At 41.8% G+C, this 119667-nt stretch overlaps 2 protein-coding genes across 4 annotated transcripts; both read left to right on the top strand.

Annotated features, from left to right (window-relative positions):
* Window positions 1-5210: 5210 nt before the first annotated feature.
* LIN7C (lin-7 homolog C, crumbs cell polarity complex component) lies at window positions 5211-20052 on the top strand. Of its 3 annotated transcripts, none has more exons than XR_012586901.1 (6): window positions 5211-5558; window positions 11557-11675; window positions 13248-13319; window positions 13671-13880; window positions 15534-15612; window positions 16445-18408. XR_012586901.1 is itself a non-coding variant. In XM_074586260.1 (6 exons), the coding sequence occupies exons 1-5, from the start codon at window positions 5357-5359 to the stop codon at window positions 15595-15597; spliced, it is 630 nt and encodes a 209-aa protein (XP_074442361.1). In that variant the 5' UTR covers window positions 5211-5356; the 3' UTR covers window positions 15598-15612; window positions 16445-18408. The 3 variants fall into 3 exon arrangements, 2 of the variants coding, with proteins under 2 accessions (XP_074442361.1, XP_074442360.1); XM_074586260.1 differs by having other exon boundaries at window positions 15571-15612; XM_074586259.1 differs by lacking the exon at window positions 15534-15612 and having other exon boundaries at window positions 5481-5558; window positions 16445-20052.
* Window positions 20053-31735: 11683 nt separating this feature from the next.
* LGR4 (leucine rich repeat containing G protein-coupled receptor 4) lies at window positions 31736-113327 on the top strand. Its single transcript, XM_074586262.1, has 18 exons — window positions 31736-32050; window positions 66690-66761; window positions 82305-82376; window positions 84008-84079; window positions 95803-96018; window positions 96687-96758; window positions 98517-98585; window positions 99177-99248; window positions 99334-99405; window positions 100100-100168; window positions 100902-100973; window positions 102522-102587; window positions 103687-103758; window positions 104624-104695; window positions 105000-105125; window positions 106504-106625; window positions 107255-107329; window positions 110344-113327. The coding sequence occupies exons 1-18, from the start codon at window positions 31866-31868 to the stop codon at window positions 111618-111620; spliced, it is 2853 nt and encodes a 950-aa protein (XP_074442363.1). The 5' UTR covers window positions 31736-31865; the 3' UTR covers window positions 111621-113327.
* The last annotated feature ends 6340 nt before the right edge of the window (window positions 113328-119667 follow it).

Below are 119667 nucleotides of genomic sequence, written 5' to 3' on the forward strand. Positions count from 1 at the left end.
CTACTCAGAAAGCCCTGCGGAATTGAAGTGGGAAGAAGAACATACTGCAAAGGCAGAGTTTCTTCTTCTGACCACCCATCCCAGAGGCCGAGGCCACAGGTTGCTTCCAGTGAGGAAAGCCGAGGGAGACTCAGCATGCTTATGTCCTTCTATCAAAAAGCTGTTCTGCCAAATCTCTTTTGGGTAGCTTTAGTGCAGCACTAGTTCTTTTTTAAAGCAAACTCAAACCTTGAAGGGGTTCAAATAAAGTAAAGTAAAATGAGTAAGTAAAGTAAAGTAAAATGAGATTTTTCTTTTAATGTTGCCATCCGTTTGCCCACCACTTTGTCTTGTAAGCTACTTCAAAAGGACATTAAGCAAAGCACTTGAAAGGCAGGCAAATGTTGCTAATGCAATCTTACCTCTGCGACTGTTCAGAAAGACACAACTTAATCGCATTCTTTTCAAAAACATCCCTGTCCCATTCCAGGTGAAAAGAAACATCCTGTGTTGCTTCTGAAATTCACCAGTTAACACAATTTCATTCCCTGAATGGCTGAAATAGTGTACCGAGGAAAACGTTCTTATAGGTGAGAACCGTGCCAGCGTAATTATTGTATTATCATCACTTGCATATTGGCAGTGGTAAATTCTGTCAAATTAGTGTTTGAGAGGAGGTTTTGGTTCTGTATAGAATACTATACTATATAATAATACCATTAATATATAATAATAAGTTAATATAATACCATTAATATATAATAATACTGTTCCATTTTGTAAACAGAAGTTTGCTACCCTTTAAAGCGCAATGTTGAAGGGGTTCCTGCGAAGCTGTACTACAGAGCGCGTGCGGTAAGGTGAGTCCGTGTCATCTGTATGAGGTCTTTCATAGATATTATACGATTTATCAAAAAGCAGCATTTGCAAGACCAAGTATTTTCCTCTGAAAGAAAAGCAGATGCCTTTAATTATTTCTGAGTATTAATTGCAATTAGTATTTAGATGCATCACTGGCTTTCCAGTTTGACTTTGCTTCCTCTGTCAGCCCTGTCACCAGTAAGCAGCATTTTCGTCTATAGAAAAGGCCAGGGGGATGATAATGACAAGACTTCCAAAAAAACTAACAGGCAGAGCTTTCTATATGCCTGCTACATGTTCCCACATCAACCGGGAGTGACTAGAACATTTCAGAGAGAATTCACATAGTCAAATTTCATGTAGAAAGAATAATTGACATGGAGACTAGGTGGCACATACCAAAACGCAGGACCCTTTCTACATGCTCATCAACCGGTGTGTGAGAGCTTAATCAAAATGCATATTCTGTAACATGTAACAAAGCAAAAATCTCTTCTGTCATATGAAGGCTGAAAAAATTGCTAGTATGTGCACATCCAAAAAAGGTACCAAGTTCTTCAATAGGTATAAAAGCCTGGACTTTGACAGGGACAATAATCAATCACAGTGTGTGACAGACCATGAAACTCGCTCCGGACTGGGCCAATGAATCAAAGTATTGCTGAAATTGCAGATACTAATGCAACTGTCAAAGATTTAAAGTGATTAAATTCAGCGGTATTAAAGCAATAAAATTCTACCAACATGGTAGTCCTGAGGCAAAGGGATGTCTTAATAACCTAAAAATTGAATTTGCACTCTCTTCTCTGCCCTGAATCATAAATAAAAGTCCTGTCATTGTTAATTTGGCCTTTCAGGTTTCCAAGGCAGACGTTGCTCTTTGTGGACACCAGAGATTCCTCTGCAATTTTTATAACCATATATTGTGTCCTGATACCTATTTTAGCCTTTTTTTTAATCCAAATTGGTGTACTGTGTTGCATGATTAACATTTCCCCTTTAAAGGGACCTGGACGAATACATAACTTCTACTGCAATTAGCTAGGCAATTATTTAGGTAAAATTCCTTTCAGTTGGGGCTTAACATTTGCCTAATAACATTAAAACCACCTTGAGATCATTCTTGGCCATGTGCACGTGAAAACACATACACGAATAAATTCTGTGGGTGTGTGGTTTGTAATATCTGTGCTTTAAAATAATGCGCTAATTATCACTGTCACACTTCTAAAGATGTTATTGGGACTATGAAATTTTAGGAAACCATGTTCCAATGTTTTCTATAGCATCTAAAGGATCTTATAGTCCCTCCTTGTGACTAAATTCATGCCAGCTGGATGTGAAAGAAACTACTACCTAGCTACAAGACCACTGTGGACTGGTTCTGATAACACAAGAACACCTATAAACACACAGGGAGAGTAGAACTGAGACATAAGTTTACACACCAAAAGAATTGTATGGAGATAAAACTAGCCACAACCCGTGTGCATTTTCTTACTCTTCTGATCACTTTTTGGGTTTAGCACATCCAGTAACAAAGTATTTACGCTAAACCAACTCTAGCTATTCTTGTAAAAAAAAAAAGTCCCCGTGAGAGAAGTTCATAAGAATGACTGCTTCCACAGCTGTAAACAGTGTCTCTTTTTCATGTGAAGCTTGAACCCAAACGTTGCACCCCAGCAGTAGCCCAACCAAAAAATGAACAAAGTTTCTTGAACCACTCTTCTTCCTGCATTTTGCCCAGCTGATCACAGAATACATCCTGTCGTATTTGCATTCCCTCCACCTGTGTCTAATGTCTAGAATAAAAGAGCCCCGTGTCTGGCTGCCTGTTAAGACGCTATCATAACAATACTAAGACCTTACTAGTTAATGTATAAAGAAAGCTCATCCTCTTACTCGGTTATGGATTAACTTCTTACACACCAAGACCTCTCACCTAAAACAAACTGTCCTTTCATTTTAGGTTAGCTTACACTAGAGACTGATTTCCATTTTCTCTTGGATTGGTAATGCAACTATTTTCCAATAAAGACATAGGCTATATCACTTCACTATTGATAATCCTTCAAAAATAAAGCTAGAGTGTCACTGCACACACAAAAACCTGCAGGATGTGCTCGTTCCCAGAAGCCCTACTGACATATATGACAGCACGCGGCACCAACATTTCATGTGGCATTAAAGTGCAGCTGGTACCACCTAGGCTAATTCATCAACGAAGAAATAAGTAAAGTAACTCTGGTAAAAATGTCACAAGCTTGAGTGACACAGACAAATGGGTCTAAACTAATAATTTCATTATAGTTAGCAAAATACATCAATTGAAGTTTAATGCTTTAGATCTTTCATGCTTCTTAGCCACTACGGCGCAAATACATTTACCTAGTCATTCAGGAGGGGCACCCCCCAATCTTTGGGAATCGCTTCTGGGACCTGTTTTCCGCCAAACGCTTACTGGGATAGGGATTTCCGGACTAGGATGGCACAAACAGTTTGTCATGTTAATACTGAATCTGCCAGTATTATAGTATATTATAGTATATACCTCTGCTTTCAATTTTTCTTTAGAAAAACACAGCATGCTCTAGACTCAGGAGTTCCTTCCTTTCTGATGGGATGGGATTAGACGTCTGATTTACACAGTGGCTATTTCTTTAATTCAAATACATTTTCTTGTATTTTAAGACCCCAAAAAAATGCACTAAAATACCTCTGACATAGCAACGCCTGGCTTTGTAACTTAAGACACTACTGCAAAAATCTGGCAGTCCTGCAACAATACAGCAGTGTGCCTAAATGTTACCTCAGAAAGGAAAAAGCAAATGGGTATGTATGCTTTTTCTTTTTCTACATAATCTTTAGCCTTATTTTTCTTCTCTCTGTTGTGATCCTGCACTGACATCCCACTTCTTCCAGTGGCATATGAAGCCTGTCACTCTTTCGTTCTTCTGGAGGACACAGAAAAGCCGTACATGCCAACTTTTAGCTTTTTTATTAAAATGGACAGCCATGTCAAATTTTATACCAAAGTTTTCTTTTTCTCGGGTATTTTCCAGTTGGTTGAGTTCCATAGGTGTTACAAAAAAGCAAACACCAAACAGGGTAAGTGGCCCCTTCAACTGCTTCTTTTCCATTATTTCGTAAGATTGTAACCCCGCTAGTTTTCCTGCTATCCACAGAATACCTGCTGTAAAAAAGGCCTAGCTTTCTCAAGTAAAAGATAATCAGAGAAAATTCCCTTTTGGAAACAAAGAACAAACCAAAGCAAGTAGCTATTACATTATCGACGTTCTTCACAGATCACAAATTAGAACCCAAATGTTGTTGTGGTGGTGTGCTTTTTTTTCTGCAGGTATAAATGAGTGCAAATTCATGGAGCGATAGGGTTTAAGCTGGACAGTGCTATGAAGTAGGCAGTGGAAGCACTACAAGAAATTTGCTTTTCAGATTTTCTTATTCTCGTAATGTCATTGTCCAGTTCACTGGGTCTACAGGAAAGTTAAAGCAGCCGCTTTAACTTCTGAATGTTTAGACCTTACTGAAGTATGTTTAAACACGTATTCTTATCACACGTCTTTTGGAAAAATCTTAAGATTTATGAAATATTGCTGAACACTCATTTTTCTTCATAGGCTCATCTGTCCAAAGTCAGAGCAGGCTATTTAAAATTTCAATCACTTCTAACAGAATGGCAGTTCCTGCATCACTGCGATAGAAACATCTGGATTTTATTCCAGAAACATTCTACGGTTCCATCTGCTAAAACGCTTTTTCTCGGTGGAAACTAGTCTGTGAGGATTTAATTTTATTCACCTGCAAAATTCCATTCATATGACCTTTTCATTGAAACGCACATGCAGCATCCTTCAAACTGAGAGGAACTGACATTAAAATGAATCACAGAACGGAGGGAGTACATCACTGTCACATTAGCAGACACTTGGAGCCCTGTTGAGAACTATTCTCTTTCAAAGCAAAAAATACAAAATGCAGACAAAATCAAAGCCAAACATGAAGAGTTATAGCCTTAGAATAAATTAAGAGTATATAAATACATAACCTGAAGTAGCCGCCTACTCTTTTCCAGAAAAAACTCAGAGAATGTTGCACTTACATTGATTTAATACAGAAGGTAAATGCAATGCATTAGCCCCATACACAGATTAAATGGATGTCAAGCAAGACATGTAAAGCACGTGCTTCGCATTTCACACAGGCAGAACAACATTTATATATACATATTCCATCTACAGGGGGACTCGGGGTGCACAGAAAGATACGCACTCCCTGTGTGGTGTTTTTAGAGTGTAAAGAATGTTAAGGGGTAGGGAAGGAAGAAAAAAAAAAAAAAGAAAAAAAAAAGAGGGCATTTTCTAGTGGACCTGCCATAATTTTGGCTGGCCTCTGGGGAACACGCAGCCAAGAGGAGCCTGTCCCACGGCACCGGCGGGCGGGCAGGCTGCTGCCGGCCTCTGCAGGGCCCGCTGCCCCACATGAGGTAAACGCTGCGATGGCCCCCACGCCACTCACACGGAAGCCACCGGCTGCTACCGTACCCAAGCCCTCTGTGGCCACCGCGCCCGCCATCTCACCCCCGTCAGTGCCAGCCCCGCCCCGCGCGCGGCCCTTCCGGCAGCGCTGCGTCACTTCCCGTGCGGGCCGCGGCGAGGAGAAGATGGCGGCGCTGGGGGAGCCGGTGCGGCTGGAGCGAGGTGAGCGCAGCGGCAGCTGGGGGACGGGTGCTCCTCGCCGCTTTTTTTCTGCCGCTCGGGCGGTGGAGCTGCTGGCCCAGCCCGGCCCTGCGGCGCGTTACCCGGGGTCCGGCCCGAGCCCTCGGAGCGGCCTTCCCCGTCACCCGGCCTGAGGCCTCAGGGAGCGGCGCCTCGCCGTGCCGCGGAGGGGGCGAGAGCGTGCGGTGGTGGCGATCCGGCCACCTCCGACCCCGAGCGGCTCCTCTGCCCTAGGGACAGCTGGAGAGCAGCCGTGCGGTAGCTGCTTGGAAAATGTTTTTCTCCGGTTCTGGTTTTTTTCAGCTTGTTGGTGGGACTTGGTTCTTCTTCGGCTTTTGTTCATGCGGCCCCCGAAGGTTTTTCTCGCGTTCCGGCTTGTGGCTGGGTTTCCGCGGGTGCGCTCCCCCTAGCCCTTATGTGGATGTGTCTGCTGTGCCGTCGCTGGTGTCGACACTTCTGCGAGCTCTGAACGCAGCCTGCTAACTCCTTGTTTCTCTTTCTCTCTTGGGAAGACAGACTCTTGAACACAGCTGAATCCTTAGCTTTTAAGTTCAATCTGTTAGGTTGTGTCTTAGCAACAATAATATACTCGGTTTTTACAGACTTATAGAATGGTTTGGGTTGTAAGGAACCTTAAAGATCATCCACTTCCAACTCCCCTGCCATGGGCAGGGACACCTCCCACTAGACCAGGTCAGTCAAAGCCCCATCCAGCCTGGCCTTGAATAGCTCCAGGGATGGGGCATCCACAGCTTCTCTGGGCAACCTGGGCCACTGTGTCACCACCCTTCCGGTAAAGAATTTTTTCCTAATAGCTAATCTAAGCCTTCCTTCTTTCAGTTTAAAACCATTACCCCTTGTCCTATCGATACACTCCCTGATAAAAGAAGTCCCTCCCCATCTTTCTTGTAGGCCCCCTTTAGGTACTGGAAGGCTGCTGTAAGTTCTCCCTGGAGCCTTCTCTTCTCCAACCTGAACAAACTCGGCTCTCTCAGCCTGTGTTCATAGGAGAGGTGCTCCAGCCCTCTGATGGTCTCTGTGGCCTCCTCTGGACCCGCTCCAACACATCCATGTCCTTCTTATGTTGAGGGCCCCAGAGCTAGATGCAGCACTGCAGGAGGGGGTCTCATGATAGCAGAGTGGAGGGTCAGAATCACTTCCCTTGACCTGCTGGCCAGAAGACAACAGACAGAGGCAGGGGTCCCTGTACACTTGTTGATGGTTCTGCTCAACTCTGTTACCCTCTCACTTTTATGTTTTCACACTGATTTTTGTGTTGTTAATACTGTGCAGTGTGTAACTAGAATTAGGAGGAAACAGAAAAAAATAAAAAACCTACTTGGGTATTTTTTCTGTGGTACATTTGTGTCTTTTATCCAGGGCTTTTAAGAAACTGTGATAGACTTCTTTCAGGGTGGTTCTTCAGAACTGTGCAAAGTCCGCAGTAGCTCAGTGAACACATGGTTGTGTAACAAATACGGACTAATAAACCAATCATATACATTAGGAAAACTGGGATGGGAAAATGGAATTTAAATGAGAAAAGAATACTGACTATGAGAAATCCTGTTCTTGAAAGGAAGGCAATTAAGTGGAGTGTAGTTGATTGGATGAATTGACTGTTTTCCCACTGCCGTCCCGTGGGGACCACCACCTTTGCTCACAGAGCTAGATGCTTTTTTGTAGATGTGTAACACACTGTATACATCCACTTTAGTGTGTTTAGTACTATCACATGTTACCTACCACAGAACTAAGTTTTTCTGTTTGCCTAACCCTCCTTCCCATTCCACTTCTAATGTGTGAGAGAAGGCCTGTAAATAGTGACTTATGTAAGGACTTTGCTTCCCACTCTGCAGCTCATCTACCCTCCCCATTTACAGAGCTTGTTAATTAGGGCAGCTGCTTTCACAGTGGATTAGTTACTCTTGGTAGGTCTGCGGAGTTAAACCTCAGGCAGCATCCTCCTCTACCTCATTATCCTGCCACTATGCTCTATGCCTGAAAACAAACAAATCTGCAGAGTTACTTAGGGATCAGTGGAACAAAGGAGCTATTTAGTCTTCTGGTATATTGGTCTTTTTAAGAAAAGAAGAAGAAGGGAGCACAGTATAACAGACCTACAAAAGCAAGAGCTTTATTTACAGACATGAATAACCTCTGTTAATTGTGTGGGGTTAACTGCAGATAACCTGATTATGAATCATCATCAGCTTGAAAGTGAACATCACTAACGTTGGCATGTAGCATAAGAAAAGAGAGAATAGTGTAGAAAATGAGCTGATGTAAAATGGTTACCATATGCTTACAATGAGGGCAATTGAAAATTCTCCCTGTCTGTTCTTTCCTCCAAGCTGTGTTGCAAGCACGACCCCCCACATTCACCAGAGGGCAGGGATAAAGCAATATTTAACATTTTGAAGTTATTGTTATGGTTCAGTGGTGATGTGTGATAACTCTGCATACACCTTAGGAATCCAGACTATTTGAACATAAGCAGCGGAGGTGGTTAATCAGGAGTATCTATGAGGACACAGCAGATTCCCTTTTTCTGTGTTTTGTTCACACATATGCTTGGAGTGGTGGCATCTTGCTGGCTTTTTTTTCCTCGTTCTTTTAGTTTCAATGTGTCTCTTTTTAGGACTTCAATGTAGTATCCCATCATCACAAAAAGTTATTTGTGAAGAACAGGCAACTGATACAAAAGGGATGAAAAGGTTAAAAGAAAATCTATTTCTTAGTTATGTGTGTATTCCATTTTACAATGAGTTTTATGGGTGTTTTTAATCACCTACTTCTGGAGTTATTTCTACATCGATCCTTGTTGAAATACATCCTGAAACAATTCTGTAGTGTTCATTTCAGTCTCTGGTGCTGAACAGTTGGCTGAACTGTAGTCGAAGACAGCTTTCAGCTGATTGTATCCCAAGCAGTAGTTCAGGAGAAAGCCAATTACATCAGCAGAGTAGTCAACAATCTTTTCTTGAAGAGAAAGTCTGTTTTGCCACTTGTTCCCAGCTAAACTAGTTCGTTTCCGGAGCAGTATTGCTGGGAGAGATTGAATCTTCAGCTTTTGACTAACGTTGCCTAATGCAGTTCAGTAGGAGAAAGTTACGCTAATTTCACGTTCAGGCTGGTGTAATGGGATCCTGTCAACAGGATAAAACAAAACAACTGTTGGGGAAAAAGTTGTTTTGTTTGTGCAATAATCTGATTTTCTTTCTAAAAGCTGAATCTGATTTACAGTGGGTTGCACTGCTAGGCTGGATGGGGCTTTGAGCAACCTGGTCTGGTGGAAGGTGCCCCTGCCCATGGCAGGGGAACTAGGTGGTCTTTAAGGTCCCTTCCAACCCAAACCATTCTATGATTCTGTGATTCTGTCCACCTGAGCAAGAGGTACAGTGTGATAAAAGGGGATCTGTAGAGTGCTGAGGACCCAGCTTTCATGCTGTGTTTGTCTGCTTTGGGCTTTTACTTTACAGCAGCAGGTTGGTCTTTGGTCTTCAAGCCCTTTTTAATTAAAGTGCATCTTCTGCTTTAGTTTCACCTAAAAGGAGTCCAGTTCACCATATCCCAGTCACTTTTTGACAAGCTGATTCTGTGCTCTTGCTCTGCGCTTTATGAAAGACATAGCCGGTTCCCAAACTAACCAATTTTACCTTAGGGTATAAAATGCTATGTAGTTAAGCATTTAGCCTGTTAGGAGATCCAGGTAGGAAATATATCTAGTTTATTGGTGAAACATGGAAGTCAAAAAAAAAAAAAAAAAAAAAAAAAAGGAGAACTTAGCAAATGGAATTCTGGAGTCTTGATTTCTGCAGCTACTTCTTGGATCAGTAGATTGCTATCACCCTTCAGAATTTCCTGCAGTATCCTAATCAACCTGTTAGACAACAAGTTCATGCACCCTACAGCTTAATGAGGTTCATGGACCACAGGCTTGAGAATGACTGCCTAGAACTGTATTGTTTATGTGCATGAAATAGCCGTTTGTTTGCAAACATCTGCAAATATTTAAATGAGAGCTGTATTGTAATTTACAGACTTACTAGACTTTTATCATGAGGATATGGAGTGTTGCAGGATTGGAAGTGCTGCTATTACCATTTGTTGATCATTCTACTTCAAGCTGTTCAGTGCAAGACTTCCTGAAATTAAGATATTGTGTTCTGCTATTGCTGAACACAAGGATTACTAAGGATGTTGGTGATTTTGCATCATAAAAAGATTTAAAGATTAATAAACAATCACATCTAGAATCTTTATTTTCACCAGCTATTTTGTAAGTTAAATGAAATACAAAATGAGTGTTAGGAAATTAAAAGCTTGAGAAGCATTGTTTTCATTTTTTAGTGATACAAATAGCAAATATGCATGCCTGTGTGAAATGAGTTCATTGTAGACTTGGGATTAGTAATAGGTTTTGAAATTTAGGTTTTGATATTTCTTTGCGTTAGATAACTGATGCTTGTAAAGCTTGGAAATGCTTGCCAAAACCTGCCAAGTTCTCATGGCACATAGAAACCTTAACTCTCATCTGAAACAATTTGTGTCTTGTGGCTGTAGTGGTAATAGTTGGATATTTTTCCATGAAGGATTTGTTTCCAGTCTGTGGATGACCAGTCTGTGAGGTTAATTCATACCTTGTTTAATTGACCATGCCACCCAATCTCAGTGTAGTAGTCAGTAAGATACGTCTGATAATTCACAGGAGTGGACAGAACATCGCAGTTGGTTGTCTCCTGACGGTGCACTTCACCTCAATTTCAGAACATACACCCCACTGTCTTCTGTAAATTCTCTGTAAACACCCCGCTGTTACGTAAATTCTCTCTCTTTACACTCAGCCTTCAGGAAAAGTTTGTGGCTATTGCACATCATCTGTGCTGACGTCACACCATTGAGTAGACGTGAATCCACATGAAAAATGATTGCCTAAAGGTTAATTACAGAAAAAAGGAAGTAATGCATTTGGGATATAGCAGTGTCCCAGACTTCATCCTTTTCTAAAATAATACTGTGCCTTATTTATATAGTAGATTAATCACTGCTTCTTTGCCTTTGTGATAATGAAGGTAATCCTTTCTATCTGCTTTTCTGAGAGACTGTTCTACTTCTGTTCCAGGACTTGCGTGATTCAGAGTCATCACTAATGTAACACTTTGGAAATACAAGTGAGGGATATGAATGTATTTTGCTCTTGTAGAGCTGCCAGGAGCATGTCACATAGCGTTTGATGCCTGTCTTGAGCTGCACTGGTGGGGAATCAAATCTTTCACAGGGAGTTCAGTTTCACAAAGCAGCATCTGCATTTATATGCACAACGCGAGTTCTTAGGAACAAATTTCTAGGAACGAACGAAGAGGTTTGGGGTTGAGGGTTCTAGACTACAGAGATATTCTCTCTCAACTGAGAACATCAAAAGGAATTTGGTTGTTTTTCTAAGCACTTTGGGGGAGGCAGGGGGGAATAGACCAGATAGTTCTCAGCCCTGTTGTAGGGGAAATATTGAATGTACTCTTGTTGAACTGATTTTTTTAATTTAAAAGGAATATTAGATAATATATTTGACAATATTCTAGGTGGTTTTAACAAAATGTTATCTGTGCAGTAGGTAAATTACGAAGTGAGCATATGAAACGATGATACTGTATATACCTATTAAATACTTCAGTCTGATTTAAACTTCAAGGAAAAATCACATTGTCTTTGTAAAATGCATATGGCAGTGATACCTCCAGATATTTTACAGGGTTGGGTTGCTGTGGTTGACTTAAATTGTCTGAAAGTACAGTGTTTTATTGTAACATTTTGTAGATACATAGTTTTATGGGAGAAAGGAAACTAATACATAGTTTTAAGGTGTATACAAGTGCACACATGCTGCTCCATTAACTTAAGTTAAAAAAAAAACAAACAACAAATCACCACTTGAATTTTCTTAATCATTCCTCATTAATAGTGCTTTATTTTTCTGTAGACATCTGCAGAGCAATTGAGTTGCTGGAAAAATTGCAGAGAAGTGGAGAAGTGCCACCACAAAAGCTGCAGGCATTGCAAAGGGTCCTTCAAAGTGAATTCTGTAATGCTGTAAGGGAGGTAAGTTAACTTGACGTAAGCAGTTGTCTTGAGTGAAAAAACAGTACGTTTTACTTTTTCCTTTTTGTGCTCAGTGCAATAATCTGATTTTCTTTCTAAAAGCTGAATTTGATTTACAACAATAAATACCTTAATAAAACAAGGCTCACTTTTAAAGTTCAAAAGAAAATAATTTGGAATAGCATAGGTGTATTAAATAATGGCTCAGGAGCAAATAACTTTTTAGAGGTTATTTTGAGAGTCTGTCTTTACTGTCTGCTAGCACAAGATCCTCAGCACAAGAAGGATGTGGACCTGTTGAAGCGGGTCCAGAGGAGGGCCACGAAAATGATCAGAGGGCTGGAGCACCTCTCCTATGAAGACAGGCTGAGAGAGTTAGGGTTTTTCAGCCTGGAGAAGAGAAGGCTACAGGGAGACCTTATAGTGGCCTTCCAGTACCTGAAGGGAGCCAATAAGAAAGCTGGGGAGGGGCTGTTTGCAAGGGCATGTAGCGATAGGATGAGGGGCAATGGTTTAAACTAGAGCAGGGTAGGTTTAGATTAGACATTAGGATGAAGTTCTTTACAATGAGGGTGGTGAGACACTGGCCCAGGTTGCCCAGAGAGGTGGTGGATGCCCCATCCCTGGAGACATTCAAGGCCAGGCTGGATGAGGCTCTGAGCCTAGAAGATGTCCCTGCTTACTGCAGGGGGGTTGGATTAGATGACCTTTAAAGGTCCCTTCCAACATTCTATGATTCTATGAATGTAAAAATGGACAAAGTATCAATTGCCTCTGTTTCTTGTAAGCCAAATCCACATCGCCTTGCACCACGTTACAGATTCTCTTCTGGAGATTTTTAGGTGATTTAATATGCCTTTCTATTGCTGTTGATGCTACCACTGATGATAACACCTGGAATGAGTTAAAACATCTGTTTGTAGACACAGGTGTCATCTTAATGTTTTCATCCTATCAAGGACAGTGTGTTTATTTCTTAGCAAGTCCAAATAATTGCCAGGTAGATAGGAGGATGTGGCTTAGCCCTCAGAGTAAGCACTTCCTTAGCATTAGTATTCTTACTTGCCTCTATGTTTTCAATATTTTTATTTTTCTTAAGATATTCAATTAGTTGCATCAGTTGAAGAAAAATTTGGGGTTTTGCGGGCAGGGATGGGTTGTCAGGAGAGATTTGAAGAGCTATCCTCTAAGTGATTTTTGCATGTGTCCTTATTGAAGAGTTCCAGCTTGAATCAAACATGAGAAGATAGTCATCCGTGTCTCCAGTCAGGTGTGTTAGGCTAGCCCTAAGCATTTCATGGTGATGTCTGAATGCTGTAGAAGGAGGGAAGATTTAGGTTGAAACCTGGATATGCATGGATTAACTGAGTAATAAAGATGTCAAGAGAGTTGTTTCTTCATAGAGTGGTAGATTTGTCACTTGACACCTTGTAGCAAATCAGGGAGTAACTTCTTATTAGAGGTATGTAGTTTTTAGTTTACACGTTTTTGAGTTGTATCTGATATTTTGTTATATTATGTAAGCAGAAAAGTACCTGTTTTCCCCATACTTAAACTGTTTTGTCTCTAAAGGTGTATGAACACGTATATGAAACTGTGGATATCAGCAGTAGCCCAGAAGTTAGAGCTAATGCAACAGCAAAGGTAAAAGCCAAACTATAACTTGTGTAAAATACAGTAGTTTGTTACTTTAGAAGCAGAAGAAGATTATTTAAAATTCAGACGGATATTATCTGGAAGTCTGATAAAATGGATAAGCTTAATGGGTTATTAAAAGGTGTAACAAAAGACTTGTTATTTTTAAGTTTTTCTGTTTTAATTTTATTCTGGGAGTTGTAAATTTTTCATACTAGTGTTGGTATCTAGGAAATTAATCTCATTTGTCTTCATATTTAAGGTCTCAGAGATAAAAATACTTTTTCAGCCTGCTCACTGTGTCTAGCTAAGGTGTCTATATTTAATTTCTTATAAATAGGAAAATCTTGTTTCTTACAGGCCACTGTAGCTGCATTTGCTGCTAGTGAAGGTCATTCCCATCCCAGAGTGGTTGAACTACCCAAAACTGAAGAAGGTCTTGGATTCAACATTATGGGAGGCAAAGAACAAAACTCTCCAATCTATATCTCTCGAATTATCCCTGGCGGTATAGCTGATCGACATGGAGGCCTGAAGCGTGGAGACCAGCTGCTTTCTGTAAACGGAGTGGTAGGAACTGGTTTTCACTTTATGTAGCAATAACTACTTGTTTCCACTTGGGGGCACACAGAGAATATACATGGCACAAGCTCGATGTCCTCTTTTAATCTTGGCAAAATAGTTTCTTTTTGTCCTTGCAAGAGCAACTTGCCTAGGTTTCTGTAGAGTTGTGTGCACCAAGAGATCTAGGATTATGCTTTGATTATCTATCTCATCTGGGAACGATACTATTTATGTCAGTAATTCAGATTCTGAGGGGTTGTATAAATTTAGTCAAAGTATTGTTTTGTGGAATAGTAACTGCCGCTATGGCTTCCTCCTTCATCAAAGTTTCACAATGCAGGTTTTAATTAATATAGTTTCCTGCACCTTCTAAGGTAAGTAGTAAATTATGCTATGTTGCGTTAGACTGACCAGATTCTTATTATCCCAATGAAAATGCTACTGCATAATGGAAGTGGTAATAAGACGGCTCTACAAGGTGTTATTATCTTCAGTTGTTAATTTTTTTTCCTTCCACTTAAGCGTACTAAGCTTCATAAATAGAGGCTTTCTAGCACATTTTAAGGAGTATATGTCTAAAGTGCTGTTGTGGATATTTATTTTTAATAAGTATCCTCTTCTGAAGAGTCAGAATGCAAAAAGCAAAACACAGGGTGACTGGAAAGAGGAGGCTATGGACAGGCTTTGACTTATGGCAGCTGTTAGTCAAATGCACATAAATATCTCTCAAACCATTGCTTTTATTTACAGAGAAGCTGTATGCTAGCTTAAAATTAATGTTTTCACCATTACATCTGCAAACTCAATTTTATTTTAAGACTGAGGGTCGAACTAAATCTTATGCCCTTTAGCCCCAAGGGGGTTTTTTTCACACATGAAAGGAATTGGAACTTACTGGGTGTCTGTACTCTGGGAAGGCCCTGCTAGCACAAATCTCTGATATACTTAGCTCCTGACTATTACCTGGGAGTCCAGCTGTCCTTTTCAGGAGTCACAATAGAAGTCATGGCCATAGTGACGCAACTGTCCTTGGCCTAGCCTTCCTGTTATTTTGAAGCATTGAGGGACAGGTGTAGAACTGTCTTCAGATGAGGCCTTCCTCACCCACAGACCCTCTTAAAGAAAACAAAACCACGGCTCCACCCAAAACTGAACTTGGTCATCAAACAGCTGGTACAGCTAACAATGGCTCTGTGTGTGCGTGTGTGCATGCACACGTATAAATACATATAGCCATTGTAAGAATATAGTGAGTGAATGCATAAAGTACTGTTGAGAATGCTAATGTGGTCTCAGAAGAATCATCTTCTGATGTTTACAGATGGAATCATGTCATCTTAATACATGACAGGCATTTTCTTGTAACTTCTAATTATTTAAAAAAAAAAAAAAAGCCACTGCCAAGACTGCAGTGAATGTGCCATAAAACCACTTTATTTTTTTTCAGCTGGGAGATCTGGAGTGTACCGCAGAATTTTAGGTGTTTTGATATAATTAAACGTAGAACTTTACAAACCTTTTACTACCAGTTTTAAACAGAACAGCCTACACATCCACTTGAATAACAAAAAAGGAACATATTCAAATATATGTGTTGTCTAAGTCTGATAGAAGAGAAATAACTTGGGTTTTTTTAACTGTTGTCTTTCTTTCTGTAAGTAACTTTATAGTAACGGGGAAACCCTCCAATCAACAGGTACATCACCTGCCTTCTATCTTCTAATAGCACCAGTGGGAGGTAGGCTTGGGGTAGTCCCATCATTGTGTTTAATAAGTTTGGGAGAAATAAGTTTTGCTGATAAAATATATGTTGTCCAGGAATGTATGTTTGGATGCAGTTGTTGAGGACTGTTGCTTAAAATGTGTTATTAGATGAGTCTAATATAACCCTAATAAATTCTTAGAGTTGTTTTAGGAAAGTATTTTTATTCTGTTCTTATTGAGTTGGGTTAGGCTATTCTTAATCAGTTTAGAGGAAATTAACTTGAATACCTTGCATTTAGTGAGAGACGTGGGGAGCACTGAGGTAAGCGGCACACTGCATGTTAGCTGCTGTGGTGCAGGTGCCCAGTATGCACTGGTTTGCCTTGTCATAACACAGGATAAGGTCAAGAAGGCAGCTATCTTGCAGGGGTCTGTGGCAAGTTATTAGGCAAATTGAGGGTGAAAGCTGAATTTAGAATGCATGCCAAAAAAAAGAAAAACAATCTTGAGTTTTAAGTAAGTGTCCTCCTGAAGTTGCTGATTTTTAAGTATAATTTCATAATTGCCTAATGTTATTCTTGTTGTGCTTACTGTATGTGAATACAGAATTTAATTGTTCAGCATAAACCTAACCAAAAGTTTTGCACTACTCCTTTGTTAATACTAATTAGTATATTTATCGTCTCCTCTTTACTGATTTGCTGAAGAGTAAATCCTGAACTTGGGTGACATTGTCCTTGTGTGGTCTTCAAACTAGAATAAATACTTCAATATTTCATTACATAGACGTTGTTAAAAAAATGAAAAATATCTGTTTTCAGTGTGTGTCTTTACTAATCCTGTACTTCATGGTTTATGCTTTGCAGAGCGTCGAAGGCGAACACCATGAAAAAGCAGTGGAACTGCTGAAGGCCGCTCAAGGAAAAGTTAAATTAGTTGTGCGATATACACCAAAGGTCCTGGAAGAAATGGAGTCAAGATTTGAAAAAATGAGATCAGCAAAACGCAGGCAGCAAAATTAACATTGTATGCAATAACTTAAAGAGAAATATATTCCATTTACATTTTTATAGTTTGCTTTGTGACTCAGTTGATCCAGTGCCTGGGCTACAAAAGACCCTGTCCTTTTCATAGAATCACAGAATGATTGAGGTTGGAGGGACTCCTGGAGATCATCTCGTCTAACCCCCCTGCTCAGAGGAGGGTTAGCTAGAGCAGGTTGCTCAGGACTGTGACAAGCTGGGTTTTTAACCATCTCCAAAGGTGGAGACTCCAGAAGACCTCTGGGCAACCTGTTCTAGTGTTTTGATCTCCCTCACACTACAAAGGTCCATTCTTATGTTTAAGTGGAGATTCCTGTATTTCTATTTGTGCCCATTGCCTCTTGTCCGGTCACTGGATGCTCCTGAGAAGGTTGTGGCTTTTTTTCACTTCTCTCTATCCAGCATTTACACATGTTGGTAAGATCACCCGTGAGCCTTCTCTTCTCCGGGCTAGACAATCCCAGTTCTCTCAGCTCCTCCTTGTCTGTCAGGTGCTCCAATCACTTTAACGACCTTTGTGGCCCTTCTCTGGACTCAATCTTGTACGTATTGAACTGGGGAGCCCAAAACTGGACCCAGCACTTGAGTTGTGTCTCACGAGGGCTGAGCAGAGGGGAAGAATCCCCTCCCTCAACTTACTGCTCTTCCTAATGCAGACCAGGAGGCTGCTGGGCTTCTTTGCCGCAAGGGCACGTGGTGGCTCGCAGTCAGCTTGGGATCGTTCTCTGCAAGGCTGCTTTGCAGCTGGTTGTCCCCCCAGCCTGTACTGGTGCTTGGGGTTATTCCTCCCCAGATGTAGGACTTTGCACTTTCCTTCGCTGAACTTCCTGAGATGATTCTTTGCCCGTTTCTCCAGCCTGCTGAGGTCCCTTTGAATGGCTCGCTGGGAGTGTGCTCTGTCCCGTCGCCCATGTTATTAATGAAAATGTTAAAGAGTATGGACCCCAGTACAGACCGCTGGGGTGCATCAGTAGTGACTGGTGTCCAGCTGGACTTCGTGCCACTGATCACAGCAGCCCTCGGCAGTTCAGCTGTTTTTAGAATGTTTTCAGTCCCCATGTGTTTCACAGTTTAAGAGGAATGTGTACTTCTAAAATGGCCTAAGATACCCCGAAAAAGCATATATAAAAGCATATATGTTGATATTTCTATTGATTTTTTTAATAGGTCTCTTTGATATCAGACCCTTAAGCATGAAAGTGAATTTAGAGATTTTTTTTCAAGGGCGTTTAATAAGATGTACAATCGGCATCCCTTTTTTCCTCTTTTCTTTTGGCATTACTTAACATAGAATCTGCAGGTTTTTTTGCTGAATGATTTTTGAAAAAAAGATTCTTATGTAGCAGTATTTTGGCACTTTTCTTAAGAATATGTTGTATATCAACTACAAAACCTAATCATGATCTACTGTGTAGCTGATAATGATACCAGATTTTGTAATGTTTTGGTGAGTACATTATTTTTACACTTCTGCTAAATTGTAATTCGTTACTCTGGAAATAGTATTACCTCGCCTGTAAATAATTTACAGTTGGTGTTCTCATATAATGATTTTGTAATAGCTGACATTTACAGATTTGAAACAATCATTCCTGTAACTTATATTATTTTGTACTAATTTTGAAGCAGTTAAGGGGAAAAATGCAATTGTGTGTGCAGTTCTGGATTGACTCTCTAGATGTATTTTTATATTCAAAACCAGAAGATATATTAATGCAGTGCAAAAGAATTCCAGATGTTTCCCTGACTTTCTGCTGTTTAAAAGAAATATTCATCTTAATTGTCATACCTCTCTTGTGTTTTTAGTGTGTTCTGTTGTAGTCTTATCTACAGACTGATGGTCTTGGAATAGTTAGTACCTAAATTATTATTACATTTATAAGAGTAAAATGTTTTGAGGCTTCTATGCCAGGTTACCCTGACACGTGAACTCGTCTGGGGTTTTATTACTGACTGCTCCTGACTTGGGGGATTCTTTTTTCTGCCAGGGAAGTGCTACATCACCATTGCTGTAAAACTTTACATGGAATGGTGCTGTGGTGGTAATAAGGAACTCTCCAGGTATAAGAGATTAATGTCTTATTTCAAGCGTGGTTGACGGTGGCACGGGTTTTGTGTGCCGTTTTGAAGAAACTTTTTCTGGACAGAGGTCCAATTCCTGGAATCTACCGGGTTTGAGGCTCTACTTGTGTAGTTTAGGTTTGGGGTTCTTTTTTTTTGTTTTGTTTTAAAGCTTCACCTTTGGTTATGTATCTAGAATTAACTTGATTGTCTACTGGGTGTCTGTTCACTTGTACGGCAGCTATGAGTGCATCCTAATTGACTGTTAGTAATTTGATTCTTAGAGGCTTAAACTGAAAAGTGCAGTTCTTACTATGTGGCTAATCCCTAGTCTTTTCACATGGAGCAGTACGGTCCATTGTGAAATAATTCAGTATGTGAAAGAAAGGAAAAGGTTAGCGACCTAAAAATGGCAGCATGAAGTTTGTGCTTTGTCAGTTGATCTATTGGAAAAGAAAAATAATGTGATTGCTCCAGGCAAGTGAGAAATGTGACTGCTTTCTGCATGTATGTAAGCATGGTAAGCCTGCAAAGAGAAATTTGGATTTTTGAAGATACTGATAGCTGGAAAATGCAGTATAAATATTTATCAGGTGACACTGAGCACTGAATTGCATGGTTGATTGTGTCATAGGCCTCTTTCAAAAGGCCTCATGTGACTGATGCAACCATGTCGTTGAATTGTATATTTTTGTGGAACAACTAATGTTTAAAGTATTGAGACCAAAATCACTAGTTATACCAATTGTGGATGTGTTTTAATTTAATTGTAAAATAGTAGAGATTTGGTTTAGAGCTATATATAAATATATATATTAAAGAAAGGTATGGATACAAGATAGGAATGTGCATTTTAAAACCCGTATCCCTTGTGTTACTGAACAAAGAGGTGTGTTTTGTTACTCTACAGAAATATTTACTCTAGTGCAGCTAGAGCTGCTAAATGCAGTAGCAATTTCATTCTGAACTGTAGCATTTGGGTACGGCTTGCCAACTACTACAAAACGTGGGGAGGTATATCTGTGCATATAAATTCTATGTGTAGAATTTAATAAAAAGTTTTAAAATTCTACAACAAAAAAAAAATAATCCAATAAACAGGCAGCTCATTAACTACTTTAATTCTATGAAAACCCTACGATATTAAGGGAAGGATGGGATTGAAATATGCCAAGAAACTTGATCTCTGTTACTACTGAGCAGTGCCTGTACTGTGTCAATATGCAGTCGCTCCACACTTGGCATACTTGGGTTTGCAAACAGATTAAGAAGAGAGGTATCCTTTCTGCAGGTAACTTCTGCATCTGTTGCTGCTGTGAGGGATCTTTGGGTTTTATCAACACAACAATAAAAGTTAAATTTCACGTGCATTGTGTTTGCGTGGGTCTTTTTTCCAACTTTCCATTTTGAGTGCTGTTCACAGATTGCTGTAATTGGATGTTTATAATCTCTAGGGCATAACATAAACACCCTGCACGCGTGTGGCTGTCCAAAGAGAAACACTTTAAATCTGTTACTAGTTTGTCCTCCTGGTTGCTTATGGATCTTCCCTTTTCTATCCTAATGTTTTGTGATTTGTTGGAGATGAAAATCAGCATGCCATAAAGTATGTATAATACCTTGAACCCTCTGCGGTTTTGAGACCTCCCAGGTCTCAGCTGCATAAACTTACATTATGGGCATTGTTCTGAGTCAGATACTATCTTTGAATGTTTGAAGCAAGTATCTCAAGTAGCGGGATGTTGAATTTCTGTAATTCCTTCTTTAAAGACCTTGTAAGGTTATCAGCTCCTCAGAAAAATGTGCCTGGAGTTAGGAACTGAGATAAAGGTGGGAGAAAATGCTTCAGTTCTCAATGTAAAAAGGCTTTTTTTTTTTTTTTTTTTAAATGTAGGTAATATATGGACATATATGCAGAATATACGCAAAAATACTTACATGAATATTTTTATTTGATGTGTAGAGGATTGATAACACGTGAACTGGAAATCAAAACACACTTTCAATTTTATTTTAAAATCAAATAATTTCCATGATCTGACTTACGCACCAGCTATCTCCGTTCGGCTGAACGTGGTTCAGGTTTTTTGGAGATAAACTGTAAATTTCAGCATGACACTGAACCAAAGACTGAGAGACGTAAATGTAATTTCATAACTTAAAAAAACAGTAGATTATCTACCTCGTGTTTTTCATTGCAATTACGGGCTTCACTGATTTTAAAACAACTGAAAAAGTTGGTGGAAGGTACTTTGTTTCTGACTTCCGATTTCAGCTGTGATGGAGCAGGAAATATCCAGAAAAGTATTTTGTCCAAGCTCGTATCCCACCTTAAACAGTCATGGAGGGAGAGAACCAAAATTACTTATAAACTAAATGAAAGAAGCAACTTCAGGGGTTTGCTGCAAAATTATTTTCTTCTCTTCTGATCATTTCTTCTGGAGGCTGCCGCTGGATGCGAAAACGTGGTTTCGTCTTAATGTAAAACCAAAAATGCTGGTTTGAAAAAGCAAAACTTCTGCGTATCTGAGGCTGCCCGCATACTGGCATAAGGTGATGAAACTCGGCGCTCCTGTCACCCTCTTGTCCTCAACGATGAGTCCTTGCTTCTGCTGGCGTTTGCTGGTTGTTGACCGCCTACTACGGAGCCGTTTCAGTCCAGTGAGCCAGCAGAGACCAAGGGATTGTGTTCAGGGGTTTTGGGTCAAATTCCATTGCCTTAAGCGAACTCAAAAGCAAAGTGCACGCTCACGGGAATTGCATTGGTGATTGGAATTACCGGGAAGCCCGGGATGCGGAGCAGTGTGGGGTTCTGTGAGCCTTTGGCTTGTAAAATCCTGATTAGAAGCTGGTTCTGGAGAAAAGCAGTCCTGGCTTTTATTAGGGGAGTTGTCCTTTGCCTGGGGAGTCTGAGGCTAAGACGGCACGCTCAACAAAAGACAGCTGAAATTCAAAAGTGTGCCTCAGGATAAAGTTGGTAGCTAGTTCTAATCATGTAAAAAAAAAAAAAAAAAAAAAAAAAAAAACACCCAAAACACAAAAAACCCACACACACAAATGAAGAAAACAGCACCAGATGTCCCAGGGTAGCCTTTAAAAATGAAGTTAGCGTTGAATTTGAAGTATTGATGTGCTACAATTTCTGTTGTTTTACAGACCCATCTTGGGTCTGGAGTGACAAAATCAGGAAAAGTAGAAGAAACTTTTTGCATCCCTCACCTTTGTTCGTTGGGTTTTGTTGGGGGTTTTTTTGTTTGTGGGGGTTTTTTTTGGTTTGGTGGTATTTTTTTTTTGAAGTAAATTGGGTATTTTATTGGTAACAAAGGCTTAAAACAGTTTAAATAAAGTCTTCCACCTCAGGCACATGCTAATTATTTCTTCCCCACTCCTCAAAGAAAAACGAAGGAGCCTTGTCACACATTGCAAGACTTCGGAAACTGGATCTATTCATTCCAGACTGAACAATCCTCAGATCGAGGATTTATGCTATGTGAGGATGTATGACCTTTGTATCTCTTTAATTATGTAGCATAATGTATTGATAAATCTTGCCTATATAGAGTCTTCTGTTAATATAAAAGCTGGAGTAATATGGGTATATTCCAATATTGCTGGGTGTTCGTGTTCAGTCCTATAAAACCTTGCATCGAAATGATGTGTCCTGTTGAGCCATGGTGATATTTAAATAGTCATTTTCTCCCTTTAAAGTAAATTTCTCCCCCCTCTTTTCACCAGTGTTTTTAAAATAGTATATTTTCCTGGCTGGTTGATCTGATTTGATAGCATAGAAGGCAAACACGGCTATCTAAGAGTGACCCAGGTTTCTGTATGAAGTTACTGGAATGTTTTTTCCATCATACCATCTGTTTTAGGCACTCAGATGTACATTCTTCCATGTTTCTTTCTGATTTCTCCTTGGCTATCTAGAAAATAGATCTATAGAAGGGGGGAAAAAACCCCAAATACCCCACCACCGTCACCAAAAAGTCGTTTTCCAGAACAGCGCGAGGCTTTTACAGAGTTGTGTACTTGCAGAGGTAAGTAAAACCACCTGTACCTGCTCCTTATCTAATCGCAGCTCCGCTTCCCTGCCCCAGCGGTACAGTAGCATTGTCTGAATAAAATCTAATCTGTGCTGGAGACTGGCTGGCTAACAGCGGGGAAATAAGTCACCGGCCCTTTCACCTACTTCAAGTGCCTGTAAGTAAAAGGCAAAAGTTAGTGATTTATTGGATCGCTGGCATTGCAGCAGCGCCTAGAAGTCCCGGGTTGGAATCGGGATCCTATTGTGTTTTGCAGTGTACAAACACAGAACAAATAGTTTGGCTCCAGAGAGCCTCGATCTATTGCTAAGAAATTGTAGGTTTTGTGGCCGGTGTTGTATGATAAGTGTTTCTGAGAAGTGTGTGTGGGGGGGGAAACAGTAGAAAATAAGACTTTTTGCAGTTTCCTCTGCGATTTCATTTGGGGTGATATTTTTTTTATTATTATTTTTATATTCTGAGGAGCACAAAAGTGAGCCTGTCCCTCGGCACGAGCAGACAGCTTGAGACGCAGCTACCTCCCCTGGTGTATGTATTAAAACTTGCTCTTTTTTTGGCAGGCTCCTGACTGTAATTTGCTGAAGCCGAGAGCCTGCACTAGCCATGCTGTTTTTCCGTCATCTCCATGATAAATGTGGAGTCCCGAAGAAATTGTATTTCTCGGTGTTGCTGTTTTGCCAAAGTATTAAAGGTGTATGATGTGTCTGAGCTGCTGCCGGCGCTAGACGTGGGTCACGCTGCAGCATAACCACGTACGGCGACAATTTTAGGTAAACGTGAGGATGTTTTCAAATGAAATAGCAAGAGTAATTCTAATTAGACAAGCAGAACGCAACTAGGTAAGTTCAAAAAAAAGGATCACGATTATTCAGGATTGCAGTTACTTATGAAAAATGATGATTGTGTCTTTGAGGTTTTTGTTGTTTATTAGCGATTGCCAAATAGGTTTAGTTGCTTTGTCCTAGGTGTCTTCTAAGTTTTCGTATTAATTTCCAAGTCCTGTCTGGCGTACTAGGCGTTAATATCATGGTGTTAGGTCAGTCTTGGTATGGTGGCCAATGGATGTATGTCCCAAGTAGCGACCCATCCGTGGCTGGTACGTTTGCTCCCCTCCACCAAGAGTATCTTTGAAAATCATAGAATCATAGAATCTTCATGGTTGGAAAGGACCTTTGAGATCATCCGTCCCTTGGAGAGCATCAGTGTCAGTGTGTCTCAGTCCTTCAATCGGATAAAATAGGATAAAAAAGGCCCAAAATGACTAGTGTACGCTTATGCCCCAAATTGTTGAAGATAGCGTAGTCCCTGATAGCTCAACTCGATGATAAATCTTGGTTACTTAGCAGTTTGCTTCCCTTCCTCCCCCCAAGACACAAACTACTCCAAGTAAGGCCGGGGTTCCTCCCTCACTCTGGTCATCAGGGCTCTGCCGAAGCCTGTTGACTCCATTGCCTTCTAACTGTAAAAGCTTTTCAAAAGGACAATCTGAAGCCAATCCCGCAGAAACTCAGGCACCTGCAGATTAGTAATGTTTATACCGCTACAAAACATGAATAAAAATGAAATCTTTTCTTCTGCTGCAGCGTTTGAGTGGGAGACAAAGAGCAATACAGACACGGCGTTAGATAGCCGATGAGCAATCGCATGCTGTAACAAAAAGAATCCCAACGCTTCTGTTCATCCTCAAGGCTCCAGGAAGAAATCAGTCTCCTGCGGCGAGCTAGTCATTGCAGGGAACATGCCAAAATAAGGGATCTGGCCTGTGCGCAACATGATTTACATCAATACGTTGCATCTGGGAACGTCGTTGGGTTAATTTATACTAATAGAAAATTCAACTTGAAACCTATGGGGAGTGTAGCCCCCTCGGTCTTCATCAGGGATATTCTGACTATGCCTGTGACTTAAATATAAACCATTCAATTTGTTAGCACTGCGGGATTTTTGGTAATGGAAATTGTTGATTAGCAAATGGTTATGTTACATACGTAATTGTTCCCTTATAAGACCATTTCTCCATGTGCATTTTTTTTTTCCGGAGCATTAGAGTTATTCTGTGGTGACGATATGTAATGTATCAGATGGAGTTTTCTTTGATAACGAACTGAAAGAAAAGGACTTTATTCACTCTAATGCAGGAGCTTTAATAATATTTTGCAAAACACCTTAGGAGCACAGGCGTGTTCTGGGAATAATTTACCATCGAAGTTAAGTTTACTCCTTTACATTACTTGGGCTCCATTATAGTTCTCCAAAATAGGGTTTAAGTAGGATTTAAAGCTACATAATCCTTAAGCTGGTCCTCTGCAAAGGCAGATTTCACCCTTAAAGCACTGCTTTGTTTAGGTTTTTTAATTCCTAGTGTAATGTCTTGCCTTAAATTTTATACTGGTTTTCGCTTCAGTGGCTCATGAAAAAAGTTAAAAACAGGCTGCGGGACTTTAAAAGTACATTTTTTTGTTGTTTTCTATGGAGGATCTCGAGAAAAGGGGTCTCCCCCGCTAGATGCTGCCGGAGAGCTGCTGCTGGGGCTGGCTGCGATCCCTGCCTGCCCCTGCCTGCCCCTGCCTGCCCCTGCCATCTCACCTGGAGCACTCCTCTCGCCACTTCTCAGTTGGCCACGTATCATGAAATATACCCAAATGCTTAAAATACTTACCAGTGGATATGGACGTTGCCTTTTCAGCAATTAAATTAGCGGCAACGCTTGGCTTTGAGCTATTAGGTTTTTCTTCTCGCAGGTTGTTTCTCTATTCAGCTCAGTGGCTCTGTCTTCACTGAATTCCGTGTCCTTCTTTGTAACCCCCTTCCCTGCAAAGTATTTGCTTGTCACGTATAAACCACCTGGTCATGGGCTGATTTCACTTCGGCTATCGCCTGATTTATTTTAATGTTAGAAGTATTTCGTGCTAGAATGCCCGTGGAAAATCTTGATCGCGCCATGCTTGTAATGGATGTTTTATAGAAAAAAATTAACCTTTGAGACTAGGAACAACCGGCACTTTAGCACACATCGTTCCCACCTCTTTAAAATGAGTGAGGGTCCATTAGCTCAGCGTGACTCAGAAACTACGTTACAGCAAAGTGCACACAAATCTCAGCGATGCTCAAATCTCAACCAGCGCATGGGAGAGAAGACCAGTGGTCGGACGGAGAGGAGAGGTGAGCAGCGTCTGCCCCACCAGGGTATTCGAGCTGGGGTACAGATTGACATGAATATTGGGCTAAAAGCTTACCTTACGTCCTAGTTATTTTGCCCTAAATCACTTTTTCGTTCCTGTGTAATTACCTATTTTCAGCTGATCATTTGGTTAGAGGTGGCTAAGATAAAATTAATTTGTTACGTTAGGATGCCATGACGTTATGGTGAGAACTGGTCTCCCTTTTATTTAAAAAGGAACACTTAGCACTGAAGAATCGCCAGGGCCAATTCTAGACGGCGGAGGAGCTGACACTTCTAGGCTAAAAAAAAACCCCAAACCAAACCAAAAAACAACAATAACCCCCCCCAGCTCTTTGGGCTGTCTTCTCTTTTAGCTTTGCTCTATTTGATAGAGCTTTGCTCTATTGGAAGTGTTGGAATAAACTGTCTGATGTTATGCTCTTGTCTTTATGGGGTAACGTCCCTTTTCTAGTCACAGCCCAGCTCACTGGATTCCGGAGGCAGCTTTTGGGACAACTGAGCAAGGACAAATTCATCAGGCCAGGCTGCAAAACGCATCCCGCTCTGAACTATGCGGGGCAATCTCGAAGTAGTGGTAGAGGCACTGTACCGTTGGAAGTTAAGTATTATTTATGTATAAAGGTAATATTTCATTACGGGCATTTTTAAAATTAATTTTCTCTCTTGTTTATATTCAATATTTAAGTTGTGTATTTCTTTCCTTTACTCTCCGTGTGCTGTTTTCAAACTGCGGATCTTAGCTGTCTTGCTTGTCTTCATTAGTTTGTCTCGTGTTACAGAGGTGTAAAGTGGGTATTGACAAAGCCATTTCCTGAGCAAGGTTTTGGCCCTGCCAAAATAATTCTCAATTTTTTTGTCATTCCAATCATTTTTCTGAAGTCTTAAATTGTTCCTGCGTTTCTGCTATATCAAGGTTACCTTCATTTTCTTAGCAAAACTCTGAACTCTCTCATTTGACGCTTGGTTTCCTGAAGCAATTTTCAGTTCTACTTCAATTGAGTAAAAGTTTCGGCCTCCTTATTGGAAAGGAGTATGCTTTAATTTTTAAGAGAACTCGCTTTGTCAGTGCAGATATTCCAGACTTTGTTCTTTTTCTACTCGCAGCAGCTCCATGTGATGTTCTCCAGCATACCCTTAACTTCCTTGGAACTGGAAGCAGTGTGTTAATTAATTTCTCAGCAATACGGGACTGGAATGGGGGGATGGAGCAGCTCACAATGCAGGACCAACAGTGTGTGGGTCCCTGCTTCCCTCTCCCTCACCCCCTTCGGACCAATATTAGCATTAACCGTTCGCACAAATCCGTCTTAAATCAGTGCTGCTTTCGTGGCTTACGTTGGCAAAAGCGATGTCGGAGAAGAAGAATCTGAGGATGAGGTTGCTGGTCCACTAGCTGGCGAGCCACCTGCTTTATAACGTCTAATCGTCTCTCAAAGCAAGACAAATTCTTCATCGTGACTGCGAGCCTGACGTTCTCGTTCACCTGCCATCCTCCCCTGGCGCAGCTCCCGCCTCCGGGAGGAACTCCTCCGGCCGAACCTCGGGTCGTATGTATTTTTGTGTCTGTGCTTCCAGTCTTTATCTGCATGCTCTTTCACATCCAGCTCCCATCAAATCCAAATGAATTCCTCTCTTTGCAGTGCTGCTAGGCAGTTTCGTGGCAACGGCAGGAAAAAAATCCAATGTCCACGGTTTTGTTTGGTGGTTTTGTTTTTTTTAATTTTTCCCTACGTCTTTCAAGCTTTTCAACAAACACCTGACCGAAGTTTCACAAACACCTGCCTGTACATTGGGCTTGAAATCCTGAAGGTCTTATGCAGAGACAGACCAGTTTATGGCGCTTTCCAGTTTCCCAGAAGAAGAGCAGAACGTAGTTTCCTCACAGTTCAACTGAAGCAAATCTTTCATTTTATTTTATTTTTTTAATTGACTTGGTTCTTAAATCCTTATCTCTTTCATCTGGTTTAAAGCACAGCTCGGGATCTTTCTCTCCTTTATGTTTTTTTTTTCTTTTTTTCTCTTAAACGAGCTGATCGCTGCCTTATGCTGTATTTTGAAGGACGCTTCTTGGAATTTGTGGCGTTGAGGATTGTTTTGGACTAGATCTTTTAACCATGATGATTTTAAAGTCCATGGGTACAATTTTTAGTTAAATACATCATTTGATAAAAGGTACCCATTATTTTTTTCAGCTTAAAAATACCTGAGCTTGTAGATCTGTATTACATAAATAAAGCAGCTTTGCAATAAATGTTAGGGGTCTCCTTATAAAGGAAAATAAAACCAGTAAGTGCCTGCAAACAGGGCAGCTGCATAAGAAGAGAGAGGGAGAAGCGTGGGCTGTTGATGGAGGAGCGAGCAACGCTCTGACAGTGCTAGTGAGGGAGACGGAGAGGTTGAAAAAATGAGGAAAGGATTGAAGTTACTTTGCCAGAACAAGTTACAGCCTAACCGGAAACAGCAAAGCAATATCACCTGAACGGAAAGGACAATGTGGATGGCTCCTAGGACAGGAGTTTAGAAGACGGAGACTTGAGATAGCTCCACTAAGGAAAAAAACACCTGAAGAGATGCTGGGAAAAGAAATTGAAAGATTGAAATCAGGCAAGGATTGACAGGAAACGCTAAACTATTCCGGGGCTTCAAAGGATGAGGAAAAAAGTGCTGCTTTTCTGCTTTCGCTAGAAATCTTTCGTCCTTTTTTTCCAGAAGAGAAGTCCTGCGGGTGTTGCAAGTGGCCAGTACCGCAGTACAAAGTATGCTCCGCGCTAATATCCATCTTCCGAATGCCGTGCAGGCAGCGGGGGCCACTTCTGCTCCCTTTATTTTTGGTTAGTGAAGTGAGACTATTTGCAGAGTTGAATATAAGCACTTTGCTATTTTTCTTTGCCAGTTGGGATGAAAAGAATGCTTTTTCTTGTCTGGATTGGCTTGGGTCTGTTTTGTAGAAGTATGTCCAGAAAATAATTATTTTTAACTTTTTTCCTTTGCTGTGGTGGTTCCTGCTCCTCCATCGCTGTCCCTGAGCGCGGTGCAGAGTCTGACGTGAATGTGCAGTGTCTTTGGCCCCAATAGTTGTTCGAACAACTTGGTTTTGACTTGATATGTTTCCCATTCCAAGCTCAACTAGGGAGAAGGACAAGAGAGAACCATATGTGTCTATATACGTATGGCAAAGCTTTATTGTATGTCGGCAAATTCAGCTTTGTTGAGAACTTTGTACTGCTCGCAAGGTATAGGCGAAGCACACAGCAAGTTATTAAAATGACCTTCTTTTTGCAGTGATGAATTACGATGTTCAAACAAAATCAGTGCACCAGGAACAGGATACCCACTATGGAAGAGAATAATATTTTTAGTAATTGGGTAAAATAGTGTTAACTTTTTTAGAAGGGAGTTAACAGTTGAAAAAAATGACGGGGAGAAACGTAGGAGGTGGAGGAGGATGCTGGAAGGTCTGTATTTCTAGATCTGTATCCTCAGTGGGTGCTCTGCCTTTTTGAGCACAGATGATTTTAAATCTTCGGTTCTCCGCTATTTACATTCCTGACTTTTTAAATTTCACCAAATGACCTATTTTGGGCTAAGAGTTTTCTTCTTTGCCCCCACCTCAGTCAGCACAAGGAAGGCGTGATTAGCCCAGACTTCAGCCTGGCATGAAGAGTGTCCCCTGCGATGTCCCTGTGGGTGAGGGTGGCCCTTGGTAAGGTACAGTGTAAGGTATGGGCACCTCAGCTCCTGACGCTCCCGGCACGTGCATTGGAGCTCCGGTCCTGGGCCAGGGTTGCTGTGAATGCTGCCTTTTCACTGGATGTCTGCTGGGAACAAGTATTCCTCATCCCCGATGCGTTTGGCTCGCCATACGTGTGTGGCTATTTGGGATTTTTCGGATTTGACTGTAGCAATGTGAAGTCAGCACCACCACGTCGTGTGAAACGCTTGCACGGTTGCTCTTGCGTTGGGCTGAGGGGTCAATCACCATTGCAAATCCGCTCTTGCCTTCAGGGAAGTCAGCAGAGCTCTGTGTGGTCCATCCCATCCCATCCCATCCCATCCCACCCCATCCCCCTGCTGCCGCGGAGGCAGGTTGTCAGTCACTTACCTGGTTCTGTGCTCCTCCACCATCCACCCACGAAATGAGCAGAACGATACCTACCTACCGACCAGCGTGGCGGCAGAAGGGCTTAGGAAAGCTCCGATCTTGCAGGTGGCTCTCTGGGTCTCTGCTGTTTTAGTTAGGGCTGCGCAGGCTCATCCCCTGGTGTGATTCCGGCTGCAGCTGGGGGCTGTGCTGGCGGCGGAGCCGGGCAGGCAGCTCCCCAGGCGGGTTCAGAGCATCCAAACGAGACATGTAAAGTAGACGGTGCGAGCGTTTGCCATCAGGGCAGGCTCTGGCACCTTCACAGGGCTCGATTCAGCCAGGTGCCTCTGCTCAGAGCCCATTATGGGGTCTGGGCAAGAGGGAGCCAACAGTGAGAGGTCCCAACTGGTGTTACAGGAGTGCTGCCGTGGCATTCCCAGTAAGATATGGTTATTGCACGGAGCATGGTGCGTAGGTGAGCAGAGCTGAACACGTAGCAGGCTCATTCCTGGTGGTAGCTGCGTGTTAGAAGTGTCCAAAAGAAAGCATGTAAAAAAACCCCAAAATTGGTTAAAGAGAATAGCAGCACACACATGACGACGGAGGGTCCTAACCTCAAGGATAGATGGGTGTTCAGTTTTGTTTATTATTGTCTTAAGGCAGTAAGGAAAAGAGGACACAGACCCACTGCTGGCACAAGTTTGGTTACCATGCAGGGGTTTTATAAAAGCCAGATACCGTTTTGTGGGGCAGGGAAACAGTTTTTTAAAGCAAATCGTTTTTGAGAAGAGTTTGTGGTGCAGTCGCTTTGGTAACGGGAGAGTGAAACGCTTTATGTCTCTGACCTCCCGCTCCAGGAGATGGACGGGCGAGGCCAGTTGGGACCCTCTTGTACCGGACCCCGCCGGGGGCACAGGAGCCGGCTGCTGCCTTTGCCACACCTCGCTGCAGGCCCAAGGGTTACTTCATACCGCTGCTTGGCGGCTGCGGTGCGGTGCGGGGGTCTGGGAGCGGGCCCGGGTGCGGCCGCGGCAGAGGTCGGGCTGCAGCAGGGGGACACGGGGACCGGGTGTGGCGGGGCCCTCCTTCACGCCGCCAGCCGGCCCCCATCTCCCCGCCCCAAGGCTCCTCTGGTCGCTGAGTCACGGTTCTGTAACCAAGGGCGCCCCGACGGCCGCCTCAACGAGGGACCGAGGGGTCCCAAGGTGTCCCCCGGGGGTCCCCGCGGAGCGGCCCCGCCGGCGCGGCGGGAGCGCGGAGCGGTGCCACCTCCCCCTCCCACCCGTCAGCCCCGCCCCCCAGCGGCCATTGGCCGCGCCTGCTCTGTGCTTTGCATATTGCCCCGCCCCGCGCCCTCTGCGCGCCAATCGGGGCGCGGGGGCGGCCGCCTCATTAGCATACGCACCTCGGCGCTGGGAGCAGAGCAGCCGCCGCCGCCGCGGCTCGCAGCCACCGAGGGCCGGGAGGGGCGGGCGCCGCGGGCAGCCCCCGCCGCAGGCAGCCGTAGGGGCCGGGGCCGCGCTCCCCGGGGCACCGCCACCCGCCGGACAGCGGCGCGGGCCAGCCGGCCATGGCCGCCCCCGCGCCGTACCTGCGGGGCTGAGATGAGCGGCGGCGGCGACGACGGGCGTTGGATGGGGCGGGCGGGCGGCGGAGGGCTGGCTTCCCCGGCGCGCCGCTGAGGCAGCCCCAGGGCCGCGCCGCGCCGGCCGGAGGCGCCTTGTTATTTTTATTTTTTTCTTCTTGTTATTATTATTATTTTTTTAATATATTTTTCCGCCAGCCCGGTGGAGTAGGGGTTGTGCGCGGAGGGCGCCGGCGGAGAGCGGCAGGCCGAGCCGGGGGAGGCCGGCCGGCGGTCGGCGGGGGCCGGCGATGCGGTGCCTCGCTCTGCTCGGCCTCGTCGCCTGGGGCCTGGGGAGCTGGGCCGGGCCCAGCGGCGGAGCGTCCCCCCCGCCTTGCCCGGCCTCCTGCAGCTGCGACGGCGACCGCGGCGTGGACTGCTCCGGGCGGGGGCTGGCCGCCGTGCCCCCGGGACTCAGCGCCTTCACGCACGCCCTGTGAGTAGGGCCGGGGCGGGCAGGTAGCGGTGGGGGCGGGTGCTTTGTCCCCCTTTCTGAGGAAAAAACCCTCAGTAATTGCCTGTTTATATATTTGTTGTCGCTTCGGCGGGTGTCATACAGCCCCCCCCGGCGCCGGCCCGCGGCGGGGGGGAGCGGCCTGCGGGCAGCGGCGGGGCCCGGCGGGCCGCACGCAGGGCCCGGCCCCCGCGGGGCAGGTGAGGGCGGCCTGAGGCGGCACCTGGCCGCCGGCTCCTCGGAGCCCCGTGGGGACCCGGCTGGGCAAAGCCTTCTGAAAACCCCAGGGGATCGGTCTCGGGGGTTTAAAAGGGCGGGGAGTGAGGCGGGGGGAGCTGCTGGGGGGTCCTGTGGGGGCGAGGTTTGGGGTGTCCGGGTCACCCCTGGGTTGCCGTCCAGGGGTGGGGACACACAGCGCTGCCCGTACATGTGTGCGATGTCCTCGCACCGAAGCGCCTTTCTCTTCAGTTTTCTTCAGAAAACCATTTCCCAGGCCAGCTCGTCTTCGCCCAGAAGTGAAGGCGTTTTCAGTCTGCAGCATGTCTAAATCCAGTTAACTGAGGATGACTTCGCTTTTACAGAATCTCTCAGTATGGCACACACAGCTGAACTTTGAAAAACACAGCATAAGACTCAGGAGCTTGGTCAGGTTCTGCTTGTGGATGGAGAAAAATGTAAACTCTTAAAACAGTTTCCCCCGTGTGCTATGGTATTGTAAACTAGGCGCAAACTGGTGGATCTTGTGTTGAGTTTGGGTAACTTTAATAATAAAATTTTAATTGAGGACTGAACACTCTCTTCCTTAGAGACACGACCGGAGAGGGATTTGCAGCTTTCAATATGGTAGTTTTGCTAATCCACAAACCTGTTAAGTTTCACAATAAAACCTGTCAGTCTTGCCCCACTTCTCGGCACAGATTTCACAGGCTGGAGTGAGGTCTTGTATGGGCCAGTGGTCAGGTCTGCTATTACTAAAGCTTCGCTGCCTTTACGACACATAGTACAGAGCACACTACAGCAAATTACGGCGCGTGGTTTCAGATCGGTCCTGAACTGCTGCATTGTCAAAATACAGTAGTAGTGTATGCCTTTGAAAATATCACTTCTTTTTTTTTTTTTTTTCTCTTTGTTTGCCTACACTTACTTAATATGCAAAGGGAGTCTGATTCTTAGTTACTGGAGGTTTTGTTTACTGAGCAGGTTTCCAGTTTCTCCTACCTGTTTGGACTTTTTTTTTCATTTAATTGTTCAAGCTGGGTGGAGAAAGATTACTGGGCCTTTTGCTTGTGTAGTACTTGACAAGTGGCAAAAGTTGTTAACTGCACATAAATATTTTTTTCCTTTTTCTGCTTGTACGATGTTAGTGGGAGCTGACTTCGTGGTGGTTTTTCTGTGTCAGAAACAATGTTTTGTGAGCGTTTGGGGTAGGGAGTCAGGAGCTGCCGTTGGGAAGACTTGGGCTTGCTGGTAAACTGTCTTCACTTTCCTCCACAAGGAAGTTACCCCATTTCATAAAGTACTTGAAGCCTATCTGGTAAAAGCCGCATTTAAGCCCAAGGTTTTATGGCTACTACCTTGTCTGTCTGTCTTGTAAAATGGAAATGGTACATCCCCGTGTGTCTACAACATGGCATTAGACAACAACCCATGTTGTCTAATGGGTACAAGTCGTCATAGCCAACACCCATTAGAGATAAGGTTGCCAAAGAGTTTCAGTTTGTAAGTTCCTCCTTGCTATGCAGGTAAATTTCCAGAAACCAATTTAACGCTTACGGCAAAAGTGAGAGGAGACCCGACCCGCGCGTGCTTCAGCGTGTTTTGAGATGCGTTTGTGTCACTGCTGGTTTGGTTTTGCGTTCTTTAAACTGGAGCAGAATGTTTTCGCTGTCTCGTTGTGTGGCAGTGAAGGATACCCTTGGTCCCCATTTGTGTTTAGTTCCTGTTTCCTTATTTACAGAAGGAAAAAAATGGGTGACTCTTGGCACTTCTGTGCCTGAATAGTCTCTGTTGTAGTGAGGCCACTGGAAGTTTAGGGTATGTAGAACACAGTTTCGTAGGCAATAGAAAAGTCATTTCTGACCTGCTTGGGCTGGGCAATCTATAGTTTTGCCAGAGAAGCTGAGTTGGCTTGTGTTGAGGGGGAAAAAATAAATAAATAAAATAAAATCACACCTCCTAGCTGACATGTTTGTGTCATGGCAAAGTGTCTTAGCTACGTGAAGAGAGGAAAGCTTTTCTATGATTCGTGTCAGGCAGCATAATGATGCCAGGAAATCCCCTTAGCATTGCTACGGGGCTTTTTTTGATTATAGCCGTAGCAGCAGAGAGTTTGTAGTGTAGAGATGGCTGAAAAAGTGTTACAAGCGATGATGTTTTGCGATACTAAAGCAAAGTTGTGCCTACGTTTTTACTTTGGCCAGGAGAGAGCAACTGAAAGAAAGTTGCTCACAATTAACCCAAGCTGGCAGTGAGTGAGTTTCAGGGTGGTTGATAACCATGGAAGGGGGTTGGTATTTAATTCTTACTACTTCTGTTTTCCTGCAGCCTTAATTTCTTTGCATTAATTTTAATAATTTAACATAACTTCCAAGGTTTATTCCAAGGCTGTATTTATTTAAAATACAGCCATGTTTCTTGGGCTGCCACAAATGGTCAGGCAGGGATTTCTCTAGAGTCTCAGATTCCCCTTTTTCCTTATCTCTCTTCAGCTCTTGACTGATCCACTGCTCATTCCTTGCTTGCTGTGGTGGTTAGGAAGCTCCTCCAAACAGAGCAGTTGTGGGTTTGTTTTTTTGTGGAACACGCATTGAATAGACACTCCACTGCATTCATACCTGGCTAAATGTGACACTGTGGTGCAGGAGGAGAAGGACTGGGCTCATAGCAGGGGGGTTCTATGGTTACCCCCTCGCACCGTGTGGTCACGTGTGGGTGGTTGCATCAGACCGAGCAGCGTGGAAAGACAGAGTATCTGCTCATTACTTTTGAGTCATCGGCGTGCTTTGAGAGGTGGAATTTGAATAAAGAAAGGTGAGTATGTCGTCCCAACCGCAGTCGTCTTGGTGAAGAGATTTTTGGGAGATAGACAAGTGCTGGGAGGAGAGGTGGCAGCACTAGAGCCAGACTCTCTGAGGGGCAGGAGGGGAGGAGATGGGATGGATGGGAAGGAACGCAGAGGGAGTCAGGAGGACATGACCAGGGATAATTACTCGATACTTTTACTGTGGGCGGCCATTTGTTCTGTATAATTTAGGTAGGTGTTTATGTAACTTTTAATTACCAGCTGCCTGTTTTTCTGTTTATGAAGGTTGTGATTTTGCTTTGTTGCAAAATAACTGTCGTCTAGCAAGTTGAGATGCCTATGCAAGAATGTGAAAATGTTGTTTGTTTGGATTTTTTAATCAGTGCAGTACGCTCCTGATCCTTGCTATGATATTTCACGTGCCATGTGCTAGAAAATGTCCATGTTAATGGAAGAAAGTTACGGTAGGGCATACTTGTGCTTCTCATGGGTGTCAGTTTGAGAACTAAAATTCCAGTTTTGGGGCTTTAATACTTGTGTGAGTCTTGTGGAGGAGATGAAAAGCAGATAATTCTGGCTAATGACTTCGGAGAGGTCTTGCATGAGTCTGGCTCTTTTAGGGGCTTGCCTGACAACCATGAGGAATATAGTCCCTTTTCAGTGCCTGCTATTATATTTCGGGCACTTGAAATATAAAAACATTACAGACAATTTTCCTTCTAGTGCTTCTTGCTTGTATTTTCAGGGAATGGCAGGGTCCCTTGCTTTAATTTTACTTTCTTTGAATTGTGAAAGGAGGGTTTGCGAGTCCCGGCTGCCCTAAAGGATAGACCTTCAGGATGAAACAGTCATCTTGGTCTTTTGTTTTTTATTACTCGTTTAACCTGATACTGGCTGTCTTTCTGTGTGCTGTGTTCTAGCTTTATAAGATCAAGATGTGGCAGCTAGCATGTCGCTAACTTTATAAGATCAAGATGTGGCAGTTGAGACGATCGTTTTTTTTACTTGTTTCATACCACAGGTTGCTTCAGCAGATGCAGAGAGTTGATTATCTTCTCTTCAGTATGCAGGCTATCCGGAAGCACCTACACCATCTCACGTTTGAGTTGTCTTGATCCGTTTATGTACAAACAGCAAAATGATACGGTTCTGTTTGGATTCAGTAGAGTTTGCACGTTTTATTTTTTCCTTTTCGTCTGGCACTTTTATTTTTTGTAGAATGGTGATGAAATGCAGTAGGTAGATGTGAGGTGCCATCTTCTAACATGTCTGGTACGAACATGCAGGTACTTAGCATCCCGTTATGGTCAGATAAGCACAATAAGGACCTGGCTGCGGTTTTGTGAATGCTGTCTAGCAGAGTTGTTATGGTGAAGAGTAAAGATGTCCAGACGTGACCTTGAGTCTGGAAAATGTAGCATAATTGCAGTCCTCCTGAGATAGAAAAGCCTTATCTAATTAGAGGTTTGAAGGTTTTACAGTTACACCGTTTAGGTTTTCACTTGCCTATGCCGCATGCTGGTAATGTGATGGCAAGTACTAAAAGGCTTATTCTGTCTTTTTAAAAGCATGCTTTCCATACTTCTTTTGGAAAGACACGGTCATGTTATTTTAATGTGAATATTCCTGTTAGTTGGCAGAAATGTTGTTACGTTTGTACAGGCCTATGAAATCCCATGGGCAGGAGAGGGGTTTGAGTTTGCTGGTGCAGCATCCAGCACCTGGTGACTGGACCAGAGCCCAGTGGCCCCAGTGGCAGTCTCTCCAGTTTCTTTCACCCAAGGATTGGAATTCTTCTGATTCGTTTAAAACTGGCTGATTTGTCTGTCGGTCTTGTAAAAAAGTAGACACTCTTAGGTAGCGCCCAGAAAAGTGAAGTTGTTGTTTCAAAGTTTGTGAAATATTTTTTACCCTTTTTATGTTCTCTGTTGGCAGCAAATTTGGTGTTTTCCTCTTTTTCCTTTTATTACTCCCCTCTAAAACCCCAGTGCTCTGCCATAGCACTTAATTTGTCAGGTATTTGGCATTTATTTTGTACATTGAGCTCATTTGTATCAGCAATATGTCATTTCTTATTTGATGCTTACTGGCTGAGGCTCATGAGTGTGACTTTGGGGAATATATACTAAGATAAGTGTGCAGCATGGAAAAAAAGTTGGACTTTAGTGTAAGCAAGTTTATGCTAGTAAATAATTACCTTTTCAGCTCTTGAGAGGAATTTACTAGTAACTATCTGCTTGAGATGGAAAATATGGAAGCTGTAATATAAGGACTGAAAAACAAAACAAAACCCAAAGAAACCTCCTCCGCAAGGATCTTTATTTGTTTTGTATTGTACATCTAAGCCAGCAATTTTTGCAGAACACAAGCTCTTATTTACCCAGAGAAAATTACTGGCCTAGATTTCAGAAGGGCTGAGCACCCATATCTCATTTTAGAGAGCATGGGAGCTGCGGGGCTCCGGGAGCTTCTCCGAATGTCAGAGACCCTCCTCTCCCTTCCCTCCTCTTGGCCACCCTTACGCTTTTCCTAAAAGTTTGTTCCTAAAGGTGGTCCTCGTGTTGGGAACGGGCAGGAGCTGGTGATGTGTTTATGTTCTGGAGGATTTGCCAACAACTCAGGTTTGCCTGCTCCTTGTTTTGCAAACAAGCAAGGGAGTGAAATGGATGGGGCTGGTTAGCTTCAGCGCGGCCGCCTGGGACTTCATGGCCAGCAGTTATTCTATTAAGGGATGAATGTGTTTCAGGCAGCAGCTCTGTGCTGCCAAGTTGTGGTTTTGGGGTTCTTTACGGAAGAAGCAGAAAGGCAAAAATAGCTTGAGGAGGAATTAGAGAGATCAGTATGATCCCAGAAATAGGAGACAAAGGTGGGAGAGGGTACACAGGAGAGGATAAGAGAAGAAGCTGTCTCTATTTGAAGAAACCTGTAAATTGAGGCAACAGAGATTTAAATGTTACGAGACCTCTGCTAACAGATTTATCAGAGCATTTCATGGGCTAGAGGTCCCTGGCCATCTTCTGCACTGACCGAGGATTTTGCTATGGGGAAATATTCTTCTGTAGTTTTTCATACCTGCCTTTCAGGTATGAAAACTGCCACTGCAGTTTTCTGATAAGATGTTCTCAAACTTTGGTCTGAAAAGAGATTTCTGGTCATGTGACGTTGTTTTTTAATGCTCTCCCACTGCCAGCTTGCCCTGCACAACCCTCTTGGGAACATGGAGGTAGCTGTTGGTATTTCCTCTGCTGATAGTTGGGCAGACGGCTCAGTTGATGTGGAGTTGCGTGCAGCAATGGGTGTCACAGCAGCTTACACAGAGAGGAAGATCTTGGTGTTACTATATAAATACTGTCCTCTCTATAAACGTGTTTGAAAGCCTTTGTTTAAGAATCAGGCCCAGATTTATTCAGTTTTGTGTTCCAGATAAAGCTGGTATGGCCACATCGGAAACAGCTAGCATTAGATGTATGGGTGCCTGGAAAGCGTAATTAAATCATGCAGAAACGGCATGTGATCTACCTGGCAAAACAGTTGACCTTTTTGCCTTTTTTTTTTTTTTTAAAGTGCTGAGTTACTGCAGCTGTCAGTGAGTTTCACTGAAGTTGAAAGTTTCCAATATTTTCAAATCGTATGTAATTTATTTTAAAATACATAGCTGAAATAGCAGAATGCATTTTATTTTACTGTTGAATGATTTAACTGTTACAGGATTGTGACAAGGTCAGAACTTTCCACTTCCCAGAAACATATTGCTGTCGCTGAAAGATTAGGGGAAAAGAAATCTGTGTTTCAGCTTCACCCTGAATTTGAAAGCACATTCTGCATACAGCCAGTCAACTTACATTATTAATGATACACATCTTTTACAAAATAACAGAAGGACTGTAGTGATCTCAAAAATAAAACTTTAAAGTAGGTGTCTGAAAACCATTGTTGAATTTGAATATATAACAGCTGACTAATGGCATTATACATAATGTCAGTCAATATGAAAACATGTTTTTAAAAAATGCGGATAGCTATTTTTGAACAGGTGATATCGACATATATTCCCTGATAGACTGGAGCGTGATGTCTGTGAGGGATGTATGTGTTTTTGGGAGGCAAGAATATCACATAATGAATTTTTGCCAGCTTCGCTTTCCTGGTGTTTTTTTTATATTTTCTGTTAATACTTACTGAGTTATAGGGAAGTCATATTTTTCTTAAGTGGCCTGTTTCAGTCATAGAGTATGTTTTGGAGTCAGTAAAACTGTTGGCTAAGCTTTTTACATTCATTTTTTTGAACTTATTAAAAAGCATATTATTCAATACATTTTGTTTAATTCAATGTCTTCTCAAAGGAAGAACAGTCTTCATAGCATGGCAGAAGTGAAAATGAATTCTTTAGGGCATTCCCTTTTGTGCTTTTTGCACTTCTATTTGACAAATACAATTCAGTAAGGGAACCTGAAACGAGTATGTGGAAGGTAAGAGCAATACATTTTTCACTATTGAAGAAAGCTTCTTGTGTTTCTCAAGTGATAGCAGTTTTAGAGGTAGCCAGATGTTCGTTGGTATAATGTGAGAGAACTCTAAAACATGTAAGGTCTGTTGTTGAAATTTGATGCTCAATGTGAATCAATGTTTGGGTTGTTTTGTTGATGTTGTTCAAATCTAATACTGATAAATACACATATAGTTAAAAATCTTGTCATAACTTTGTTACCTCTAGGTAATTCAGGCAGTAGTTGGTGATTTTTTGACAACTCAACCTCAAGATTTTGGCACAGTGAAGATATAATTGAAGTAATTTTTGAGTCTGAAGTTTTTTTTGGTATTTAAAGTTAAGAAAATATTAAAGTTAATTCTTTTCTTTAGGGGTAGGAAAACTATTACAAAGCTTAATACCTCTATCACTTTTTTAAAATATAGTAAGTAATTCCTGTAAGCTTTGCATTAAAAATGTAATGCAAATTAACATTTTTATGTACAAATTAATGCAATTAAAAATGAGGGAGGAGCCTCAGACCATCAACATGGTCTGTAGGAGGGGATGGAAGTTATGCAGAAGGTGCTGTCTTTGGGGCAGAAAAAAAGATCTTTTTGCTAATCAAAAGACTAGCAAGTGCTAATTCTTTATCTTGAGGAAGAGATGATGAAGAAAAATCCAAAGTCAGGTGAAGTTGTTGAGAGCACCCTGAGAAGTCAGGCCATCGGAGAGTAAACAGCTGTCTTTGCAGCTCTCAGTTGAGCATTTTCTTACTGAAATATAAAGACTTTTTTTTTTTTTTTAAGCTGTGTACCTCCTCCTTTTCTCTCCCCAGCCAATCCTGGAGGAATGCTAGGGACTTAAAAGGACTTTTTTCACCCTAAAATTTTTGAGCGAATGTGTTTGGACTTTTAAATGGTACGCAATTAGCAATGAGTCATAAATGGATGTGCAATTTCAGAGGTATGCAGGGGAGGCCTAAACCTGTTTAATTTAGCTTAATAGTGCTGCAGTTGTGTATTTTACAACCTCGTTCTGTGAAAAATGTGTTTTTGTTTGGGAGTTTTCCCATTACCTTCTTGACATCTGCATGGTTACAGATGAATGGCCTGACCCAGTGCCCCAGCGGGGAGAGCGGCGTGGCTGTGCTTTCAATAGGCATGTCGCGGACAAAGGAAACATATGGAATATTTCATTCCTCTCTTTGCAAGCGGTGTACGGGGCTGTGAGGGCAGAGGGCTGGGGCCTTCAAACTTTGTGGTAGATCAGTAAGCTAGCCATAAGGTTTGCTGTGAGCCACCAAAATGTTCTTGCTGAAGGTGTTGTACTTTACGTGGTGCTGTCTTTTGCCGTGGGACCAGAACCCCAGCTGTAGAGCAAAGCCATTTTGTCATTGCAATATTAATAGTGTGACCATGCGGTGGAGTTCACCGTGGTCATGTTTTGTTCCTCCTGATACGTGATACTAAGCGATGTTTTTTTTCTCAACCATTGGGGCACTGTGGTGGTTGGTATTTGGTGTTCAGTAGGTGTAGAAGATGTGAGTGCAGATGCGAGGGTCCCCCAGGAACGTGCCTTGGGGGTCTGTCTCCCCCTATGCCCATGACTTTCAGAGCATGAAATCAGACCAAATGTTCCCTGTCATCCAAACAGGACATCACAGTATGTTAACTTGTAAAGTGAGGGTTTGTTTTTCCTGCACTCAGGACTTTGGGGTTATGGCAGGAAAGCAGGGATGGTTTTCTCCTGTTGCAGCACCACCTTGGAGGAGAAGATGGTGCGAGTCAGGAGAGGACGTTTGGGGAAGCTTGCTGCTCCATGCCTGTTAAAAGGACTTGGTGGTGTCTAGCTTCGATCCTTTCTTTGTTGCTAAAATTTCATCTAAGGGGTGTCGTGGCTGTTCTTCTTGAAATTCTGTTTCATATGTTTTCAGAAATAACTCTTACTTCAGAAGTTTCCTTGCTATTTTTCTAAATTCTGATCCAGAACAGTTGTGGGTATAGCTGTCTCATCTGGAGAAGTGAAGGGACTCTGAAACCTGTGACTCTGCTGTTCAGGCCTCTCTCTTTGGGGCAGTAGGTCTTTCTGTGTGGAAGCCTGCCTGGTGTTCTTCGCTTGTCAGGACTGGTGGATCTGGCCTTCACTCAGTTCTTGCACGTAAAAGCTGTGAAGGAGCCATCTTCTTTTTCTGGTGCTATGGTTGAAAGCCCTAGAAATGTGTTGGGTTTTTAGCTAGGGGAAGCCTTGCCCAGGCTGGGAAATATGCTTGTAGCTCTCTCAGCAGTTCTCTGAGCTGCTCGTGCAAATTAGGAGCCCTTGAACATACTGAAGGGACACTGTGGTGTTTAAAAGATTCATGCAGTTAGGCCCAGATTTACGTGTTCTTGAAGGATATTTTGCAAAGTTGCTGCCAGCAGCAAACTCTTTGTTCATCTCTTTTAGTTGCAGTTTCACTCAAGTGGCTTCTCAGTTGAGCACTAAATCCTCACCCTGCTGTGCTCCCTCTGGGTGTTATCTTGGGGTCTCAGTGGCCCTCATGGAATTAGGGGGGAAAGCTGAGCCGGGGAGAGAAAAGGATATAGTCCTGTGTGAGGGGCTCTGCTCTGAGGACGTAGCTGCTGGTGGTTTGGACCTGGACAGGCTTCAGCCTTTTGGTACTTTTTTACTGCTGTTGGTTTTAGCACTTGGGTTTAGAGGGGGGGAAAAAAAAAAAAAATTGTATGTGCTAATATTGACCAAACTGTTAATATTTTACAGAAGTAGTGTGAGTCTTGCTAGGTGTAGAAAGTGTCTTTTCCAAGGGCAAATCTTCTGGTTCTGTGCTAAGTGTTTAGTGGAGGGATTAAATCTCTTCGATATCCAGCTCAATTAATCATTTATTCAGAATTGACTTGCTCTTGCTTGACACTTCGTTTTCAAAAATTTCAGCTATTTTTTTGCCTGTTCTTTTTTTTTAACCTGCTTCCTGCAAAGACAGATCTCTAGTTTCCAGGACAAAAATGTACAGTATCTTGATGTTTAGGAGTTTTAAGCAGGATTTTTATTTGGTTTGAGGATAATAAAAGTCAGTCACTTATTGCTTCAGCAGAAGCCTCTGCAATTGTGCAGGAAGGCCAATTTTTTCTCCTTAAAAAAATTAAAAAAATCTTTCTCTACTCTCCTAAGTAATAATGCCGGTAAAATACATCTATAGCGTGTTCAAGAGAGATGGCTATTGTTTAAACAGTAATATATCAGAAATCCTGCTTAAGAGTAGGACTGCTTCCGCTGTCATTGTCTCTCCACTCATATAAGATAACTTTTTTTTGCCCTAATAACTAACTGCGTCGATGGGAGAAATTCTGTAACATACATTGGATTGATGCTTATTTCCGAATACCCTGGATTTTATCTTGCTAAATATATTCCCCTTTTCCTTCAGGTAAAATGCATCATCTGGTCTTAGTTGGTTCAGTGCCTTCAGGAATGGAGAATAGTGGAATAATAACATAAACATAAAAAATATTCCTTCTTAACGCCATTTTTCAGTGAATTGGAGTCAGTGAATTTGGTGTCTGGTCCAATTTATTTTGCTACAAAAGGGTCAGATTGATATTGTAGGCCACTTTGCTGTGCAAATTGCTCTGCCCACCAGTTTGTCCTTTGGCGCCTTCAATGGGAATAGACAGCTTCTGTTTCATCTCTGTCCTGCCAGTGCCCGGCAGGAGACACGGCTCGGGGCTTGCTCCTCATTCCCAGTTTGTGTGGAGCTGCTGAGGCCCTCCAGGCTCTTCTGTGCAAGGAATTTGGGAGGGTTCGGGGAGCTCTGTACAGTTTGATCCTTGACTGCTTGCTGTCTTAAAGTCCATGCCAGACTAATAATTTTTTGCCCATGTAAGCTTTGTTACCATAATAAATATAATAGAAACAAATGCTTCAAACCAGAAGGAATGTAATGTGCAAGTAATCACCAAGTTGAGAAATTCTGCCGTACCATGGCAATGTGAAGTCATGAACTTCAGTTGTGCCTGTGGAGAATACGTAGCTATAAATATCCCACAAATGGAAGGGCAATGTTTAGTTCATGTGCTTTCTTTCCTGGTGACTGTGAGATGTGTACTTGACCACTAAGGACTTCTACATCATGCCTGTACCATCCAACAGAGTACACATACTGCTATAGGTTCCCATTGCCCTACTGGTTTGGGACTGTTTTATAGAAGACCGTGCAAATTGGCAAACATTTGTACATGTATCTGTTTTGCTACATCTGAGAAAACCATGTTACGCTGACTGGAGTCCCCCTCATTTGTTGAGAGTACAGTTGGACTTTGATCTTTTTTTCTACCATTTTGGAGTAGTAAATGCTGGTCATGGCAAAAATGGGTATGGACTCCCTACAATGAGATGGATCTGTTGAATGGCTAAACAAGCAACAGGTACTATTCTGAACTTTATCTGGCTTCTTAAAATACGACCTTGTGCCTGTTTTCCCTGCCCTCTGTGTGTATTGCAGCATTCAGGGCTGGCAGCATCACTGAGGAGTTATCCCTGTTCTGGAGTTCTTCTCTTCAACAGGCAATAGTTGAACATAGAAGTTTCACCGATAGCTCCTGCGTGACCGGTCCCTGCTTGGTTTTTCACACCTTAGAGGTACTAGGGAAACTGAGGATTCTGCGCATGATATATGTGTATTTTTTCAAAAACTCCCACTTCTTTCAAAAGACAATACATTAGTTGCATTGTGCTGTTAGAGAGGCAAAGGACAAGAAGTATGTAGTGCCTACAGTCATTCATCCCGTGTGCTGAGTTTTAATTATTGGGACCCTTCTTGAAGTACTATGATAAATTGAAAAGCAGCTTCTGATTTTAAGAGAACAGGTGAATCACAGTGTGAATCAGCAGTGAAAATGCAGAGGTATTTTTCCGCGTGACCATTTTCACTATTACAAAAGTCCTTTGCATCTCTGATTTAAAGAAGGAAAAGCAATTGAGTGGTAGCACCCTGCTGCAGGATTTGCGCCCTGCCCATGTGTTTGCATTGCGGTGCAAGCCTTGTGTATGCCAGTGTTGAGGAACCTTGCCCAGATACCGTTCTGTTTAGCTCTGTTGTATGTAGATGGAAATCTGTTGGTATGTAGAGATATCCAGTTTTGAAAATTAATCTAAGGACTTTGCCAAAAGGATTAAGAGACAGGCTAATAAAGTTTTAAAGTTTAGTAAAGGAGGCAGAAGGGTTCTTACAGCAGAACGGTGCTTAGCAGATGCTGCTTTTGAGGTTGGTGGCAGATATCTTAACAATTCATACGTGCAGATTTATTGGGAAAGCCTTATGGTCTGTCTACGTTACACGTCTTGATTCTCTCCTTTCGGAGCTCAAACACACAAGCATGGCCTTACATGGGATTGCTACTTAACCTGTCCTTATGGAGAAGTCTCTTTTTGGTTTACATCTCTCTGAAGTGTATAGGACACCAGAAATACAGAGTATTGCTCTGTACTTGCTTTATATTTTAAAAGCAGTTAGCACGCAGTTTATTTGCAGAGAATATAGGCAAATCATCCAAGAACCTTCTGCAAATAACAACCAAGAGTCTGTGCGATTAAAAATGCAAACAGCCCCTGTTCTGCTGCCATCTTGTCGGCAGCAGCAGTGCATTGCCGAGGTCTTGGGCTCTTTTCCCCAGATATGGAACTCGAGGAGGAGATTCTGTTACAGCTTTCCTTCACCAGCTTTTCAGGGTTGTGCAAATGATTTTCACCAAGTTTTCACACAACAGCCCAAGGCTTTTGAGGAAGGACTAGACTAGAAACTCATCACGCTTATTCCCATACGTTGCACTCCTTTAGACAAGGCAATTTCCAAAACACTGTGGCGACCGAAGCATGAGAGGCATCTTAAATACTGAAAACCTTGGTCATATTTTAAGCATTTTTAACTGTTAAGAAGATATTATCTGCGGAGAGATTAATGACCAATAAGTAAGCTATGTTGGATCCAGGCTTGCAGAATGCAGTTTAACTGCTTTAGGTTTCAGCACACTCATTTAATTACTGGGTTACAGAATGTTTTCTCTGCTCTGGGGGGAGATGTGCGTAGGGGAAATGTGTGCATTTATATAAAGAACTGTGAATGAAGTTAGGGGATACTGTCTTCGTGTTGCCTAAACAATCCTGCTTTAGGTTACCCCCGCCTTAATTTCCTTTCAAGAAGATTGTAGGTAGGTCTTGCTATCGCTTACACTCGATTACTTCAGTGTTCACTTCCCCTATGTGATGTAACATGCACAAGCTTAATTATTCTTTTCTGGCCTAGGGAGAGATTTCCTTCCAATAATTACCTTCACTGCCCTTTACCCTTCTGCACATTAGTTTGTTTGGAGAAATGTAGTTGCTCGGTAAGCAACTCCAAACAAGGCAGTGCCCGGAGCTGTCTTGGAAACATAATTTATACCTTTTACGTAGCGTGTTAAGCTTCAGTTTGCTGAAACTCGACTACTAGATGTACCGAATTAGCAAGCTCTAAGCACTTCTCCCTTAACTAAAGGCGGTAGGAGTTCAGCAGAAAAGCACCAGTTTACACCGCACTTTGATACTGTAGTGGGGTGATACAGGTAAAAAGGAAAGTACATTTAAGTTAGCAAATAACATCCATTAATTCAACCATCACTTTCTACTGGCAGCTGTTGTTTAGTCATACACTATTTAAATGTCAAAAGAGAATGACTCCTCATGAGATGGATGTGATGCAATGCTGCCAGACTGATTGTTCCTGTGATAGCAAAGAAATACATATTTAATCTTGCGGAAATTTCTCAGGATTGTATCCTTCTGATTGCTCCTCATGCTGTTCTCCGTAATACATAGTATGGAGGAAAGAAAGGACAATAAGAATAGTAAAGACCAAAAGGAATAACGTGCATAAATTCTTTGTTAAAATCTTTTTTATTTTAACTTGGTGGTAGTTGGAGGAAGGATGACTGATCTGTTTCTTGGAATGGGTGGTGCAGAATTAGTTCTCAAAGCTTTGTCTCTTGCAACTTAGATTAATCTGTATGCTATACGAAGTACAATTTGATATGTCAAAAGGATGGGGATGCTTCCTTCCCTACCGTGTTTACTGTAAATAGTCCTTACAATAATGTAACTATTTTGTGGTAAATATAATGAAAAGTAGCAAAAGGTTCCCTTTGTCTTGGACCTCTGAATATTTAGTGCTCTTATAAAGATGAAATAATTATTTAACTCTACTATTAATTGCACAGGAAGTAAATATATTTGTAAAATCGACTGTATTTAGATATGTGGAAAAAATAAGCTGTTTTGAACATGACAAAGTTCTGTATATTTTTAAGTTACACTGCCTTCTTCGTTATATCCTGATGTTTGTTTAAACACAGACAAGAAGTGATCATGTTTTGAATATTTTCTTGCCTTTTAAGGTAGTCTCTTAAAGCTCTAATCTCTGATCTGTTGCAGGATTACTTGTCCCTCAACTAAAAGTTAAAATAAATTACTACACCTGCTTTATACTTTTCAGGTTTGGTAGTGAATATAAGATGTGTTGGTATTTATTGTGGGATCTGACATTATAATTGCAGAGCTCTGCTTCATTTCTGGTAGCTTAAATGATTTGCTGGTTTCAGTAAAAACCTTTTCACCCTCTCAACTTTCAGGGAGTTAATTTTCTTTCCTTTTTAATAGTATCTTCACAATTTTGCTTGTGATAGATTGGAAAAATTGCTGTGTTGATGGTAGTAAATGAAGAAATTGGTTATGAGGAAAACAGAGTGTCAGGAGCACTGAGGTGTCCTTATTAGGGGCAGGTTTTGAGCTGCGTGGCAAGTTTTACTGGCCCCAGTTTACTGATTCAGTAAAACCCATAGTCTTTCAAGGCAGAAGAAACCGGACTTCTTTGAAACAAGCCAGAACAAGAAAAACCAGATCTTGTTATTAATGGAGCTTGGGAGGGGGTATTCTTTGTCCACCTTGCATGCATTATAGTTGTCTTCACTGCAACATAGGTTTATACATTAAAAATGAATGTATATTGACCGGTGGCCTTTAGGTAAGAGCTAGACTGTATTTCCTTGCGTATAGGATAGCTATGATGAAGTAAAAATGTGCCCATGTTTGTCCTGTGGAGGTAGCCAAGGAGACAAGGGTTCACAAGCCCAATTTTCTTCTTGGAGTTCATCTGTAAAATGCATATTGCTGGAAAGATGCATGTGCTATTTCTGTCTACAAGCAGGCTAGAAATACAGGCGGATTACTTGATTGCCTTTTTTGAGTAGCTTGCTTTTCCATCACATGCATTAGATGTGTTTATATAAAAAATTGATCCTATGTACATGATTAAACTTGACAAGCCTTAATCTCTGTTGCTAAGAGTGTGGGCTGGATAGTTAATGTGGTAGGTCTTTGTTTTTCATGTAAATACTTGTAATGTTCTGTTTGCATTAAGTATGCTGTTTTTTTCTTGACAGTTTAGTGATTAAAATCTACTCAGTTTTAAATAGGTGTAGTCATGTAAATACTGAGAACAGCGTTAAACTGAAGAGAGAATTTAACCTTTTCAAGAAAATTACTAGTAATAAGTGCTTCTTTGACCTCTTTTATTTATAATGGCAAGTGATGGATGTCAGGTTTTTTTGGCTGAGGGTTTCTGTAAAAGGTTTCATTTGCTTGTATATATTTTCCTTAAAAATTAGAAAACATGCTAACTTTTTATTGGTTTGTATTCTTAGTTCACCAATGGTTAAGTATTATTATTTTTATTCATGTTAGGGCAGAATTCCGAAGTCCAGAGCTGTACCACTAAATTTGGTTAGCACAACTATCCAGTTTGGGATGCAGTTCCTAACCAACAAAGTCGTGCTGGAGATTGCCTCTGTCCAGATGGTTTTTGGGGGAGGTTGTTTAGGCTTTGGGTGTTTTTTTTTTTTTTATTTGTTGTTTTCCCACTGTTGTGAGATATTTTTTTTTTTTATCAGCCCAATGTGAATTTGTATTGTAGTTGATGCATTGGATGCACTTAGGGTGATATTTCATGCTTGTTTTCAGAGTTTAAATTATTTTTCTTGCTCTTTGCTGTTGGAGAGGAGTCCCTTCTAAACTGCTGTGGTAAATAATCACAGAAATTGTCAATAATATAACAGAACTTGAGAGCAAACTCCTGCTTGATCGATGTTGAAGCTCTGTCAAGGTCAGTGATATAACACATTCTGATAAAGGCTTGTGAACGGGCTTTCCAAAAATGTGGCCTTGGAGTTAGGCCTTCAGAACCAAGTCATGCAGATGTTATCGTCTTTTTTATTTTTTCTTTTTTTTACTTTTAGTACAGTTACATCGTATTTTCTTACAGCGGGAGGAAACAGGAACACCATATAGGACAGGTGGTAGTCATGTATTATTTGTGGGGGCCTTAGTTCAGTGGTCTCAGGTAGACTAGAAGAGATTTTGGTGTATAAGCAGTTTGATTTTTTTTTTGAATATTTTTTGCCTAAATAGGCAGTCTGTTTTTTTTTTTTTTGTTAAAAACAAAATCACTGATTACTGCTGTCAAATTACCATTCCTGAAAGGCAAGTTAATTCCTTGACTATGTGAATACAAATACGAGCAGCTAGCTCTCTGGTGTATTTTTTAAAAAATTAATAATAAAAGCTCTAAGCTGATTTATACCCAGTAGCATTTTGCCTGGATGCATGTAGACTTTATAGCAAGGGGTGCTTGTTAAGGAATGCCTGCTGGATACGTAGGTAGTGTAGAGAGGAGGGTTTTAAACCATTGCTTTTTGTGTTTGCTCAGATTGGTGTTAGTAATAAAAACGTCTTTGTTCTGTTCTCTCCATGTTGTGTGGGGTTTCTGTCAGTCATAAAAAGGCTATTCCCGGTTTCTTGCAGGGGAGAGGGCATTTTGGAGGTTACCAGAGCTTCAGCCTGTGGTTCTTTGACGTGAAAAATACCTTCCACTAGTGATTTTGGTAGCTTTTGGCTGCACCTTCTATTGCCGGGCCGGTCTCCTGGGAGGGAGCTGCCCGTATGCTGCCGTTCACGGGATGAGGGCATTCACAAGGCCATGGGGAGGGCTGGACCCTCGCTGGCTGGGTGTTGGCTTTGTTGGGTGGTGGATGTACCAGGTGCCTCCCTCTCACCCCTGCACCCATCACCCCACAGCCTGCCCCCCAGGCTGGTTTGCATTGGGGAACGACTAGATGACTAGGTTACTGCACCTACGAGGATGATATTGCAATGGCACTTCCTTAAAAACTCTTTTGTTCCCTATTTGTGGCTGGGGGAGAAGCCCTTCAAGGAAAGAGCTGCTCCTGTTTGCTCAAATATTCCAAGTTTCTACAGCATTTCTGTTAAACAGAGAATGTCTACACTGCTGAAAAGCAGAGGTAGTCCTCAAATGTCCCGTTTAGTACACAAACATCGGTATTACATCAGTTTGGTCGTAAATAATGGAGTACAGATTACCTTCGCGTATATTAAATGCAAGCAGATATTTAATTGTACGCAAGGCCACTAAACCCAGCAGGGTATGTATCTTAGCCTCCACAAGCGCTGATTTCCAGACAATGCCAGTGCGTCATGTGCAGTCTCAACAAATTAGTCCCCTGCCTTACCCCGTCCTTTCTCAGCTGCCTGCTCCAGGATGCCCAGGGATGTTTCATCAACATGCCTTGTTCCACTTGCCTTCACTTTGGGAGCTGCCGGCTCGCCATGGATTTGGGCGAGCTGCTGCGGTTATGCCAGATTTATGACCGCCTGTATTTATTTATTTATTCTTGACGGAGCAAGGGGTGTACAGCAAAGAGCGGGCACAGTAAGGGTGAACTTCTTTTTATTGACGATAATATTTAAAAGCTAAAATGTAACAGTATTTCAGTTGTGAATACATGGAAATTGTGTGTACTGCTTAATGTGTTTCAGAAATCCCTGTTACTTTTCTTCCTTAAATACAAGAAAACAGGCGTGTAATGCCTCATTGAAAGAAGCCTGTAGGGGTGCTTTGTGAGGGTCTTAATTAAGGGCTTTGAAAGACTAAACAAAAGGAAAAAGAAAATGCTACAGGGTTATTGTTATTCCAGCCCATTGGCTCAGCGAGCTGACCATCCATTGGTGCCTTCTGTCCATTTGGGAGCTGAATGACACTTTTGTTCGTGGTTAACAGAGGTGAAAGAAGCCAATTATTGGCTGTCTTTTCCACAGGGCAGCTGCAGACGGATTTCACTGCAGGCAAATATGGACTTTTCTGCCACAAGGATGGTTGTGATGACAGTTATTTTTGTGGAATTGTATGAAAGAAAACAGATTATTTTTTTATTTCCCTCGCCCCCCCCCCTCCAGTGACTTGTGTAGATGTTTATTGAAAACTACTGTGAATATGCTGGTGTGGAATGGGAATGTGTAAAGAGCTGGATTCCCCACGCTAACAGCGTACTTGGCTTTTTCTCTGGGTGTGTGAGAGTGAGGTTTTTTTGGTTTTCTTTTTCTCCTCTTATTTTTTTTTTCTTTGCAATTGCAGTTAATTTTAACTATAGGGTTTTTCTAATTGGTGTGCAGTGTGCATTAACCCTCTTATGGCTGCCAGCTCAGACTGTGCTGGCTGCTTTGTCTGCTGTAGTGACAGAGGGGCAACCTCTGCAGGTTCGCAGGAAGCCTTGCAACAGCAAAATAAATGTCTGCGTGCCGTTAGGGACATCAGAAAGTGTCTCTGTGCCTGAAACTTGCCACCCCTTCTCCCATGTCTGTCAGTTGGTACATAATAAAGTCTTTTCCCACAACTCTTGCTTTTAAAATCCAAAACTTATTCCTTTCTCCCCAAGTTTTCTTTGTTTGAGCCTTTAGTTGTAGTTTAAATGTGTGAAAAGACTCAGTTGATGAAGAACCAGGTTCACCGACTGTTTTGATTCTGGAGAAGTCCCCTCCAGTTTGGGGCAGGTTTTGAGTAAGGACCCATGTCTCAGGCAGAGTTCATCCATCTGTTTGTTCCACTGAAAGACTTATCAGCATGTGAGCTGCTCAGGAGGCCTGACAGTGGTTATGGGAGGTTCCTTGTGGTGGCCTCTCTGTGTAGCCATCTAAAATCTGCATTTAGACATAGTTCATAATAGTAGTATGGAAAAAAAAAAAAGAAAAAGGCGGTGTTCCTCATCTTATGTGGCTTTCTGCTCCAGGTAAAAGGAGAGTCTGTCCTTTTGTCCTCCGACCTTCGGAGGTGGAAGCGCTATGAGGACACTCCTCCTTCATCTCTTGGTGCATAAAGAGGAGTTTTTGTGCTTTCAGTTGCCATCTCTTCATCCAGACTGATTATTTTCCTTAACAGATTTCTTTACTGGGTGGCTTGTTACTTGCAGATGTGACTGCTCCTGCCAGTTTCCACTATATTGCCAACCCGCATTGACTGAAGTTGGCCGTGCCTGCCCCTTGAGCTTAGTGTGGTGCAGGCAGCCTTGCTGGAGGCTCTCAAACCATCTGTGGATGCGGCTCTGCGGGCACTTGTCATCTGTTGGCCAGTGTCAGTGGTAGGGCCGTACCTCTGCCAAGTTCCCAAGAGCATATGAGATGCGTACGTGCACAGTGCTGTGAAGTTGTCCACGCAACTCTGGCAGCGATGGTTGTGCAGTGACAAGGGTGACCATCTCCTGGGTGCGGGGACCATCGGAGTGAGCGAGCAGCCCGGCTCTCAGGAAAGCAACATCCCGCAATCTGATGTTCCAGCAAAGGGAGGTGTCTGGGTGTGAGACCCTGCTCTGCGTGGTGGGAGGTTGTGGGAGAAGGCTTAGTCCCAGGGCTACTTGCAGAAGTAGGACTAGTCTCCTTGTCTTCTAGGAGAGAGGGCCAACTGGTGGCCAAATTTGGAAAGCAATAGAGTAATGACTTTTTTTTTAATTTTTTCTCATCATACCAGCTAGTTTTTTACTGCAGACTTTGTGGGAGAAGACCCACTGTTACGTACGTGCACACCACGGATGCTGCTGTCACTGTAGATCCTGAACTTTGATGCGTATCATGTTGCTTTAAGATGACAGCAAGTGCAGGTTGGGGAGGAAGAATAAAAGCTACACAACTTTGACCACCAAGGGAGGAGTTGTGATTTTTCACAAGGCAAAGCATACGTCAAGTTTTGCTTCTTGAAATGAAATAATTAGCTCTGTGATAAGTCAGATAAGAACAAGATAATACCTAACACTTTCATTATAGAAGAAGAAACAAAATTGGTTTGGAATACTTCCTTGACGTCCCTTGTTCGGTCCTTTACTGTTGAAGTACAAGCTGCACTCCATAGCTCTTCTCTAAGATTGTCCTGGCAGACATTTTGTGCAGCTTTCACTTCGATTCGTGTCTAAGGTTCACTGGAAGGTAAGGTGGATGTGCTCAACCTGTGTCTTCATGTGTGTAAGGGACTTGGCCATGCGTCTCAAATAAATCAAAAGAGGAATGTAGCTGAAACCAGTATAACCCGAAAGGATGGGAAGCTCGTACGAAGCTGGTGTGGCTGTTTGGGTTCCTGCATTTAGCTACATGTCCTGTCAATAGGCAGCAGCCCTGGCATTGCCTTTTGTTGAAGGTACTGTTTCACTCGGGAAACACAACAGTTATGTTTTAGCACGTGTGAACCCTGCCGTGTGAGAAACTTCAGAAGACTTCAGGCAGACTTTATTCCTTCAAATGTCTTAAAGTGGAAGTTACTCTTCTGTTAAAGTACTGTGCAATAATTGATGATCAAGAATTTACAAAACCTAAGTTTTACATCTTATCAAAATTGCTTGGGCTTCTTCGGCTACTTTAAGATCCCTTGAAAATTGCTATGTAAAAGCATGTTTGGTTCTATAAAGGCCATTCCAGGTGCTGCCATGAAATCTATTTTGACACTAGAAAGCTGTACTGTGTTCTTTTAGTTTTCCCACAGTATATAGATAATTATAGTGCTGTATTGCAGAAAAAAGATTTTTTTTTTCCCCCCCCCGAAATAATTTTCAGTTACATCCAAGTTAACATGTTGTATGTAAGTGAAAAAAAATTCTTAAATGCTAAAGCTGTTGTATATAGCTGTTTGGACTGATTGGGATGTTTACATTTTGCCTTCTGGCTTCATCATATCAGTGTCTGTGTTCACACACTGATTTTTGTTTTGCTTTTTTGCTTTTAGCCTCTAAAAATGTAGGGCTTACCCAGAGTTTTGAGGCTCAGGTTGCTTTCTAAACATTGGGTGGGACAGACTAGGAGACCAAAATAAACCAGAAGAAAATGAATAAAATTCAAAGTACTTAGAGTTACTAAAGTTGGCATTTTTATGAAACTGGATTTGTAGCTGTTTGTGTTCTTTTTGCAACAGAGCAAAAACACAGAGTGAAAATGCAACAGAAGGCTTTTATATGTGTGTAGCACTGTTTTTCTATCCGAGTAAACAGATTTAAGTGCCGGGCTCTGTCTGGACAGCTCAGAAGCACTGGTAGCTTTATCCTCCCCCTTCCTCTCAGAGATGCAGAAGAGATTATTCTCCTTTGAACCTGGGCTTTGGGAAGGGGAAGCAACCTGTCCAAACCCACAAAATGAGTCTGTGCTGGGGCAAGGAACTGAACCTCGGCAGATCTGTGTCCGGGGTTGTAATGGGGAGCTTTTGGTGTGAAACGTTTGTTGTAGTAAATACTGTGTTGCTAGGTGGGGTGAGATGTGGTGTCCTTGGAGTCCAAAGGGTGAGCGTGGCTCCCTACGCTCCTCTTGAGGCGGTTTAAGTTTTATGGAATTGCCCTTGAAGCTGTTAAATGAAACGAAACGTGCCTTGTAGTTGTTTGTGGGTATGCAGCAAGGGCCCGAGACTGGGGAGGGGGAACCCAGATCTCATTAAACTGGTTTGATTACATAGTTTGATGATGTTCATAGTGTTTCTGCAGTGCTTGTTCACAGAAGTTTTTGATAAGGAAAAAATGCTTGAGAACTTCCTCAACAGTAATGAACAAAACCTTGGCTTGGTCATGCGTGAAGTGTCTGTGTCAGGTTTAGCAATGTGTGCTTTAAATTAAAAGTCGGATATGACTCTATCCTGGGGCTGACTTAACTCGTTAAAGAAAAATCAAGAGTAATTTAAAAATGACATAGTTGCCTTGGTGGTTGATGGTTCAATATGACTCCGCAATGGTGAGGACAATTGTTGCAACTGGCAATTCTGCCCTATTTTAACTTGGTTGCAAACATAGTGTTAAACTTTATTTACTTACAACATGACAGATACCTTTCTGTAAAACTCCTTTAGGGAATCTGGTGTTGATTTCATTGAAGGTGTAGCTACATGTTACACTTCCTTTTGGTGCAAAGTTCCCACTGTCCCCTTACTGTCCCCTTCAGTACCTTTCTTATTTCTACTACCCTTTCAGTTTGCTGCCCCATAATTGTGCCGATACAGCTCTCTGTGAGGCTGTGCTATATACAGGACTGTTAACCTCATCTGATGTTTTTAAAAAACAACCACAACAAAAAAAAAAACAAACAAACAAAAAAAAAAAAAACAGCAGAAAGCAGGAATACTTTTGTTTAAATCCAGTTTATTATAATGATCTGATTCCAGTATGCTGCCTATAAAGAGTCCCACTGTGGACGTGGAAAACGATGGGAATATAAGCCAATTTTCTTCATCAGAAGGAAAACACATTGTGCATCTCCACCCTGGAGGATGTAGTAGGTTGAAGCCTTCAGCATGTAACCTGTTGCTGCGTTCTCCTTTTCCCTTCATGTGTGAAGACCTATGGATTGAAAAAAATCCTACCTTTCTGCTTACATTTACTGGCTTTTACAAATAATCTCAAGTCTTGCCAAAAATGATGGTTGTAATGAATGATTTAGAGGCATGTGTTTGGGCTAAGATGCTCCCAGGTTCAAGCCCCTTACCTGGAGACGTGTTATTCCACCCAGTTTACCAGGACTGTTGTTAAATGAGATAGATAGAGGCATTAAAGTATTCCTTATAGTTTCCCATATCCGGAAGACATGTCAGTGAAACACAGAAGTGTTGCTAACAGCAGGACAGCATTTTGAACACTTGCACCCAAAGGCTCCACCACCAGGTTTACGACCTGTAGCCCTAGCCATACTGCCTGGAGACAGGAGACAAACTGGATCAAGTGCCGAATATGTGCAATTGGCATAAAATAATTACACTGCTTAGATTTGATCCCCCTCAACAACTGTGCTGCTAGTTGCAGCGCATGGTGAGTCTGCGTGGCAAAGATGGTCCTTTGAAAAATGTTGGTCCGTACAGATTTTAACTGCACTGCTGCTCTCCTGAAGTCCCCCTGTAGTCTGCGGTACCTCAAGTGGCTGCGGATCCGAGGGGATTATCACCAAATACTTACAATGACTTTTCCAATGTTGATCATCCAAGATTCTTGGATGACCATGTTACTTTTTACAAATGATTTTAAAACACTTTCAAGTCAGAGGGTAGCTGTCGTGTAACCATGCAGAGAGTTTCCCTGTCAGGAGTTTGGGTGGTAGCAGGGCGCGGGAGGCTGGTTACAGGCTGGGGACATGGATGATCTGAGTGCCCACGCAGTTTTGTCCATGGACTTCGTTGGTTATTCGCCGTTTATGTAGGTTACCCATAGGTGTAGGAGTAACTCGGCACAGGCTTGCCCTCAGACTACTTGACTAATATGCCGGTCACACTCAGGGCCTGATTTTTTTTTTTCTGTACACAATTCCCTGGTGTTATGGTAGTCCAGAGAGTAAATAATTATAAAACCATGAATAATGCATAATTTTACTCCCTACTATGAATAATCTTGTAACTATGTGAGGGAAATACTCTCGCAATGAAAGACATTTTGTTTCCTCTTCCAGTTTACAATAAGCCCATCCTTCAGCCCGTAATCTGCACCAAACGTGTGGCTCTTAAAAATTAACCCAAGAGCATGTTAACTTGCGCTATATTCCAATTCCGGGATACGATCTCTTTCATAATAATGCAGTGGAATTTTTTTCTGGGTTAATTCCCCACCATGTGTCAACATAGGCCATTAACCGTATGTGTGATTGCTTAATGGCTGGCCTGCAGTGACTCAAATACCAGTTCAAAATGGGTCTTTGCATACAAGTATTGTTCTCTCTAAGATCTTGATGATGGCTTGATTGGCACATGAATAGGGTACATTAGAGCTAGTTACTGTGTCTGAAAGAAAGCTAAGACATCGTGTTGGAAGAAAAAAAAAAAAAAACAACCCCAAACCAGGTTGATGTGACATGGGAAGGAGGAGGCGGGAGAAATAACTTACAAATATGGTGGGGGGAAAGGGGGATGTTACTCATCTTGCAGGAACAGACCTGCCTGAAATTTTTCAGCCTTCCTGCAGCTGTCAGTGAAAATGCTGTAGGTACTGCTTCATCAAAATGCTAAAAGCTTACTGGAATCAACAGAATTTACATGCTTTTTTTCGTATTTGTACTGAAAAAGGACTCCATGTACCCCTATTGCCTAAAACTTCTCAATATCTAAGTCCCCTCTAATAGCCAGGGTTGGTGGGTAGTCTGAAGTTTGGTTGTTTCCAGGTTAAGTGCTTCATCACCATATGAGTGGCCACACAAACGTTCCAGTCAGTTTGAGCCACAGAAAAATCGATGGAAACATTGCATATGTGACACTTGCGTAGCTGTTGGAGCATAATTTCTTTCTGCTGCTACCAAATGGGGTGAACATACACATCTAGCAAATGAGAAACTGTCAGAACAGTCTCCTGTTTCCCTACTTAAAAAAAAAAAAAGGCGGGGGGGGGAATAAAAGTAATTCCTTGGTTTTGAAAGGGACATGGTGGGTAGTAGCTGGATGTAGCACATGAGAGCAGCATTGGGCAGCTGGACGGGTTCCAGGCTCCCTGGTGACTTTGGGCAGGTTCCTCCACCTCTGCCTGCCTGCTTTCCCTCCCATGCTGTTTGTCTTGTCCATTTGAGCAGCAAACCCTCTAGGTGAGGAGTGTCTCCAACTGTGTATTTGTACAGCGCCAATCATGTTGACATGTTGAACTAGGGGCCCTTAGCTTCTTGTTGCAGTACAAACAACAGATGATAAGACGTGGTGCTCATTAGAGAGATAGCATGGGTACTTAGGAAATGGCAAGTTGTATTTGCTGGGTGGGAATGCAGCCTGTGTCTTATTTAGCCAGTCACAGCAGATGTTGACTAAGGCTTTAAGTATTTGGATATTTCCTTTTCTTACAAGAATGTTTCCTAGAAGAAGTGGAAAAGGAAACGTGCTCGGAAATGAAAAAAAATGGCATGGCTGATAGGCATTTTGTGACTGCGCAATAGGCTGTGAATACAGAACAGGTTTCTGTGCTTTTGAAGTGTTGGAGGTCTCTGTGATCGTGTCGGAGGCAGTAGGACCATACTTAAGATTGTCTGGGAGAGATGGAATCACAAGGAGAAAAACCTACATTAATGCAAAAATTGGTTTCAAACCTTCCATTTTGTTCTATCATTAGCAACTTTGTCCATGTTAAAAGGAATGGTAGATGAAGATCAGAAGGAGAAACATGTGTTGGGGAGTGGCAGCAAGGATTGGAGGATATGGGATAGTTACTCCCATGGAGTCCTGGCTGTTGGCATACCCAGAGGTGTCCTCAAGCTGGGCCTTTCCCACTGGGAGATGGGCAGTGGTAGTTGTGCAGACCTTCTCGGAAATTGGGAGAATGTAAATTTTAAATACGATACCAATATAACATAATGGGGCATCGGTGTGCTATCACCATATAAATGTTAGCTAATGGCATAGGCAGAGGTAGTCAAACCTTGTCGTAGCAGATGTAGGTAGTATATAAAAGGCAAGAAATTCATTACTTGGCGTATTACTTCAACCTTTTTTTTTTTTTTTTAAACTCAGACACCATTGCAAGCTCAAACACTTTCCAAGTGTAGGCTCCTCTGTAAACATCATCTTTCCTTTGCCTGATGTTTGTTTGCCTCCTGTTTGTGATTTCTAGCAGTTGGGGATGGTGTGTTGGCATTTAACTTATATCCTTGAATTTTAGCTGCACTCATTGGATTCACAGTGCCAGGCAATTACCGTTCAAAGCACTAGTTGTGAAGTGGTGCTTCTGGAAGAGAATTGTTTGCTTCTTGTTATCAGGAAGATACAGTAAAACAGCAAAAAAAGTCAAACTTGTTTCTTTTTAATTGTGTGACTTTAATTAGAGGTTCCTCGCTGATTCTCTAGACTTTCTAAGCTTCCATTACATACTGAATATGATTAAGACATGGGACAATATGAATGCAAACTCGTTTACTCAATCCCTTCAGTGGTTTTGTGTTCCTCCTGAAGGAACTGGCTGAATGGGGAAGTAGGTCTAAACCAGGGATGTAATTCAGCTCCTCGTCTCCCCTGGGACTGGCTGCCGAGGTGTGTGATTTGGTTGAAAATTACGTTGGTTTTCATCATGTGAGCGTGTTCCTACAAGGAGTTCAGCACCGAATGTGTTTCTTCGAGGCCGTAGCACCACAGTACAACTTAGATTGGTCTATCCTTGAGTTTCCCCGAGTTCTCCTCTCCCTGCTGCCGTGAGACTGGGCAGTTCTCCTGGTTAGTGCAGGTGTGACCTGGGCTGAATTGGAAGCGCTGACCATCACCATACAGCTACGTATACTTCTGTCCCTTTGTTTTGGTTAATCGGCAAAGAATGGTTTGTCTGGTATACTAAAAAAATATCTTTTGCTTTGTCTTGTTGATCTTCACCAGTGTTAACATAATCGGGCCATTATCCACGTATCAATGGTCCCAGGGGTAATGGGTGGCTACCTGTTACTATTTTCCAGCGTCATGTTGACTTGCATTTGCAATAACCTGGCTTATTTAACGTGGCTTCTAAAAATATTAACAGCTTTTCCTAGTACTACTGAAGCTGGATCAGGGTTACTACCTGGGGAATTTTACATAAGATTAAGACCTTTTACCTAATGGTTTGGTAAAAGTAGGTAGGAGGGCTTTATTCAAATATAGATAGCTCTGCCTAAATCATTTTGTAAGTGTTATAATTAAATAACTCAGTGGCAGAGGGCCCAGACCTTGGAAAAGACTGAATGGAGCCTACAGTATTACATGCTATTATCTATCAGCAAACAGGTTAAGCTTGCTCAGAGGGAGTATTTTATAGGATTTTAAAGGTGCCTTGTTGAAACATGATCTTCTTTCCTTCAACAAACACTCCTCTCCCTCTCTGTCTCTCTCTCTCCTTCCCTCTCCCCCTTACCTTCTAAACTTCACAAAAGATAGAAGTTAGGTGGAGAGCCAGAAAGAAGTTAGCTATGAATGAAGTGCAGGGGAGCACAGGGGAGTATTTTGATTGTATTTTTTAAGCAGCCAATCTTGTTTGGCTTTTGCTGAGATCTAATTTTCCTTTTCTGTAGCTAGATAGTTCATATTTTTCCAGCTTAAGGTCTTTTTTCCCCAAAGTGGAGTAGTTTAGGTCCTTAGCGTGCTTTTGGATGCAGTGCCGGAATGCGGTGGGAAGGTGCGTGTGCCCCCAGTTTGGTGCAGATCCAAGTGCTGATAGCTGAAGTACAGGATAGAAGCGCAGCACTGGCATCCCCTCTGGGTTCCAGGAGACATGCCAGCACACCAGAGCTGGGTAGCAAGGAAGGTTTCTTTGCTTAAAATGTGCACACCTTTTGGCTGGGGAGATGCAGTGAAGAACAGTAGGTATTGTCAAAACAAAAATAAAAGGCTGTTGCAGCTAAGTGTCCCTCAGACCAGAGAGACTGGCATCATTTTCCGTTTCAATGCCTGTCAGTTACTGTGAGTTGTTGGCTTTTATTCGCTGCCTATATCTTGAGCTAATTTATTTATCATTTTTGCCTGTCCTTTCTGTAGCCCTCTCCAGGAAGCCTGTGTTTCCCATTTTGTGGTCCCTCTTTGCTGTTGCAGCTTTTCTTCTCGTGCAAGAATTATTGTCCCCCTCCTTCATTTCTGTCATCTCTAGTCAGCTGTCCTTTCCAGCCAGAACCCCTCTCTGGCAATTGGTAAGAAAGACGTTTAGGATAAATCTGACAAGGGTCAGGCTACATTATGGTAGAGGCAGTGCTTTAAAACGAGAGAGAAAGCGATACGTGCCCTGCAGGAGATGCTATGACATACTGTGCATGTTATCTAATTCTCTTCTGCGTGATACCACTGATGAAAGCTGTGGCTTAAGCCATTGTCTGAAGATAAGAAGAGTTTCTTTTTTTAAAATGTGAGAAAATTAATAAGTTGCCATTCAAGATACGAAGTATTTCTGCTCATCCTGGAGCCTGGGGAAGTTTGACTTTGGTTAGTGGTAGAATAAGGAATCCTTAAAAAAAAAAAAGGCAACAACCAGAACTTTCTATCAGGAACTGGAATTCTTGCACAGAAGGAGTATAATAAAAAAAATTATGTGCGTTATGCTGCCTAGTTCAAGTTTTGGAAATCTCCACTACTAGCTACTTTAAGAGTAGTTTAAATCTCCTGCTTTATGCAGACAGATGTGGTGCTGTGTGTTTTTACTGTGTCCAGCAAAGGTGCTTTCCTCTCTGCAGTTAATTTAACTCATTGGATGCCTATTTTCAAGAGAGGGAGGCTTTCATAGCTTTTAGTGTCCTTGCTGGTTAGTATATGCACAAGTGTTTTCCAAGACACATGTTTCTGTGTTGGGTAAAAGCAAGGGATTTTGTTAAACTAAGTTGGCAATGAAGATTAAAGTAGTTGTCAGAATAACCTGAAGGGATCTACTGTAGCAGGCTGAAGACAGCAAATGACTACTGGAGTACCGTGGCTTGATTTTTCACACTTGGCCTGTAAAAATTAGTCTCTGCAGTACCAGGGATGGCGAAATAACACTTTAGTAGGTTTCTTCAAGCTACTTGTTTTAGTTGTTTTAGTTGGTTTTTGGGGTTTTGTTTTTCTTTTTTCTTTTTTCTTTTCTTTTCTGTAGAACCTTCCTGGAAGAGGAGCAAAACTTCAAATGGAGCGTGAGAGCCTTATTTTATCGTTCAAACCCACAGCAGCGGTAGTGCTGTATGAGGAGCATGGTTGTGTTTATATTCTGGCGTTATATCTCTCCTACCTGAAATGGCGAAACTAATTGTAACTCTAAGGCTGTGATTCACGTTATCCCCGAGATGCAGCCTCCTCTTGCTAAAGATTTTACCACCTTTTTTTTTTTTTTTGCTGCTCATCATTTGAGTTTCGATGCCAGCTCCTTGCCCGATCACGCCCTGACCTGCCTCAGTTAAAGTTGGCGAGCGACTGAAGATTTAGCCTGGCTGCTTAGTACAGATAAGCCCGGTTAATAGCTAACTGCTGAAAGGTGCAGGTCTGCCCCTGGCTTCTCCTTCCTTTTCCTAATGAATTTACGGTGGGAAACCAGGGCATCGCCGTCCTCGTCTTTCCCCTCTTAAAGCTGTTGTGTCCGTTTTGCGTTTCCCGGGGAAAATGTCCCAAATATAAGCGTGGGGCTGAGTTTAATTTCAAGACAAGAGCTTGAGTAGGTTGCTGGGGCTGATCCTGCTGAGATCCTACTGCAAAGCGATGAAAGAATGAGAAATTTAAAATAAGCCTTTTGGATACAGAGTCTGAACTTCAGTGTACCAGTAAAATTCAGTGCAAGTGTGGGGGTCTTGTGCTCTTTTTTTTTTTTTTTTGTTGTGTTTTCTTTTGGACGGGGGGAGAGTTGGTGGCAATCAAAAGACTTCTGCTGGTGTGCTGTTTTTAGGGGACTTGTGCCTGGATGTAACAATCCCATCCAGAATGGGTCCTTCAGCGTAGTCCTGCTGAGGTGAGGCATTAGGCAACAGCTGACGTAATCCTTCTGTTGTGCGATAGCATCGTTCGCATGGGCACTGCTAGAGGTTGGGAAAGTACTAATAGGTTTTCACTTTGTTCATTCTTAGAACTTTATTTTATATAGTAAGACCTTAAATCAGTGCTGGGCTCATAGGCCTGGGGTCTTTCTAGCAGAGGCAGAGGAACAGGTGAAGTAGGACAGCTTCTCCATGGAGAATTCTTTGACATATCTGAGGCCTGTACTAATATTTTATCTTTATTACATGGACAACCTCCATGATTCTGCATAAACTGATTTGTTTTTTGAAATTTTAGGAATAGTAAAATGAGTATTTTCTAAAACTAAAAGCAGCAGAGACTTGGCAAGAGCTATTTTTGTTTCAGACCAGTGGGGTTGGGGGGAATAATTGCCGGTATTTTGTCATAATATATGGTGGTAGTCTACTTTTGTTGTAATTCTTCTATAAACCATGTATTATTAGGTATCTTCCAAATTAACTAAGCAAACTTTTCAGAGAGTAGTTAAGTCATCTAATTTTAGCGATATGGGTGTTTGCAAATATTGTTTGTAAATTCTTGCATTGAAGGTCATGAACTACCTAATATTTTATTACTAGCAGATAGTGCCCATGAACGCATTCTTTGACTGATATTCTGTAGAGTGAAAAGAAAAAAAAAATTTTGTGTATATATGTTTTATGTATATAGGTATATATAGAAACACAAGTGTCTGATTTTTGCTTCTGCAGTTCCTTGTGGTTTTCCCCTTCTATATTGGTTGCTTTTTCGCTAATAGCGCACTTCAGGTGAGATTAGTGCGTCTTCACCTTCTCTCATCTCCTACGTTGAAAGATAAAATTTTTTCTAGCAATTTTTTAAAGTGTGATCTACCCAAATCTGTTGATTGGTGAGGCATTGGCAATCAGTTTGTGATTTCTGCAGCAAAACTGCTTTTACGTAATGTTTTTAATTAAACAGAAATAGATTTAAAACTTGTATTCTGATCATTGAGAAACTTTGAAAGTTGGTGGCTTGATTTCCCCAAAGTCTGTGAATCAGTGCTATAAAGATTGACTTATTTATTGAGTAGGAGTTACTATCACATGGAGTGAAGGCAAATACAGAAACTTTGTAGCAATTCCATCTTTTTACAGTCCCTGAAGATTCACATGGTAACGCTAAAGACAGAATTGCAATGTGTCTTTGTGCCTGTTTTTGTTAAAAATGCAGTTTCACTGAAAATAAGTATAAGTAGAATTCATGGACATTGATGCTGCATCTCAAATCTTCATTAATAGTGTAGGCGTTGTGTTTTGTGCTTACATCCCAAGAGTCTACTCCCCATATTAAAATTGTAGATGCTAACACTTGGAGCTACAGGCAAAAAACATTCTTCGCTAATTTCAGATCCTGGGGAAAGCTGAAATTATGTAGGATTTGGATGTCAGCCATGCTGCGTGTCTGCATGGTTTCCATTGCCTTCATTTAGGGTTGCGTATGACACTTCTGAAAATCATGTGTTTATCGCTCTGGAAACTTCAGGACCGTTGCTTTCAGATGGATGTGACTTCTTGCTTTTTCCTGTCCTAAAGAGCTATCACATCGTGCAACAAATGTGATTGCAGTCCAAATCCTTGACAAAGCAATGGATAGCCATTCATAAAGTGCTTTCTGGTGATATGTACTGTTGACTTATTTTCACTACTACCATTTAATATGGTATATACGATAACGGGGTTTTATATCACCTGGACAGTCTTTTGAGAGAGTTGTGATTTTCTTGCACAGGTTACTCTTGTAGGGTCTCCACTCCCTTCCTACCGTTCTGCCCTATTCATAAACGCCTCCCAGTTGGTACTGGAAGGGGATGTACAGTCCTCTGGAAAGGAGGGGACTAGCCTGGATGTGTGAAACACGTGTATTCATGACAATTTGAAAAATGTATATGGGTAGTAGGGAGAATGAAAGTTGCAGTGTCCTGTGGAGCAGACAGCTGACCATCCGTGTATCTGATACTTTTATTTACTTTCCTGCACAAGAAGAAAAATGTCCCCCGCAGCAACTGCAGTATCTCACGGTACCCAAGCTGCTGCTGAGACACAAAGCACCTCTTAAAGCAGGCGGGCTGTGGAGTTTGGAAATAAATCATCTCCGGTTTGGCTCCTTCTGGAGCTTAGTGAAGGAGTCTGTTGTGCCACAGTGGGTTTTCTTGGTCTTCTCTCACAATTGCGTTTGTTTTGTATGTGCTGAACCTTATTTTCATCTCCATTGCTCTTGAGTTAACGTTAGTGTACTCTTAACAGCTGCTGAGGAATAACTCTCTTGGTTTGCACTGGGATATGAGGAATGAAGTTTTGGCCTACTGTATAATAAACATTTAGTTTAAAGAAACGGTTGTACCTAGACTTAATGTAGGAATGCAATGTTCACGTCAGTGGTGGCCTGTGCTGCTCGGTCAGGGGCAGCAGACCAGTCACCAGTTACTTCTTAATCCCAACAGAAATTCACTGACATCAGTTGACATTGTCAGCTGCCGCAGGGGAAAAAAGTTTTTGTTTTTTTTTTTTCTTTTCCCCAATAACTATGGTGTTTTTTTATATAATGCATTCTGTTGTCAGTATAAATAAGGAAACTTTTTTTAATGAGCTGCGTTAGACATTATGGTCTCGCAACTGGAGGAATAACATGGTCACTCTTTGCAAAAAGTGGTTTAATTAGCTGCTGCAACGTTTTTGGTAGGTTATATGGTACTGACATGGCATTCAGTTCGTAACAGCATGGAAGAAGGCACAAATGTCCTGAGACACTATTCCTCAGAAGCATCACCAACCCCTCCACATGCTCCTTGCTCCCCTTAAGGGCCTGACTCTGCACCTTCTAAGGTCAGCAGTGAGCCCTGGCATGGGTGGGAGCCATGGAAGATATCCTGAATGTGAAACTTTTTAATTTCTCAAGGGGGTTGGTTTTGCTGCTACAAAATAGTTCTTCAGGGATTTGTGCCCTTTCAGTATAGCTGGAAGAGTCTAAATTGACCTTTCTCTGCCTCATTAGAAGAAGTGATAATTCCAGTTGAAGCAGATGTTTGAAAAATAGTGGTGGCTCTGGATGGGCTAAAAAAGTCTGCCTCGGCTGGTACTTTATTCCGAGATCGAGCTTTTTAGGTGGCAAGCAAAATCTGCTGTCCTGCATGCAGTCATCAGCCCTTCAGATCTTCATGCAGGAGCTTCAGAGGTACTTGTTGACTGTCAGTGTGATGGAAGGCGTGGTTTGGTTTTGTTTGTTTGCTTTTTATCCAAAATACACATGGAGGTGGCCCATAGGTGCTAGAGAACAATGTGTGGAAGACAGCAAGCAGAAGGAAGCTGGGAGAGCTCTACTAACGAGTCTCACTGAATTACTCGTTCATATTAAACTACTTTTTTTAAAAAAAAAAAAAAAAGGCAGTAACCAAGTAAAAAGTAAGAACTTGGGTTATGTCACGAATTGTTAGGCAGTTATTAATTTAATTATCAAACTGAATTGTTTTCATGCTACTTTTACTCACGTTGAGTAATAACTTGCTTTAGGACTGGATTATCTGTGATGGTTATGTAGGTGTGAGCCGAGGTGATGGCACCACGTTGCCACTTACTGCTCCTTCAGAAAGAAAAACGCTGAACAGGTCTGCATACCTATCATGTAAGCACTTGCTGCCGGCCTGTCTCTGCTCACGGACTGAGAATGAAATCTGCTTAAAACTATTACCTCCAGGACTTCTATAGGTTTTTGGGGGGGGAAAGGCTGTGGTAGAGCTAGGACATGTTTCTGCTATTCTTGTCAGTTGTTCCAGAAGCCACGTTTGCCAGAAGCTCTTTATTAAGTCCCAATGCATGTATTCTTTTTTCTTTTTTTTTTTTTTAAAGACACTGTGGGATGAAAATTTGCGTGGTGGGTGGTCACAACCTTTTTTATTTTTTTTTTTAATTTTTTCATATGCTTTGGTTTTAGAGTGGTATTAATCATCTGTGTTAAAATTGTATGCATGTGTGAGATGGCAAAAATCAGCACTGGGGATAACAGTACTGTAGAGCCTATTCCATACATGCATACCCTGTAGTTTCACAGTAATTTTTTTTGTGTAGAGGTGTCAGAAAACTTTTTTTATCAGCTTTCCATTATATAGGTCTTTGCTGCGACTGGATTCTCAAATTACTATGCATTGAAAGTTTAGCATCCAAATTTCTAGAATGGTGTGTTACTGTGTGGTGCTAGGATATTTTTTCTGTTACACCATCTGATTAGGCCTTCTTTTTCTCTTCTTCCTAGAGTGTAAAAATCCCTTACTGTTTACTATAAATCTATATTTTTTCTTCTCCAGAGATATCAGCATGAACAACATCACAAGGCTACCAGAGGATGCGTTCAAGAACTTCCCCTACTTGGAAGAGCTGTAAGTATTTCACACACATTGAAGTTCTGCTACACCATCAGATGGCTGTGTAAAGTGGAAGGTGGGTGGGGAAACAGTGTTGAGTTGCGAACAGAGAAAGCAATTATACTTTAAAAAAAAATAGTCCTGTACATGTTTGGAAACCGGAACAGTAAATGCTACTTACAAGGGACTTTTTACAGTAATTATTTTAATCATTGCTAGAGTGATGACACATACTAATTACAGTGTTATCCAAAGATAACACAAGAGGTGTGTAATTACCATTGTTTCCAAAGGAGCTGCAGTATAGCTGTTGCGTAAGTTCCATAAAATATATGTTGTTTCGTTTACAGAGCAGCTTGCTCCCATTGCCCCCATAGGCTGCAGATGCAGCACTTGCAAGCCCATCCTGACCTGCCTCAGAGACTGAAGTTCTGTGGTACAGGGCTGCTTGTTCTTAGTTTCTCTGGCAAAAATTCTTTCTCCAGTTCCCATCTCCCTCCTGTCCCGCTGCCTTGTTAGCTCTTTATTTTAGGTTTTTCTTAGGTATATTTGGTCTTCTGAATCCTCAGGCTGCACTAAGGCTCATTGTTTGACCCCCGGTGTTTTGCTGAAGTCTTAACTGAGATGTCTTTGCAAAGTTGAAGCACCCCTTCGCAGCATAGCCCTGAATTAGGTTGTGTTTCAGAGTCAATAAACAGGGAGAAGGCTTTGACTTTCAATTACTACTTTAGTAAGTACTATTATGTGACAAGTGACTTCTGCTTGCCTTAGTTTCCTTATCTATGAAGAGAGGGTAATGGTTCAACCTTTGTCAGAGAGCGTTGAGAACTTCCAGTAATAAGGAATAGATAAGACAAAACCACAGCAATTTGTTTTGCTTCTCTTGCATTTTTGGTGTCAAAGTAGCATTTCTTGTCTCAAAGAGCATTTAAAATACGCAGTAGGGCTGTCCTTATTTGTGACTTTGGCTAGGCTGGAACTATGAACTCTGTGTTGAGAGATTTTTTTTATTTTTTTTTTCAATAAATGCAGCTTAGGGAAAAAACAGTGCATTTCCCCAAAGAGACAAACTCTCATGAAGTAGGGAAGAATTCTTCCGACTTCACAGATGGGGAAACTGAAGGAAAGAATGAAAGCCATTTGTAGAGGGCAACAGGATAAATTAACCCCCATAGCAAAACTGCAGCTAAAGCCCAGAATCTTTTGACTCTGGTTATCTGCTATAACCAATACAACCACCACAACTCACTGGAAAGAAGATATTGAGAAATTGGTAAGAGCTGGTCACTTGCTTCTGAAGAAAGACTCGCGTTTCTGAAAGCTGTTTTTCCTCCTTGCACCCCAGCTACGCTGGTTGGTCTAGTAAGGTGTTCTACCTCTCCTTACAGTTTTGGTCTCTCTTATGTCCTGATAATGTAGCAGTTACCATTACTAATACACTTAAATAACTCCATTTTCCCTGGTTCTCAAGTAGTTTTGACTCAGGTCTGTACAATTGCGAAGCACGGTTGAGCTTATTTATGTCAGATGAATTGTGTGTGATATCTTATTTCATGCTTAACAGGTTCTGGTTTATTCCCTCTGACTGTATTGCTTACATTTGCAATATAGTTGAGAATACCTTGTGAAGGAAAATAGATTTACCAGGATTTCAGATGGTGCATGTGTGTAACTGACAAAATTTAAGAAAGGTTCTATGGCATGAGTAGTCAATTTAAAAAATATATAAATAAATAATTCAAAGCCTGGGAAGGCTTCCTTGGCTCAGAATATATACTAAACAGTGTTCCCTACGTGCTTTATAATACATGCCGCTGTATGTCTGTATGTTTGTCTTGCCTAAACCATGACAATGTTTTATTAGACTATATTTGTAGTCCTTTTTTTTTTCCAAAGTCTTTATAGTCAAATTCGTACTGGAAGCTGAAAAAAACCAAACAATTCTGTTTTCCTAACTTCAGATGACTGTGGGAGACTTCATTTTTTTTTTTTTTTTCCCCCCCTATAAGTAATTAAGCAATAAAACCTAACTGGTGGGTGTGCATATTGTGTAACTTCCATAAACCCTGGGGTGTGTCAGGAGGTAAAGAGAAAAGGCAGAGCCTTCAGCCATCATCTATTGTGTTTATTGCCTAAGAGCCATTTGTTACATATACCTTTATTGTCCCCCTAAATTCCAGCATTTCAGTTTGCAAAAAAATAGGCTAGCGTTAAGCTCAGAATTACATGTGAACACCCAGAAGCTTTAAATTATTCCTAGCATGCTTACTTGATATGTTAAAGCAACTTATGGAAAAAACACAGACAAACCAAAAACCAGCTTTGCAGTAAAAACAATACTTGCCAAATGTTTGGACATATTCAAATCGATCATAATTGCTTAGTATAATAGAAAAAAAAAATTACAATTTTCATTTTATGTTTGAGTTACCTCCTGCAGCTGCAGAGGTAGGAGAATCTCCAGGAAGATTAAAAAGAAAAACTCTCTCCAATTCAACAGCTATCGCGGATGCTGAAAGACAGGAAAATGACCGTTTTCTGCTTACAGCAGAGCAATAACTAGACTGTGTCTGTGTACCGTACTTCTCAGTTGAAGAGCATTAACCAAGACTTGTGGATTGTTAGTGATATTTTGCAGCAGCAGCCTGCTTTGAATTTGAAACCTATTTGCAGAGGCTCTGGCCATGCCCACCAGCAGTGAAATGAGGAAGGTTTCTTCCTTTTCTTTAAAGATCTGGTTATGGTCATCCACACACAAGTCAACTGCAGGTTCCCTTGCTTCAGTTCATATTCTTCCTAGAGGGAATATAATAAAGTAGATTCAAACAAAAGCAATCTCATTGTAGATTCAAACAAAAGCATTTCAGTAGAAATGACCGGCACCAGACATGGCATGTTCTTGCTTCGTTCTGGCCATTCTGTTTTCTCTATGGGACAGGGTACAGAAATTTTTCTGTCTTTATTTTTGCTGGTTGTGGACAGAAAAAACCAAGCTGTTGTACTTCCCACTCTACAACCACAATTTTCCCTCTCCACTCTAAGATGATTTTCAAACTTTTCTTCCTGGCTTTTATTTATAGTTGAACAGATCCAAATTCTGACTGCTGGGCACTAGCAAAGTTGCTTTTTCAGCACAGAAACCTGGGCGTGAGTCTCTATGCCAGAGAAAAAGAGACAGAATTAAAGCAAAGTGGTGTTGAAATCTGTGCTTAAAGTGACTTTTCTATCTAGAACTTCTCCCAAGAATGAAAGACCCCACAAACTAGTGGGAATGCAATAAGTACCCGCACCACCACGGACTCTAGTAGCTCTTCATCCAAGAGACAGCCCCAGACCCCTTGCTCTTTATACCATGCTTGAATGCTTCTGGAGATTAGCCCCTGACAGAGTTAGTTAATAAATATTGCAAAACAGTATCACAGAACTTAATTGAATGTAAATGGCAGGCAATTAGATGTATTATGTAGGCAACTGAGTCTTACGCAGTCCACGTTTGAAGAGGATGGGATTAAAAAAAATGCAGTAGGAGCCATTTGAAGTGGGGGTTGTCATTTCCTTAATGCAATGAATTATTTGCTATTCTGGAGAGACTTCAGAGGATCGTTTTCCAAATCCTAAAATGAACACTAATGAATAAAAGTGAAAGAAGCAGTGTACCAGACTTGTAAAAGGTGGCTGCTTGATTAGAAGTTGCCTTCTACATCACAGAAGGGGGAGCAACCTGGGTGCTTCAATGTATGCATCCCGTGCCGTTTTCAGATGTGCTGGGTTGTCCGAGACACCTGCATAAGACTGGCAGGTCTGGCGCAGCCGGGAGACTGATGGCAGTTGGGGCCAGGTGGAGGAGGACATCTGAAATGACACTAAATGGCTGTGTGGGGCAACTGACTTACCTGCAGAGTGTGAAATCTGCGGGTATAATCTGATTTTTTTTGTACCTTTGAGGTAGTGTCCTACCTGAGTATTACTCGCCAGGTACAAGCAAAGGGATTCCAGCTTGTCCGTGGGCAGAATCTGCCCATCGGGTTATGTCTCCCTGTGCCCCTCTTCACAGCCTCGTCATGCGTGTCACTGCATAGCACACCTATCATATGTCTGTAGGATTCTTGCACTATTTATAAATGTTATAAAAATTCTCCATCTCCGTGCAACTGATACCTATCTGGAAGTAATTTGCAAATGATTGAGACGGCAATGGTCAGAGTCAGCGAGGAGCAGACCACCAAGGGTTTTGCCACAGCAGTTAATGAAGTGTATTCTCCAGAAAATGTTAACGTAAATATGCTGCAGCCCTGAACTTGATATGGAAACTAAAAATCCTTGAAGAACTTGGCTACGGTTTTCTAACCACACCTTAAAGTATTTATAGAAAGCTAGAAGAGGGAAATATAGTTAGATAATGCAGTGTTTTTAGAAAGCAGAAACCATTTTCCAGTGTGAGCTTTTAACTAGAACAGTCAGGCTGTGTTATGTGTTGGTGCTCTTCTAAATGGTTGCAGTTCCTTCCGATATTTAAAGTTATCTAAAGTAGTCTGAAGGATTTTAACTGTATGATTTCCATTTGCTATACTTGTGAATGATCTGCTGGATTAATTAAAAAGGCACGCTGTCATCAAGGAAAGCAAATCAAAATGACTTTTATTCTTGGTCAGTTTTCTGGTCTGGCTTCAGAAACTCGAACCACTTGAGTAAAGCAGAAGTCTCCTCGACTTAACGACCTTTTAAACTTGTTTTGATTTCCACTCTTAACGTTTTAAAATGTTATTGTCTTATATGCCCTGCACTGATGCGTAAGGTTTAGGTTAAGGTAAGGTAAGGATAAGGTTTTGGCTGTCTGGTCGATGCGAGAGACGGCAGGGGGGCAGAGGACAGCAAGTTGTCCTGCTCTCTGTCTGTAGGTCACCTGTGACACAAGCATGTGGTTGTCTGAAGGGGAACACCGGTCACCTCCCAACCAGTCTGCCTCTGGGCAGGGCTCTGACCTTCTCCAGCAAGGGTTGGGGAGGATGCTCTCGACTGTTGGGGTTTTGAAGACCCCGTAATTGAAGACCTGCAAGGAGAATAATCACTCCTGAAGGCACCAAGAGACAGGTGTGCTCAGTTACCTTCCCGATGAGGGCTGGTGCCATGGTCTGTTGTATTTCTGGTTTTTGTTCATATTTGATATGAAACAGTCTCTCTTCTGGGACACTACCCTCATTTATTTATTTTTTTTTTATCAGTAAAGGGCAAACCTTACTAAGTTTTTTATTCAATAGCTGGTGAAATTGATTTAGGGGAAGAAGGTGATAAAAGGAAGGTTTAGATCAATAAAAGGTTTCTCTTTGCTGAAAGACAATGCTAATCTGCTTTTTGAGAGATGAATAAGCAGTGAGCGAGAGACAGCACGTGTGCAACTGTAATTTTTTAGGAAAAGAAATAGTATAACTGAGAATTTGTGTGACTATTTAATTATATTCATGCTGACTACAGCACTGAGATATCTTGCTTAAACATCTCAAACCCCTCTCCCCCCTCCTCAGCTGGAGTCTCTGAACATGGCTTTTAATTGACAAAATGTATTTTAGGAACATAAGGATTAATTAAAATGCATACTGGCAGTGAAAATGAGGTGGTTTTGCCATAAGGTTGTAATCAGGAAGTATCTGCAAGGGAAATGTCTAGAGTTATTTTTCCTCTTGACTGCAGCTGAAGATGACCACCTGGCTGAAATGTCACAGCTGCTTGCTTTTGTAGTATCTATTTCAGTGTGTAATTTAGATGGTCCCCTTCCTTCTAATTTCTGCATCAGCACCAAGCTGTAGTATCCTTGGGGAGGGGGGGGGAGTGTCTGTCTTTTTTATTACTTGGGTTTTATGAATAAGGCATGTGCTGGAGTTCTGCCAAGGCCACCAAGGCTGAGCTGTTAGTTTGGGATGCAGTGTCTTTCCTCACCTGGCTGTGGAGCATTTGGTGGAAGGAGGCTTTTTGTCCTTCAGTGCTAGGTTTTTTTTAAAGTAGTATTTTCAAGGTAGTGTGCAAACGTGGACGAGGTGGTGCAATTCCTCTCCCTTTCATAAACATGAGTAGTCCCAAGAAGCTGGAGATGGAGAGCTTGTTTCAAGTAGAAGAGTTAAGGGTGAATCTTCATGAGAAAAGTCGTCCTGATGCCTTGTGTTAGCTGACACCTGGTAACTGGGGCTGTGGTTAGACATCCCCTTGTGAAACTAGCTGGTATGTTTGGAGATGTTATCACCCCATATCTGTCCATTCAGCCCCTACCAGCAGAGACTGAGGAACGAGCCGAGAGCTCTCTTCAGCTGCTTTGTTATAAAGGCAGCCAGTGTAGAAGTCCTCTGTTGGTATTTCAAAAATAGCCGGCTGATGTTGGGTTGGAAGCTGATGAGTGCTCTTCATCCATCTGCCAGCTCCGAATATTTGAACAGCTGGAGGAGGTAATTTCCTCAGTTGCTCCAGCTCGAATTCCAAGAGGTAAAGTTCTAATGAAGAAAATGCAAGGTGTAGGTTTCACGTGTGGTAGCAAGTTAAGAGCCTAAGCTTCGACTTGACCAGCTAGCATACATTAGAAACATTTGCTGCCTTGTGTGCGCTGGAGCTTTAGAAAGTGCATCAGCGTGTTGTAACTTGCACCTTCAAATTCTAGTCAAGACAAACCTTTAGGCAAAGACTCCCAAGTAGAATTAACCACAGTCAGCTAAGATATTTTTAAACATCACCTACTTGGTCTGCACTAGATGCTAAATGATGTTTAAAAACATGTTGGCCAACCCGTGTTTAATTAATGTTTTCTTATCTATGCGAGTCCTAAATCAGTTTGATTCTGGATGAGTTTCAATCCTGCTGATACAAGAATAATATTTCTGTAGCTTAGAAGGTTCTCGCTGTGCTTGACAATTGCATATTTTTCCTGTTTGTGGGGACAGATGCTAGCTAGTAGGTTGAGTAAATTCCAGTGTTTTTAGAAGATGAGGAAGTTTCTTTCCAGTTTCTGTTTCTACATGTTAATTTTAAAAGCTGGTGTGGTTGTGTATTAGAATCCCAAGACTGGTTATTCTGCTGCAAGTACTTTTCGAGGGAAACAAAACGTTTTTCCTTATCTGTTGTCTTCGAGTTTGTGTTCAGCATTATTTTCGCATGCGTATGCACACAGAAGCTGGCTTAGCTAAATGGCCTGGAGGCTGAACTTCGCGGTGTTGTGCTTTGAGACCCGTCTTACGAGCCTGAATTTATTATGCTGCCTGAGCGGCCAGGTTGGGGCTGTCTAAACATATAAACCAGATAAGAAACTTCTGGAGGTCTGAGCTTCTGGAGAGCCTCAGAAGCTCTCAGGCTGGGTCTCTCCAGGTAGAGTCCCCCGAACCGTCCTTGTACTGTGCCGTCCGCCTCCTCTTTTCAGTTTCAGAAATTGGAGCATGAGACAAGAGACATGCGTGCGCAAGCGAGCAGGCAGCCAGTTCCAGGCTCAAGCCTTAAGAGGAGTCATAAAAGCCTTAAATATTAGAGGGAAAAGCAGAAAAAACAAATCCTGTGTGTTGGAGGTGAACGCATTATCCCTGTATTCTAAGAAAGTAATTGGCTGGTCTGAGTGCATTCTGTCATCGTAGTGTCTCGGTATGACTCTGTATGTTACCATAAAAATACATGGTGAGGAATTAAATCATTCTTTTACCTCCTTTCCTTCCCTCCTCCTGGGTGGTTGTATTTTGGTATATTTTTTTTTTTTTGTGAGTACTGAGGTGTTCTTGCCTAATTAGCTTTGGCAGATTTTTCCTGGCATAGGAGAACCTGTACTCACGTAAAGTTCTTTTCCTGCCCTTCCTATATAAAAGTAAAATTTTAGATGATTCTGATAAAATACTTGCCTTTTTTTCAGCTGGGGGAAAGTTAACAGTTGATCTGAATCTGAAACAAAGAATCATATTGAAAATTATTGTCACTTTTCTAAGGGAATGGACTCCATTCATTCTGGAGATGTCTACAAAACCTTGGTCTTGCATTTACCCAGTATCTATCTGAAGTAGTTAGAAAACTGGTAACAGAGGTTTAATTGCCCAATATATGTAGATTTAAGCCAGTTCCACATGTTGCAGTGTCACTTGCTAGATGCATGGTCATTCAAAAGTTCCCATGCCTGTAAAGCCAAATAAATGCTAGGGCAAGAGACAGGCTGTATGGACAGATCGAAGCAACTTTGAGGGTTTACTATCTCATTTTTTCACCCTCTCATGTCTAACCATCAATATATTTCATTATCTTGGAAACCTTCTGAGCATCCAAATAGCGCATTCTACCAAAAGCACAAATCTATAGTTAATTCAATGGTCGCATCCCACTTGATCAAAACCGAGCTTGCTTGCTTTCATCTCTGTGTCTCTGCTTTACAGACGAGGTGAGTGAAATGTATTTATAGCTAGGAAGGCGCGTGCTGATGCTGGAAGAGCTCCTGTCAGTTCAGTGTAGCAGCCCATCTGCTGATCCTCATGGGCAGCAGAGAGCCCGTCTCCCTTGCGTGCTCTGCGCTGGCCCTTGATGAAGTTGGTATCAAATCCACAGATCCTCTGAACTGCAGCTGTCAACCACAGTTTCCCGCCCCGCTGCTTTCTCAGCAGCCAGCCCATCGCTATGGAGGTCATTCCCATAGCACAGCCAAGTGCTGCTGGTCTCAGCATCCACAGCGAAAAGGAGGAGTTAATGTTAGATGTGGCTTTTTGAGGAAGAAGAAATAAAACCCCGAAAAGCACCCGCCTTCCCCTACTCTGCCACTGAATTATTTAAGTTTGGGCATCACGGTGAGGAACATGGAACATTTGTCTGAGTTATCTCTTTCTTGAGTAAACACGATGGCGTCTGCAGCGAGAAATTAGAGGGAAATGGAAATCCAGAGTGATAGAACCTGGATCAGCATATGCGGAGTCACCGGAGTGCCTTGAGAAAGCTATCAAGGAAAAGGTTTACCTATGGTAGAGCAAAGGAAAGTTATCACCACACAGTGCAAAATGTGCAAAGGCAGTTAGGGAGAAGAAAGTGCATTTTATAGAATGTATTCTGCTTTCTGCTATGGAGGTGAGAGGAACCAAAGTTGCTTACTGCAACAACTTGTCATTACTGCTGTAGAATCATAGAATCATAGAATGTTTGGGTTGGAAGGGACCTTTAAAGGTCATCTAGTCCAACCCCCCTGCAGTAAGCAGGGACATTTTCAACTAGATCAGGTTGCTCAGAGCCTCATCAAGCCTGGCCTTGAATGTGCTGTAGACTGGGTGTTACCAATTTTCAAGACAACGTGGTGTTGTTGCTTATTTTTAAGACATGTCCGTGTTAGAAAATTTGTGCAAACTTCTGTTTTTTGCTGGAGAATAGTATTTGGGACTACAAAGACAGCTTGCTTTAACAGCTCATATTGTATAATAATTGTTTCAGGTTATATGTGTTTCTTTTGGTGCATGTGTGTTGTAGCCTGTGGGCTCTACTTCAAGGAGGTCTTGCCCCAGTTCAGATACTGCTTGCAAATTGAATGATAAAAGGTATTTTGCGTGGATGGGAATGCTTGCTTCCTTCAAAATCAATCATAATTTATTTTTCTGGTAACAAGAAAAAATATAATTATAAATATCCTTTCGTAGCCCGTGAAAAGCAATATCATAGAGTCGTATTTTGTCTTGCAGTGGGTGCTGGTGACTCTTGCTGACAATTCAACAGTGGAATTTACGGACAGGCTTTAGACTTCAATCAGTCAATCAGCTGAGTTTACTTAGACATTAAAAATCTTTAGACTGGGAATGCATTTTGAAAACAAGCTATTACCTTGAAGTTCGGTGTAACTTTGAGAAGGCTGTAACTGCCAGAAAGGGAAGTCTGGGGCTGAGAAGTGCCTAGTCAGCTGGACGGAGCTGGTGCAGTTTCAGTGCTGGTTGTAGTTACAGGCTTCCTTTTTCAGTCCTGATGTGTCTTGGCTTATGTACTCATGATTTTATAAATAGCAGTTGAGGTTGTATAATAAACTACTGCAAGTAAAGGAGAAGGGGACAAATGCGTTTTCCATTAGCAGAATAAAGTATCCATTTAGTTATGTTAAATTGGCGTGGAAGAATTGGGAGCAATCTGTGGGTTATTGATTGGCTCCACAGCCCTGCAGCAGGCTGCAGCTGACAAAAGTCCCAAAGGGGCCGTTTGCTAATCGCAGATAAGCAAAGTGAAGCTTAGGCTGGTGATATGGCTCCCATTTACCAGCCCGCCATCCCCTTCTGCAGCTGCCTAGCTTGGGTAGGGGCTGTCTGCACAGGCGTGTGCCCTCCCCGGGCAGGGGACCTCTGCCGAGCCCCAGGTATTTTCCTACAAATGGTTGTACCTCTTGTTTAAGGCTTCAAACCCCAATGAATAAATTGTAGCACATAACTACTTATCATCTGTTAAGGCAATTCAGTTCCATTCCAAAGTGGCTGCTTTTCTGGAATAAGTGGAACCTGAAGCTCTTTTCTTAGGTTTGAGAAAATTTAATCCATGATACCCAGCAAGTGTTGTCTATAAGGCATTTTCAAAGGTTATTTCTGTTGCAGGAGAACAAGAAGTAAAATTTATTTTGTGTGTGGGAAGCACAAAGAATGCCGAAAAACTTGATGTTAGGGACAGGCATGTAAGGATGGCAGAATAGTTTGATGTAAAACAGCAAATAAGTAAAGTAATTGCAATAGTGCAAGTGGGGAAGCAATGGAATATTTTCCACTGGGATGAAAATAGGTAGGTAAAAGTTGGAGAGCTAAAAGGAGGTGTTGAGTGGGCAGAGGGGCAGTGGTGGATGGTCCGTAAGGGATGTGGAAGTTTAGCCTTGACTGGACCTTGAATTGGGAGTCTTGGGTCTTATCAGAAAGCAGCTAATGTAGAAATAAAAATAATAAATCAGGTGATTGCAGTCTCTGTCACTATTTGAATTTTCAGTGAGGAAGCAAGACTAGAGTTGATCCATGGAAAAAGTAGCCAATGTATTGTTATCAGAGACAAGCTGGACAGATAAGGTTGGGAGGATCCCAGAATACCACGAAAAGGGGGAAAAAAAAAAACCCAAACCACAGAAAAAACACCTTGTGTATGTGCATTAGATCTTCAGAAGGACAGGAGGAGACCTAATTCTTTGTTCAAGTAACCTGAGGTTCACCACCATCTGGGGTGCAAGACAAGCAGAGAGATTTCTAACAAGTTTGTATTGCATCCTGTCAAAACGAGAGTGATGGTTTTAATTGTTACAGACAAAAATGTATCCTTGGGACATCCTCCCTGATTTTGGAGTGACACCAGTGATTAACTTGGCTCGGTTTAACATGCAGCCGGTTTGCCAGACTCATAATTGCAAAGTTTTAATTTCCCAAAAGAGAGAAAACAGTCTTTGCTGCTTTCAGAAGAGTTTCAGTGCAAGAAACTGTGCTTGCGGTGTACTCTGGGAAGGAGATACCGTGGAAGATTATTCCCCAGCCAGATTGTATCCTGATTTCTGTAATAACAACAAGGTGTCTGCTACATCTGGAGGTCGTTTACTGTGTCACTTAGAACAATGATTAGAGGGTATTGCTCACCTATATATGACAGGACAGCAGAAGTATTTTGTCCTCCATATGTCCTACTCTGTGATGCTTCTATGCTGAAATTGATTTTGTCTATTTGAATTTGTCCAAATTTGCAGGAATTTTGTCCCATTGAAACACTCGATTTTTATTTTTTTTTTTAAAGTAAAAATAAAGGACTACAATTTTCAGTACCAAGCAGTTACAAGGACATTGCCAACCTAGAAGAACGGTACTAATGTGGTCACACATGACCACTGTGATTCTACTGCAGAAGCCTCCATGGTGTAACTTGGCTGGGCTAATTCAGAATCCCTGCAGTCCTGGGCAGAGTTTCCAAACTAGGGGAGCTGTGATTGAGTTACAGGAAAACACTTCGGTGTGATACACGTTTACGCCCCGCTGCAGATAATGCCTGCTGCTGTGTCTGTGTGCCTTGAGAAGTAAAAGATGGCAAATCAAGTTTTTGTGGCCTTTGAGACCAGGTCTCTGAGACACTTTCCGCTCCAGATGAAGGGAAGGATGGGTACTTTGCTTTTGATAGAGAAAATGTAGGGCTGTTTCAGGTGCCGCTTTGTTGCAATGTGAAGTTGTCCCACCATAGAGAAGTTTCCAGGGTTGGTCCCAAGCAGGTTAGTGAGTCTTGCTGCGAGGAGATAAAGGTTGCTTCCTTTCTGTTGGGCTAGGGTTTGGAGTGTGGGGCTTGGTAAAGCTGGGATTTTCTTTAGCCCATTTACTCTGTGAGAAAGAGAGAAACAGAGGTGCCTTTTAAATATTTAACTGTTTTAAACATTATATCTATTAGGAAGAAATTCTTCACTGTGAGGGTGGTGAGACACTGGCCCAGATTGCCCAGAGAAGCTGTGGCTGCCCCATCCCTGGAGGTGTTCAAGGCCAGGCTGGACGGGGCTTTGAGCAGCCTGGTCTGGTGGGAGGTGTCCCTGGCCATGGCAGGGTTTGGAACTGGATGATCTTTAAGGTCCCTTCCAACCCAAACCATTCTATGATTTGAAAATCTGAGTACAACTATTTTTGAGACATGCTGGAAGGAGATAGTATGTGAAAATCCAACTGGACGATTTCAGTTGTGACTTAGTTTATATGCTGCACATGCGCTACATTATATACTATTAATTCTTCATTTCTCTCTTTAAAATGAACCTGATTATGTAAAGAGAAATCTTTCCATCCTCCCCGCCGCTGCATGCTGCAGCAGAGGGAAGCGTGTTGGGAGCGGCGTGCGATACGTTGGTCTCTGCCTGCTGGAGAGCCGCAGTTGAAACCTCCTAAGGAGCAGCCACGCTCCCCAAGGCTAGGACGTGAATGATAAATGTCTATTTGGCAAACTGATTAGTAAAGCCTTTGCACTCTTGGCTGGTTGTATCCTGTTTCCTGGAAGGCTGCCAGATGGAGGAGAAACGGAAATGTAATGGATTGCAGGTTGACTTTTTTTTTTTTTTTCCCCCCTGTTGGTTGGTTGCAAAAAGGCTGAATAAACAGGAGTTGCCTTGAGGTAGGCGAAGTCTTGCTATTTGAAGTCACGCAAACCATGCTCTGGCTCAGCTGTATTTTGTTTCCAGGGCTCCGTAGGGTTGTGTTAGTGACACTTGGTGAGGCTGGGGGAGGCGATTCAACTGGATTTAGTTTAGCTTTTTTAAAACAAATCATAATCCCCAGCCTCTTTGGAGGGGGAAGGGAGAAGTTCCAGCAGATGCATGAGGAGCTGCACACCAGCCTGATTCCTGGGGAGCCTCGGCAGAGCCACACGTTTAACGTGGCTGCCGCTTCCCGAAGCGTGTGGTCGGTTATCAACATCAACCAGAGTGCCAAAATAATTCAGTGCTATAGCCTCAGTTAAATTTTGCGTGATTTAAGGATTTCTATTTCAATGTTTTGAACGCTCCTTAAAATAAACATATGTTCTGCAGATCACTGGCTCTCTGGTGTAGAGAGCCCGGCATGTTTCATTGATATTTCTTTGTTTACGGTGAACTTCTTAGGAAATTGTTAAAAAGAGAGCCATGAAATATTACAAACATCCCTCCACATCCCCTCAGATAAAGTTAATACAGTTGATTTGGGCAGATACTGACAAGAAAATGAATTTTAGGGGAGTGTTTGGTTGCCATCTGGAATTTTTCATTCATGTTAAAAATTTGAAGTATTTGAAAAATCATGTCACGGCTCCGAAATCCTGAGGTTGTTTGCAGACAGGAGATTTCAAGGATAAGCACACATTGATTACTTTCATTTTTCTTCTAGTTTCAGAGCTGTTTGGTTATACACAAACCTCACAGACAAATTTTTTTCAGCAGTCAGGAGGTGTCTTTTTTTTTTTTTTTTTAAGACAGAAACAGCTGAGATTAAGCGTTCTTGTAATGGTGTCAGAGCCATAGCTATGGCGATTGGGGTGTGCGTGAGAATACAAGGAGTAAATGCCAAGGTCTGCTTCAGCAAACGATAGTAACACAGTTTTCTAAAATCAAGTAGTATTTGCTGCTGCTGTCACCTTCCTGTTCGTGAGAAGCTGTTCTCTTCTCCCTTCGTTTGTAAATAAAGCCATCTACTTTGACAAGTGGATTTGATAAACATAACTAGCCTCCTCTCTGTCAGGCAGCATTTTATTAAGTCATTAATTCTGTTGTGAGCAGATTTATGTAGGCATCAAATGCTTTGGGTAATCTCTTTTATGTAGACTAAGATAAAAACGTAATAATGTTGCTATGTTCTGGCAAGCTGATGCTTTAGATGATGCTCTTGTCATTTCCTTCGTTTGCCTCTTTGAAGTGATATTTTCCCCTTAGTGTGGCCGGCTTGCTTCACAGTGCCCTGAAACAGCAGAGGTGGGTTTTGATATTCTGCAACTTTTGTTAAAGCGCATTGGCTGGTCTTTAATTATTAACATGTACTGATTGTGCATAGTATTTCCACCAGCTGATTTCATTGTACAACCTTCTCCACCGTTGCTTTTGCTTCGCTTGGCTATGAAACTGAGTCTGAAAGCAAATACTTTGGCTGAAATGATGGCATCTTTTGGCAGCTGTGGGTTACCAGGTGTTCTGCGTTACTGTCTTTTACCCTTAATAAAACACCTCGTGTCACAACTGCTAGCAGCTCAACAAAGGTTGGACCACACAGGGTCTGCTGGTCAGGATAGAGGGGAAAAGGTTGAAGGAAAAAGGAGTGGGGGAAGGGGGGAATGAGCTATTTGAAAGCAGCTGTTTTGGCTGCTGTTTCTGCTTTCCTGCTTTGTGTTCTGCAGCCTCTCCTGTATTTATTACTTTTAATATCATGGTGGTTTTCACAATTTACTTTGTTAGCGTCTAGCAGTCCAAGTTTGAAACCAGCCACATTTTGAGAAAGTATGGCTGAGGATCTTGTTCCCTTTCTCCATCCTCCAGAACAGTTTTCTTTCCTGAAAAGTTTGTCCAAAATAGCTAACCAAAAAGATGAAATATTCCCAAGATTACGTTTTGGTAATGTCAGCAGGCGTCCTGTCAATTGTCAGCACTGTGAACATACCGCCTGCTTGCGAATATCCTCTTCATGTTTGGGATTCTCATAGAAACTTTTCCCTGCCTCGTGCCAGCATCTAGCTATTTTTACTTAACTGCATAGTTTCTTTAGAAACTGCTGTATAGATTAAAAACACATGGCTACCAGAGCATATGTTTCAGCAGAGGAATGCTGAAAGCCAGAGGATTGTATTAAAAGTTGGTAAATGCACTTTTCGAACCTAGTGCCATAAGAAGATTCTTTATCATCCTGGGGCGGGGGGGGGGCGGTTTGGGTGTTTGCAAAAGTATGTCCATGAGGCTGAGCCATTAAAAATGTACAATGACTAAAATAACTGTTGCAAACTTGGAAGATCATGAATATAGCATAATCAAATACAAAATGCATAATTGCTTGCAAGATTTGATGTATCACTGGCTTTCCTTGTTACATGGTTGTAGAAGTACTGTATGTTGTGACTGAAATTATTATTGCAATTTTTTTCCAGGCGACTGGCTGGCAATGACCTTTCTTTTATCCATCCAAAGGCCTTGTCTGGGTTGAAAGAACTCAAAGTTCTGTAAGTAATCGGGTTTTAGAACTTCATAGCTAGCTGTATGCTTTCTTAGTGCACAGCCAGCCTGTTTACTGGTAGGCTGGATTAATATTTTTTTTCCCCCCCTTTCTCTGCTGGCCCCCCCCCAAAAAAAATCACAGCTCTCCTACATTATTATTTTGTTATATAATGCTTGTTTTAAGTGGTGATGATGAGCACTTGGTGAATTTGACGAAAATGTAATTACTGTGTTTAACTAGAATGCTTACTTGCTTCTGAAGTATATCTTGTAGCAGAAGAGTCCTAAGAGGGAAAATTTCTAAAAAGCACACGTAAAGCTTTTTGTTGTTCTCCACCCCCTCGCCTTACTCCGTCAGGTGTCCTGACATCATCAGGTAGCACTACTACTCGGACATGTAAAAACACTATTTGACCTTGGAATCAACCCGTGCCGGTGATAGAAATAACTGTCATAGTTCGATGCTTCTTTAGATGAAAATTACTTGCTATTAAAAAAAAAAAAAGTTTTAATAAAAAGAAGTTAGACTTATATGCCCTGTTTTCCATATCCTGTTTTCTTTTCCGAAATAAGAATATTCATTTCAACTGTTTTCCCACAGCTAAGAATAAAAAGAGCTTTCTGTTGTGTGGTGTTTTAAAAACCTGGATCCAGAAATCGTAGCATTTATGCTGATGTAAATATTTTCAGTTGCTAGTAGCATAATAGATAGTTAATTAAACAGGTATTTAAAAAACCTAGTGGAAAAGGACCCTGAGTTTTTAAAGAAAGAAACATAAACAAACAGCATAAGCAGGGTACAGATGAGGAAGCTGCCCGTCTGCAATACTACTTAATATGATGTTTTGTAAATTGAATGCAGAGTGTCAAGGCTTTTGAAGGTATCTCTGCCAGGATACTCAATACTGGGTGCCTGAAATTCTAGCAGTTCTTGAAAAATTTGAGACTTGGATATTAATTAACAGTAAACTTCCTTGTTCACTTGCTTTTTACCCCAGTATGCACCAAAATCTAGTAATGTTTTATGATGTGTGAGATCTCAGTTACTTACGTTCTCTTTATAGAAGAACTCATCATGCGATAAGATGTTGACCTATAAGAGAAGTCCTTAAAAAACCCCCAGTATAGGTTAATTCAGCTTGGCTCTAGTTTCCTTCTGTGTCTTTTTAACGTTGTGCCCAGAGGTGCTTTGTTGTGAACACACTTTGTAAATTAGATTGTTAATGCATTGTGTATTGATGCGGCTTTAAGAAAAATCAGAGGTTTGTGTCTTTTGTAGCACGTATAGGATCATTTCACAAGAAAATAATAAAATACCATGCGTTGCAGCAAATCTGTACTAGTGTCAGTTGCTCAACCTCTTCAGTGAGTTCCCAGGGGATTTTCAGAGTATTATGTCAGAGGCTTGTTCTCTGCCAGTTAATGTAGTTAATGAATGAGTTGTAAATAAAACTGAAATAGACCGTTTTCTTTTCATTGTTGCCTTTGGGTATCTGGTCTTGATAATTCTACCTGTTTTTACGGACACTCTAGAAATCTTTGAAACCGTAACAGGACCATGGTCTCTTTTGTCACCTCTACTGCTCATAAAGTTTAATGTCAAATTCTTCTTTACTAACACGGTGGATTTTTACAGAACCCTACAGAACAATCAGCTGAAGACTGTACCTAATGAGGCCATCAGAGGATTAAGCGGTTTACAGTCCTTGTAAGTTTTCTTACTTTGCTTTTCTTCTTGTATTGTTCTCCAAGTTTCACTTTCAGTCACTTGGTACGTTTGCTTTGTTCAGTACAGTTTTGAAGTATAATCCTGTATGTGTAATAACATACCTAGACTTTCTGATACTGCAATTGCAGCTGGAGCAAAGTTTCCCAAGTAAAGTTCGTAAAGAATTTTATTTGTCATCTCTGGTGGGGTGACCCAAATCCAAACTCTTTCAAAACCCAAACCCAGGTACAAGGTTGCTGTATAAACGCAGTGGTGGTGGAGTTAAAACATTTATCATCCTTCTTGCATGTCCTAAGGTGTTGAAGCAATTTTAAAATGTTGTGCAAAAATGAATCATGCCTGTGTCTTTTGTATCCGGAGGAGGAAAAGGGGTTTCTGGGAAGGAGTGTTGCTTGAGACATGCATAGTATTGGTTTTACTGGAAGGTGTTGAAATCGGACAGACAGTTATGAACACCTCAGCCATTACTGCTAGTTGCTCATAAGATATTTCACATGTGCTTATACTATCTCATGGCTTATTATGTTTTATAAAGCATCTTAATCAGCCCTTAATACTTAGTTACAGCTCTCTAGGTGGTAGATGCTTATCGCTGTGATGAGGAGGCGGTGGGGGGAAGGGCTTCAAAATTTTTCCTCCTTTCAGCTTACCTGCAGAGCAAGAGCACAGACGATGTATTTATTCCCTCTGTGCCCAAAATCAGGTTTCTGGCCTAAGCTCCTGTTTCTTTCAGTGTTGCATCAGGTTATGGAATAATTTTGCAAAAAACAAAATTTAAAAAAAAAAATTATCAGTTTTGCCAAATAGCTTTGCAAACTTATTGCGCAACTTCTGCAAAGGTGCTTTCTGCATTCCCTAAACTTGGATCTTGGCCACTGCCTTCTCGCAGTCACTCGAGTATTCCCGCCTTTTCCATCTGGAGCGAGCAGCACGGCAGCACGGGGCAGAATGAGATTGGCTGCGGATTAAGGCGGTTTGGGAGCGGGAGGCTCTGCAGTGCGGGGACGTGGCACCTCCCGGTACAGCCCCGGTCCTGCTTCTGCTGGGCTGCTCACCAGCTGGCATCTCCAGCCAGCGCGGGAAGCACCCGGCTCCCAGCAGCAGAGAGCAGCGAGTTCTCATGCCATGCTTGGCGCTGACTTTTCCAAGTTCTTGGATCCAAGAGTAGGACAGATGCAGGTTTCCACTTTCCAAATTTAATATCCATGTTTCCCCCTTGTTTTCAGTGTGTGTGTGTGTGGAAGAGAGCACCTCGTCCGAGGGCTGCAGTCTGCTTAGTGCAAATAACCGTGCAGTGTAATAAAAATCCTTCAAATTACATGATGTGAATAACCCTTTAGTAATTATTTAAAAAAACAAAACAAAACTCCTTCCTGGCTTCCAGCATTTCTGTGATGCCAAAAAATAAACTACTTCAGTAAATACTTTCGTTGTCTACAAATCATCTATTTTGTTTTCGATGAACGTGCTTTTTTTTCCTCTACTTATTTACAGTAATGTTTGTTCTCTAATTAAAGTTTAAAATACTAAATCTCCAGTTGCCGGTTTGATGGTAATTTTATGTGCAAAAGGGAAAGGACAAAACTAAGGGAAAAATAATGAAAGTATAAATTAAACTAGCATCTCTCTCTTTTAAATTCCTATATTTTTAATACTGTTGGAAAGAAGATGATGTTGAGCCATTTAAAAAGACACTTTAATTGATGAAAAAAAATCATAGAATAATTATGTAATATTGTATAATGTAACAACTGTAATCACTTGCCATAAGATCATTGTAATTAAAATGTAATAGTAACAAATTAAAGTGTGGTGAGTTTTCCCTTTCTGGGAGCTTCATTGTTCATAGGCAAATGATAAATTGTATCAATTTTAGGAAGGTGAAAAAGGAGGAAACTGGATTAATAAGTAGCAAGCTACTTGTTACTTCTTTTTTGGAGGAAAACCAGATTGAGACTTCAGAATAGCTGTTAGAAATATGGGAGGGGGTGGCAAATCCAGTGTGGAAGTCGTCGGTGCCAGAAGCTCAGGACAATCCGCTGATGTGGATCAGGCTTTGGGTTGCCCCCCCTCTGCCCCTGGGAAGGGTGCTGTCTGCATCGCGAGGTCACCATAATTTGTTAGAATTGGCATCAATTTGAGAAGAAAATGTTTTTTGAGACAAATGTAGTCAGAAATGTAACACATTTTACGTGTGCGGTGTGTTTACTTCATCAGAATGCATTTCTGTCATCTTAACAAATTTCAGGAAAACTTTGTTTATTGCATCGCTCATGAAATTACAGCGTATTTATGTATATTCCCTACTAACGTAGGGAGCACCTTCTGGCAAAGGAATGTAGGACTGGTCCTATGAATTTTGTGTGTGAGCATGGAAACCTAAGTGTCAGCATGTTGCTTTATTAACTTATTTTTTTAAAAAAAAAAAAGGGGGAAAGTGATTATTTTTTTTCCCCAAAGGAATTTGTGTCAAAAATGGATTTAAAGCTCCTGAGCTGCTCTGACCTTCTTCTAAAACAAATAACTCTTTGCAGAATATATGTTAGAAAACCTGCTTCTGCCTTTTTAATACATACTCTCCATCCAAAACCTGCAAGTTTAAACATCACTTAACTGACTCTCTTCTGGCAGTTTCCCAGTTTGCTCTGAAGTAGGCTTTAGGGGGATTTTTTCTTGGTGAAGACACAAATTACTTGCTCATAAAACTTTATAGTATATTGATAATCATTTGGTTTCCAGCTCCTGTAGAACTCTCCGGTTTCTCTCTTAATGTGCTCCAATTTCTAGCTGCGTAGGAAGGCGGTTGCCACACTGTATGTATTAACAAGCCCAGTAAACATACCTGGGTGGAAATAAAGAAGATGGTTACAGGAGCTTCATGATCTCTAATGTTTATATTATAGCTGGCGAGCAGCCAGCCTGGTTCAGATACTAAACGACAGCTCTTTATTTTCTATTTACATTGGATATTTTCCCAGCTCTGGCCTCCGAAAGAGTTAGAATAGAGTCCTTATTTATGGAGGTGAAATTTAGCAAAATGAAAGAGTTTTACCAAGTGGAAACTCGCTGTCTAGCACCCCAAAGAAGTTTATCTGGCAGGATGTATTCTCGCGTTGCAAGATGCTGTGATATGTGGGGCCGTGGGACAGCACTACGAGACAGAAGGCACTAGTTGCCTGGCTTGTGCCCCTGGCTTTTGATAGCAGAAAAGCCTGAGAAATAAGGAGCTTCACAAATGTGAACAATAGTCTTGATGCATTTCAATTACTACAAAGCATCAGCAGTGTATTTTTGTTGTCACAAGGCAATGAAGTGGCGTATGTTGTACTTCAGATCTGGAAGTGGTGTAGGTGAGGTTTATGGGCAATCCAAGGGTGGTACGGAGAGCCAGAGGAGGCTCAGCGACGCGCTGCTCCCGCAGTGTGCGCAGAGCCTGAAAGGACCAGGGAAACCACTTCAGAGGGTCATTTCTTTAGTGCTTTAGCATATTTAACTGCGATGACTGATTTTGGTAACACTGCTTATTCTGAGCTTTGACCCAGAATGCAGAGATTTGTAAAATGGTTCTGTAAACTACAGCAACTACAGCAACTTTAGTCCCCGGGGAGGGACTCTTTATCAGGGAGTGGAGCGATAGGACGAGGGGTAACGGTTTTAAACTGAAAAAGGGGAGATTTAGATTAGATATTAGGAAGAAATTCTTTCCTGTGAGAGTGGTGAGGCACTGGAACAGGTTGCCCAGAGAAGCTGTGGCTGCCCCATCCCTGGAGGTGTCCAAGGCCAGGCTGGATGGGGCTTGGAGCAGCCTGGTCTGGTGGGAGGTGTCCCTGGCCATGGCAGGGGTTGGAACTGGATGATCTTTAAGGTCTCTTCTAACCCAAACCATTCTATGATTCTAATTTCTAGGGTTGCTCTGATTTTTAATTCTAATTTCTAAATTCAAACTTTAGGGTTGCTCAGTGTGTGACGAATACTGGAACTATGTTATTTAAACAAAGACTTTGAGATGCTTTAGAAAGGAGATCTGTGTTCCACTTATTTTAAACTCAAAAAATTGTGGTGGGTGTTCGCCATCAAATCCAGGAGTCATTTCTGAAAGCCTGTCAATAGCTACTGATGTATCAGAGACAATTTATCATAATCGTAGTTCAGGCATCGCCGAGGTATTGTCCCTGCACATGTGCACACATGCAGGGAATATTAGAGCCTTCTGCAGCAGTAGTTCAAAGCGCTGGAGCTACACTGTTGTGCCAGATTCCCAAACTGTGGGTCCTGGGACCATGCCAGTGTGGTGCTCAACGGTGATAACTCCTGCCTCTCTCCCCGTGTGGGTGTTCGCCTGAGCTGCAGGGTGGGTGCCTTCGTGCATGTGGTCAGCAGTGATTCTCTGCGGTACCCAGCAGCAGTTCTGGCTCCGTAGCCCGGTCTGCTCCCAGCTGCCGCTGCGGGATCACAACCAGTTCTGCCGTCTGCTCTCCTATCTCGGAAGGCTGGAGCGGGCTTGAGGCAGGATGAGGCAGGAGGCATGAACGTGCTGAACTGGAATGGGATTGTGTTTTCTGGGAGAAGGAATTGGCTTGGCCCAGCCAGGAAAGACTGGGGTCCTAGTGTGGGATTGGGAAAAATGAGCAGGATCTTGTTTTGCAGGGTAAAAATATACAGTAGAGAGATGGGGACAGAGGAGGGAGGCGTATTTCAGTCAGTCAGGACACATTTTAAATGTGTTGTAGCACATAACTTGCTGTAGCCTAGTGTTTGTAACATTCTTTTTATTTTAGGAAGGATTCCTTATACAGATCAAGTTACATCTGTATCTATAAAAAACCAAAACCCAAATCAAATCTAGAAACATTCTGCTGGTACCGTAATGAAACCGCACAGCTTTTCACCGTGGTTTACGTTGGTGACAATTTTAGTAACATAAACCATAAGCACGTTGAAAGGTTTCAGAGGGAAAGATCCCCGAATTTGGAGAGGACAATGCAAACACTGTCTTGTATCCAAAAATACACAGTTCTGTTCTAATTCTGCTGCTTTTTTCTTAAAGAGTGCTTTATGGCTTCTGTTGCTAATTTTGTGATTCTGGATTATCGAGTTTTAAAGGATGGGTATCTAAGGATAATCTTGTCTGGGAGGCTGTAGGAGATGTTCATTAACAGCAATGACTAGATGAAGTTAAGAAGCATTATACGGTCTCTTATGTAGTATATGGTATTAAGCGTAGTATGCACCTTTAACAGTGGCAGGTGGTTTTTCAACTAATCAACTTTTAATGGGTTGTCTTCAGAGGTTTTTTAGTTCTCTGCTTTGCTGTTATTAAAGGGTTAAAGGGGATCAGGCCTCAAGTGAGTCTGTGTTAAGATCTAGGATTAAACTATCCGCACCAGAATGGCAAAGGAAGAAATTCGCACACATTTTCTTTTTAACCTGAAAAACAATACAAGCTTAAATATGCTGAATATGCTTTTCTCCCTTGCATTTTTTTAGGGTGAAGAATGTATAAGAGCTCTCCTGAGCATGTTTGATTGTGCTGAAAAATCTTTAAATATGCAGCAGTTTAAATATACTGCTTTGTGAACTTTACATGCTTGCTGAATGACAGGAGTCTCATTTTTCTATGCCGTGTTCACCTTTAGAAGCTGTTCTGGTTTCCTTGAAAGTGAGATAAGAGTATTTCTTGTTGTGAGCTTCAGGAATATCTGGGGCTTTTGTAGCCTTTTTTCTTTTTTTTTTTTTTTTTTTTTTAAAACTGTCTGGGCTTGCTGAAGGAATTGTTACTGTTTAAATAAAAATCAGGAAATTCTTTAGAAACTGAATGATCAGAATCTTAACTGGGATGGTGGAAGTTACACAGCACGTGGGTAAAGATCAGCTGAATCCTCTATGGGTAATTTGCAGCAAACTTGGTATGAGCTCTGACTGGTACCATCCTAAGCATCTAAATAGAGGAAACAGATATACTGGTGGCTGAAATAGCTTTGGCATGTATCATTAGTTTCTGAGGGCTGCTGTAAATTTGTCCATGAATAAAGCAAATCCTTGTATTGATGTTCTCGACACATAAGGCACAGAGAGCCGCCGCTTGATACAGTGAGCAAACGTGCTGAGTATTTTGAAGTACCTCTGTTAACATGGTGGGTGCATTGTAGCAGAATTTCCGAGGTACCACGCTTATCAGTGCTCAACTTCAAAACCTAAAAATCTGCTCCCGTGTTATTTGAGTGATTTCTTTGTGGTTTTTGAAGGAGCACTTTAAAGAGCAAAGTTCTCCTAACGATTGCCATTGAGCAGAAGTGGTTTAACACAAGAGTTGGGAGTCATTTTCCTTTTGTTAACATCAATGTTAAATTCCTGCTATTAGTATAAGGCTGCTAAAATTTCCCAGTCGCTGCAGCCTGGAAGGCAGAGAGCGGCCACAGATAGAGAGCTAGCGAGGCTGGGATGGTAACTGCAGACAAATCTGCGAAGGTCTCTTCTTCCCAGGCAAATAGTGTTAACAAAACATGTGGCATTAGTACATTCATAATGAATATTATTACGAAGATGATGGTTTTGAGGTGCATCTCGCATCCGCAAGGTGAGGAGGCAGCATCTACAGTGATGGCTGCTGGCATCCGATTGGTGGTTTGTCCCAGGAGAGCAAGAGTTGACCATAACGTTCCTGGAGAGGCTACAGGACGAGAGCAAAACACAGGATTTTTTTTCTCCCTCTACTGAGCTTTTTGCCCAGCTCTCCCCATTGCATTCCTGCTCCCTCCGGACCAGCTGGGATCACGCAAAGCTGCTGGTTTCGCAGCCTGGCTGCGGCATGACCCTTCCTGTGCAGCTGAGGGATGCTCTGCCTTGCCTTCCCCCATCCCGGCGGGGAGGAACCCGCACTGCCCGGCACCTGGCGTCTTTTGGAGGATGGGAAAAGAATCAACCAGAGAAGTGGCACCGGAGGGACTGGTCAGTCAGAGGAGATGTGCGAGCTTGGTCCTGGAGGTCTCCCCATGCTACCCAAGAGGGATGCGGGCTGTAGGGCACCTGCCCTAAGCGGTGCTGCTGCCAGCCCAAACGGGCCATGAGCATCCTTTCCTTTTAGCCTTTTTAACCCTGTAAATAGACGCTGTGCCCAGCACCGGTCTGCAGTGTCCTCCTCATTGGCAAGCACCTGCATTTGTGCCAGTGTCTGGCACAGCAGTTTCTGCTGCAGTTTGGTGTGGTGCGGGGTGCAGTGTGTCACCCCCCCCTTAATGTATTAAAAAAGCTGGATGCCGTGCTCCACCAGGTGCCACCTCCCAGGTGCCTGCTCTCCGTACATCAGCCTACTCCTGGCAGGTCTGGCCTGAGATTTGTAGTGAAAAGCTTTATGAAAATTTGAAATACACTGGAGACAGAATGGTAATTTTGTGTGTGTTTGTATTACTATGTAAATATTAAAAATTCATCTGTATGTGTGTGTTAGACTTTGGAACTTTTATTCATTTGAGTTGAGGTAGGAGTTCATATTAGTTTTACAGTTTCCTTAAAGCTGAGTTAATTGTTTGAAGACCTTTAAGTTGCTGTGTTCTTTACTTGTTTTAAAAATACGTCAAATACTGATATAAGAGCTGCTGAATATGTAGGTTTCTATCATCCTCCTGCTCTTTCTCCTCGTGGTGTTGGAGTTTGTGTGAGGAGGGAACCTGACAGGTAATAAAAGTGAAGATGACAGCTCCGCAAGTGAACTCTGAATTTATAGGCTAAACCGTAAAGGTCTCTCACAAGCCAATGCCTATAGGGAAGCTGGAATTGGAGTAGCTTCTGAAAGATTAAGGAATTTAGGTACGTGCTGCAAGCTGTAATTTAAAGAATATAGTCTTATCTTTAACACTTTAGTGGAAAAGGACTGTCTTTGTAAAAGTTCAGTCCAAGCGAAGAATAGTACTTGTACACTGCTAGTTATTGGAGCTAGTGAATACTGCCTTATCCCATCTTAAAGAAAAGGTGTGGTCCTTAGTTGCAGTATTTTGTGGAAGTTGTCAAGTATTTTAGGTTGGCTTTTCAGTTGTTTCACAAAGTACTCCATTACGTGCATTTTACATTAAATAGAAGCATTTCAGCTGTGTTGTGTGTGCTGAACATGATGTGGATAAGCTTTGACTGGCAGAGAAATAAAAGAAAAAAATAACTGTGGCATATCAGGCTTACACTAAGAGGCGTGAAGGAACACAAAAAATGTGGACGAGACAGAAATAGCTGAATGAGTTAAAAATACGTCTTGGGGTGTGACAAGCAATAACGGAAATCCAGCACCAATAAATATTTTTTGTATAATCATGATACCCACTTTGGTTCTTTTGATGCTGTACTTCAATGTGCAACATTTGTAAATCACATGTTTTCCCTTTAAAAATGTAAGTGCAGCTCAATGAAAACTCCAGGCAAACCATTCGTTCTCAGCTATTTTATTGCTGGATCCATTGGCCTCTGGGAAGACCTTGGGCTAGCACAGTGGTCCTCAGAGCTGGAAGTCACTATGTAAATGGAGACACACACAAATAAGCACAGGGTGTTGTCCTGTCTTTCTGCTTGACACTGACATTGCTAGTTGCTTTTAGCTCTATTCAGACATTGCATTTGTTAGGACGATGCCAAATATTTGTGCAGAAGTGACAGGGAGCCAGAGAAGCGCCCTCTCTCACCTCCCAAACCTCCCTGCTCAGTGACAGCGGCCGGTGGTGGTGGTCTTTCCCCCCTCAGTTTTACTGCTGTGGGCAGGAGAAGATTAATGTGACAGACTGGGATGGCTGTGGAAAGCCATCAGTTTAAGACGCAGGTACTTGGGTACTCGATCCACCTGTGCTGGGGGACAGAGGTCTTGGCTTGGCAAAGCAAGCTGGGGATGAAGGGTCCATCATCTCCTCCATGACCTTCTTTGTTCTCCCTGGCTGAGAGCTCAACTCCCCCGTTGTGCGCGTCCATCCTTCCCCTGGTCATCTTCTGCTTTGACGGTGGGAGAAGAGGAGCAGGGCTTGGGGCTTCATTGTGTGGTTTTGTTTTCCAAAGCCTGATAGAGTAAATGGAATTTAGCGAGGAGCACAGCGAAAGTACGAACATCGGCGTCGACAAGTAGTCGCAAGGACTAAGGGCTGCTTCTTAAGTATGCTGCTGCCCTTAAAAAAGGGGGGGACAGGGAGAAATTAGTTGCAGCGAGGACTCGGATATGTTTATTCCACTGGAAAATAATTCTTTTGATCTTCAGGGAGGTGTGTGAATTTAGGAGAGAGAAGAAAGACAGGTAATTTCAAGTTTGGGAGTTGGTTGTTTTTTTTTTTTCTGAAGCAGAGCCGCAGGCTTTTTTCCTTACCTCCCCCCTTATATATTTTTTTTTCTTTATTATCATCAGGCATTTAATTTCTCTGAAATGTTCCAGTCTCAGTGCAGTCTAAAAGCATTCAGAGTAGTGTACACACCTGTCAGACCATGGGGCAAATGCTAAGGGGGTGCCAGTGTACGAACCATAGGAATTAGCTCTTTGATGTACAGCTTTAGAGCTAATGGCACCTCACTCAACTTCAGAGAGAGCCTTTGACTGCAGACAGTTCCGTAAGTTCCCACTTATATCGGTGTATTTGTAACTTAATTTGATGCATTTCTTGACTTTATTACGCGAAAATTCAGCTGCTGACTGTTTTCCCTAATAGTTTGAAGTATTTAAACCATGTATATCACAACAAAACTCTCTCTCACAGAAATAGATTAAGTCCATTAATTCTCCATCAAGCTTCTCTTCCGCCTCTGAATTCAGCACGTCCTTTAAGTGCTGGGGTCCAGAAGCACTTTCACTACAATTTAAGCTGTCGTGACTGTGCCTGGGGACAAACATAGCGCAGTTGCTTGGTCCACTCTGCCAGCCCAGAGAGGGACGGGGTGGATGGCTGGAGGCAATGGTCTTAAACTAACCCAGCTAGACTTTCAACAGCGTGTCTGATCATGGCTTTAGAAACGCAGTGAATGCTTAATAGAACTCAAAACCTGTGCCGATTTGTACCGTAATGAACACGGATGCTAATGGAGGAGCATATAAGCGTTTCATCCCCCCAGTTAGCAGCGTACGTACCCTGGCTGGTACACCAGTCACTTTGAAGCAGTTATGCAAGGTGTTTTCTTCCACGTTTGCAGCAAAGTCACCACGGTTCAGGTGTGTTGACCTAGAGAAGACAGCCTTTAGGGCAGAGGACAGTCAAACATTGCCTGTTGCTCTCAGCCCTACGTTGCCTCCGATTGGTTACAGTCCCTTGTTTTCATCTCCTGGGCTATCACTGCTGAACTTTCCTCTCATCCCCATATGAAGAACAGCATTTTATTAATGTTCTGCTGCTTTCTGGTTCATCCCTTGCCCACTGTCTATTCCTGGGGCTTCCATCTGTAAATCCAAGGTTAAGCTTGGGTGGTTTTCTGCTTTTGTCCCCGACACATCTGGTTACGTGGCGTAGAATCGACAGACCTGAACCGGTCCCCGTCTGTGCCTTTTGCCTGCCCTGGTTGCTCGTGATGCTACCCAAGTAACTGCGCTGCTAGGGTAGGAGGTTAAAAAAAAACAAATTGGTTCGGAGCATACTGCATGAGGAAAAAGCACATGCCGTTCTGCACAAGTTTCTGCTGTCGCTGCCAAAGCCGTCAGACAAGGAGTTGCAGTATCGGGTTTGTCAGTTGTCATGGATCAGGATTCTGGGTGCGACTCTGACAGTAACACCTGCGCCTCCCGTCATGAGGGCTTCACATCTGGAGCCGGCGCTAAGGATGTGCATTTTAGCCTTCTAGGTTTCCAGGTGTGGGGTTCTTTTTTTTTTTTTTTTTTGATGCTTTGAAACTTGAAGAAGCAGTGAAACCCCATAGCATAGGTGAGCCGCTAACCGTAGCAGAACTAATTGTCGCACATGGTTTGACTTTCTGTATGAAAGATAGTTAAGTCTACAGGAGTAACCGCGTGTGTTACTCCTGCTAATGTTTGCAATCGGAGTTCATTTGGGGAAAAAGTGTGATGGCAAATCCAGTAACGTACAGTAGTCAACCGTGCTGATGTGCTATTTTGTATTTTGTTGTGGAGTACGTTAGAAAGGATAGGTGCAAGAGTGAAAGAAATTCCTGTTTTAGTCGATAAAATGTTTTATTTGTCGGGATAATTCATAACTCTGACACTGTTTATCAGCTCCTTTTGATAGTCTTGTTTTCTAAAGTAGTCACTTAAGGCATATAGCAGTACTACAAAACAAAGCATGTAGCAGTATACGATGCTATCGATAATGTAGCTATAGGGATAATCAGTTCAAATGAGCAAATGCCTCTGCAAACTTTGATACACTATCATGCTACCATTTTAAAGACTCGTTCCAGCATTAGCAGCTGGGGGTTGTGTGCGGGGGGAGATACCTATAGCTCCCAGTTTACTTTGGTAAGCTGATTATAAGCATATGAATTTGTTAAAATGTTTTATTAAAAATGTGTGAGAAGAAGGTTTTTTATGAAACTTTCTTTTCTGAGCTCTTCATTTGCCTTGAAAGGGTGTTTATGTATCACTCAGTAAACCTTCAGCCTTTCCAATATTATTTCAGTAAAGCATATTTAAGCTTAAAAAAAATAATCAGGAGTAATAGGACTTGATTACTGATAATTGATGTTTTTACTTATCTGTTGTTTCTGAGTTTCCTATGTGAATTATTTCTGTTTCAATGCAGGCGTTTAGATGCTAACCATATTACTGCCATACCAGAAGACAGTTTTGAGGGTCTGGTGCAGTTGCGTCACCTTTGGTTGGATGACAACAGTTTGACAGAAGTTCCCATCTATCCGCTCAGCAACCTCCCCTCTCTGCAGGCGTTAACGCTGGCGCTCAACAAAATAACGCACATTCCCGACTACGCATTTACAAACCTCTCAAGTCTTGTTGTTCTGTGAGTATTTGTAACTGTATTTCGTAGGTCGCTCTGATTCTCTCCTCGGTTACAGTTTTGATTAGTCCAGGATGGCACTGAAAATGGTATTTTGCTACTTTTCAGCTCAGTTGTCTAGTAACAGCCTATACAGCCAACACGAGGTGATAGTGTGTATACTAGACAACCCTCTGAAGGTTTGCTAAAGACTTTCTCCTAAACAGAAAATCAAATGGGCCATGGGTGGTGAGATTGATGTATGTTTTCCTGACATCTCATTTTAATAATGAGTATTTCAAACCAACGGTTGCCAGGGAAAGCTTTCAGAGATATTAAAAGAAGAAAATATTATCTGCCACAGACCTGTTTCTGTGTAGTCTTAAATATCTCCAAGGATGAATGTGAAAAATGAGTTTCATTTGTATGTTTAAATCATATTTTTTTCGCACTTGTGGATAGTGAGTAGTTTAAAATGGGTTGTCTTGACTGTGGGCAATCTATTCTGTTGCCTTATGAGGATGAAATATTTCTGTCTGGAAGTGAAAGACATTCTTCTGCATAATCCGCCATCATGCAGTGTTTTTTCTAAACCATTTAACTGTCTTGATTTCATAGAAATATCTGCTAATTTGTTAATTTATGTGAAATCTATCACTTGTTTTCATACTTGTTGTATTTTTGCTTTTTAGACATCTTCATAATAATAAAATAAAAACTATAGGAAAACACTGTTTTGATGGATTAGACAACCTCGAAACCTTGTAAGTATGTGGCTTAAAGTAATATATTGTTCAGTGTTTGTCTCATTCCCAGCTTAATGAGGGTTACTTTACTGGTACGGTGAAGATATTGCAAATAAGGCATGTGTGCACCGCGCAACACGTACCACTGTCCAGCTCAGGTTTTGGAACTGAAGGCTAGTATCAGTGCAGTGCTCCACCAAAACTAATTAACTGTGTTGAGAAGCAGGTAAATATTAGCCTGGGTGAAATGTCACAGTGGAAGATGTGGCTCTAATGTTCCTAGCCCTGATCTAGCTGGTGTGTCTTTGCATAGCACTCCACTGAGTCAGGTGGATATATCTGAAGTGTTTGAGTGGCCCTGTGGGTGATAAGGGACAAATATTGGTTTCTCGGATTTACTGTAGGATTAAACATGTTTAAGATATACTGCCAAAACTGTTGTGTGACGGTAGGAGGTTTCTCAGCGGGCCCCAGCGGGCTGTTTCTCCATTGCTCCTCCATTTCTGGATGGGCACCGCTGCCTGCCAAGGAGACTGTCACTCACACGTCCCTGCAGGTCATGAACCCATCCTCTGCCGGCTGGTGGAAACCAGCCCGGCTTCTGGTTCCCAGCCTCTCGTACAAGAGATTCACCTAAGTTCCCTTCAAGCAGTGGCAAATATTAAGGTGATGGACTAGTTTATCTGAAAGAGCCTTATGTTCCTTCAGACAGGAACAGGGAAGCATCACCTTCTCCTCACCCCATGTCTGTCATCCCCGCTGACAATTCATGCTCCCCCCAAACCTGGGTGTCCGAAGTGGCTGGATTCTGGCCCCGCAGTACTTCTCAACCTCCAGAGTGCCTCCTTGGCCAGGAATGGCTTCCAGCTGCTTGGGTTACATTTGCCATTTCCCTTCAGCGCACTCAGTGAATGTCTAATAAGCAGTATCTCCTTCAGCGGTGCATTTTGTTATGCTTAGGAGAATGCTAAATAAATAAAACAAATGAAGGAGGGCAAGGGCAACCCAACAACAACCTCCGTTGTCATGAGGAGTTTGGATGAGTCCAGGAATGCTGCTTACTCCAACTATCTTGTTGTTCTCTTAGAACCTCAATTAAGTAATAATTAGATGCTGCGTAAATACGCATAGCTGCTGTAAGACTCTTAAAATGTTTTTGCTGCTCATAAAGAGTCCCTTTTGTGGAAAAAAGACTGTAGGAGGTCCTGACATTACTGCTAGAACGGTGACAGGTTAACTGAGATTTCAGCAGATCCCTGTCACCGACGTGTACTGATTCAGTGTGATGAGATTTCCCTCTGCTTCTGTTCAATATTTATAATTGGTTTTGCTACAAGGTCTGCTGTTACCTAATGGACTATTTACTGTTTGTTTTATAAAACCTGAAAGAAGAGTTCTCTTAGTAAGCTAATAAGGTGGTCATTTGTATTTACCTTTTTTTTTTTTAAAACTTGGAAATCTTAGTTCATTTCCACATAAATTGTGTTGAAGAAAAATCTGTGAAGTGTTGAAAAATACTGAGCTTCGCTGTAAGGAAGTGTCATTTGATTTAATATGAATAATCCTCTGGATAATATTAAATATCTTACTGAAGTTATTAGCCAGTTATAAAGCATGTAAAACATCAGAAGACTAAATCTAAGTTAAAGTTAAGCTATGGTGTAGTAAAAGATGTTCTGAGAACTTTTTACTTTCATTGAATTGTCTTAAAATCTATTTGGACAATTCATGACCACTGTTAAGAATTTTATAATTTTCCTGCTTTGTTTCTTCCAGGGATTTAAATTATAATAACATGGTAGAGTTCCCTGAAGCCATAAAAGCACTCCCAAGTCTAAAGGAGTTGTGAGTATTACTTATTCTCCCTTTTTACCAGTTTTCTTTCTCCTTTCCATAAATAAAAAGAGAAAAGAAATTCCTGTATTTAAGAATGCTTGTCTCATTATGCAGCAACCTAAATCAGATTAAGTTATGCTAAGTGAAGCTATAATTAAAGGAAAAAATAATTATCAGCTAGAGAGGGAACCTCTTGAAAATGATTTTGGAGTTATATAAGCAAGCAATTTATTCAGGAGAACCATTAGCATAGATCTTAATCATGAGCTGGTTTTGGCCTCCAGTAGCAGAATTAAGCGTTCGCTGATCACACGTGTTTTCCCTGTCCCCTCCTTAAGAGAGGAGGAAGAAGAGAGAAAGCACAGGATCGTGTTTTGGACAGAATAGCTTTCTAATTAAATATTTTCAGTTCAGCTGATGTGTAGTAGACAGAAATCATACCTTCAAAGTTATTCCTACAGTTAGATTTATTCCTATTTAACTACAATCCTAATTTTGGCAGGATTGGGAATTGAGTAGGTGTAAAGAAAACGACTATTGGTTGAATCTCCTAGCAGTATATTTTTAAATGTTGGTTTTCTTCTTTGCTAATATCTTTAGGGGATTTCACAGTAACTACATTTCCATAATTCCTGATGGTGCGTTTGCAGGAAACCCCCTTCTAAGAACGATGTAAGTGATTTTCATGCATCTATTTTTAGTCTTTGCAGACAGTGAGTGTAAGAGCAACGATTGAAACGTGTTTTTCATTTCCCAGACATTTGTATGATAATCCTTTGTCTTTTGTGGGGAACTCAGCATTTCAGAATCTGTCAGACCTGCATTCCCTGTAAGTATCTTCTCAACGGTGTAGTACAATAAATGGATATGAAACGTTGTGACTAAGAACTCAAAATAACTAATTTTTCTGACTGCCTTATAACTTTTTTGCAATAAGCTCTAATAAACATTGTTATTGTTGGGAATATCCAGTTTCTTAAGAAGCTCTAGTAAATATGCTGTACAACTTTTTTTTTCTTTTTTTTTTTTTTTCCAAATCTTCATTACCTTGCATAAGACACATAACCTCAGGCCAAATGCTCAGGTTCTTACTTAAACAAACTGCAATATGTCCTGGGTGGTTTTTGAACAGGGATGTACATTGTGAGAATGTTTTGCAGGTTAGTGCATGCATGCGCTCGAAAGATAGCAGTTCTGGGGGTGACGAGTAAGCAAAATGGAGTGAGACTTCAAACTTTGAACTACAAACTACCTTTGAGTTTATGCCCTTTTCGTACATCTCTTTCCATCTTGATGAATTCCAGTTGTTTGCTAATGGAGGAGTAATTTATTAAGCAGATTACTACTACAAGAAGCGGTGAAAAGACTTATCTTTTACACACTATTTATGTGTAAAATTTAAACAAAAGCAACAAGAATGTTAGAATGTCTCCTTAGTGAAAATATCTACCTGACAGCAGGATTGAATGTCACAATTCGTTTGCATAGTAGTTTACAGCTAATTTTTGTGGGGATTTTTTTAGGGTCATTCGGGGTGCCAGCATGGTGCAGTGGTTTCCTAATTTGACAGGAACCGTTAATCTGGAGAGTTTGTAAGTATCTTTTACAGAAATAATTTCCAATAATTTCTTGGATTTGCCTCTTGTGAAGTGATTGAAATATGATTAGTATCTGGGGAGCAACTGGTTATATGTTCTCTTCCTGTCAATAAATGTAACTATATAGCTTTCCTTACTGTGATAGAATCATAGAATGGTTTGGGTTGGAAGGGACCTTAAAGATCATCCCGTTCCAACCCCCTGCCCTGGGCAGGGACACCTCCCACCAGACCAGGCTGCTCCAAGCCCCATCCAGCCTGGCCTTGAACCCCTCCAGGGATGGGGCAGCCACAGCTTCTCTGGGCAACCTGGGCCAGTGTCTCACCACCCTCACAGGAAAGAATTTCTTCCTAATATCTAATCTAAATCTCCCCTCTTTCAGTTTAAAACCATTACCCCTCGTCCTATCGCTCCACTCTCTGATAAAGTGTCCCCCTCTCTCCTGTAGGCCCCCTTTAGGTACTGGAAGGCTGCTATTAATTATTTTTTTTAATAGGGTAAGCTGGCAACAGCCTACGTAAAGGCCGTTGATACTAAGCCCCATCTCACAGAACTAAAAACCAGAAAAGCTGGCCTCTTTCAAAAAGCCAAACCAAAACAAAATGTTGGTGGGTGAATGTAGAACCCTGATAGCTGAGAAGTCATCCTTATTCCGCTCTTAAATATGCTTGTTATGCCATCTATCATCAACAATGCAAACGTTTATATATGCTGGTTTTTTTCACAGAACTCTAACAGGGACCAAGATAAACAGTATTCCTGTTAATTTATGCCAAGAGCAAAAGGTGCTACGAACTTTGTAAGTATACACGTTGTGCTCCTATTTTTATCTGCGTCAAAAGGTTTTAAAAGAAACTTAAACCTAATTTGAAGCTGAAGTATTGCTTAGAATTGCTCATCCTCATAGTTCTATCAGAGTTGGAAATCTCATTCTGGTTTCTTGATTTTTCAAATCAGGACTCATGGCAGAATTGATGTGATGCCTTTTATTCCTGAAAGAGGGTCGGTCCCCTTTCTAGGGCAGCGCTGTATTTCTCTCATGTTATAAAGCTATGGAAGGTGGTGCTGCAGAACAGTCTTTGCATCTGCAAATTCGCGCTGCCACCGTTCATGCTTAACACAACAATAGTCACCTACATTCAGAGGTTAAGGAAGAGTTTAGTTATAGTGCTTTGACTTTTTGCGTTCAAGAACACAGGAGAGAGCATCAGGAACCAAGAGAAATGGAGATGAGCATGAGGAAGAGGATAGTAATACAAAGGCTTGACAGAAAGAGCGATAAACATGTGTTAAAATAAATGCAAAAAAAACCCCAAACTGGTAAATGAAACCACTGGGAAGGAAGAGGCAAAGCCATGTTTACAAAGGATGCATGCAGGAAAATTTGAAACAAAAGCAAAAAGTGCTGGAAAGTGGAAGAGAGAAATATGTTCTGTTTTATAGAAGAAAAACTGGGGAAAAAAGAATGATGAGGTAGGATTTATTTTGAAATGGCAGTTTCTTTTGAACAGAAATTTGAGGTTTCTAGTCCCCGTTTTACAGCATAGTTTCACAGAAAATTCTGAACTTTTCTAGCTTTTAGGGAGGTACCAGCACACTAAATCAAAATTTGCACCAAATTCCTGCATTGTGTGCCATCTGTCATGCAATGGTCACGGTATGGTTTTGAGGTATGCGTATATCCAGATGCAGAGCTGAAAGCAGTGAAATAGAATATAGAATATACATAGAAATAGAATGTAGAATCAAATCATGAGCTGTTGAAGCCACTACAAAGGCATGGCCGCCTTACCCATTACTTTTCGATTACAGAACACTAGTTTCAGTTGTTAAAATTTGTCAAATAAAGAGTTTTGGGATGAAGGTTTTTTTTTAATGCTTGCTTGCTTTACATCACTGGTTGAATATTTCAGGAAAGTAATTAAAAAAAAATAGTTCACTGAATTCAGAGGCAAAAAGGGGGAGAGAAAAATGTAGCCTTTAAAAGGGTTACACAAATAGAGTGGATGCAAGGCAATAAATCAACACTTTACAGAGTTATATAGACAGTCTTATTTCTGCTATTTGCCGACTGTTGCAAGCTTGACATAGCAGTTATGTCTTTCTACATCTTTGGGTGTATATATATATATTATAACGAAAGTGCATAGCAGGGCTAGTTAGGATGGCAGCGGAGAGATCATGCTTGTGATTCCCTTCCTGATTTTCTCTAAACTGCCCTTAGTTTTTCCACAGAATGTTACTAACAAGATTTTTCTGCCAATCCATTTAATGACTACAAGTGATGAGATGTTTCAAGTAGAAAAGAGTTGAACTAAGCACCTTTCTCCTGGTTTTTGTTTTGAAGGGACTTGTCCTATAACAATATCAAGGACCTCCCAAGTTTTAAGGGCTGCTACTCCTTGGAAGAAATGTAAGTAGAAATACATGTTGTTCATCTTTATTACCTCCTTAGTATGCTGAGTCCGAGTCTCTAGAAAGTTTTTTGCTTCATGTTTGATCATAAGTTTCTAAGATTAAGGACAGAGAGAGATAACATGACTGTCTCATGTGAGGAGTGCGCTGGACGGAGAATTCCACCACTTGTGTTTTCCTCAGTTAGCTAAGGTTTAATTGTTCCTATGGCACGAAAAAAGAATGAAGGACACCTTAATCCTGCATTTCATAGTCGTATTGCTATACACATAAATGGAGTGAGGACTTAGGTGTTTTCCTTCCTCCCTTTTATCTCTTCCACTCTTCTTCAGTTCCCTCCAACCGTCAGCCTATGCTTGTGTAAAATGTTTTTTCCTCTAGTCCCTGTAAGACACATTCAAAACCCATCTTCGCTTTTCCTTACTTTGTTGCTTTAAATCTTCTTAAAGGTAATTTCCAGACTTTGCACATTTTTTCTGCCTGCGTATGTTCCTACTTCTCCTCCTACCTCTACTGCGCTCAAGCTTCTTTCCGCTTAATGAGAGTGGGGCTAATAGACTTCTCACAGGCCTTTGCTGTTAAACTCTTGGCATTTTTGGGCTTGCTGTACACACAGTTCATTGTAAAAGGAGCTAGTGAACTGGAAGTATAATTTATTTGCCCATTATCTCTTAAAGTGTTTCCCAATATTTTCATTTCATAAATCCATATTTTGAGAAATGAAAGTGCACCCAGAGTTAGAATATGCCCAAAGATTCCCTGCAGAATGAAATAGATTTGTTTTAAACCTCAGTGTGACTCTTCAAAGTTCACAAACTGTTACTTATAGCTTGGAAATAATTCAGTCCACACTTAACAGTCTCTTCTAAATTAAATGAGTTGTGAATCGGGATTGAGCAGAGGTGCCATGAAAGAGCCTCATGGTTGTATTAATATGGCTAATGCGAAATACTTAAACAGTTTGCCTGCAAGGGGAAACGAGAAGTCTTGCCGTTGGTAAGGCTGAATCTATGTATTAGCAGGCACCGAGCTATCTCTTGGTTTGAAGTCAGCCCAGTTAGCCAATGAAGTTCTGTTTCTACTTCTTTACTTTGCAGTTCCTTACAGCATAATCAAATCCATGAAATCGCAGAGGATACCTTTCAAGGACTGTCCTCCCTTCGTATCCTGTAAGTGCACATAGCTTCATACTGAGTAAAACGATGGTTTTGATTCCCATGTAATCTGATATCAGGGTTTGGTGTTACAAATCTGATTGATGGCAAAAGGCCAGGTGTGATGGATCCTAAGGTGAAGCAAACCATGTACAAGAGACACTAGAAGCAGGCAGTTCTCTTCTTTCTATTCTCCGTTTTGCTTTTCTAGCCTCTAAAGATATTACTATATTATTCCATTATATAGTATTTATCGGAGATATCCTATCTGTTTTCCTCAGGAGGAGCAGACCAGTAACCAAAATTGTCCCCTCCCCTTACATCTCTAGCTGTATGAAGATTGTATAGGAACATTGAAATGATCAGGGGAAAAAAAAAAAAATCCACAAATTGACAGGTGTCACGATATAAGTCATGGTGGTCCAACAGGAGCTGGATCCGTATTTTGAAATCCAGCCAAGCAGATGCCCTTCTGCTTGTTCTTTTGTTGTCTTCCCCCATCTGTGCCCTGCCACAAGTGGGGTTGTCACCAAGGGGATCGTCCTGGCACCTTCAGCCCGGGAATGGGCGGTGTCAGAGCCGGCCTCTGCCTTGGGAGCGCAGGCTGAGCTGCCAGCGCCAGCGAGGAAGGGAGAGGGGGCAGGAATGGGAGGTGGCTTCTATTTTGGGGATGAGGTGAAGCAGGATACAGCTGCCTTACCAAGGGATTTGGCTGCTGCAGCACGTGGCTGAGTGGGGAGAGAGGGGAAATGGGAGGGTTCTTCAGCTTTTCTGACAAAGGCATAATTTATTTGTCACCTTAGGTTTTTTTCTCAGTACAGTGGCTGTTACAAAGTTTTGATGAAACTGCTAAAATAATCTCATTTGGCATTCATTACAGTGACCTCAGTAGAAATCGGATTCGTCAGATCCACAAGGAAGCTTTCATCACTGTTGGAGCTATTGTTAACCTGTAAGTAGGCTGTTCTGTGCAGCAGCCTCCTCTCTCTACCATCAAACTGCTGAGCGAGTAAATGTTTCTCGCTTAAAACTGGTGTGTGCCCATTGTATGTTTCATCTGTGTGGATCACGAAACCTTTCACTGGCTGAAGGGATGGCAGGGCATGCTTCTTGAAAGTGCCGGCTGCCCTGACAGGCGTTTGCTAGACCACAGCCTTAGTGTGAGACTTAAAAAGCCTTCCTGCTCCAACGAGGTGTGTGCTGTAGGATCTTCAAACTTCCTTTGTTGTAACACTCTCTTAATATTCACATTTCAGAGACTTAAGTTTCAACGAACTCACTTCAGTTCCCACTGAAGGATTGAGTGGACTGAACCAGCTTAAACTTGCAGGCAATTCTGAGCTGAAAGAAGCTTTGGCAGCGAAGAACTTTGCAAAGCTCCGGTACGTTGGTAGATAACACTACAGAGGGCCTCGCTTATTTTGACAGTAACAAGCAACATGACAATAAATAAAAACAGTTTAGATAATACTAATGACAAACGATCTGCTGAGTCCTGTAGGGCCTTAACCTTGGCATGTGTGAAAGGCCATCTGACTCTTCTGCTATAGAAGCCATTTGCAGATGATTTTCTTGGAACCTTTTGTGTTTTTCCTCTGCCGCTTTTCAGGCAGATATTATCTGACTTTGGAGCAGTGGTTTGGGTGGATTCCATTTGTTATTGAACTGAGCACATCTGTCTTTCAGAGCGTGGAAAACGGGAGCAGACACGCAGGTGTCTGATTCCATAATGGCCACGCTTTATACATATGCCGTTTATTCTTGGAGGCAAACGATGAGAGTAACAGTAATCATTCAAATGGAAACCTGGTGCTGATTTCAGTGGGAGGTGGATCAGACAGTGATTAACTGCTTTGCATTTTCAAAGATCTATCTGCACATTAATATTTCAGTCCTCCAGAAGCAGTTAGAAATAGTTTCCCATACTGTCCCGTGGAAAAAATGGAGATGAAGATACTGTTAATTTGTCTAAGGCCGGCAAAGGCCATGTCAGGCCTCAGCAGTCCTGGAGAAACAGCAGATTGGTTTTTAGGTTTTGATCTGTGTTTGAGACCTAATGCATCGTGGGATCCTTTAGACTGGTGTTCCTCTTAAATGTTTACAAGAGCAGAATTCAGGAACAATACTTCAGAGAGCTGATACAGTAGCCTTGAGTCATAAAAATTAGTTTCTGGTCTGCTCTTATCTCATTGTTTATGTGGACTTTTTAAAACTTTATGCAGTTGTACTTCCCTACCAGGGTTAATAGTATGCATCACTTCTGTCAAACGTACAAAAAGACAATAGCAAAAAAAAAAAAAAATCTTATTTCAGGGCCACAAAACGAAGAATGAGAAAGAAAGATACATTTTTAAGATTGTGGTCATCTGGGAATTAGCTGTCTTAGAAAACAGTTGCTCGTTAATTAACTTGCTTAATTAGTTTTCAGTTGAATTTGTACAGCAATGCCACAAACACTGATCCGAATTTGTTTTGTGTATGGACTAGAGTGAGTAGTAAAGAGCGCTAAACACCACAGAATTTTCTTCATACTCCTTGCAGCAGACGACACTTGGATGCATCACCTGTCCTTTATCTCAGTGCAAAAGTTCATCAGAAATGGTTACAGCTGATGCAATTGGAAATAGTTTTTTATTAGCAACTGTGGCAAAAAGAGGCTTCAATTTTCAGCACTGAAGTGTGCCACTTAGATATTTTTAATAGATGGTAATCTTCACTCAGGTTAAAACGAGTAACAGTGTTGTTCTGCCTGTATTTCAGGTCACTCTCTGTGCCATACGCGTACCAGTGCTGTGCATTTTGGGGATGTGATTCTTATTTAAACTCTAACGCTGAAGATTCCAGTCACCAAGATCAAGGTGCCTTGATGGATCGTGAGAAGGGTAAGTGTTCCATTGTACTAAACCGGCAGTGTTATTTTGGGCTAGGCCAGACCAAATAAACAGCATATGTTGTCTTTGAATAAGGAAATTTGAAGAATGTAAATCTTTATAGGGATACAAAAGCCCTCTGTGAAAGTGCTTAGTGGCTGCTTCCTAGTAGGCAGTGCAGTGTTCTTTCTATATGTGTAACATTTGCCTGTTTAAGGGGGAAAAAAACGAATCAAATTTTTCTTGTTATAAATTCTAAACTGCCAGTATTGTTTCTGTCATTTTCTGCCAGAACGAAAGTTTTATGGCTCTCAGTATTTTGACCTTCCTGTTCAGAAAGGGCTTGTCCTTCCGCTGTCTACTTCAAGGCCCACAGAACTTTCCCCGGTGAGGAAAGATGTTGCTGCTTTGCTATAAAGCATTGTGAGTAGCTGGGACAGGCAGCAGTAACTCAGACTGCACTGAGCGTTCGACCTCACGTGGCAAACCAGAACAGCTCCACTTGTTAAAGGCTTGAATGTTGGTGGAGTCTTAGGTCTTTAATCTTTCAAAGGACTGCTTCCATCCTAGGCAGCTTCACTGCATTTCCCTTTTTTTTTCTTCCTACAACTAACCTGTTTTTCATTTTTACTTGGAAACAGCTGATGCAGATGCTCTAAGAAATGAGGAAAATGAGGAACTGGGACAGACTATTATTCACTGTACACCAGCAACAGGTAAATCTTACAATATGCTTTAGCCACATTGTGAACTTCAGGCATGGTGTTATGCAAATAGCTGTCTGCAGAATTACACGTTTCATTCCTCGTAGTCATTCTGTACACAGAAGATTAAATTCTAGAATGCTTGGGTGAAGCTTCATTTGATGTCAATGTTGGTTTGGATGAGCAATCACAAAGATTTGCCTCAGCCGTAGACACACGGCGCTATATTGGAGAAGGAAGTGTAAGCAGAACATACAAGGCTGTAATACTTTAATTTGGAGCTTGCTGTGTTTAATGCACTGTCCCCTAATTCTGCATTACTCTTGCCAGAGAGATGTCTGTGGAGCAGACTGTATGAATGCTCATCTGTTTTGGTGAGAAATCAGCCTGTGCTTTAAAAGCTTAACTCCAACCGCTGTCACCGATGGTTTTAACTAAGCCTGACGTCTTTGCAGAAGAGAGGAGGAGGAACACTCACGTGGTCTGTTCCCCAGCCCTGCTATGGCCGCATTAATTGACAGCAGAGGGCTGTTACAAGTAGCTGGAGCAGGCAGTAGCATCTTAAACTGCTGTAGATATTTGTGCAACGAATAGTCTTATTGGCATTCCAGAACTACTCCAATTCAGGCTTGAACAGTCCAGGAGTGTTGAAAGTCTTTGATCTTGCAAACAAGCATTCTCATTCATTGCTGCCCCTCTCTTTATCTGCCTCGTACTGCGAATTTCCACAGACAGTTTCACTCAACTCCTAAAGCGCTTGCTGTTGTGCCCTCCTACTTCCTTGCCTTCACACGGGTTCTCCAGAGGATTCCTTCTATAAATCTTGTACCCTCCTGTTTATGCAAACAGGACCACATAGATGGGGGAACAGTATGCTTCCAGTGAAGTTACTTCTGGATGAACAGGGGTTTTCCAAGTCTTCTTTCATTCTCTTCTCCTAAGCTGATATTTTACATCCATTGTGACAGTTTGTTTGGTCTTCATCTTTTGGGCTAGCTCCAGCTTTAGTATGTAGAATGGCACAAGGATTTCTTGATCACAGCCAAAAAAAATTGTGGTCAGAAAGTCAAATATTTTATTAATGTAACTGTACGTGATCTGAGAATTAGTTTGACCGGTGCTGCTTATTTGCTTTTGATCTCCTGTTCACAAAATGAGAATTCAGATGGCGTGTTACATGGGTTAAATCTTTAAAGCCTTTAGTTCTCTCTTTTTGCCCATGCCAGAGATGCTGTAGCTCTAAAAGGAGTGAGGAGCTTGTTTTACAAGTTCACCATTTGCCTTGTTAGTATGGGAGGGACTGGTGAAAACCAACTTGTTTTCTGTGCCATGCTGTCGTCTGGTCATAAGTAGGACACTCCACCCACCGTGTAAGTTCTGAATCATTGCTCATCTCGTAGATCCACTTTCCGCTTTGCCTAATGGCAGGAATGGGTCCCTGAACAGTGGCACTCAAGCAGCATAGCACGGAAAGCTGCAAAACTCACCCTTCTGAGCCTGGATTTCCCCTGCTGGGCTGGGAATATTAGCGAGAGAGGAGGGTAACCTTTAACTCTAAGGATGGTTAGACCTTGGAAGGACAGTGTGATGCGTTTTGTTTTTCTAAAGATGCTTCACTCTACAGCTACTAGAAAACAGACTTCAAATTGATTTTGGAAGCACAGCATTGATGTTTTTAAATTTCTTAAGTAGGAAATTGTTTCTATTTCTAATTAGAATTTGTAATTTCTAATTAGTATTGCTCTGTCATGTGAATGTACCATAAAAATAATTATTCCAGCAAGGATGTCTTACTCAGGAATACCTGCTGATTTTACTGGTCTGATAATCCAGTTAGCACTATTATTTCTTGCCCAGAAATGAAGCTTGGTCATTAAACAAAAAGATTCTTTTTTTTTGACTTGTCAGTTTGGTAACTTCGGGAAGTTGCTTTAGGCCTTGGGAGATTTTTGCACTGACATTTAATCGCTCTGCGCAGTTGCTGTTCCAGCCGGCGTTAGGGATGGGTGGTACTTTCCTTTCACCTGCCTAAAGGGAGGACAGGAGCCGCCCAGAGCCAGGACTCCGGGGCTGAATCCGGCTCAGAAGCTCCAGCCCGAGGTGGCAGCACCATTTGGCATCTTTCTGCTCTGCCCTGCCCTCAGCTCCCCGAGCGTCCGACTGCAGGGAGAGATCCCCAGCTATTGTGCGTCGGACAATTAGCAGCGCCTAATGGGGATGTAGGAGAGGTTAAACTCTTCTAATTGTTACTTAAAATCAGTAGGATTTCCCCACGGAATAAATAGCAATTAGAAGGATTAGAAAGGTAAGCAGAAGTAGTGACCTTTTTTCCTTGTCTTGCCTCATATTGTTTTGCTTGTTGGACATTTTTTATTATTAAAGCTTTTTTTAAGTGACAAAAGAAGAAGAAAAGATTCATTTTCCCTATATGACTTTCCAAGGTTACGGTGCCTTTCAGTGACGAGGGTGGGGGAGAGGACTGTAGTGAATTCCTGTCCCTATTAAAGCTGATAAATTGAATTTGTCGGCTGTTTTACAGATGTTTCCTTGTGACCAAAAGTTACTCCGGAAGGCACGTTTGTGAAACATTTTTTGAGAGAACACGTTACTTCTAAAAAATCCTTCCCCCTTCTGAGTTGGTTGTGAACATTGGCTTTTGTTTTGTTTTTTTACCAACTTTTTAATTGCAGTATGGAATCTAAAGCAAATAAAAAGTATTTAGGTGGCACTACTAAAAGCTATTTTGAGTAGCTAAAAGGTAATTAAGTTTGTTTAGCTAGCTTGTTTATACAAAGTATTCTCAAGTGACCATTCATCACAGTAATTATTATTTCAGGCATAATTAATTAGTAAATAGCTTCACCAGAATAGTTTACTTTCAGCTGACCTATTTAGCAGTTCAGCTGTGTGCTCTATTCATGAACTAATGAGGAGAGCTCTTGTAATTCCTTTTGAAAATCTTGCTTATTAAGGCGCGATTTTTTTCCTAAATTGGTTGTCCTTCTGTTTTGTTTTTTCTCTTCTAGGTGCTTTTAAGCCTTGTGAATATTTATTGGGAAGCTGGATGATTCGACTTACCGTCTGGTTTATTTTTTTGGTTGCTTTGTTCTTCAACCTGCTTGTCATGTTAACAATATTTGCATCCTGTACTCCATTGCCATCTTCCAAACTGTTTATAGGCCTCATTTCTGTCTCTAACTTATTTATGGGAGTCTATACTGGTATTTTAACTTTCTTGGATGCTGTCTCTTGGGGAAGATTTGCTGAATTTGGCATATGGTGGGAGACTGGCAGTGGTTGCAGAGTTGCTGGGTTTCTTGCAGTCTTTTCGTCAGAAAGCGCCATTTTTTTCCTGATGTTGGCAGCTGTTGAACGGAGCTTCTCTGCGAAGGAGATCATTAAAAAGGGGAAAAGCAATCGCCAAAAACAATTTCAAATTGCGGCAGTTTTTGCTTTCCTGTGTGCTGTGGTAGCGGGATGCTTACCACTTTTTTATAAAGCGGAGTACTCGGCATCGCCCCTTTGCTTGCCCTTCCCCACTGGAGAAACACCTTCGTTAGGCTTCACAGTAACTTTAGTGCTCCTGAATTCGTTAGCGTTTTTGCTAATGGCTATTATCTACACTAAACTGTATTGCAACTTGGAAAAAGAGGACCTCTCCGAAAACTCGCAGTCCAGCATGATTAAGCATGTCGCTTGGCTAATCTTCACGAACTGCATCTTTTTCTGCCCTGTTGCGTTTTTCTCATTTGCACCGTTGATCACTGCGATTTCTATCAGCCCTGAAATCATGAAGTCTGTTACTTTGATATTTTTCCCGTTACCCGCTTGCCTGAATCCGGTTCTGTACGTATTCTTCAACCCGAAGTTCAAGGAAGACTGGAAGTTGCTCAGGCACCATCTGACCAGGAAGAACGGAGCGGTAGCGATTGCCGTCAACGCTCAAGGGGGCTGCGTGACGCAGGATTTCTACTACGACTGTGGCGTGTACACCCATTTGCAGGGTAACATCGCCGTCTGTGAATGTTGCGAATCGCTCCTCCTATCCAAGCCCGTGCCCTGTAAACATTTAATAAAGTCCCACAGCTGCCCCGCGCTGGCAGTGGTGCCTTGCCAAAGGCCGGATGGCTACTGGTCGGACTGCGGCACCCAGTCAGCCCACTCCGACTACGCGGACGAGGACGACTCCTTCGTCTCGGACAGCTCAGACCAAGTGCAGGCCTGCGGCCGTGCGTGTTTCTACCAAAGCCGAGGATTCCCTTTGGTTCGTTACGCCTACAACATACCGAGAATTAAAGACTGAAAGGGCTCGTTGCCCTCAGCTCTTCTAATAAGGAGGTATAACGCTTCGTAGACTGTTGCCTGTGTTGACCTTTCGAGCAGGAAGCACTTTTGTAATCATCGTTTAGTGTCATTTGTAAAGAAGGGAAGTGGGCAGTAACGTCTTGAGCCATACATTTAAAAACAATTAAAGAAATAAATCAATTGTCCTGGCTGTAAATAATTGGTAAACCAAATTCGTTACCCAATATTTCTACTCTTTCCACGCAATAGTGGTTTCTTTTTATACAGTTTTTTACATGCTAACGGTGTGTTTCCACATTGTACTCCAGTTGTACTTTGCTTCTGCTGTTGGCAAGGTAAGTTCTGTTGATTTTTTCTTTTTTTTTTTTTTTTCTGCCAAAGCACAATATAAAGGACAGCTGTTTAATATTAAAGAAATTATTTTTAAATGTGACTTTTCTATAATTAAGCAAAAAACTCTCTTGCTAGCTTTGTATAGTGTATTCAGCATTGAATCTCAGGATGAATTTTACTGCAGGGCCAAAAAAGGGATTGATTCTCCCATATGTGACTGTGACAGCAATATAGGAAATACCATGTTTGTTTTGTATTTCAAGCCAACGTTCAATTTTTAAAAAAAAAAAAAAAAAAGGTTTTGTTACAATAAAGCACTTGTAATCTGTATCTGTAGACTATGAAATAAGCATATTAACAGCTGTTGGGAATAATAGGGTCGAACACCAGTTTTTCCAGTGGTGACGTATTACTTCAGGTGAACCACAGCGACGTTCTTCAGTATTAGGCGGTCGGGTCACACTGTTGGCAGGAACATCGATGCATCGGCGGGGGGTTAGCAGCGCTGTCGGTGTGTGTATGCAGCTCGTGCCTTTGCAGAAAGACTGGCTAATACTCTGCAGCCTGTAGAGTGTTACAGCACCCCAATGATACCTACGAATAGACTGAGATTTTAGCAGATGGAGGGAAAACTGAAAGCGGTTTTGCAAGGAAAGAAAAGCATTTTTGCCAATTATTTTACTGAAAGTACACTGTGCAGAGTCACTGATTTTCATGTCAATCAGTGCATTATTTTTAAACTATTCGAGTCCTGAGACCCAAATGATTTAAGTACAATCAGTGATCCATTTATCTATATTTAGTTTGAAATCTGATCGATAAAAAGTCATGAATGCTTGGTTAAGTAATTGTGTAGGCTAAATCAAGAGCAAATCCACTGCCATCCCAGTTACTCTGGAGACATTCTCGTTACGATTTAAAGCTAGATTGCTGTTTTGAGAATTAAACTGTATATACTGTTCATACAATGAATTTTTATCTTTGTATTGTAAATTATTTGATAGAACACATGATGGGAAATGTGGCTTCAGTTCATTTTGTTAATTAAAGCTACCTCCTAAACAATAGTGGCTGCCAGTAGCAGAATGTTTAAAATGTGGTTTATATACTTTTTGCATTGTAAATAGACATGGTTGTATATTGTCACTGTAATAAAAACAGAATCCTTGTATATCAAAATCATGTAGTTTGTACAAAGTATGGGAGGATTATTTACTGTATGCTGTTAATTTTGTAAGCCAAAATATTCACATGTAAAAACAAAAGAGGAGAAAACCAACCCAGAGTTGTTAATTCTTATATTTACGCTCATGAATATTACATCTGCAATTAGCATGGAATGTTACACTGAAAGCAAATAAAGGGTACATGAAAATTGAGTGTTATTTATCTCTGTTTTTCAAAAGTTAAGGCTGAAAATGGTGCACATGTAAAATTATTGAGCATAAATAACGTGTCACCTGCTCTCCACTACATGTGATAGAGTTTCCGGAAAGAATTGACAGCGAAGTAAGGAAGTTGCCAATTTACAAGTGGATTTCTGATCTCGGACTAATGCTGATTCTTGGCATGCAGAAGGTTAAAACCTTCAGAGAAGTGTTTGCCCTCTTATAAAGCAATCTCTTTATTAAAGACATTATTACGTATTGTATTTGAGTTGAAATGTTTTTAGCATGGCTTGGAAAATCATAGAGATGATGATTCTGCTTTCCATACTGTTTCCATGCTGAGAATTGTGGGGGGTTTTTTAGCCATAGTTTTGTGAGAGTCCCAATCTGTTCCACACACCCTCTGTTGGCCAGCCAGTCCCAGGTAACGAGAACAGTTCTAACAAGAATACGAAAAGGACAAGAAATGTCAGCTGCCGGTTTGTAATCAGTAGGGAAAGAAATCCAACTATCAGTTTCAGACAACGTTCCTGAGTATGGATTTATTTCTTCTGCTTTACAAACGAGTCTTCACTGAAATGCTATTAAAACGGTCTGATGCGATCCATTTGGAGTTTCCGTATTTAATTTCTACATCAATATGTTTTTGAAGTTACAGTTACGCTAACGGTTAATTTTTAATGCAGTCAGCCCAGTGTCTTCCCGCACAATCAGGTTTTATCTGCTGGTAGAGGTGAAAGAATACAGGCACCGGCTACTAAAATCAACTCGGCAAGAAGCAGAGCTGCAAAACTTGCCTGTCTCAACATCACCACGTGCCCAAGCCCTACGGACGATCACATAAGGAGAACCCGGAGAAATCCAGCCACCAGGTACTTAATGCCTCCTTTGTCGTGTCTTTGCGGGACGAGCTGATCTCGGTAGCAGGGTGTAATGTTCACAGCCGCAACAGGAAAGCCATCCACTGAGAACTCGCTCCCTCTCCTCCCTGCTCCAAAAGCGGTATCAAATCTGTGGGGACAACTTGCCTTAAAGCCGTGCTGTGTTTAGTAATGCGCGCGGTTTGTCGGTTCCCCCTGTCCAAGTGGCTTTCAGAGCTCTCGCCCAGGCAGCCACCTCCTCAGCTAGGCAAAGCTTCCTAATTTCAGTTTTGATACTCAAACAATTGAAACTTCACAAGTTCTACTCTTCTGGAGTGTCCATGGGAAATAAATCCTCTGATTTCCTAGAGTCTAAATCTCGCTGGAACTGTTCTGACAGTGACAATGTCACATACCTTGCTTCTAAACCCCTCTAAACAACTTGTACTGAGCTCCAACACAGGATTTAGCAAACAAAAGGAATTTGCTGTTGACTTTAAATAAAAGAAAAAAACCAGGGCAAGGAGAAAATTGTTTGGGTTTGTTTGTTTTCTTGTTTTTCTTCCTCCTCTTCTGCTGTTGTGAGGAAGCAGCTTTCTGCAGGGGGACAGAGTCACAAGTTAAATTGCCGACGTTGTTGCTAAGGTCTTCCCTACCTTTCCCCCCGCATTGAGAGTAATCTCTTGGGGACAGCCGTTAGCCTGCCTCGTGGCAGTTCGTTGGTGAGAGCTCTGAATTTGAAATGGAGCATTCTTATTCTTTTTCAAATATAACGCATCTGCTTAGCAACTTTACGGTCTAGGTCCCATTTGCGCCTTTTTCATTTCTTTCCAATAGAATTTCCTGTGTTTAATCATAAAATTACTCAGAAATTTCAAAGTTATACAAAGATCCTTTTACCCAATAATTCTCTTGACCTTGATTACTATTTTTAAGCCTTCAGTTTTAATTTACAGGGTAATATTTTTAATTAAAAGCACAATGCGGAGTTTGTTTTGTACGTACTCTCAATTTAATAATTTTTAATTACATAGCCGCTTTTGATCTTTTACTGCTAGCATAATGAGTTTATTTTTAGCAAGGGATTTTTTTAATATTACCTTTCACATATCGTACAGTAGAATCTGACCGATTTACTCTTAGCACTGGAGTTCAGGTGAAGATAGTTCAGTAAATAAGGAAATTAATTAAATCTGAAATGGAATGATACATCACAAATTACTGTTTTCTTTACTGCTGTGTGCTGTAAGAACTTGGAGGGTGAATGGACATGTTTCATACGTTGCATTCATGGCACTGCACTACTATAAAATACCATTGTTTAGTTTTTACTTGAGAAATACTAGTTAATGGTCACCGTGGCATTTACTATAGGGAAATTATTTAGATTTGAGGGTAACGAAATATGAAGTGTCTCGCTGGTTTCTGGTAACAAAAGTATAACCTCTAAGAATCTTTTGAAAATTTCCGCCTCAAAATGAACAACTAAATCTGTTAATAGCCGAAGCTTTAAAAGAGATAAAGACTTTGTGAAGAAGCACAGACGAGCTGAACAAGCCAAGACTGTTCAAAAGCAGCTGGGCTGTGGTCTCCAACTAATGCAAAACAATTTGATTGAGTTGAGTAGATCCTGCTATTGAGTCAGAAAGATGGGATTTGAATATAAATGTGTTTCATAAGAGTTCTTGCACGTTCCCCTAACCAAGAGAGAAATTCTCACTTTCTCAAGGCTGGGCTCCTTGAAAGCAGCTGGCTCCGCATCTGCAAACTCCGGGCTGGGACTAGCAGTGGGTATGGCAAAGATGAAAATACACCGGACCGTGAAGAAAAACTAAGGCAATCCAAGACCTCTCAGATTTTACAGCCTCTAGTCCAGCAGAACTACACACGCAGGCACAAAAATAGCCAGCAGACAAGTGTAGGCAGCGCTCCTTCAGCTCCGACACCGAGCGCGCAGCCAAGTCGCTTTCTTCGGCGCCGCCATGCCTGCTGCACCGTTTTTCCTCACACTGGAAAATATGAAAGGCTCAGGAAGACTTCTTAAATGTGACTGTTGGCTTCAAATTTTCGATTTATTTTTTTTTCCAGGTTGCAAGTAAAGTTGAGGTGCACGTTCTTTCCTTCACAGATGTATGCTCGGACGACAAGCTTTAGGCATGTTGTCTAAGCCTTAGTTTGTGCATAAATTTAGTAACTTTTTTTCAGTACGATTATTTTTATGCTTTTTCTGTGTTCCTGAATGCAAGCGTGGAACTAGACATTACATCTGAAAGCAATCTTATCTGATTGTTTTCATTAAATCTGGCTAATATTTGTCAAGTTGAACTGAGAGCTGTTTCCTTCTGATGGCTCTTATGTTTTCAGAGACTGAGGTGATCAGATTACGGCTGAATTTCTAAAATTCCAACTATTTCGTAAAGAAGAGTTGGCAAGTTCAAATATTTCAGAGAGTTGTCAAATCAGGGTAGTTAGTGACTCAAGGTAGTTGATTTATGCCTAGATTTTAATTCATTTCTATGGGTTTTACCTGTAAAATTGGTTTCTTTACACCATTTTCTGTGTCAAATGGTCTTTCAAATACTGTGGATGGCAATTGGGGATTACTTGTGAGCAATTCGTCAGGAACGTCTGGATATTCAGACACGCTGATTGGCATGACTGAACAAAGTGCAGGTCTGCGAATATATTGTTCTGTGTTTACTCTGAATTTAACTCCCTTTTGGTACGTAGCTTAAAGTACTGGTTGCACAGTCTGTGATGGTGTTGATTCAGTTAGCACTGAAAGACTAAATGCGGGTTTTGTCATTTCTGTGGTGAGAAATTAGGCTGATGTTTCACAACGGTAACAACCATAGGGGTGTGTATACGTATTTATTCACTCAGTTGCTTGTAGCAGGTTTTGTACTGCGCTGTGTCAATCCAATTTTGCCCATTGGCTTTAGCAGTGGTGGCACTTAATTGTAAAAGCAGATGCTTCTTAGAGGCAATCTTTCCTATTTATGGCACAAAGTTCACAGAATTAAGGTTTTGCCGTGAAGCATGTCCTTGTAATGTGCCGTTTGTCTGCTTGTCAGCCCTTCCATGGCCATAGTTGTGTACCTGAACCTGCAGGATTGTTATTTCAATCATTAGCATTTTACAAAATGACAGTTTGGGGCAATTGCCTTGCCTGTATTAACCTAGGGCGCAGCGACTGTGGAGCTGGCCTGACGAGTTGCGCAGAATGGTTAGAAGAGGGATAACAACGATATTGGTTTATACTTTCACTTTTCTTCAAAGTTGGATGCTTCCGCCGCTCCACTAACAATGCCTTAATTCCCTGAAAGGTGAACTGGCTTTTGCCAGCCTCTGTATAGGCAGTCTTGTTGCGTAAACTCTGGCTCCTTGTCACAGTGCTAAGGTTTGTTAACATGAGCTATTTGCCCAGTCTAGTTTTCAGGAAGCAAGGCTGAAACCAGGAATGGGATATAAGCAGTCACTCTCCCTTTCTAAAGGTAAATGTTATTCCGGGTCTCGAATCCCCATGGAATTATTTTATTCTGAATAATAATCTAGGGAAGGAAGAGAAAGACTCAAATGTTTGTGTCTTGACACATCCCTTTCATAGTTTCTGGCCATCCTGGACACAGATGTTCATGTAGAACCATAGATTAACAGAAATTTTCTTGTTGTTGTAACTTTACTTGGCATGAAATTTAGGTTCTAGTGATATTCCGCTGTTTCCAATACATGAATCGTCATCTTAAATTATTTTAACAGGTGTAATTTGTTGTCTGTTAGAGACTGTAGCTAGTAATACTTGAATCTTTATTTGGTGATGATCAGCTCAACAATTTACCGCAAGTGTCTAAAGTTATTTTAACATCAGGAATATCAACTTGCTGCAAAGCGATGTAGTCAATGTTATAGAAGTGCTTAGATCAGAGATGCATCCAGGCCTTTTTTGTATTTTTCAGATTGCTGGAAAGTTGTTCCGAGATGGTCAGCTGGTTATCAGTACATATTATCAGCTATAGGATAACATTTCTTTTTTTCCTTACAGGAACCATAATGATATTTCTCCAAGCTAACAACACTGCAGTTCCCATGAGAAGGTAAGCCAAATTAAGAAGCTCCATGACTGCAAGGGGGAAATCCCACACACCTCATCTTTGCCTCTCCCTTCCTTCCGCTTCGTGGCCGTGTGCTCCTGGCGCTTGCCTTGTTTTGGCCTCAGCCCGTGTCAGACACTTCCATGAGCTTTTAACTTGCTCAGCCTGCAAGTCGCTTGGCCAAAGAATTGGGTGGTTTTCTAATGTGGCTCAGTGAAGGGCCTGGTGAGCAAGAGGGAAGGAGAAGCACGTGCTCCTGGGAGACAGGAGAGGAGTAGGGAATTTCAGTAGGGAAATGATGGGCTCGGGTGCCCGTGAATCTGCAGCCCAAGCGCCAAGCAGCCTATCCTAAAATCCCCAAGTATCACCACTTGGGCATTCTTTAGGACTGTTAATGATGGCGTGGAAATGCCTCCCACCTTGTGGCACTCATTTTAGGTGGTGTCTAGGCACAGCTGTAATGGTTGTGTAATGATGGCCTTTCTATATCATTGAGCCAGTGAAATTCAATTTTTATGGCAAGTCAAATGCCACAAATGTCACAAACAGCTTTCACATTTTAAACAACGTGTTTTTAATACTGTTGCTTATTTTTCAACTTGCCTATCCAAGTAAAAACCTATTTCTTGCTAAACTCGCCTACCTTGGAGAATTGTGGTAAGAACAATTGTATCAATATAGCAACCAAATTTACAATCGCTTTCAAACTTTTCTATCTTGTGTTAATATCGGTAATGCTTCTACTCAGTCAGCCACAGCAAAAGGACTCAAGTTATAAAAAGCTACGCGCTGCTGGTCAGCGGTTATCTCCTTGGTAGATGAGATCTGAAGGCAATGAAAAGCCTTGGTGATACATATGATCTTCTAGCTGATCCTGATTAAGGATTTGGCTAAAAAGGCCAAACAGAGGTGGCCCAGCCCCTTGGCAGTAAAGAGGGCCTGTGTGTCCTGGGATTTGGAACCACAATGGGATATTGACAACGTATGTAGCAGCAAACAGGAAAGGGCAGGAGTGTATAAAAAAATAAAATCAGTGTTATTTAGAACAAATAGTTGTAGACTCAGTGGGGTATTAACAAATTGGAGGGAGGAGAAAGGACACCACTAACCTAGTAGAGGTGTATGAAAACCAAAAGTTTTTAGAACTTTAAGTCAGAAACAAGGTACTAGTTGTGGGGACTGAAATGGGACGTTGCGGTTTAATGTAAGGCTAGATTACAAACTTTGACTTGGCTGTTAGAAAATGCCTAAGCTACCTTCTTCTGATGTAGTGGAATCATCATCTGCGGATAAGGTTGCTGACGCCTGCTTATTGAACTGGTAAATGTGCAAAAATGTTATTAAGTAAGAAAGAATAGCTGTAAAGAGTTCAT

This window comes from Larus michahellis, chromosome 4, assembly GCF_964199755.1.
Source record: "Larus michahellis chromosome 4, bLarMic1.1, whole genome shotgun sequence".
NCBI lineage: Eukaryota > Metazoa > Chordata > Aves > Charadriiformes > Laridae > Larus > Larus michahellis.

What these genes read in the sequence shown, in the direction of transcription:
- LIN7C (XM_074586260.1), top strand. Translation starts at nt 5,357, where the DNA reads ATGGCCCCCACGCCACTCACACGGAAGCCACCGGCTGCTACCGTACCC. An exon ending in TCTGTAATGCTGTAAGGGAG is followed by an intron (nt 11,676 to 13,247) that starts GTAAGTTAACTT and finishes TTGTCTCTAAAG; the next exon opens with GTGTATGAACACGTATATGA. An exon ending in GAGCTAATGCAACAGCAAAG is followed by an intron (nt 13,320 to 13,670) that starts GTAAAAGCCAAA and finishes TGTTTCTTACAG; the next exon opens with GCCACTGTAGCTGCATTTGC.
- LGR4 (XM_074586262.1), top strand. Translation starts at nt 31,866, where the DNA reads ATGCGGTGCCTCGCTCTGCTCGGCCTCGTCGCCTGGGGCCTGGGGAGC. An exon ending in TTAGACAACCTCGAAACCTT is followed by an intron (nt 96,759 to 98,516) that starts GTAAGTATGTGG and finishes TGTTTCTTCCAG; the next exon opens with GGATTTAAATTATAATAACA. An exon ending in GTTGGAGCTATTGTTAACCT is followed by an intron (nt 104,696 to 104,999) that starts GTAAGTAGGCTG and finishes TTCACATTTCAG; the next exon opens with AGACTTAAGTTTCAACGAAC.